The sequence below is a fragment of the Lampris incognitus genome, chromosome 9, assembly GCF_029633865.1.
Source record: "Lampris incognitus isolate fLamInc1 chromosome 9, fLamInc1.hap2, whole genome shotgun sequence".
NCBI classification, from domain to species: Eukaryota; Metazoa; Chordata; class Actinopteri; order Lampriformes; family Lampridae; genus Lampris; species Lampris incognitus.
The window spans coordinates 51,506,083-51,638,681 of NC_079219.1; the positions used below are offsets into that span (position 1 = coordinate 51,506,083).

At 44.4% G+C, this 132,599-nt stretch overlaps 2 protein-coding genes across 2 annotated transcripts in view; both read left to right on the forward strand.

Moving 5' to 3' along the window:
• Positions 1-33,480: 33,480 nt before the first annotated feature.
• On the forward strand, positions 33,481-119,286 carry LOC130118566 (soluble guanylate cyclase 88E-like). The gene is made up of 17 exons (XM_056287010.1): positions 33,481-33,716; positions 67,530-67,706; positions 69,255-69,387; positions 69,900-70,074; positions 70,916-71,007; positions 72,552-72,809; positions 74,193-74,337; positions 75,711-75,836; positions 82,090-82,210; positions 83,161-83,290; positions 91,663-91,809; positions 93,472-93,618; positions 103,115-103,271; positions 116,946-117,019; positions 117,462-117,551; positions 118,409-118,527; positions 118,920-119,286. The coding sequence occupies exons 1-17, from the start codon at positions 33,481-33,483 to the stop codon at positions 119,284-119,286; spliced, it is 2,694 nt and encodes an 897-aa protein (XP_056142985.1).
• A 7,767-nt stretch (positions 119,287-127,053) lies between these two features.
• Positions 127,054-132,599, forward strand: part of tnfaip8l2b (tumor necrosis factor, alpha-induced protein 8-like 2b) — a 10,451-nt gene continuing 4,905 nt past the window's right edge. The window contains exon 1 of the mRNA XM_056285647.1: positions 127,054-127,287. The gene's annotated coding sequence lies outside the window, so the exon portion shown is untranslated. The remainder of the gene's footprint in view (positions 127,288-132,599) is intronic.

Genomic DNA, 132,599 nt, shown 5'->3' on the forward strand with positions numbered 1-132,599 from the left:
ACTCAGACAGATTGTGTAGAAATAGAGGAAATTCAAGACCATTGTTACCCTCCCCAGGAGTGGTCGACCATCAAAGATCACTCCAAGAGCAAGGCATGTAATAGTCGGCCAGGTCACAAAGGAACCCAGGGTAACTTCTGAGCAACTAAAGGCCTCTCTCACATTGACTAATGTTAATGTTCATGAGTCCACCATCAGGAGAACACTGAACAACAATGGTGTGCATGGCAGGGTTGCAAGGAGAAACCCACTGCACTCCAAAAAGAACATTGCTGCCCGTCTGCAGTTTGCCAAAGATCGCGTGGACAAGCCAGTAGGCTATTGAAAAAAAATGTTGTGGATGGATGAGACTAAAACAGAACTTTTTGGTTTTAAATGAGAAGCATTATATTTGGAGTAAGGAAAACACTGCATTCCAGCATAAGAACCTTATCCCATCTGTGAAACATGGTGGTGGTCATATCATAGTTTGGGCCTGTTTTGCTGCATCTTGGCCAGGACGGCTTGCCATCATTGATGGAACAATGAATTCTGAATTATACCAGTGAATTCTTGAGGAAAATGTCAGGACATCTGTCCGTGAACTGAATCTCAAGAGAATGTGGGTCATTCAGCAAGACAACGACCCTAAGCGCACAAGTCGTTCTACCAAAGAATGGTTAAGAAGAATAAAGTTAATGTTTTGGAATGGCCAAGTCATCGTCCTGACCTTAATCCAATCGAAATGTTGTGGGAGGACCTGAAGCAAGCAGTTCATGTGAGGAAACCCACCAACATCCCAGAGTTGAAGCTGTTCTGTACAGAGGAATGGGCTAAAATTCCCCCAAGCTGATGTGCAGGACTGATCAACAGTTACCAGAAACGTTTAGTTACAATATTACTGCATGGGGGGGGGGGGTCACACCAGATACTGAAAGCAAAGGTTCACATACTTTTGCCACTCACAGATATGTAATATTGGATAATTTTCCTCAATAAATAAACGACCAAGTGTAATATTTTTGTCTCATATGTTTAATTGGGGTCTCTTTATCTACTTTTATGACTTGTGTGAAATTCCGATGATGTTTAGGTCATATTTATGCAGAAATATAGAAAATTCTAAAGGTTTCGCAAACTTTCAAGCGCCACTGTGATGATGCAACGAGAATACTACTATAAAGACCTAGAGGTTGCCATGGTGAGTTCAATGTCCTCCTCTGCAGTGATCAGCACACTGAGGCTCCTCTTTGCAACTCAAGGGTTGCCAGATGTCATTGTTTCTGACAACAGTGCAGCCTTCACATCGGAAGAATTCAAAGAGTTTGCCAGACGGAATGGCATCAGAGCAGTGACTACAGCCCCTTACCATCCTCGTTCAAATGGCCAAGCCGAACGTATGGTCCAGACAACCAAGGAGGCCCTGTCTAGGATCACTATCAGTGACTGGCAGATACGCCTGGCTAGGTTTCTGCTGTCACAGCATGTGACTCCCAATTCAGCAACAGGAAAGAGCCCTGCCGAGCGTCTCATGAACCGGCGTCTTACCACAGCCTTTGATCGCCTTCATCCTGACTATGAAAATGAGATGCACCTCAAGCAGGAGGTGAGTGCAGAAAAGCTGCAAGGCCCAAACAGATGTTTTAGGCCACAGGACACTGTCTACATGAGGAGCTACACTGGGGGACACAAATGGGTCCCTGGCGTGATAGCCGATCCTACTGGGCCAGTTTCATATAGAGTGCAGACACCTGATGGGCAAATGCATCGATGCCACGTGGATCAGCTGCGTGGTAGAGCAACTGCACGCACAGATGTGGTCTCTGGAGAATCCATTGTTCCTGGTGAGCATTCACCTGAAGATGGGCCGCTCGAGTCTACCTCGTCTGAAATGCCACGACCAGAGACCAGCAGGTCTGTTGAAGATCCCTCTGGTCCTGTGTCAATTCCTGTGCCCACTACCCCTCTACAGCGTCCGGCAAGAGACCGGCACCCTCCACGCCACTTGGCAGATTTTGTTGACTGGGGGAAAGGGGTGTAATGTATTGGGACTTATGTTAATGCGCATGCTCTCTGGTTAGTCTTTGATGGGGGGCTCTCGCGAGGCGAGACTAGGAAGTAATGTTAAGTATGAGCCGAACTGGAGGGAACGCAGATGTAGCCTGATGGCTGAGTATCCTAACTTTGCTAAGTTCTAAGTAAAGAGTTTGTTTACAACCAATGTCTCTCTCGTCTCTAAGTTGAATCCTACAAATTTCATTTTAAAACTATTTTATAGCAGAAAAGTAGCGAAACTCAATTGATGTACATGACAGTCAGCCAAGTCAATTTTATTTGTATAGCCCGATATCACAAATTACAAAATTTCCTCGGTGAACTTTACAGCAACACAACATCCTGTCCTTAGACCCTCACATCGGATAAGGAACAGCGCCCTAAAAAAAAAAAACCTTTGACAGGGAGAAAAAATATGAGGAAACATTAGGAAGAGCAACAGAGGAGGGATAAACACAATTTACAGAATACAGCGTTGAAAGAGGATCACAGAATTATAATGGAATTATGAGATAATATGAAGAATATGATGAGGAGGATGCCGAGCAGTGCCCAGATGCCACCGGAACAGCCCAGGACCTGAGCCATGCGACCACCGTCACCATGGAGACCTGACAGGATGACAGACTACACATGCACACAAAGGAGACTCGGTAACACTTTCTATGAAGCTTGCATCTATAATGCTCTATAAGCATCTACAACGCCCTATAAGTGTAGCTATAAGTCATTGTAAGATTCATTATAACCATGTATACGCCCCCACAACACTTCATAACCACCTTTATGATGCACTATATCAATTTAAAATGGATTTATGCATTATAAATATGTCATCATTAGCCTGTTTATCTGTCAAATGTCATAATGCATCATAGCCAACTTATTTTGCTGAAGTTTTGTAGAGATGCATAATGAGACTTCAGTGCTATTTCACAGTCTTCAGCCATAGCTGTTAGTCATTATAATACACATTATAGGAAAGTATGGGCATTATAGATGCAATAGATGCTTATAGGGCATTATAGATGCTTCTGGCCCTTATAGATGCAAGCTTCATAGAAAGTGTTACCGGAGACTCACATCACACCATTCACATACAGAAAAATATAAAGGAGAAGGCATCATTCAGAGAGAGAGAAAAGACGTGAGAGAAGAGAACAGTTTGCAATTGTCAATCTATACTCTATAATCTGGTCGGCAGAGCAGTGCTTGGTAAATTCATTGAGACAGAAACCGATCTGCCATTCAGTACAGGTTGTGGAGTTTAATTCAAAGGCAACCAAATGTAGGGTAAGGCAAAAAGGATGAGTTTTAAGTTTGGATTTAAAGGACTCAACAGACTGATTGTCTGACGGCAGCAGGCAGGTTATTCCACAAGAACGGGGCCCAAAAGGAAAAGGCCCTGCCACCAGCTGACTTCTTTTTAACTTTGGGTATACACAGGAACCCTGTATTTTGAGAGTGAACAGGTAGAGATGGCATGTACGGTTTAAAGAGATCAGACAGGTAAAATGGGTCAAGCCCATGTCGGATTTTACAAGTCAGCAGAAGCACCTTGTAGTCTGATCCAACATGGATAGGAACCCAATGAAGGGAGACAAACATTGGTGTAATATGGTCAATTTTCTAGTTGGGATCTGGTACCAAATTCGTGAAGATGGGCTGAACTCTTTACTTTTCCGGAGCTGGCCAAGGTGACAGGCGCCGGGCAGGTGTGGGGATACTCGCAAGTCCCTGGTTGAGCTCCGCCATGTTGGAGTTCTCCCCGGGGAATGAGAGGGTTACCTCTATGCAACTATATACACCGAATAGCAGTTTGGAGTATATGGCGTTCTTGGAGTCTCTGGGTACTGCCCTGGATAGGGTTCCACCTGGGGACTCTATAGGTCTGCTGGGGGACTTCAATGCTCACTTGGGCAATGATGGTGAAACCTGGAGGGGCGTGATTGGGAGGGACGGGTTGACAATTAGACTAGAAGGCACGAGTAAACTAGGTAGGCTAGACAACGTTACCGACTGTTGCTTAGGCACATTCTGGTGACGACGCAATGGGTTGGCTGAGGTCTTGTAGATTGGTGATGAGCTGATCACTCACAGGTGTGGTGGTTGTACATTGTGGACAGGTGCGTTGTTGTTGATTGTGTCTACGTGATGCTCTATGAGCATGCGCAGGCATGCCTGGTGTTTCAGAGACAGATGATGGCGACGTGCTTCGTGACCTCATGGTGGAGCCGGAGGGCCGAGCAGGGGGCTGAAGCACAACAGAAATTTCGTTTTCTCCAGCCTACAGCAGTGCAACACAAAGACAAAAACACGTATCCAATAACTGCAAGATCACATATATCCAAACTAACACGTATATTCAAATATCCAAACTAAAAAAAACAAAAAACAAAACTGTCCAATGGAACGAACGCCAGCCTGGATGACTGTCAGAACTGTTGGTCTGCATAGGCTACAGTTAGCTTAGCCTGCCCCGCTTCCGCGTCCTGTCAGACCGCCCTCGGTTTTTCCAGGCTCCCTCAGCTGATCCAACGCCAGCTCTCCCAGCCAGACACCCTTGACACACCTCCCCGTACTCCACACGACGACACCAAAAACACAGTAAATGTTAGGTGAGGCCGCCGCCATGCTGCCCTCGGTGTTATCGGAACTGCCGGTCTGCATGGGCTAGCAGTTAGCTTAGCCTGCCCTGCAACCGCATCCTGTCAGACCGCCCTCGGTGTTTTGGGAGCAGCTCCAGGCAGGGCCGTGGTCCCTGGGGCCACAGGATGCAGTAGCCCAAGCTCTTCCAGCCGATCCCAACATCCTTGGGGTGGACCACCTTCTGGCGCAGCGTGTTTTGGGGTTTGAAAGCAACTGAGAAATGGTGTTTGGAAAATACACATCTCAGCTGTTCCGACACTCCCACCACATACAGAATCACCACTGGTTTACGTTTAGGCAGCTGTTGTCCTTCTCGCTGGAATATTTTATAAGTCCATTATAATTCTGTTATCCTCTTTCAATGTTGTATTGTGTAAATTGCGTAAACACAACATCCATTGCACGTTGTCCGTCTTGGGAGAGAGATCCCTCCTCTGCTGCTCTTCCTGAGGTTTCTTCCTATTTTTTCTCCCTGTTAAAGGAGTTTTTTTTTTTAGGGAGTTGTTCCTTATCCGATGTGAGGGTCTAAGGACAGGATGTTGTGTTGCTGTAAATCCCACTGACCCAAATTTATAATTTGTGATATTGGGCTATACAAATAAAATTGACATAACTTGCCTCCTCTCTGTTTGGGTGTCTTCCTGGCTTTGACAAACGCCCAGTTAGGAAACCACACTTGGCCAGGGCCAGTTTAATGTGGGATTTCTCCCCCTCCCCGGCCACTGTGTCGGTTGTTGTGCCACTGTATTGTTTATAAGGGTGGGGATACCTGCAGTCAGCTGAGGCTGAAGAGGTCACTTAGATGGGAGATGAAACATATCTGTCAGTAAACGTTGTGTCCAGATGAACTGATTCAACCTTCTTTGATTTTCTTACCTGGATTATTGAGCATGCATCAAGACATCTTTTATTTAAGATTCATATCTGGAGTACACCTTTGAACCAATGAAGGAGCTCGTTGGTTGTTCTACCACACTCCACCTGTACACCAGACTGGAATGCAATGCTAAAAAGCAAGCAGCCCCACCTGTCACTTTAGCAAGGTGTAAATAAAATTGTAGCCCAGTGCTTAATTGAGCTACTGTATGAAGCTACAATAAATAAGATAAATAAATAAGTTACAGTTCATCTGATAACTAAGCTATATTCTCTTCATGGTTATATACACTGCTATTTACAATGGTTACAAGTTGAGTGTATCAGTTATACAGTAAACCCTAATGCCAGTTCGCTCATGGGCCTTGTTTATCTCAAGTGTTTACAGTATGGTTGCTGCCCATTGCTAATCTTTTCCTCTATCTGGATGAATATGTCATTCATCCCTTTTCTTTGTTTTCATTGGTCACTGTTTACTGTAACTAGCCAACCCGTATGTATGCTGAGATAAGGGGCGGGACATAGAAGTTTGACATCGGTGATTTGAGGTAAGGCGGTCAGAAAGCTAGACGACGAAGACTAATGAACCGAAGCTTCTCTGTGTTGTAACGTTAGCTGTTTGTACACAACGTTGGCTCAACGGATTGTGACTCCTGTGGACTCGTGTGTACTTATAGGATATCCCAGAGGTAAATACATGTTTCTGGAACTATTGTGTAAAACTGTGACTACTCGTTGTGGCGTTAGAAGAGTGTTATAAGCTAATCGCGGGTAGCGGTTAGCCTAGCCGCTAGGCTAGCTACCGATTCATTCATATTCATGTTAGCTAACAAGTGTTGCTAACGCTAGCTAAGTGACAAGTTGCTGCTAGGTTGAAACGAGCTGGTATTTGGACTTGGTCATTTAGTGTATGCTGTTGATTCAGGATCGACAGTCGTGGTGTGTGGACCAGTGAAGGAAGGAAAGCTCTTCGGGTGGACAACAACGGAGACCGTTTCTCTTCTTGGTGCCTGTGACTGTTCGTGTTGCTGTGTGTGTGAGGATTCTTCGCGCCATTCGTTGCCTCTACTTCTCCGACCTGCGCTCACGGTGGAGCGCCTGTCGCCATTTCCTCCCTCATCTCTGCCTCTCTTCAGCTCTCTTCTCTTCTCCCAGCCTGCTTTGGCTGCTCATCACCCTGGCCCGGGTTCCGTGAGTACCGGTACCCATCCCAAGTCTGCACGTGCTTTTATTTATGCTTGGTCGGTGAGTAAACAAGCGAAGTGGCCCGGACAGTTTTTAGGCCAGCGTCCACTTTCAACAACAACAGGCCTGCAACGGTAACCGGCGGTGACGGACTGTTACAGTGTGTGAGTGTGTGCGTGAATGGGCCGGCCATTTTCTTTTATTTGTGATACATGTACATATTGATTGTACATTGAGTTGACTTGATTTTGGGAATTACTTTGATTATTGATTAGAATTGGAATAGGCTTGTAGCCTATTTGTTTAATTGGATTTTGTATATTGTAAATTATTGTGATCTTTCTATTATTATGTTCATTCACTAATTAATACAAATACACTTTCTTTATTAACCTTTGTGTGGTTAATAAATATTCGCCATTGGTATTTGTATTTAAAGCAAAAGTGTTGCGTCCTTAATTAAATAGATAAGATCCTAAAATATAATTACATTAAAGGTACACATGGTATATTAAAGGTACACATGGTATATTAAAGGTACATAAGGAAGTTATTCTAACCACTTCCTCTAGTTGATGGAGGCAATAAACGTCAAATTTACATAGTTTATCACTTCTGTTAATAGCGACCAGTATTCATTAGAAGAACTCAGGCCCCGCCCACATGGGAGGGGTTACAAATTAATATGCACAATTGGATATTTGGAGTAGTACTAAAATGATAATATTCACAGGGGCGTCTGGGTAGCATGGCAGTCTATTCCGTTGCCTACCAACACGGGGCTCACTGGTTCAAATCCCTGTGTTACCTCCGGCTTGGTCGGGGGTCCCTACAGACACAATTGGCTGTATCTGCGGGTGGGGAGCCGGATATAAGTATGTGTCCTGGTCGCTGCACTAGCGCCTCCTCTGATCCGTCGGGGCACCTGTTCGGGGGGGGAGGGGAACTGGGGGGGAATAGCGTGATCCTCCCACACGCTACGTCCCCCTGGCGAAACTCCTCACTGTCAGGTGAAAAGAAGCAGCCGGTGACTCCACATGTATCGGAGGAGACATGTGGTAGTCTGCAGCCCTCCCGGATCAGCAGAGGGGGTGGAGCAGTGACCGGAACGGCTCGGAAGAGTGGGGTAATTGGCCAGATACAATTGGAGAGAAAAAGGGTAAACCCCCCCCCCCCCAAAAAAAAGATAATATTCAGGATAAGTAAAAAGCACATAATGGGCCTAATGAGATTTGACATGGAATAGACCTGATGTGGTTAACGAATTGATTGTTGACCATTCATATCGATTGATTGACTGTTTGATAACAGCTGCACTTAAACACAAGCCAACTTGTTCTGATAATGAAGACGAAAGAAGAAAGCCACTTTATTTTGTCATTGTACCTTACAACAAATTATATCCATCCATCCATCATCCAAACCACTCATCCTGCTCTCAGGGTCGCAGGGATGCTGGAGCCTATCCCGGCAGTCATTGGGTGGCTGGCGGGGAGACACCCTGGACAGGCCGCCAGGCCATCACAGGGCCCACACACACATTCACACCTACGGACAATTTAGTACGGCTGATTCACCTGACCTACATGTCTTTGGACTGTGGAAGGAAACTGGAGCCCCCAGAGGAAACACCCAAGGTTGGACTACCCCGGAGCTTGAACCCAGGACCTTCTTGCTGTGAGGCGACTGCGCTAACCACTGTGCCACCGTGTCGCCCAAAAATTATATTCTTACAATGAATGTGTTCTTCTGCATTTAACCGATCCTATTGTATAGGAACAGTGGGCAGCTACAGCACCCGGGGACCAACTCCAGTTCTTCTTTCCATTGCCTTGCTCAGTGGCATAGACAGGAGTATTAACCCTAACATGCATGTCTTTTTGATGGTGGGAGAAAACCCACGCAAACACCGGGAGAATATGCAAACTCCACACAGAAAGGGCCTGGGACGGCACGGGGTTCGAACCCAGGACCTTCTTGCTGTGAGGCAACAGTGCTAACCACTGGGCAACTGTGCCCCCCCCTTTTTTTTTCTTCAGAAAATAACTAATAGGCATGTGCGTTTCAGAAAACTTTCAACGAGAAGTGTTTCTGATACTGAATATTTGTATTGTTCTGATAATGGTACTTATAACATTGAATGTAATATGAAAGGCTGGCATACATTCTGTTTGTTCTACTGATGAGAGGATAAAAACGAGAGCCTGTTAACTCCGCCTAAATGCACTTATTTTGTCTCATAGAGTATTTGAAATGTGTATATTGTTTTACTGATGAGAGGAAGGAAAAAACAATGAGCTAGCCTATTAACTAAATGTATTTATTTGGTTTCATTTATAAAGAATTTAACATGTATGTTACAGTAACACGTAGATAAATTGAAGTTGTGACTTATCAAACGTATATCATTTGGAAACGGCTGGTTTACCTATTCCAGATAATATAAGGCGATGCGGAAATGACAGTAAAAAATGGTCAGGAACATTCATTTATGCACAAATTCTCTCTTCTTACAGTTTATAGATAAGGTCTATTGTGAATTGGGTCGCGATGGTTTGTCATTTTTAAAAGTGGGTCCACAGGAAAAAAGGATGCAAAACACTGCAACACAGACAAATACATCCATTCATTTAGAACACTGACATTTTAATTCTATTTAAGGAAATACCATCTTGTTTGAATGATCTGGCTGGATTATCATTAATCATTTAAGAGAGGGAGAGAGAGAGAGAGACCGACCCCTTTTGGCTTTGACCAGGTCTTTAATGGTCCAATTTTTAATTTACATTGAAAAAACAGTAGAATTAGCACAGATACTTCTTCTTCTTCTTTCGGCTTATTCCCTGTTTCTCAGCGGCCACCACAGTGGATTTTACTGTTTCCATTGGTACCCTGTGAGGGCACAGCACCGATGGTGGCTGTCGTTAACACGGGCCTTGACCGATCTGGTATGGTCTTGTCAATCTGCATATTGATTTGGCAAAATTTTACGTCGGATGCCCTTTCTGACACAACCACTTACCTTATGGACGGGGGCACAGGTAAAGCGCTGGATGCCATCCCAGTATTGATGGACTTGCCTGTTGCCAGAATTAGCATAGATACTCCTATACATATGTTGAACAACAAGCCCCATACACAGCAAAATGAAAAGATACAAACCTTCCCTTTTTTAGAAATTAAGAACAAGTCATTGTTTTTCTACAGTGCACAGAAACTCTCCATGTCCCCAAACAGAAGCAAATTCTTCCAAAGTTTTAAATCATTTTAAAATATGTGAACTCAATTTTCAGCCAAGCAGCCACTAGATCCCTGAAAATGAGTGTAGCATCTGTGGACTCTGTGCCTTCAATTTTGTTTTTCTATTGCGCCAAATACTCATTTTTGCCTGACCCATCAGAAAATTAACCAAGGACCAAAGATGGGCTGTGTTCGAAAACCTCTCCTAAACTCTTCAACCGGTTCCCCTCAGGGCTGTTGCCTCTCCCCGTTACTCTTCATCTTGTACACTAATGACTGTCACAGCAACCATACCAACAGACACATATTCACATTTGCGGATGATTCAGTGATTGTAAGTCTTCTTGAAGGGGAGGAGGAACAACATGGACCTGTGGTCGATGATTTTGTATCTTGGTGTGATGAGTCCTTTCTCCACTTAAATGTTCATTCATTCATCATCAGCCACTTCTCTGGGGTTGGGTTGCAGTGGCAGTAAACTAAGTAGGGCACTCCAGATGTCCCTCTCCCTAGCAATGCCCTCCAGCTCCTCCTGGGGGATTCCAAGGTGTTCCAGGCCAGATTGGACATGTAGTTCCTCCAGTGAGTTCTGGGTCTACCCCAGGGTCTCCTCCCAGTTGGTCGTGCCCAGTAAACCTCCAAAGGAAGGTGCCCAGGAGGCATCCTAATCAGATGCCCGAACCACCTCAACTGGCTCCTTTCGATGCGAAGGAGCGGCGGCTCTACTCTAAACTCACTCCGGATGTCCGAGCCCCTCACCCTATCTCTAAGGCTGAGCCCAGACACCCTATGCAGGAAACTCATTTCAGCCACTTGTATCCACGATGTCACCCTTTCGGTCACTACCCAAAGCTCTTGATCATAGGTGAGGGTTGGAACGAAGATTGACTGATTGAGAGCTTTGCCTTCTGGCTCAGCTCTCTCTTCACCACAAAGGTTCGGTATAATGTCCACATTACTGCTGATGCTGCAACAATCCACCTGTCAATCCCCCGCTCCATCCTACCCTCACTCATGAACAAGACCCAAAGATACTTGAACTCCTTCACTTGAGGCAACAACTCATCCCCAAATGTCATCCCACTTAAATGTGTCTAAAACTACAGACATGATGATCAGCTTTAGAAAGACTCCTCCTAGTCCTGTACCAACCAGCATTAAAGATGCTGACGTTGAGCTGGTGGATAGTTACAAATATCTGGGGGTTGTTCTTGACAACAAACTGCTTTGAAACTCATGTTGCTTCCACATCAAAGAAGGTCCAACAAAGACTTGTTTCCTGAGGAAAATGTGGACATTTAATGTGCCCTCCCAGATGATGACTCTCTTTTATACAAGTTTTATTGAAACAGTTTTAATGTACTGTATCGTTGCTTGGTTTGGTAACTTGACTCTGGCCAATAAAAAACGGCTTGATAGACTCATCAAATGGGCTAGTAAGATTTCAGGGAGAAGTCAAGCCCAGCTTACCGACCTTTATAACAGGAAGGTGTTCAGAAAGGCTGCTTTCCTTCTGGAGTGCCAAGGACACCCCCTTCAGCCAGAGTTTGAGCTGTTACCCTCAGGTCATTGGTTGAGGATGCCCTGTATTAGTGTGACCGGTGTACTTTTTCATTGCGTTGTGTAGGAAAGACAGGACAACTTCTCTCATGCATGGGATCTGTATTCTGTCGCATATAAACAAAACAGGACAGGTTTCAGAAAACGTCAGATCAGCTCCTGCTGTAGCCTGTTTCTACATGTCCAAAGCGGGAAAGAGCGCGTAGCTAGCAACACAATTTTTTTTACAAAAAGAAATAAAACATACCTGTCGCATATAAACAAAACAGGACAGGTTTCAGAAAACGTCAGATCAGCTCCTACTGTAGCCTACGCAAGAATTGGGACCCACATTCGACATAAGACACATTAGGAATGGATAAAATAAATTACAGGGGCAGATAAAAATGAACACATACCTCTTTTTACATGTCCAAAGCGGGAAAGAGGCAGAAGTCAGGGGGAACATACATTTTGGAGCTACTAACAGGAAATGGCGTAACAACAGGGAGGGGCTACTAACAGGAATGGAGTCCCAACAAGGAGGGGCTACTATAAGCGTTTCCTGATGATATAATAAAATAAAATAACAATGTTGGCAATGAAAATAATAATAATAATAATAATAATAATCATGTGGTGATACTTTGTGTAATTATATAACATTTTTTGGTTATGACGTTTTTAACCATGCTACATTAGGACCAAGAGATACAAGGCTTCCTTTGTCCTCACTGCCATCCAGTTGTTAAATGGTAGATAGTATTCATCTGTTGTCTCTGAGTCTCTGAGTCACCACTGCAGCACAGAGCTCAATCTGAGACAGTTGAGCCATAAGTGCTGTAGAGTTTCTTCATCATTACAGAAAAAACAGTGACTCCTTGCTCAGGGATCTATATGTGCAACATGCCTGTTCATAGTCACATCCCCATGTACCGCCCTCCACTGCAGAGCTGCAGTGTGTTTCTTTATGGGGTTTTTGTACAGGGAATTTCAGCTGCCTTTGGGAGATGAACCTGGTGTCAATACACTCAACCACTTCGCCTCCTGTACACCGGCTGGTTATGTTCTGTTGAGAATCTTTACAGTGACTGCATACAAGGCCTGCTTTGATGTTCTTGAAAAGTCCTGTAGCTCTGGTGTTTTAAAAGACAGAAGGGGCCCGTTTTCTTCCTCCTGCTCTTCCACTGCAGCATGGATCCATAAAGATTGAAAAACAGGCCGCATAACTGGCTGATCCTCTCCACACCCTGCTCCAAATGCCTCTCTGAAGAAATCAGGAAGTGCACTGATCACTTCCTCCAACAGCTTGTCCATTAGCCAAAAATATTTAGAACCAGTCTCTTGGCTCAAAATGGCAGCCGTTTTCCACACGCTATCTTAGTAAATCCAGCTCTTGTGAGGGATCACCGTACACTGACGGAGCTGAGAATCTTGCAGTGTATCAGTGGGTTACAGAACAGAGATTCCTCCGCTACACTGCCATAGATCTGGGAGCAATCTCTCTTCTTGTTTTAGACTGTTCCCCAAGCTCGGAGGACAGCCTGATAGAAAGGTGTCGTAGTGAACTCCATGCCAGCTAGTTCCAGAAGGTGCAAGTGCTTGTCATAATTCAGATTCACAATCCTACGAAGCAACACAGATGCAGTTTCACTTCAAAGCAGGTCCCCCCCCCATTTTCTCCTCAATTGTATCCAGCCAATTACCCCCACTCCTCTGAGCCATCCCGGTTGCTGCTCCACCCCCTCTGCCAATCAGGGTAGGGCTGCAGACTACCCCGTGCCTCCTCCGATACATGTGGAGTCGCCAGCCGTTTCTTTTCACTTGATAGTGAGGAGTTTCGCCAGGGGGACGTAGTACAGGGGAGGATCACGCTATTCCCCCCCAGTCCCCCCCCCCAAACAGGCGCCCCGACCGATCAGAGGAGGCACTAGTGCAGTGACCAGGACACATACCCACATCTGGCTTCCCACCTGCAGATGCAGCCAATTGTGTCTGCAGGGACACCCAAACAAGCCAAAGGTGACATGGGGATTCGAACTGGCGATCTCCGTGTTGGTAGGCAACGGAACAGACTGCGATGCTACCCGGATACCCCCAAAACTGCTGTTTATGATGTATAATAGTCACTGCACACTTTGAAGGTGAAAAGCTGTGATACGACTGCAATGGTCAATCAGGCCCTGGCCACCTTCTTTTTTTATGAACATATTTTATTAGCATTTTAGGAAAACAAACATTTTAGGAAAATATAAAGCAATGCATTAACATAAATTGTTAATGGCTTCCTCTACCCCCACCACCACCACTTAGTCTTTTGAGCTCCTTATCTTAGGTCAAGGAAATATGACAATAACAAAAATATATTACTGTTAAGAATAATAATAACGATAATAATAAATGAGGTACGTTCGTGTAAAACAAAGAGAACAAGAAAAAAATGTATATAAACACACATACAAGCATAAATGAGAGCAAAGTGCACTGCGTATATGTATGGGCCATTATGGTGCATAATAAGTTGTTGGGAGTTTGACCATTTTCAGTGTGCTACCAAACTGTAGGATTTAGCTGTTTCATTGTATTAATCGTCTCATCTGGGTAGTCATTCTGGGGAAAGTGAGGTCAGACTCTTAAAAGAAGAGATCAGAGGCTGCCAATTTATTTGTTGAACCTGGTATGGAGAATTTGATCTTTTCCAACTCCAAAACAGACATGGAATCACGCAGCCAAGAAGTGGTAGGTGGGGGTAACGGTTTCTTCCATAGTAAAAGTGTTAGCCGATGGGCTATTACAGAGGTGAATGAGATTATATTGGCTTGCTTTACTGACATATTTTTGCCAGGGTCAGGTATACCAAATATAGCAGTCAGTAGGGATGGTTCTATTGCTTGTTCTAATATTACTGAAATGACTTGAAAGTAAGATTTCCAATACTCCCCCAGTCTCGGACATGACCAGAACATGTGAGTGAGATTACAAGGAGCCTGATAACATCTGTCACAGGTGTTAGCTATATTCAGGTATATCCTGGCAAGTTTAGATTTACTATAGTGTGCCCTGTGAACTATTTTGAATTGTATGAGTTGAAATTTTGCACAAGATGAACAAGTTTTTATTTCTTTCAGCGCCTTAGCCCACCGATCGTCAGGCATGATAATGTCAAGTTCTGTTTCCCATTCTGTTTTAATTTTCAACAAAACTGGAAGTGTATCTGGAGCTAGGAAGTTATATAAAAACGACATATGTTGTCTTGTCATTTTTGTCACCATTAAATGGTTATCAATTCCCGATGAGGGTGGGGCATCTAGAAAAGAGGGTGTGTTTGATTTGAGGAAATGCCAAATTTGGAAGTACCTGAAGTGGTCAGATTGCTGTAGGTTGAAGGTATTACACAACTGAGCAAAGCTGGAAAATGTGCCTTCACTATAGAAATCACCAATTTTACCTTGTCTGTCCTAAAAAGAAAATCTGGCATAAATCTTAGTGGGTTTGAACAGTTAATTATTACATATTGGGGTGTTAAGGGGGGGGGGGCATGTTCCAGCCACAGTGTTGTTTGATTTGTTGCCAGATTTTCAAAGTGGATGTGACTATCGGCGTATCTGTGTATTGTTTGGGTTTAAGTCTGTTAGCACAGCATACCAAAGCGATTAAGCAGGAGGAGTAACATGAATGTGATTCCAGCACTTGGTTTCAGGACAGACAATGTGAAATTTTTGCATGTTGGCTGCCCATTAGTAAAATTGCAAATTGGGTTGTCCTAAACCTCCCTCCAATCTACCCCTCTGTAATAAGGATTTTTGAAGCCTTGGAGATTTATTGCCCCATATAAATGAGGAAAACATACTGTTAATGCTACGAAAAAAATGACCTATGGAGGAAAAGAGGCAAATATTGAAATAGGTACAGATATTGAGGGACAATATTCTTTTTTATACATTGTACTCTCCCTGCCAGTGTGATCTGCAAGCTGTTCCACCTTTGAAGATCTTCTAACTTTTGTCGTTGGCACAGAAAAATTGTTGTCAAATAATAGTGATATATTTTGGGAAATGTTGATTCCTAAATATTTAAAGGTTGTTGAGGAAAGAGTGAATGGCAAATCAGACCGTGTAACATCCACTGCCAGCTGATTGGTGGGGTGGGGGGGGTAAATCCCTTTTTCCTGTACTGAGCTTATATCCAGAGAAAGTGCCAAATGTTTTGAGAGTGTCTAAGAAATATGGAATGGCTCTTTTTGGATCTGATACATAAAGTGACAAATCATCTGCATACAGGGACACTTTATACTCAATTCATTATTCCCATCGGTCAAGTGACTTTCTGGTTGCCGCCATGTTGGATCACAACTGAGCTATGGATACATGTAGCAACTGTTTGTTTATTCTATGCAACGTGTGTTCTCGCTGCTTGTTTTTGCTCGAAAGTATGTTTATAAGTTAAAAGTTAATTCTTACTTCGTAAAATTATTGCCTGCTGCCTTTTATTATCTAGGGAACAGGGTTTTTTTTTAAACTTTAAGTACCTGGCTCTGACAGGAGTAGGAAAAATTGTTCGAGTTAGTTCCTATCGTTTTAGGCCATAAGCCTACCCGATCAAAAGGAGTTCATCAATCATAGTAAACTTTTTTGCAGTCGTTGGGTGTTCAAACAGAATTGGAAGTGACAAGAAATCTTTGTTCAGACTACCAAAAGTTATCACACATCACGGTGAAGATGCAAATTTAATTTCAGAAGAGAGACAAGCTGTCTGGTTGGCTCGGATTAGCAGATCAGATTTGACCACGGAGAAGCAAACCAACACCAGAGTTAATTCAGATAACTTCGTATCCGGGAAATCAGCTGCTCTTTTCTACAAGGCGAACATAGACTGGACACCTACTTTAAACTTGGGACACAACAAATTCAGGCCTCCTGCAGATTCATCACTGAAAAGAATCGTTAGAGGTCAAAAACGGAAGCAACATCAGGCAAACCAAGATGAAGGCAATCAGACCCCTGTCAAGTTACCGAACGATAAGGACGGATATATCGAAACCACATTGGTAACCAAGGATGTATCTTGTCAAACTGATATGACCTGTGAGGAGATTTATGACTTGGAAAGAAGGTATGAAAATGCGGTAGCAAAGCTTGATAAGTTATCCTTTACTGAAGAATGATTAAAGGAAGATGACAAAAAAGTTGCAGTATACACAGGGCTTCCAAATTTTCTCACCCTGTCTTCAGTATTTAGCCTTTTTGAGCCATATATACCTTTAGCAGAGTTCTTTATTGACAAAATTTCAGCAGTTGATGGTCCTTTTACTGTGACTGAGGCTTAATCTGTCTCTCGAAGATATAGCATACAGATTCGATTTATCCAAGTCTACCATATCAAGAATATTCCTACGGATGCTAGACATTGCCTTTGTTAGGTTTTCATTTTTGATTAGATGGCCAGAAAGAGAAGAAATATGGAAAACAACACCACTTACATTTCGACAGCATTGAGGGACCAAAGTGACAGTGGTGATAGACTGCTTTGATGTTTTTGTGGAGAAACCTTTGAGTTTACTTGCAAGGGTTCAAACATTTTCAACATATAAGCATCACAATACCGTAACATTTTTGATTGGAATTTCTGCACAAGGAGTTATAACATTCATCTCTAAGGCATGGGGTGGAAGAGCCAGTGATAAATTCATCACTGAAAATTGTGGACTGCTGGATAATCTACTCCCAGGTGATGTCATTCTTGCAGATAGGAGATTTAATATTGAAGAAAGTGTTGCCCTTTATTATGGAGAAGTTAAAATCCCAGAGGGAAGAAACAACTTGCTGCACATGATGTGGAGAGTACAAGAAAAATTGCCTCTGTAAGGATTCACATTGAGAGAGTGGCTGGACTTGTATGTAGAAAATACAGAATTCTGCAGTCTACCCTTCCAACAGACCATGTAAATACAAAAGATGTTAATGGTGCAACAACAATTGATAAAATTGCTTTGGTTGCTTGTGCCTTATCAAATACCTGCAATAGCATAGTTCTTACAGAATAAATTAGGTTTCAAACTTTCCTTGTAAAGTACTTAAAGCTACAAGTTCTGGTAGTAGGCAGTTCTTAAAAAATGAAGATGCTTCAGCAACAGTCGTTTTCCACATCTCTTTATCAGGCAGGATTCTTTCAATAAATACATCTTTCTCTGTCCACAAGACAAACTCTCCAAAGATGGCTTCTTTATACAGATTGATCTGTACCTGGCAATAATAATATGCATGAGATCTTGATAATTGCGTACCACCACTACACTCAACACACACAGTTTTGACACTTTTCTTAGCCCCCTTCCTACTCTAAAAAGTACCCTGACATTAGCCTATAGACAAATTTGTTCTCTACAGGCCACCTCATTAAACAATATTAAATAATCATGGGAGGTAGAACTGGGTGAGGAAATATCTGACGAATTATGGGTAGAGGCACTCAGAAAGGTACACACCTCCTCTATCTGTGCCCAACACAGCCTCATCTAATGCAAACTCATTCACAGGCCTCACTGGACCAAAGCAAGATTATCCAAAATTTACAAAGATGTTAGCCCTAACTGTGTAAGGTGTAACCAATCTCCTGCAAATCATGTTCATATGTTTTGGGGTTGCCCATCTCTTGTTGGTTTTTGGGAAGACATATTTAACACACTCTCTGAAATAGGCGGCACAAATTGAACCAGACCCACTCATCGCCCTATTTGGGGTTGCCTCACCCACATTACGACTGACCAAAATGGACATAGTTGCCTTTGTCACCCTGTTGGTGAGATGATTGATCTTACTTAGATGGACATCTCTGACACCCCCTTCCCATGCTCTCTGGATTAAAGCTGTTTTAAATTGCATAAAGCTGGAAAAAATTAGACATACACTTAGAGGATCCATATTTTGTGTTATGCGGACTCCCGTCTTTTCTCATATTAAGCCATTACACCTCCCTGCCGTTTCAGAGTGATGTCTAACCATTTTTATAGTATATAAAAAAAGAAATAATCAAGAATAAAGAACAATGTGTTGTCAAAAAAAAAAGAAAAGACATAATCTATGCTTGGCAGAGAAGTGCTTTATTATTTGCAAGCCTGTAAGGTCTACCTTGAACAGTAGAAATGAACTGGCCACCAGCTGTAGACACAAAAAAATATCTGCTTTGCCATTATAAACAAGCCATTGTCTTTATTATCCCCCCCCCCATTAGCTGATATACATGTGATGACCTTTATAGATGTTATATTTCAAACGTCTGCTCTTTCAACTGTGCTCCAGCCCCACTCCACTATATGGTATACGTAAACTACCCCACTGGATGGTATTTTGTTATATTTTGAATATATGCTTTTTCAACAGTGCCCCGGCGCTTTAAGTCCATGCTTTTTCAAAACGAGACCCAGTCCCCCACCCCCATTGGTTTTAATGATTCTGTAGTTATTTTTGAAATGTTTCCTCTCCTCTCATTGGTTGTTGTGGGCTGTAACTAGGGGCATGGCGTGGGGCAGCATGGCATTTATTGGCTGTGTCTTCTATCTTCTTTGTTGTTTAACCACCTTAGCAGCTAATGTGTGCGTGGCGCATGAAACAGGCTTGTACTACTATGAATTAAAGTTTTTTTTCCCCTACATCTATCTTTATAATAAGTGCTCAACAAACGAGCGGAATATCAATATAGATGCAGGAAAAAAAAACTTTTAATACAAAGCAGTACAAGCTTGTTTCATGCGTTGCACACTCAACAGCTGCTAATGTGATTCAACAAAGAAAAAACACAGTATATGTTGCCCCACGTCATGCTCCTGATTTCGGTGGACAGCACAATTGGAAGGGCAGGCAGTTAAAATATAAAAAATACAACATCTAATAAATGTCACGTGTATCATCTAATGGGGAGGGGGGTGAGAGAATAATAAAGACATTTTACTTGTAGTTACAAAGAATTTTTTTTTAGTGTTTACAGCCGATGGCCAATTTGTTTCTACTATTCAAGGTGGACATTTTCGGTGGACAGCACAGTTGGAAGGGCAGGCAGTGATCAGCTAATTGACAGCTGATGATTGCTTATGGCATGAAACAGGCTTGTATTGTCTCATAAAGAATGTACTTGACTCTGGATATAGATATATATATATATATATATATATTTATTTATATAAATAGCACTCAGCAGTTCATCCTGAGGGGTGCTCGTCCTGATGTATTCATTATTTGTGTAGCCCAATATCACAAATTACAAATTTGTGTCAGTGGGCTTTACAGCAACACAACATCCTGTCCTTAGACCCTCTCATCGGATAAGGAACAACTCCCTAAAAAAAAAAACCCTTTAACAGGGAGAAAAAAATAGGAAGAAACCTCAGGGAGAGCAACAGAGGAGGGATCTCTCTCCCAAGACGGACAACGTGCAATGGATGTTGTGTTCATACAATTTACAGAATACAACATTGAAAGAGGATAAACAGTGGTCCTGACACTCACTAACCCCTCTGCCCCCCATCTTTTCGTTTAGCGTAGTCTCAGGCTGCTGGACTTGGAGTGCAACCCTCTGTGCATTGTGAGGAGTTTCCGTATCCTGATATCTGTGGCCTTTGATTTGAGGAGGATAAACTCCTGAGAGAGTAGCACCATAGAAATGTGACTTATACACCGAAGCAACTTGTGTTTTTTTCCTCGCAACAATACGTTTTTTGCTGAGTAGGACTTATACTCCGGTGTGACTTGTAGTCTGGTTAAAACTATATATAGTGCTTGGTTAGTGACCATCAGTTGTATACTACTTTTCACGATGCATTGTAGGATAGTTTGAGTCCACTATGTAGAGTATAGCGATTCTCGCCATACAGTCGGACAATACTACAAGTGAGTAGTGAGTGATTTCGGACACGGATCTTATGGCTTGTGGGTGAAAGCTGTCCTTAAGCCTGTTGGTCTGGGCCCAGATGCTCTGGTACCATTTTCAACAGTGGAGGAACATCAGCGGCGAACAATCCTCCTCAGCCTCTCAAAGAAGTGCTGGAGACGGCCCTTCTTGCGCTTAACTTTATGCTCTCTTCCTACCTCAGCCTCTTCATCTTCGTTGGGGGACGATGTTCCTGCCCTGGCCTCCTCAACTTCATCAGGGGAGGGTGTTTCTACCTTGGCCTCCTGTGCATTCTGATCAGGGGAGGATGTTTTTTCTCTGGCCGCCTCCTCTTTCTGCTTAGAGGACTCCTTTCCCTGACAGGTTTTAGATGAAGCTCTGTAAAATACAAAACTGTTGTCATTCTACTGTAAATACACTATAATTTGTGCTACTGCTGTACACTGATTGTCTGACATTACAGCAAACTTATTTGATCCATGTCACTGAGACACATGGCGATGTTGTATACTTGTGTATAATGAACACCATTTCTTCCACCTACCACTAGAAACACAGTGAACATACCTGTCTCTGTATTCTGTCCTGCTATCCATGGAGCTGTCCTCCTTTTCTTTCTTGGCCAGGAAGACTTTTTCCTCCTGCTCCTCGAGGGCAATGTCTCTCTGCAGGGCCTTCACCTGCTGCAGGAGCATGTCTCTGTCCAGAAGGATGGACTCCCGTTCTCGTTCCATGGCCTCCTTGGCAGAAAGAGTGGCATTTAACTCCTCCTCTGCCTGGAGGAGGGCAGCCCCCAAATTTCCTTGGCTTTCCTCGCGTCGGGAAAGCTCGTCAGTGAAGAGTTCCACCTGTTCCTCCAGAGCCTTAATTTTCACCATGGCAGCAGTTTGTAACTCCTGCTCTTTCAGGGCGGTTTCTCTCTGCAAGGTGGTGTCTCTCTGTACGGCCACCACCCGCTGCAGGAGCATGTCTGTGTCCAGGAGGAGTGAGTCCTTTTCTCGAGCCATGATTTCCATGGCAGAAATAGCGGCATTTAACTCCTGCTCCTTCAGGGTGCCGTGTCTCCACAGGGCCTCCAAGCGCACGTCCTTGTCCAAGATGATGGACTCCATATCTTCCTCCATGGCCTCCTTGGCAGAAAGAGCAACATTTATCTCCTCCTCTGCCTCGACAAGGGCGGCCGCCATCTTTTCGTTGGTCTGAAAAACCTCGTCAGCACGGCGTTCCAGCCTCTCCACCCTATGACCAAGCTCCATGGCAGCAATTTGAAGTAAAGGTTTCACCTTCAGGGCCGTCTCTTTCTGCAGGGTGGCATCTCTTTGCACAGCCTCCACCTGCTGCAGGAGCTCGTCTTTGTCCAGGAGGATTGACTCTTTTCCTTGCTCCATGGCCTTCTTGGCAGAAAGAGCGGCACTTAACTCCTCCTCTGCCTGGAGGAGTGCAGCCGCCATCTTTTCTTTGTGTTGCTCCCCTTGGGAAAGCTCGGCAGTGAGGAGTTCTAACTGCTCCGCCAGAGCCTTCATTTTCACCATGGCAGCAGTGTGTAACTCCTGCTCCTTCAGGGCAGTGTCTCTCTGCAAAGCGGCATCTCTCTGTATGGCCTCCACCTGCTGCAGGAGTGACTCCTTTTCTTGCTCCTTGGCGGAAAGAGCGGCATTTAACTCCTGCTCCTTCAGGGTGGCGTGTCTGCACATGGCCTCCTTGGCAGAAAGAGCAACATTCAACTCCTCCTCTGCCTTGACAAGGGCGGCCGCCATCTTTTCGTTGGTCTGAAAAACCTCGTCAGCACGGCGTTCCAGCCTCTCCACCCTACGACCAAGCTCCATGGCAGCAATTTGAAGTAAAGGTTTCACCTTCAGGGCCGTCTCTTTCTGCAGGGTGGCATCTCTTTGCACAGCCTCCACCTGCTGCAGGAGCTCGTCTTTGTCCAGGAGGATTGACTCTTTTCCTTGCTCCATGGCCTTCTTGGCAGAAAGAGCGGCACTTAACTCCTCCTCTGCCTGGAGGAGTGCAGCCGCCATCTTTTCTTTGTGTTGCTCCCCTTGGGAAAGCTCGGCAGTGAGGAGTTCTAACTGCTCCGCCAGAGCCTTCATTTTCACCATGGCAGCAGTGTGTAACTCCTGCTCCTTCAGGGCAGTGTCTCTCTGCAAAGCGGCATCTCTCTGTATGGCCTCCACCTGCTGCAGGAGTGACTCCTTTTCTTGCTCCTTGGCGGAAAGAGCGGCATTTAACTCCTGCTCCTTCAGGGTGGCGTGTCTGCACATGGCCTCCTTGGCAGAAAGAGCAACATTCAACTCCTCCTCTGCCTTGACAAGGGCGGCCGCCATCTTTTCGTTGGTCTGAAAAACCTCGTCAGCACGGCGTTCCAGCCTCTCCACCCTACGACCAAGCTCCATGGCAGCAATTTGAAGTAAAGGTTTCACCTTCAGGGCCGTCTCTTTCTGCAGGGTGGCATCTCTTTGCACAGCCTCCACCTGCTGCAGGAGCTCGTCTTTGTCCAGGAGGATTGACTCTTTTCCTTGCTCCATGGCCTTCTTGGCAGAAAGAGCGGCACTTAACTCCTCCTCTGCCTGGAGGAGTGCAGCCGCCATCTTTTCTTTGTGTTGCTCCCCTTGGGAAAGCTCGGCAGTGAGGAGTTCTAACTGCTCCGCCAGAGCCTTCATTTTCACCATGGCAGCAGTGTGTAACTCCTGCTCCTTCAGGGCAGTGTCTCTCTGCAAAGCGGCATCTCTCTGTATGGCCTCCACCTGCTGCAGGAGTGACTCCTTTTCTTGCTCCTTGGCGGAAAGAGCGGCATTTAACTCCTGCTCCTTCAGGGTGGCGTGTCTGCACATGGCCTCCTTGGCAGAAAGAGCAACATTCAACTCCTCCTCTGCCTTGACAAGGGCGGCCGCCATCTTTTCGTTGGTCTGAAAAACCTCGTCAGCATGGCGTTCCAGCCTCTCCACCCTACGACCAAGCTCCATGGCAGCAATTTGAAGTAAAGGTTTCACCTTCAGGGCCGTCTCTTTCTGCAGGGTGGCATCTCTTTGCACAGCCTCCACCTGCTGCTGGAGCTCATCTTTGTCCAGGCGGCTTGACTCTTTTCCTTGCTCCATGGCCTTCTTGGCAGAAAGAGCGGCACTTAACTCCTCCTCTGCCTGGAGGAGTGCAGCCGCCATCTTTTCTTTGTGTTGCTCCCCTCGGGAAAGCTCATCAATGAGGAGTTCCACCTGCTCCTCAAGAGCCTTCATTTTCATCATGGCAGCAGTTTGTAACTCCTGCTCCCTCGGGGTGGTGTCTCTCAGCAGACGCACATCTTTGTCCAGGATGACTGATTCCACGTCTTGCTCCATGGCATTCGTAGCAGAAAGAGCGGCATTTAACTCCACCACTGCCTGGCGGACGGCAGCCACTCTCTTTTTGTTGTTTGTTTGTTTTGTTGTTGTTTGCTACACAACAGATGGAAAATATCAGTGAATATCTGTGATTAGATCTGCTCAACACATCAGTGGCAAACAGAAGTCTGTAAGTATCACTACAAGAACTGTCTCAATCTGTCAACGGCAGATTTGGCCGTCCAGCCCCGCCCACGGGTCCAGCCCCGCCCGCCCACGGGTCCAGCCCCGCCCGCCCACAGTAGATTGACAGTGACAGCGATTTATGCCGAAAATAATTACTGTTTAACATAAGCCTGAGAGTTTCACGTTTTGTTCTACAATAATAATAATGATGATAATAATAATAAAAAATCAATCTTATATAGCGCTTTTCTAATACTCAAAGTCGCTTTACGATAAACGGGGTGAAACGACGACAGATAAACGTAACACAGACATGCAGGGGCGGATGGGAAGGGGGGCTACGAGAGGGAGAAGCGGCAGCCACACACGACGCCAGCAGTACTCTCCCACGTGGACAGATACAAAAGGGAAATAAAAACAAACATCATAAATCACATAAATCACAGATGAAGTCTGAAGAGGTGAGTCCCGACACAAATTATTGCCGTTAATATCACGACTGTTAATTTTGAAGCTATTGTGTGCTTCAAACTTCCATTAATTGCCTGTGTGGCTCAAAATTCGTTAAAAAGGGGTTGATTTTTGGGGATTATCTTGATGAACAAAACGTGTTAATATTATAAGCCTTTGTTCGCTACAGAATTTATTTTCGTAATTTATCCAAAATCCAAATTCATAATTTTAGGATTCACCTGAGCTTTTCCCCTTTCCGGTTCCGGGTTAAAAAGGAGGCTAGAAGAAGAAACTCGCATTATGTCGGTGAGTGTTAAATTGCCTTGCTACAGTAATCTAAACGCTCGTTCAAAGCTTATTAGGAATCAAACGCGTTTGATTGCAGCGACTTGTCGCCTCAATATGAACGTGAGGCTTTGTAGGTTGGTTAGTCACATGGCGTCGCGTTGTTAGCATGTAACGCTAGATCAGTTATTTTAAACGAGCGGCAGCGTCGCCGTCGTGTGACGGAGTATAAACCAGGCTTTCCACTGAGCCAACATGCACAATAACTGCTGCTATTGTGCAGATATTAGTAAGAGCTAACTGGTTTGGGGGTTGGACCTGTGGGGTAAAATGCTAAATCAACAGCGCGGTGGGTAGTCGATGTGGGCTTGGGAGCGAAGCACGGTGTCGTAATGAATGTGGGCGGGGCTGCACAGACAGGACGTCCAACTCCGCATTCCGGCAGGCTGCAGCCGGTACTACTTGGCATCTGTCTGGCTTGGCCCGTTTTTTCCTTTTTTTTTTAACGTTATGAACATACAGTCCAAAATTTTCAGACATTCAGTCGTTAAGTGAAACATACACCCTTATATAATTTAGACTGATACGAGTGAAAATGGAAAAAGGCAGATAATCAAATTAAATATGCAAAGTAAACAAATTAATTAACTTAAAATGGCTTGGCCTGTTTTTACCTGCTGACCGGACTCTTGGTTTAGACCAGCTCTTGCGTTTTCATGTCCTTGGTGGTGAACGTCGTCCTGCTTCATCTTTCCTTTCGCACTTCTCTGTCTGCGACTCGGGAGTCTGACCTGTTATGTCCACCGCGAATCACCAACTGACTCCGTCGCCGCTGTGCGGCCTTTTATAAGGCACCACGCCCAAATCGAACGCAACATGATTGACATATTCTTTCTTGCACGTTCTGGAACGGTCGGTTTGTTGTTTGTTTTTAAAATGGAAAACACACCGCAGAATGAATTAAAACTATTTCAGTAAAATTACTGGTACAGAAATATTAAATGTGTTCACTATACAAGCCTTCAAATGTACTTCATATTTTAGAACCTGTGGGCACTTTCTGGAGCGCAGGACCTTCCCATGCCATTCTGTAGCTGAGCCGTCACTCCAAGTACCCAACTCCACAACCAGCAAGAAACGCACAAAAACCGACTGCAATCCAGCATCAATATCTGTCCCTAAATTCACACCGGGGATGTGTTAAGCGGATCGGCGGGCCAGAAAGGCATGCAAAATGACGACAGAAACACTAAAAACAACTTCTGGGGATCTCACAATTGCAAATCCAACCCTATGAATGATCAACTTTTAGGTTATCGTGCACATTTTTAATACACCATTTTTTTATTGTGAACGTGCACATTTGTTAACAATGTTGGTGCATTCTTCTGTCCACAATTTATCAGCAGACATGCTGTTAACATCTGGGATTTTGGAGTGTTTTATTTTGCTTTATTTTCTGTATTGATGAAACAGGTCACTTGCAAGCCTTAACTTGATTTAATCTGCAGTTCCAAGTCCCCCCCCACGGCGTGGGCTCCAAGCCCCCCCCCCACGGCACAGGCAATGCGTCGCACATTGTGGCCCCTTACTCATGGACGACCTGAGAGGGACGCTTAGCTGGGATGTTTAGTAGCACGCGCTTCTGCTAATCGCGCGCTCGTTATTCTTTGATATATTAATTTATACATTTCAAAGTTGATCGGAGTAATCTGACCAAAACGCTTCCACTTCATTAAATGCGCGCAGCAGAGGGGTGCTGTGGGTCTGGATGGCAACAGGCAACAAAGAGAACACAAATAAGATTTTTGGTTTTTTACTTAAACAGGCCCAAGTGACCCAAAGGAATTGAAGCAAGTGCAACTGGACTTGGTATACGTATATCCGTGAAGACGTTTCGCCTCATGGATGAGAGGCGAAATGTCTTCACGGATATACGTATACCAAGTCCAGTTGCACTTGATTCAATTCCTTTTGATAACCATGACCTGGATAAATGAGAACATTGACAGACAGGCCCAAGTGACCTTAAAAGACTTGCAGCATTTTCAAATCAGAGTTAACAACTGGTTGTTAATTTATCACAACAAATAAAACAAAGATGCTACTGCAGTCTTTTCTGTTTTAAGTTAAATTATACATTTAAGATAAAAAAAATAATGGTCCATAGCCTTGAAATAAATAAAATTTAAATAGATTAAATGTTATATAACGTCAAACACTGAGTGAAATGTAAACCTGCTATAGAGCAGTTGTTTTTCTGCTGAATTATATTAGTATCATTTGAACATTGAACAAAGTGACAATAGTATAAAAAACAAGGAACTATTATGCCTTTCATTGGAAATGGCCATTTAGGGCTTCTTTTTCAGCACTGTTGGCAAGTTCTTTGCAAAATGAAGCATTTCAGTTTTTTCACAGGCTAATCTGTTCCTCTTCGTCCACCACAATGATTTTTCAGACTGTAGAATAGATTCAAATTCAGAAATTCGTTGGATTTCCACACATGATTTGGTCCATAACAGTTTTGTAATTTCAAAAGTAAAAGCCATTGTCTCATAATAGCAAATATTGTACAGGTGTCTGACACAAACAATATTGTAATGTATTGGGCCTTATGTTAATGTGCATGCTCTCTGGTTAGTCTTTGATGGGGGGCTCTTGCGAGGCGAGACTAGGAAGTAATGTTAAGTATGAGCCTGTCGAGTTTGTAAAGAAGATATGCACGTGAGACAAACCGTATCTGAATCTGCAACTCTTTTTATTAGCCTCTTCAGCTCTCTCCAACATGTCAAACAATCCCCTCATGCACCCAGCAGCGCCCCCCACTACTAAGTTCTCCCACCAGTCAAAGACATGTCAATCAATCATCATATGAACTAACATACAATAACACCACATCTCCCCTTTCTAGAAAACAAAGGGTAGACTGCCTTTGTCTCATCAGACCTTAGAGGATTATTCTGCCTCTTTTGTTGAAAGGTCCGTTCCTATCTAAGACCTGTGTGGAAGAACAGTGTTAACGTAGGCACTTTAGTGATTGTTAAATCTAATGTAATTTAGCAATAGCTGTTTCTTAAATTCTCACAGTGTTACTTAAAGTGCTCAAAACTACACCCCATAAACCTTAACATAGTCTTTCCATAACATAACATAACATGTGGTTTCTTTTTTTTCAGTTAAAGGTTAAGCCTACTAGGTTTAACGATGGCTCTCCCAGACCTGGTTCTGGGAGCAGGAGTCTCTGCAGGTGAGACTTGGGGCACCACAGCAGGTGACATGGGCACCTGCATAGGAGTTAGTTCTCGTGTTTGTTGCTGTGGTGGAGAACCTCTGTCTTGTGCAGACGTCTGTAGAGGTATCAAGTGCTGGCGGCTGTGTCTCACCACCCCCTGAGGTAGATCCACCAAGTAAGACCTCGGAGTGGGGTGGTTCTGGAGCACAGTTCCAGACATCTTTGCGTTGGTTTCCCATACCTGTTCTCCTGGTGACAAGTCACTGAGAGCTTTGGCCTGGTGTCGCCTGTTGTAGTTTTCAGCATCTGACATCCTCTTCTCCTTTTCTGACTGGGCCAAAGTGATGCTGTCAGGCAGAGCAGGGTCCAGCTGAGATGGAAGAGTCAGCACCGTGGTGCGAAGACGTCGGCCCATGAGGAGCTGAGCCGGGCTGTAACCACTCTGGAGAGGTGTAGCTCTATAGGCGAGTAGAGCCAGGTAGGGGTCTCCTGCCTTTTTCAGGAGGTTTTTCACGGTCTGGACTGCCCGTTCTGCTTCACTGTTACTCTGTGGAAACCTCGGGCTGCTGGTGATGTGTTTAAACCCATATGAAGCCGCAAAGGAAGTGAAGGCTTGTCCAGAAAACTGTTGCCCATTATCCGACATCAGGACCTCCGGGATGCCATGGCGGGCAAAAATCGACTTTAAATGCACAATGACGTCAGTGGACCTGGTGTGAGATAATTGTGCAATCTCAACATACCTGGAGAAGTAATCAACAACAAGCAGGTAAGTTTTACTTCCCATGACAAACAGGTCCGCCCCCAACTTTTGCCATGGTCTTTCAGGGCGTTCTGATGGCATGAGTGGCTCTTTGTGATTGTGTCGCTTTTGTATGCATATCAAGCAGTTGAGCACCATTTCGTTTACTTGCTGGCTGAGTCCTGGCCACCACACAGACTGACGAGCACGTGCTCTACACTTTACCACCCCTAGGTGTCGTTTGTGTAGTTTGACTAGCACGTCGTTCCGCATTGCTGAAGGTATTACGAGCCGTGTGTCTTTCAGCAGTAAGCCGTCTTTCACTGTGAGTGTAGCTCGCTCTGGCCAGTAGTTTTTCATCACCGGTTCTTGTCTTGCATGTGCTGGCCATCCTTCTGTTCACAGTGTCATGACGCGTGAGCAGACACTGTCAGCTTTCAGCTGCTCTTTCAGATTTTCCATGTATGAAGGGCTGACAGGTAGGCTTTCCATGACACAGTCCACATAGATGTTGGTGCTCTCCATCAGCTCCTGTTCTGCTGTGGACATGTGTGATCTCACAGGTGAGCATGACAGTGTGTCCGCTGTCCAAAGTGACTTTCCTGGAGCACGTGCACGATGGAGTATGAGTAGCGCATCAGCCTCGTCCTGAAGCGCTGGATTCTTGGTGGCAAAAGATCCAGTGCTTGGGCTCCAAGTAGGCTGAGAAGGGGTTTATGGTCCGTTTCCAGGCAGAAAAGTTTCCCTATGAGAAAATCACGGAACCGTTCGCAGGCCCATGTGAGGCCCAGGGCCTCCTTCTCTACCTGCGCGTACCGTTGTTCGGTTGGAGTGAGCGACCGCAATGTATAAGCCACAGGCTTCCATTCTTCCTCCCATCTGTGGAGAAGAACGCCCCCCAAGCCATACGATGATGCATCGGCTGACACTTTGGTGTCTCTGTGTGGTTTGTACATGGCCAGTACAGGAGGAGAAGACAGTGTTTTCTTCAGTGTTTCAAACGCCGTCGCCTGGTCCACGTCCCAGACCCAGCAGTTTTTCTTTGAGAGGAGGTCACGAAGCGGCTTACCTTTTTCCGCCAGCTGGGGAATGAACTTTCCCGGCTGGTTGACCATCGCAAGAAAACTCCTCAACTCGCTCACATTTGTATGCTCCTTCATCTCTGTGATGGCCTCTGTCTTTCTTGGGTTGGGGCGGATGCCCGCGGCTGTGATAATATGGCCCAGGAAGACCACCTCGCTCTTGGAGAGTTCACACTTGTCCACATTCAGGTTGATGCCTGCTTTTTCCACTCTTTGTAGCACAGCCTGGAGTCGAGTATCATGCTCTTCCTGGTCCCGCCCCCACACCAACAGGTCATCGATGTGGCAGACCACACCTTCAAGCCCCTCTATGACCTCAGCCATCCTGCACTGGAAATGTTCAGGTGCTGAGGCGATGCCAAATGGAAGACGGTTAAAGTGGAACCGCCCGAAGGGTGTAATGAATGTAGTGTACTTGGCTGATTCCTCTGTAAGTGGAATCTGCCAGAACCCCATGTTTGCATCCAATTTGCTTAACAGTTTTGCTCCATAAAGTGTTCCGATGCTCTGTTCTACTGACGGCAGAATGTATTTTTCACAGCACACATACTCATTCAAGCCGGTCAGGTCCACACACAACCGCACGTTTTTACGGTCCTTCTTGGGCACGACCACCATGGGAGCGCACCAGTCAGTCGGCTCCTCCACCCTGCTGATGACGCCCAGGGCTTCCATGCACTGGGGCTCTCCCTTGACTTGGCCCACCAGCGGTAGTGGAATCCTCCTGGGGGTTTTCACAGAATATGGCACGGCCCCTGGTTTAAGCTTGATGGGGTACGGTTGTTGTAACACGCCTAGCCCACTGCACAGCTTGGGGTAACCTGTCTTGAGGGTCTCCATATCCATGCTGTCGACACAGACGAGCAAGCCAAGGACTTTAATGGCTGGCAACCCAAGCAAGGGCGTGCTCAGGTTTTTGACCACATAAACCTTCTCCATGGTCTGCTTGGCTCTTCTCCTCAGCTGCAGTCTGTGGAACCCCGACACATCCAGAAGTATCCGTCCTGGACCCAACAGAGGTTTCTCTGCTTTGCGGAGAACAGGCTGCTGTGCATTTGAAAAAATGTTTTTAAACTCAGTCTGTGACACAGCAGTGACATCCGCACCAGTGTCCAGTTTGAAAATGATGGTTTTGTCCATTATGCTTATGTCAGCAGTCCATGTTTCATCATCAGATGTCACAGAGCCGAGAAAAAAGCTCTCCTCCTCTTCCTCTATACCATGCACAGCTTTGCCTGCACGGCACACACGCTGGTAGTGGCCCTTTTTCCCACAGGAATGACACTTGGCATCATTGGCAGGGCACTCGTGCTTTGGGTGCGGCGTGCCACCACATTTGTAGCACTGGGAGCTCTTTTGATTTTTGCTCTGACTGCTGTGTGGCTTTGCTCCATTGCTATTAAATTTGTTGGATTTAGGCTTTTGCTGTCTGCCTTTAAACACTCTGTCCACAGAGCTAAGATCCATCTGCTTTACACCACCGGCATCACTCCTCAGTGTGTTTTGCTGCTTTTTGATCCCCTCTGACTGTCTTGCCATGTTATTAGCTTTGCCCAGGTCTAAGTTTTTTTCTATTTGCATGCGTTCTGAGAGCCGTGTGTCAGCCAGTCCAACCACTATCCTGTCCCTGATAAGTTCGTCATGCAATGTCCCATAATTGTAGTGCTCTGCTAATGCATACAGAGCAGTGATGAATGTATCGACAGTCTGGTTTGCTTCCTGTTTGCGCATATTAAATCGTGCGCATTCGTAAACAATGTTCTTTTTCACTACAAAGAACGACTGAAAGCCATCCCTTACTTTGGTGTATTGGCGCTGGTCTGCATCACTGAGCTTCAAGCCTCTCAAAACATCATCAGCTTCGTCTCCCATACAATAAATTAAAGTATTTACCTGGTTCTCTTCGGAGCTTGCTGTTAAGTTGCTTGCCTGACGGAATCTCTCAAATCTCCGAATCCATTTTGTCCACTCATGCAGCGTGGAAAAATCAAATGGCTCCGGTGGCTGAATGCTAAACATAGCACTGGGTCTCTTAGCCATCCTATCTCCTTCCCCACTCTGCTCGTCTTCGCTGTTACTCATTTAACTTGCTAACCAATCTCTTCTTTTTCCTTTTCAGGCGGACCTTTTCTATTCCGATTCAGTTTCACGGCACTTCTGACACCATGTCGAGTTTGTAAAGAAGATATGCACGTGAGACAAACTGTATCTGAATCTGCAACTCTTTATATTAGCCTCTTCAGCTCTCTCCAACATGTCAAACAATCCCCTCATGCACCCAGCAGCGCCCCCACTACTAAGTCCTCCCACCAGTCAAAGACATGTCAGTCAATCATCTTATGAACTAACATACAATAACACCACAGAGCCGAACTGGAGGAAACGCAGATGTAGCCTGATGGCTGAGTATCCTAAACTTTGCTAAGTTTTAAGAGTTCGTTTACAACCAATGTCTCTCTCATCTCTAAGTCGAATCCTACACTGGCGACGAAGCGGATCCGAACTCCAACAGTTCCGAACAGTTTATTGATGGAAATCAGCAACCTCCGATATTCTACTACAGCTCTGAGGAATCTGTGAGTAGCCTAACAACATCACCATGACCATGCTGGGTTGCATATAAGAGTTTGATGAAGGCTCCGGCACTGCCATTGAGGAGTATATTGAGAGACTGGAATGTTTTTTCCTGGCAAATGGAGTAGATGGGGAGGAGAAGAAACGCACTATTTTGCTTAGTGTCTGGGGTGCTGCAATGTATTCTACACTACGTTCGGTGGTCGCTCCCGTCCTTCCTACGGCCGTCACCTATGAAAACTTAGTATCGGCCTTGAAGCGCCACTACAGTCCTCCTCCATCACAAATTGTTCAGCGTTTTCAGTTTCACAATTGCAAACAAAAGCAAGGCCAAGGAATCTCCAGCTACATTGCTGAACTCCGTAAACTCTCAGTGCATTGCGCTTTTGGTGACCAACTGGAAGCCATGCTGCGTGACAGAATTGTCTGTGGGGCGCTAGATGAAGCGCTGCAGCGCCACCTGCTGGCTGAAAATGAACTCATATTCAAAGCAGCAGAGGAAGAAAGCCCGTGCAGCGGAAACAGCCACGTTAATGCGCGAATACTACAACCAAACCAGCTGGGACCACCATAGTCAGCAGAAGTTCATCAGACTGCAGAAAGTCAAACCGTTTTGAAAGTGAAACAAACAGTAGCAGAAGGTGGTGCAAAGCCATGTTTTCGTTGTGGAGGCACACACAACCAACAACATTGCAAATTTACCTCTGCTGTATGCCACTATTGCAAAAAAAAGGGGGCATATTTCTCGTGTTTGTTTTAAAAAGAGCAGGGATGTCGCATCAGCAGATTCTTCTGACACAGTTCCTCAGTCCGAACAGCACACACACTGTTAGGCAACAAGAAGAGGAATATGACATTTACACCATGGGCAGGCAGCTGTATGCTCACGTAAAATAGCCATATCAAGCCACTGTGATCCTGAATAACAAAACACATGTAATGGAGGTGGACTCTGGAGCCGCATGCTCCTTGATCAGTGAGGGCAGTTACAACACCTTGTGGCCTGACCAGCCGCCTTTACTGCACAAGGACAGTAGTGTGCTTAGACAATGGTCACAAGCAGAACTACAAGTTAATGGGAAGATTTTTGTGGATGTGCAGTATCAAGGCAATCACAAGACCTTACCACTGATTATTGTTCGAGGTCAGGGGGCAAGTCTACTGGGCAGGGACTGGTTTGAGGCACTGGGCATTTCCGTAATGGGGGTGCGCCAAGTATGCTTACAATCCGTGGAGTCCATCTTAACGGAATATGCAGAAGTCTTCCAGGACCTCGGGGCTTCACGAACCCCTCCAATTGCTATTGATATTGATACGACAGCATCACCCAAGTTTTTTAAAGCACGTTCGGTGCCCTTTGCCCTTCGGCCAAAGCTAGTTGAGGAGCTTGACAAGCTAGTAGCTCAGGGTATTTTTGAGCCCGTGAGACACTCAAGGTGGGCCACACCCATCGTTCGAGTAGTTAAAAAGGATGGCCGCTTAAGAATTTGCAGTGACTATTGCTGCACTGTGAATACAGTTGTGAAACCTGATATATACCCCATTCCTACGGTGGCTGAACTGTTTTCCAGACTGGCAGGGGGTGTGCTTTTCAGTAAATTGGACCTCAAACAAGCTTACCAGCAGCTGGTGCTGGACGACGAGGCTGCGGAGCTTCTCACTATAAACACCCATCGCGGGCTGTTTCGAGCCCGCCGCCTGCAGTTTGGAGTATCGACAGCTGTGTCCATATTTCAGCGTTTCATGGATACACTCCTCACCGGTATACCAGGCGTGCAACCATACCTGGATGATGTCTTAATAGCGGGAAAGACTGTTGACCAGCACAATGATTGTCTTCGTGCAGTGCTGGAACGATTCGCAGAAGCAGGATTGCGGCTACAGAAGGGGAAGAGTGTGTTTGCTGCTGACCAAGTTGAATTTTTAGGTTTTCGTGTGGACAAGGATGGCGTGCGGCCGACTATGGAGAAAGTTGAGGCTATTCAGAAGGCGCCTTCACCCCGGAAAAAAACGGAGCTTCAGTCATTCCTAGGCCTACTCAATTTTTACAGCTGTTTTTTGCCAAACAAGGCTACCATCTTAGAACCGCTGCACCGCCTCCTGGATCAGTCTGCATCCTGGCAGTGGACTGATGCACATGAAAAAGCTTACACTGCTGCAAAACAACTGCTTCAGGCTGATGGCGCGCTCATGCACTAAGACGAAACAAAGCCATTAGCCGTTGTTTGTGACGTTTCGCCTTATGGCTTGGGGGTGCTGCTCTTCCATATGGAGTCCGATGGCCGGGAGGCTCCCATCGTCTTTGCCTCGAGGACACTATCCTCCACTGAAAGAAATTATATATATATATATATATATATATATATATATAACATAGCGTTTTTTGGTTTGTTTTTTTTGTTTTTGTTTTTTCAGAAACCATCAATGTTGTTGATAAAAGTGCCCAACAAATGAGGAGCGGAAATTAAGATAGATGTAGGGGGAAAAAAACTTCAGTACATTTCAGTACAAGCTTGTTTTGTGCGACATGCACTCAGCTATATATATATACACTACCGTTCAAAAGTTTGGGATCACATTGAAATGTCCATATTTTTGAAGGAAAAGCACTGTACTGTTCAATGAAGATAACTTTAAACTAGTCTTAACTTTAAAGAAATTACACTCTATACATTGCTAATGTGGTAAATGACTATTCTAGCTGCAAATGTCTGGTTTTTGGTGCAATATCTACATAGGTGTATAGAGGCCCATTTCAAGCAACTATCACTCCAGTGTTCTAATGGTACAATGTGTTTGCTCATTGGCTCAGAAGGCTAATTGATGATTAGAAAACCCTTGTGCAATCATGTTCACACATCTGAAAACAGTTTAGCTCGTTACAGAAGCTACAAAACTGACCTTCCTTTGAGCAGATTGAGTTTCTGGAGCATCACATTTGTGGGGTCAATTAAACGCTCAAAATGGCCAGAAAAAGAGAACTTTCATCTGAAACTCGACAGTCTATTCTTGTTCTTAGAAATGAAGGCTATTCCATGCGAGAAATTGCTAAGAAATTGAAGATTTCCTACACCGGTGTGTACTACTCCCTTCAGAGGACAGCACAAACAGGCTCTAACCAGAGTAGAAAAAGAAGTGGGAGGCCGCGTTGCACAACTGAGCAAGAAGATAAGTACATTAGAGTCTCTAGTTTGAGAAACAGACGCCTCACAGGTCCCCAACTGGCATCTTCATTAAATAGTACCCGCAAAACACCAGTGTCAACATCTACAGTGAAGAGGCGGCTACGGGATTCTGGGCTTCAGGGCAGAGTGGCAAAGAAAAAGCCATATCTGAGACTGACCAATAAAAGAAAAAGATTAAGATGGGCAAAAGAACACAGACATTGGACAGAGGAAGACTGGAAAAAAGTGTTGTGGACGGATGAATCCAAGTTTGAGGTGTTTGGATCACAAAGAAGAACGTTTGTGAGACGCAGAACAAATGAAAAGATGCTGGAAGAATGCCTGACGCCATCTGTTAAGCATGGTGGAGGTAATGTGATGGTCTGGGGTTGCTTTGGTGCTGGTAAGGTGGGAGATTTGTACAGGGTAAAAGGGATTCTGAATAAGGAAGGCTATCACTCCATTTTGCAACGCCATGCCATACCCAGTGGACAGCGCTTGATTGGAGCCAATTTCATCCTACAACAGGACAATGACCCTAAACACACCTCCAAATTGTACAAGAACTATTTAGAGCAGAAGCAGGCAGCTGGTATTCTATCGGTAATGGAGTGGCCAGCGCAGTCACCAGATCTGAACCCCATTGAGCTGTTGTGGGAGCAGCTTGACCGTATGGTACGCAAGAAGTGCCCATCCAACCAATCCAACTTGTGGGAGCTGCTTCTGGAAGCGTGGGGTGCAATTTCTCCAGATTACCTCAACAAATTAACAGCTAGAATGCCAAAGGTCTGCAATGCTGTAATTGCTGCAAATGGAGGATTCTTTGACGAAAGCAAAGTTTGATGTAAAAAAAATCTTATTTCAAATACAAATCATTATTTCTAACCTTGTCAATGTCTTGACTCTATTTTCTATTCATTTCACAACACATGGTGATGAATAAGTGTGACTTTTCATGGAAAACACAAAATTGTTTGGGTGATCCCAAACTTTTGAACGGTAGTGTATATATATATATATATATATATATATATATATATATATATATATATATTTATTTATTTATTTATTTATTTATTTATTTATATGTTTATATCTGGCAGAGCTAACATCCTGTGGGACTTCCAAGTTCCTAGCTGACAAGCAGGTGCTGGCTAACCAACCAGACATTGTGGTGGTCAACAAGGAACAGAAGACAGCAGTAATGATCGATTTAGCTATCCTGAACCATGGCAACATCGGGAAGAAAGAAAAATTAAGAAACAGAGCAGAAGTTGGGATTCAGAAATGTGTCATTACAAATGAAGGAATTGATACATATATTCTTTAGCAATTCACAGGTGAATATTAGCCAGTTCTGTTCAGAAGCAATTAAGCTGCTGCTGACAGACGGCAAACCTTAAGGTAGCTTACATGGCTACTAGCATGCACGAGGTCAGTCAGTGAAGCTAGCGTCATTACTGTAGCACATTTGATTAGTCGGGATACAGGCACGTGTCATGGAGTCATTGTAAATGAATCAAAGTGCTACAGACATTCTTTAGCAATTCGCAGGTGATTATTTTCTCTCTCTGTCACTCACTCACTCTCTCTCTCACACACACACACTCAAGTAGAAAAAAGCTTTACAGCATTAGGGAAACCACAAATTGCACAAATCTGTATAGATAAATGTTTCCACCATTTCATTCTTGTTTTGAAACGTTTTATTGTCCTTGTCTTATCTTTTACCCAGTTTTATTTTCTGCCATAGAAGTTATAAATTATGTTTTGGATTTAACTTTGTCACTATAGATAGCTGACATTTATCATCAGGCAGTCGCAGTGACGCAACGTTTTGTTCAGCTTCTGTTCTGCCACTTGCTGAGTCAACAGCATTGTAGCTGATCTAGTATCAAACTGGAATCTGATCTTATTGTTGGTCACATTTGGTCACGTTTCTTATATATTGTATTTGGGTATTTACAGGATATTATGATGGGTAGATGAGAGCCCATTAAGCATTATTAAATCTGTCCAGACATTCTGACAGTTCCACTTAAAGCACTTTGGAAACTTCTTTTCTATGCACTGGAAAATATTCAGTTTGTGCACTCGAGGCAGTTGGTAAATCATCTTATTGGAGGAAGTACAGATAACATCTGTGTGTAATAGAATATTAGTTTGTTTCATGTTGTTGGTGTATATACTCACTCACACCTCACATCAACAGTATTCATGTTGCTATGCATGGAGTGAGCTTTGTTGTCCTTTTAGATTATTTTGAACTGTGTGACTGCTGTGGAGTGTTGGCTGGGTTGTGTTGTTTTTCTGCCAACATGCCTGCCGTCAAGAGTTGTATCACCTTCATTTGTTGTGGACACTTTAGAAAGACTTTGTGCCTTGAGGATGTTGCTGAGACCTCTGATTTAAGGTCTGAGGGCAACATTCTTAATGAACTTCTACTGAATGAAGGCATGTTTACTACAAATGTGTGTTTTGTGTAATAATGTCATGCAAGGATTATGCCCACTTTATATATTGCAGGAATGTTCTTGCCACATTGTGGTAGTACAACATAAAAATGTTGTCATGTTGTCTTCATAAAACCAATAATAGTTTCATATAGTTATATAAAGTATGTAGTTTATAATTTCATAGTTCACGGCTCCAGGCAAAGTAAGGACGGCCCCTAAAAAAAAATCTTGCCTAGGGCCCTCGTGTTGTCTAGAGCCGGGTCTGCCTTCAATGGTATGTTTTCCTATCGGATGCTGTGTTTGGAGTTCTGCAGAATAAATCTTCACGTGAAGTTCTGCATTGAAAGGGTTGAGGACTTCAGACAGAGTGTGGAACAGGAGCATGCTACATTTGACAGCATCTGTGTTGATACTGGTGAGCCACCAGGTTTTAAGGGGAAAGGAATCAGAGATTTCCATGCACACTACAGTGTTCTACCTAATGCTGTGACCGAGAACATCATTGCTCAAATAACCAACGGGTTGAAAGACCAATAAAGATTGTCTTCTGTTGCACCGCTTGAACCTCAGCTGTTCGCAGAATATGCGACATATTGCCCGGAGACTGCACTAATAAACCAGGGCCAAAGCTATGAATACTTTTGACTTGACAAGACTGAAGACAGAACTTTGTGTGATGTACAAGGTGTTGGATTTTGAGGGGATGGGGCCAGTGGATCTGTTGATGTTCCTTCAGGTGAAGGGACTCCGTGAAGCCTTGCCTCAACTCTATTCTCTCACTTCTTTTTTTTATTTTTGGCTTTTCCCCCCATTTTCTCCCCAATTGTACTTGGCCAATTACCCCACTCCTCCGAGCCGTCTTGATTGCTGCTCCACCCCCTCTGCTGATCCGGGGAGGGCTGCAGACTACCACATGCTTCCTCCAATACATGTGGAGTCGCCAGATGCTTCTTTATACCTGACAGTGAGGAGTTTTGTCAGGGGGACGTAGCGCGTGGGAGGATCATGCTATTCCCCCCAGTTCCCCCACCCCCCGAACAGGCGCCCCAACTGACCAGAGGGGGCGCTAGTGCAACGACCAGCACACATACCCACATATATCTGGCTTTCCACCCGCACAACCATTTGTGAATGTAGGAACGCCTGACCAAGCCGGCGGTAACACAGGGATTCGAATCGGGATCATTGGTAGGCAACGTAATAGACTTCTGCGCTACCCGGATGCCCATTTTCTCACTTCTTCAATTGCAACAGTTCCTGTTTCCACCAGCTCTCTTGAGCGATTGTTTTCAGTTCTTAAACAGAGTAAGACTTAAACTTCTTAAACGGAGTAAGAATAAGAACAGGATTGGACAGCTTCGCCTGTCGTCTCTGGCATCTATTTCAATAGAAAAGGACCTCCTTTTACAGATTTTAAATTTCTCCAGTGTGAATTCTTGTAACTTTGCTGTAGCTTTATGCCATTGCTATTGTAACATATAAAAGACTCACTGGCCAACCACCATGGGGTCGGCCCCCTTTAGTTGAGCCGTTAACGATGTCGCCTCGTGGTGCAGTACAACCCCAGATCGAATCCCCCAGTGGGCAGAAATATGCTCGGTTGCGCTATCATTCTTGTGAATGTAGGTGTGGCCTACTGAGGTGGCAGGTTGGCTTTTTTGGGTGGGGGTGCTTGTGCAGTGAGGGGGGGGGTGTTCACAGATTGAAGGCCCACAGTGAGAGGGCACGGTCCGCCACTGTTTTTAATAAAGGTAATCACAGGTCTTAACAGCCCAATGAATCTGGTAATGTACACTTTATGAAGCTTTTTACCAACAAAAAAAGAAAAAATTAATTCCAATAAATGATTCTAAATACACCCTGAAACTCACACATTATGATCAGGATGGTTGCGTCTCCCCATACAAACATCAAGTCATACAAATTGCTATACAAACACTATTGCCAGTACTATACAAGTTGTTTTTTGTCACATTTAACACAATTACTATAGCATTTCTATACTGTAGATATTGTTCTATTGGTGTTCCCACCCTTAGAAACTGTATTAGACTGTGAAATTGCAAGTGGTGATGGGGGACATTTGATTATTTATGTTTACCGTAGGCGGCACGGTGGCTCAGTGGTTCGCGCAGTCGACTCACAGCAAGAAGGTCCTGGGTTTGAGCCCCGGGGTAGTCCAAACTTGGTGGGTCATCCTGGGTCGTCCTCTGTGTGGAGAGCTCCCCGTGTCTGTGTGGGTTTCCTCTTCGGGGCTCCGATTTCCTCCCACAGTCCAAAGACATGTAGGTCAGGTGAATTGGCCATACTAAATTGTCCCTAGGAATGAATGGATGAATGAATGAATGTGTGTGTGTGTGTGTGTGTGTGTGTGTGTGTGTGTGTGTGTGTGTGTGTGTGTGTGTGTGTGTGTGTGTGTGTGTCGGCCCTGTGATGGCCTGGCGGCCTGTCCAGGGTGTTTACCCACCTGCCGCCCAATGACTGCTGGAATAGGCTCCAGCAACCCCGCAACCCTGAGAGCAGGATAAGCGGTTAAGATAATGGATGGATGGATGGATGTTTACTGTAAACCAACACATACTGATCAGAACTTAGGGTTTGACTCTCATCATCCACTGGAGCACAAACTAGGAGTCATCAGGACGCTGTACCACCAAGCTGACAACGTCCCCACCGACACAGCGGCCGGGGAAGGGGAGAAATCCCATATTAAACAGGCCCTGGTTAAGTGTGGTTATCCTGACTGGGCGTTTGTCAAAGCCAGGAAGACGCCCAAACAGTGCACCAGCCGATCCAAGAGAGGAGAAGGACCACAGCTGCCTAAGCGTAAACCAGTGGTGATTCCAAATGTGGCGGGAGTGTCGGAAAAGCTGAGATGTGTATTTTCCAAACCCAAAAACACCCTGCGCCAGAAGTTGGTCCACCCCAAGGATCAGGTCCCCCGGCACAAACAGAGCGATGTATTGTATGCTGTTACGTGCCAGGAGGGTGCCGTGACTTTTACATTGGGGAAACCAAACAGACGCTGGCCAAGAGGACGACACAACACAGGAGAGCTAACACGTCAGGCCAGGACTCCACAGTCTACACCATCTACAGGCCAGCGGCCACTCTTTCAAGGATGAGGACGTGCACATCCTTGATAGGGAGGAACGCTGGTTTGAATGGGGAGTCAAAGAGGCCATCTATGTGAAGAGGAAACGACCGTCCCTGAACCGGGGGGGGGGGGGGCTAAGAGTACATCTGTAGTCATCTTACAATGCTGTGATTGCAACTAGTCCCCAATCCTCTGTGACTAGTACATATGGCCATTGTAACTCTAGTTAATGATCACGTATATTTGCATATGACACTCGTCCTTGGTTTGGGGTCGTTGTGCCACTGTATTGTTTATAAGGGTGGGGGTACCTGCAGTCAGCTGAGACTGAAAAGGTCACGTATCCATTATCCGTTATCTTTTATCCGTTATCCGTTATCCATTCCAAAAGGTTTGTACTATTGTGCATTTTCATGTAGGTCACCCCCCCCCCCGTGTGTGTGTGTGGGGGGGGGGCATAAATACCAATTAACATCTCAAAATAAAGTAAGATGTATGCTGGCCTAGATGACAGTTTATGTCGGTTTGTGAATGAAGTTCATCAATATTTCATCCATTATCTCGAAGAAGTGACTGAGGCGTTATGGTGTAAATGATTTATGGCCGGCGGCACGCTGGCACGCACATGATGAGTCAACGGAAATGTGAGCGGCGTACCCTCCACTCGGAAGTGTTGACGTGTTACAGTACACCGCACAAAACACACCGGCGCTGTGTGCACAAACACACACACACACAGACACACCGAGCAAGTTCACACCCAAACGAAACGCTTACGCTTGTGTTTTTTACCGCACAAAAACACGCAAAGGAAATACACAGATCAACCGCACACAAGCCAACACCCGCGCTCGAACCGTGTCTTCCCGCACATGGTGTCGGGAATATAGGGCTGATCAAATACCCGCACACACACACCGAAACACAAGTACACACCAGCCACACAAACGATAACACGCCGGTGCCGATTCACCCTGACAGACCGAGCAAACACGTGCGCGCACACACACACAAACACACACACACACAAATTCACACACAGAATTTCAAATGACAAACCTGTTCAAACTTTCATTCTCACACACACACAGCAACTACCCAGTCTCTCTCTCTCTCTCTCACACACACACACACACACACACACACACACGCACACACACACACACAGAGCCCGGTGTGTCCCGTGTTTTAGGTTACCACTTTCTGATGTAATTACCTCCCTTGCCGCGGGAGGTTTTGACGGCCTGCTCAGCCATTTGTTGTCTTTCTGCCTTCTCTCTGGAGCCATCCTAGTGAAGGCTCGCTGACCTTGTCTCCCATTCAGAAACTGTTACTCTACCATGCAAAAAACAAAACAAAACACCACACGACAAACATGACTCCAGCAGGGAACCAACCGTTGGAGAAGTTATTCCAATGGAAACCAGAAGAACAATAAGAGGAAATGGGAAATTGGATTATTGATGAACGTTGTCTGTGTGTTTGTGCATTTGCATGGCTGTTAAATTTGTGTGTGTGTGTGTGTGTGTGTGTGTGTGTGTGTGTGTGTGTGTGTGTGTGTGTGTGTCTGCGCTGGTTGGCAGGTGGAGGTGGTGATGGAGTTTACCAGTGTTGGGCAGAAACAGCAGGAACGCCACTACAGGTGTGTGTGTATGTGTGTAGGTAAAGACATGTATGTGTGAGGGAGGTTGTGAATGCCTATGTGTGTTTAGAGGATAAGCTGTGTATATGTGATTGATAAGGGGATAGTCAGTAAGTCAAGTTAAGTCAAGTCAAGTTAAGTCAATTTTATTTGTATAGCCCAATATCACAAATTACAAATTTGCCTTGGTGGGCTTTACAGCAACACAACATCCTGTCCTTAGACCCTCCCATCGGATAAGGAACAACTCCCTAAAAAAAAAAACCTTTAATGGAGAAAAAATAGGGAGAATCCTCAGGGAGAGCAACAGAGGAGGGATCTCTCTCCCAAGACGGAAAACGTGCAATGGATGTTGTGTTTACACAATTTACAGAATACAACATTGAAAGAGGATAACAGAATTATAATGGAATTATGAAATTTATGAAGAATATGATGCGCAGGATGCCAAGCAGTGTCCAGATGCCACTGGAACTGCTCAGGACCCAAGTCACACGACCAGCGTCGTCATGTAAAAAAAAAAAGTATATATACACGTGTGTTTTTATCAAGGAGAGATAACTTTTATTTATATAGCACTTTTGTAAAACAGTGTTACAAAGTGCTTTACAAAGAAATAAAACCAGACAAGGCAAAACTAAGAATAAGACCAAATAAGTAAAAAGTACAAATAAAAGTACAAATAAATAAAAACAAATATCAAACATTTTTAAAAGCTTTCACAAAAAAAAGTTTCAAGATGAGATTTAAAAGAAGCTAGACACATGGTTTGTTTTAGTTCAATAGGAAGAGAGTCCCATAGTGCGGAGGCTCTAACAGCAGAAGCCCAGTCACCGTTTGTGACAAACCGAGATCTGGGAATAGCTAGCAGGGCTCCATCTGCAGATCTTAATGGTCGAGAGGGTATATATCAGGTCAGTAAATCAGAACTGTATGTAAGAGCAAGACCATTTAAAGCCTTAAAAGTGAGCAATAATTTTTTAAAATCAATTCGAAATATAACAGGGAGCCAGTGTAGGGAGGCAAGCACAGGAGTGATATGGCCATGCCTCTTTGTCCCAGTAATGAGCCGATCAGCACCATTTTGTACCAACTGCAGACACTGGAGGCAGCCCTTGCTGATACCCGAGTAAAGTGTGTTGCAGTAATCAAGCCGAGAACAGAAAAAAGCATGTACAACTTTTTTCAGATTGGCAATTGATAAAAATAACCTAATTTTAGAGATTACCTTGAGCTGGAGAAAGCATGACTGAACAGCATGTTTGATTTGATTATCAAAACTGAGGTTAGCATTTAATATTACCCCAAGAATCCTAGCAACCTGCATAAGACTACCTGACAGACCACTATGATTAGTACCGAAAGGGCTGATGGAATTTGGGGGACTGAACAGAATGACCTCAGACTTGTCATCATTAAATTTCATTAAATTTTGGGACACCCAGTATTTAATGTCAGAAAGGCCAGTTTTGATATTTGCTAGGGCTCTGGGATCTGTGGGTTTTAATGGCATGTATAACTGAGTGTTAGAAATTAAAAATGGTAAAACACATCATGATTTTGAATAGTCTTGCGAAGAGGCAGCATGTATATAGAAAACAGAAGGGAGCCAAGAACTGAGCCTTGAGGGACACCACAACTGAACTGAGCCATCGAAGAAGTAGAGTTACCCAGAACAACAGAAAAAGTTCTGTTGGAGAGGTAAGAGCATAATAAACTAAGAGCGGAGCCCTTGATGCCTACCCAAGTCTGTAAGTGATGAAAGAAGATACTGTGATCGACTGTGTCCAAGGCAAACTTAAAGTCTAAAAGAACTAAAATCGAGCAGTCACCTCTATCTGCAGTAAGCAATAGATCATTAGTAACCTTAACTACAGCTGTCTCGGTACTATGAAATGCTCTAAAATTAGACTGGAAACTTAAAAACACGTTCATAATAGATAATCACCTCAATCATCTCAATTGAGATGAAATTACTCTCTCCCGAACCTTAGATAAAAAAAGACAATTCGGAGATTGGTCTGTAGTTACTTAAGGACAGGAGAGCCAAATTAGGTTTCTTTAGCAATAGGTGAACAATGGCATGCTTAAAAGTGTCTGGATGGGTCCGCGGTGGTGTAGCGGTCTAAGTGTCGGCTTTGTGTCGATGCAGTTGCCCACTGGGGACTGGGGTTCGCGCCCCGGTCTCGTCAGATCTGACTATGACCGGACTCGATGAAGCAGCAATCATTGGCGACGCTGTCTTCGGGAGGGGGGCGGAGTCGGCTTGTTTTCGTCACGTGAATGCGTCTCTGTGTGTGTCGGAAAAAACAGTGGTTCGGCCTGGAGTCGCCTTGTCACGAAAGTGGGGAGGCGGTCTCCTTCGAGACTGCCGGCCGGAGAGATGCAGTTGGCGAACACATGCAGTACGAGGGTGGGTGTTTGAATTAAAATAGGGATCGATTGGCCACTAAGTTGGGAGAAAAAAGGGAAAAATCAGAAATAAATTTAAAAAAAACTGTCTGGAAAAGAACCAGAGGCCAGAGAATTATTAATAATTTGCAGAATAACAGGGCTAACAGTGGAAAATACCTCCTTGAGGAGCTTAGTGGGGATGATGTCTAAGATGCAGGAGGAGGAGTTCGTACTGGAGACTGTACTCTCTAACACTGAAATTGCAGTCGGTTGAAACTGGGTAAAAGAGGCAAAATTAACATGGTAATGGAAAGAGTGCAAGAGCCAGGCTGGATTTGGGACCTGATATTCTCCAACATATTTACAAAATGAGTGAAACATTTTTCAAATAGCTCAACATTAGGTTCAAAAAAAGAAATGGAGGGACCATTAATAAGAGAATTAGTTACCCTAAAGAGAATTTTAGGATTGTGGTTATTTCTAGATATCAATCAGAGAAGTAAGCTGATCTTGCACCCTTAACAGCCTTCTGGTAACTTAACATTTGGTTTTAAGGGTGTTATGTGCTAATTCAGATTTGTTGACCTTCCGTTGTCATTTGGATTTTCTACAGTCTTTGGAGGGCACGAATGTGATCATTCAGCCAGGGGAGGTTATTTGATTTTTGTTTCCTGGTTTTAAGTGGTGCAGTTTGGTCAAGGATGGATAGGCACTGATCATTGAATGAATTTAACAGTGCATCTGGATTGAGGGGGTATAAAGAGATATTAAAGGATGATGAATTAAAAGCATCACAGAATTTAACTGCAGAGCCAGCATTGAGAATGCTAGAGCGTGTTTTAGGATAGTGACTGGGAATAGCGAGCTGTAGTAGAACTTTGAAAACGACAGCTTTATGGTAAGTTACAAGCATATCCACCAGATTAAGACACTTAAGAGAGAAACCAGATGAGAGTACAAGGTCTAAAATTTGACCTTTGGAATTTGTGGCCCTTTTAACAGAATGAATAAGGTTAAAATAGTAAAAGATCTAAAAAATGTGAGATGAGGGAATGGGAAGGGCAACATACATGAATATTAAAATCCCCTAGAATGAGCACCTGTCATATTTAAGCACCGCCTGTCCTTCCCACGCTGATGGTCCAAACTCTTCTACCGTGGTGCAAATGGGAGGAGAAATGGGGTAGGGATAATTCTGAAGGAAAAGTTGGAGGTGAAGAGAGTGTCAGACAGAGTCATGAGTATGAAGCTGGAAATCAAAGATGTGTTGATGAATGTTATCAGTGCATATGCCCCGCAAGTTGGGTGTGAGATGGAAGAGAAAGAAGAATTCTGGAGTGAGTTGGATGAAGTGGTGGCGAGTGTGCCCAAGGAGGAGAGAGTGGTGATTGGAATGGACTTCAATGGGCATGTTGGTGAAGGGAACATGTGATAAGGAGGTGACGGGCAGGTATGATGTCAAGGAGAGGAATGTGGAAGGACAGATGGTGGTGTATTTTGCGAAAGGATGGAAATGGCTGTGGTGAATACATATTTAATGAAGAGGGAGGAACACAGGGGGACGTATAAGAGTGGAAGAAAGTACACACCGATGGACTATATCTTATGTAGGAGGCACGATCTGAAAGGGATTGGAGACTGCAAGGTGGTGACAGGGGAGAACATAGCTAGGCAGCTTTGGATGGTGATCTGTAGTAGGACTTTGGAGATCAAGAAGACGGAGAGAGTGAAGGCAGAGCCGAAGATCAAATGGTGGAAGTTGAAGAAGGAAGACTGTTGTGTGGTGTTCAGGGAGGAGTTAAGATAGACACTGAGTGGTAGTGATGGGTGGTAGTGAAGAGTTGCTGGATGGCTGGACAACCACTGCAGAAATAGTGAGGGAGACAGCTAGGAAAGTACTTGGTGTGTCATCTATACAGAGGAAGAAAGACAAGGAGACTTGATGTTGGAATGCGGAAGTACAGGAAAGTACAGGTAGTCCCCGGGTTACGAAAGAGTTCTGTTTTTAACTCTGTTCTTATGTCGAATTTGTATGTAAGTCGGAACAGTTACATACAGTTCACATCTAGGGTCAATTAGTCAAATGTTTGCGTTAGTATATAGTATATATTTTATCTAAAACATCACAAATGTAATAATGCAGTACTAATGAAACTAACTAAAGTACAGTATTTATAATTGAGAGAGTGAAAGTGTGTATAGGTATAAAATAAACTTTAAAGAAACATTTCTTACATTTCAAACTCCCCACCTGTCACTGTCCTGGGAGTGGGTTGCGCCCGGTGGAGGCTGGCCGTTTGACGCCAGAAATGAGAGCCTGCTCGGGGCTCGCCTTCCCACCTCACTGGTTAAGTGAAAAAATGATAAGAGCGTTTCACCTCTCTCTGAACCCTTTATTATGTCCACTTTCGTTTCAATCATGATGGTTTTCCTTTTCTTCTATGCATCACCATCACTTGCATCAGATTTACACTTTCAAGCCGTGATTACGAGGGTAAGCACACGAAAATTTTAAGTCAAAACACAACGCACACAATGTTTATGCGATTTGACTTAAAATGGTAATGATGGTGTGGCGTTATTCTCCCTTGGGCTGACGAACTGCCTAAAATGCTCAGTGTTTTGAGCATCACGCAAAGTGGTCCATCCGTTTGTTAGTACAAACTCTTGTGTGTAACTCGATTTTTTAAAATAATAGGCTTTACAGAGGTTGGTTCATAAGTATGGATGGGTTCAAGGTGGAAGTGGGAGTTCATCAAGGATTGGTTTTAAGCCCTTTCTCGTTTGCAGTGGTGATGGACAGGTTGACGGATGAGATAAGGCATGAGTCTCCGTGATGTTCAGGGATGACATTGTGATCTGTAGCGAGAGTAGGGTGCAGGTTGAGGAGAGCCTGGAGAGGTGGAGGTATGCACTGGAGAGAAGAGGAATGAAAGTCAGTAGGAGCAAGGCGGAATACCTATGTGTGAACGAGAAGGAGGAGAGTTGAATGGTGGGGATGCAAGGAGGAGAGGTGACGGAGGCATGTGAGTTTAAATACTTGGGGTCAACTGTTCAAAGTAACAGGGAGTGCAGAAGAGAAGTGAAGAAGAGAGTGCAGGCAGGATGGAGTGGGTGGAAAAGAGTGTCAGGAGTGATTTGCGACCAAAGGGTACCAGCAAGAGTTAAAGGGAAGGTTTACAAGATGGTTGTGAGACCAGCTATGTTGTATGGTTTGGAGACAGTGGCCCTGCCGAAAAGACGAGGTGGATCTGGAGGTGGCAGAGTTGAAGATGCTAAGCTTTTCACTGGGACTGATGAAGAAGGACAGGATTAGAAACAAGTATATTAGAGGGACCGCTCACGTTGGACAGTTTGGAGACAAAGCAAGAGAGGCAAGATTGAGATGGTTTGGACATATGTGGAGGAGAGATGCTTGGTATATTGGGAGAAGGATGCTGAATATGGAGCTGCCAGGCAAGAGGAAAAGAAAAAGGCCAAAGAGGAGGTTTATGGATGTGGTGAGAGAGGACATACAGGTGGTTGGTGTGACAGAGGAAGATGCAGAGGACAGGAAAAGATGGAAATGGATGATCTGCTGTGGCAACTGCTAACGGGAGCAGTCAAAAGTAATAGTAATAGTATTAGTTGACAATTTTGAAGACCTACACTTTGGACAATGTTTGGTCACACTTTTGATAACATTAGATGTTTGGTTCGGTATATTATTAGGTGCTTTGTTGCACATTTCCCCACCACCAGTGGTAGGATTGATTATTAGATTATTGTTCACAGAAAAATGAATCAGTTCATCTGGACACAACGTTTATTGAGAGAATTTATTGAGACTTTATTGAGAACATTTATCACTCATCTAAGTAACTTCTTCAGTCTCAACTGACTGCAGGTATCCCCACCCTTATAAACAATACAGTAGCATAATGACAAAAAACAACAAAAAGTTTCCTGGCTGGATGAGGATGTGCACATCCTTGATAGGGAGGAACACTGGTTTGAACAGGGAGCCAAAGAGGCCATGTTTGTGACGAGGGAACGACCATCCCTGAACCGGGGGGGGGGGGGGCTGAGAGTACATCTGTCGCCATCTTACAATGCTGTGATTGCAACTATTCCCCAATCCTCTGTCAATAGTACACATGGCCATTGTAACTCTAGTTATTGGTCACGATAATTTGCATATGAAACCAATCACTGGTTTCAATCGTTATGCCACTGTATTGTTTATAAGGGTGGGGATACCTGTAGTCAGTTGAGAATGAAGAAGTCACTTAGATGAGTGATGAAACGTTCCTCTCAATAAATGTTGTGTCCAGATGAACTGATTCAACTTTCTGTGATTTGAGCATGCACAAAAAGATTGTTGTGATGCATACATTTAGGAGAGGAGAGCTGGGGTGCAGTACAGCAGGGAAGGGAGATGGTCTCAATGTTATAGACCAAGCTTTTAGTGAGAAATTCCCTGACTGAATATATTAACTAAAGTAGTTGACTCCACATCCACACTAGGTTTAAACCTAGCAAGCTCTGCAATCTCCTGCAACCTGCTGATAAATCCCTAGTGTCAAGCTAAACATAGACAGCTATCTATATTGCAAAACAAGAGTGGCGCTGTTCCCCTGTAGGGTGAATGCCGTCCACTTTCAGCAGGTAAGAGCGGCCCCAGAAAGAAGGCCAGTTATCAACAAAACCGAATCCCTGCTCATTACAGTACAAGTCAGCCAGTTGTTCATTGAGGTGAGCCTACTGTACATCTCATCATTACCCCTCACGGGTAAGGGACCAGAGACAATTAAATGACGCTGACACATCTTTCTGGCCAACTCGAGCGTCCTGGCTAGGCTAGCTTTTGTGATCTCTAATTGCTTGTGACGTCGATCTATTTTGGTCGAAACCCGTACTGGCTATCAGTCAGCAGATTGTGCTTCTCAATGAATTTGTCTAGTCTAGCAGCAAATAGTTTTTCCAATGTTTTGGAGAATTGTGACAATGATGAAATCGGTCTGTAGTTTGTAAATTGGTGTCTATCTCTGGTTTGATATAAGGGTATAAGTGTCTTGGTTGACACTGAGCTTTCTGGACACAATGTCAGCACATCTGCTGGTAAACTAGATGGGATTCAGTTAGGCATCATTGCATCATCAAGCAATTTAATCATCTGCCAGAAATAATTTGCAGATAGACAAATGAAAAACTGACAGATCAATAGATAGCACTGGCACCAAAACAGGGGGGGCAGAGAATTTTTGGTCCCAGCATTTTCAGGGGTTATGGTAACTTGAACTATTATTACATTTACCTCTATTAGCATCATTACAGTAGCCTTGACTGTGCAATGTTTGTTCTGCAGTGCTGCACAGTGTATCCTGTCTGGTGTGTTCATTCTGTGAAAAATATTCAAATATATCTTTGTATCCACAACATCCAGTAAAATATAGGTTTGATTGCTGAATCAAAATTATGTGTGCATTTTTTTATTAGACAACTCACTCATGCAACGCAAGCATACAGTTACACTGTATTAGTGGTGTAGCCAGTGTGTTGTCATACAGTGTAACAGTATGTGTTCTATCAGAGCTAGCTGACAATGCATTTCAGCCAACACCAACTAGAAAGGATTTAACGCAGACCAAACAACATTTTACGCACTCACACAAACACACAACATGTGGATTACTCAGACAATGCCCCTAACTGAAGGAAAACACAGAATCAGAGAAGCAAGGCATCACCAATAAAAAAAAAGCCATTATGTTGTAATACCTAGTCATTCCAGCGCTGATGTATAGACCAATAGATAGATGTCAGAGGGACCCAAGGACGTAGGTTCAGCCTCCTGATGTTGTTAGCACCGCCTGCCCTGCTGTCCCTGAGCAAAAGTGGTTCTTCACCATCATCACCTGGAGCATCGCTCCATAGCTGTCAGTTTAAACAGGATGCTGACCTCTAACGTTCAACAGCCTGAATAACAGCAAGTCAAAGCAAGCAAGACAAATTCAGATAGAAAGGCAGCGGATGCAGAGCACGTTTGCCAACATCTGCTGTTTTCGATTGCCCTTGGTAGACATTGTTTGTCATTTGTTGTGATCGCTGCTTTGCTGATTATTTCGAGTTCAAACCATCAAACAATAAAATACACAACTGAGCCGGCCTGGCGCCATGTTCAAATTCACAATTCTGGAGCCGAGGTGTTCGTTTACTTTGCTTCAGTAATTTCAGCATCCCTTGCTGATATTTAGTGGTCATATCCTGCGTCAGGAAATACAGTACTGTACATACTCCTCCTAAGCTTAGCATGCACAGTCCTCCAGTGAGCAGAATCTTACCTACGGCCGTGTTACTTGACAAACTGTTGGATCCTGTCTGGATTCAGTCGACGCTAAAATTACCCATTAGGGCATTGATGTATCACGTGTCACGTTCTTGATGGAAAAAACACCACTGAGCAGGAAGATGCTGCCGGCTTTGGTGCAGGCATGGATGAATGAAAGACCTTTTACTTATGGGATATTGAAAACATGAACTTTTGCACATTTGTACTGTATATCATATCCACATTTGGGTGGATGCATAGGTGTGTGCCTGTGCCTGGCTGTGTATGCATGCACGCCAACGTTGATATGTGACATTTGTGGGTGTGCCGGGCTGTGTGTTCGTGCAAGTGTACACAGGAGGTGGAGGCAGTAAAGAAAGCCAAGTTAGAGCTGTCACAAGCAGAGCTGAAATTGGATTAGTGTCACCTGTGATAAGAGGAAGGGTAGAAAAGGAAAGTGGAGAAAATTGGAGGGAAGGAAATGGCCATTCCAACCACCCTCCCTCCCCTCATCCTCCCCGCAATAATTTCATTTCAAATTCCAGGCACTGAATACATAACTGTACTGCCATACCGTTATGGAGCCAGCTGAAGTTAATGGAATATTTATATGCAGAATATGGAGCCTAGAAATTCCTTTCTTTTCATAATAGTACTCCACCCTCCCCCCTCCCACCATCTTTTGTTGAGATTTGACACGATTTCAACTCTTCCAAGAGCACTGTACTTCCACCGTCTGCAGTTGCTGAAAGCGCCAGCATGGAGGGAGTGAATGAAGGCATGAATGAAGGAGCGCTGGGTTCGACTGGCCACTATTAGCGTCACCGTGCTGCGCAGCATAGAAATAAATGGGGGGAAGGGACCAGTAACAGACTGCCCCATGTACCATGCTTTCAAACTATGGAGGAAAATTCAATTAGGACTAATGCAGAGAGAGGGATTGGGGGGGGGGGTGAGGAGGTGGGGGTCTGCGTAGGCCTCTGACGTATTACCATAACTTTCCACAATGACCCGGCTTGACATCGCCACAGTGCTGCTTTTAAGGATGATGGAGAGAGAGCGAGAGAGGGAGAGAATATGGGGTGAGAGCGAGGAAAAACTGAGAGCTACAAATATAAAGACAATAACAGAAAGGGGGTGGGGGTGGGCCTTTCCAGCTGCATAAAGTCGCAATAAGCGGCCCCTGACATTGTTAGCATTCAGAAAGCGCAGCATTAAAGCCCGGTTCCCGCTGTGTCTACTCTAAAACCAATAAGAGCGGGGTATCATGGGATTGTGCCAGAGAAATATGGCATAATGTTGTGCGGTGAGGGAGGGGAGGTGGGGGTGGGGTGGGGGGGCGTGCTGAGAGAGGGGATTGAGCAATAGGGTGGCGAGGATATAGATAGACTCCTATTAAGTATTCGACCATGGGACCACAACAGTTACAGCTCCTACACAGAGCCCGAGAATTTCATTTTGCTCTATCCTGGGATTCATCCGTGCGGCTATTGTGCAGTCACGGTCCCATTACACTGAAGGGATTTACAATTTTATCAACGCGGGCCGGTGGTCACAAAGACCAACGACTAGTCCACAGTATGGGCTCGGCACCTTATAACGTCGCAGTTTGACACAGTGGAAACGTCTGAATGACTCGTTTATCGTTTGTGCTGACACACCGGTTGCAAGGAGCGTTCTGCATACCGACCGGCCGATCCTCGCTGCCGCAGATTCATAACTGATATCGTGTACATTGTTGGTAAACCTCTCGTTTTCCACCGGAGCTGAATAATCTAGTATGCATGGTCCCCGGTACTCCCCGGAGATTTCATCATCCCCCCGTTAAGCTGGCTAAACCTGATAACGCCCCCTGAAAGATACCAAGATAACAAGCCAGGAATGGAAAGAAAACATACCAACTGTATGTGTGTGTGTCTGTACACACACACACACACACACACACATATATATATATATATATATATATATATATAAATATATATAATATGAGATACAACTTGAAAACCTTTGTAGGGGAGAGAGAAAAACAGCACCGCTTCTGTGCAAACGTGCACGTGCATGTGTCTATTTGGAGGAAGACGGCACCGTGTTTGTGTGTTTGTTCGTTTTGCTCCAGTGTTTGTTGCTTGCATCTGTTTGTATTGGTTGTTGCATATGCCTGTGTGCATGCTTGTGTGTTGCCTGACCTTACGTGTGTGTGTGTGTGTGTGTGTGTGTGTGTGTGTGTGTGTGTGTGTGTGTGTGTGTGTGTGTGTGTGTGTGTGTGTGTGTGTGCACGTGCACAGGTATACATGGTGTTAACATCAAACATGGGGGGGTGTTCTCTCTGGCTGCCTGTTAGCATCTGAGATATAACTTGAATGGACGCCTTTTCAGGCTGCAGCCTCCCTCCGTCTGGGGCGGAGGGAAGGAAGGCGGTGTGTAATATAGGTGGGATGAAATAAGATAAGTCATGTCATCTTTAATGAAAGCGCCCAAGGCATCTGTGTGGAGTGGTGGTCGGCGCCATCAGCACATTGTTATCCGCCTCTCTGTTTCCCGGCAAAGAGGCAGCTGCGGACTTCCCAGGCTGCTTTGTCGCACAGTTGCACAAGAGGCCATTAAAGTAGACGGCAGCAACAGCCAAATGGGGAGAACGCTGGAGAGAGACGGAAGAAATGAAAGGAACAGAACCGAAACTCACTCAGGAAAGGGAGCAGAGAGGTCGTTGTTGGTAAATAGCTCACGCTATTGTCTTGCTGGAGGCACTCATATCAGTTTGTGTGGAGTGTATGCTGGGGGTTTGGGGTGTCAAGTAGTTATTGGATTGTCTGGTTATTCTTATCTTAGTGTTTAATTTTCCACCTTACAGCATGTATCCCGCACTTTAACCAACCTGATGTGAACTTAAATATAAAAGAAAAACCAAACGCTTGAGTCATTTCTGAAGGCTTACTGCCACCTTCTAACAGAGGAAAATTGGGTTTTGAATAAGGCCTCTATAAAAAGGTCCAACCTCAATAAAAAAGGCACCGATTCCAGGAAATAACACAAAGACTGATCTTAATTTTGTGGATTTAACAAAAATCCTGCATGGTTTGGTTTTTTAATCTAATTTTTTAAAGCTCACTAGACCTGGTGCATGCATTTGCAAAGTCCCAACATTGACTTGAGGATGTTGTTAGAGTGCCCCCTAGTGGACATCGTGATAAAAACTATTTACTGTGATTTACTATGACATCTGCCGCGTCTTGACCTTTCTTGTCTTCTTTTGGAAAGGAAGAGGAAGCCTCTTACTCATCCACATACTCATGGTTAACTACTCTATCTAAAAAAGAAAAAAAGAGAAAAGACTAAATAAATGATAGCAGGGCTCAAAAGTTAAAACAAGGACATACCATTTTTTCCTACCACAGCAAAACTATCACATACAAAGTACTATATACCACATGATGTGGGACCCGTCAACCCATTCTTCACTTTGCTCCCCTAAGGTCACAGGTACTGGTAGCCTGGGGGAAGGCAGGGGCAACAAAATGCCCCGCTGAAAGTCTTGGTCCATATCTGTGTACCCACATCTCTCATCCCACTGACTGTCAGGTTTGAATGTTTGTACTGTGTAGTTGTGTACTTGTGTGGATGTATTTGTGTAAAAATGTATGGTAGTAAAACGTGCATTTTAATGTTCAGGTTGTAGCAACAAATTTCCTTAAGAAGAAAAATTAAAGAATGTCTCTGTCTATCTATCTATCTATCTATCTATCTATCTATCTATCTATCTATCTATCTATCTATCTATCTATCTATCTATCTATCTATCTATCTATCTATCTATCTATCTATCTATCTATCTATCATCAATCTTTGTATCTTTTCTATCAATCTATCCATCCATCCAGCCCAGCCACTGAGGATGTACAAGCCAGTGCATTCTTAGTGCCGGTCCCAAGCCTGGATAAATGGGGAGGGTTGCATCAGGAAGGGCATCCAGCCTAAAATCTTTGCCAAATCAAATATGCGGATCATAAATCAGATTTCGATACCGGATCGGTCGAGGCCCGGGTTACCAATGACTGCCACTGGTACTGTTCGCCAGCAGGGTGCCAATGGAAACTATGCTACTGTTGGGCGAAGGAGAAGGAGAGGAGGAAGGCGTGTCCAGAGACAACGGGAGAGGAGGAAGGGTAAGAGTGTGAAGGTGAGAGTTGGAACTTTTAATGTTGGCACTATGACTGGTGAAGGGAGAGAGCTGGCTGATATGATGGAAAGAAGAAAGGTAGGTATACTGTGTTTACAAGAGACCAGGTGGAATGGGAGTAAGGCCAGGACCATCGGAGGTGGGTTCAAACTTTTCTACCATGGTGCGGAAGGGAGGAGAAATTTGGTAGGGATAATTCTGAAGGAAGAGTATGTCAAGACTGTGTTGGAGGTGAAGAGAGTGTCGGACAGAGTGATGAGTATGAAGCTGGAAATTGAAGGTGTGATGATGAAAGAAGAATTCTGGAGTGAGTTGGATGAAGTGGTGGTGAGTGTACGCAAGGAGGAGAGTGGTGACTGGGGCAGACGTCGATGGGCATATTGGTGAAGGAAACAGAGGGGATGAGGGAGGTGATGGGTAGGTGTGGTGTCGAGAGGATTATGGAAGGACAGATGGTGGTGGATTTTGCGAAAAGGATGGAAATGGCTGTGGTGAATACATATTTCAAGAAGAGGGAGGAACAGGGTGACGTACAAGAGTGGAAGAAAGTGCACACAGGTGGATGATATCTTATGCATGAGGCGCAATCTGAAAGGGATTGGAGACTGCAAGGTGGTGATGGGAGGACATAGTTAGGCAGCATCAGATGGTGGTCTATAGGATGACTTTGGAGATCAAGAAGAGGGAGAGAGTGAAGGCAGAGCCGAAGATCAAATGGTGGAAGTTGAAGAAGGAAGACTGTTGTGTGGTGTTCAGGGAGGAGTTAAGACAAACACTGGGTGGTAGTGAAGAGTTGCTGGATGGCTGGACAACCACTGCAGAAATAGTGAGGGAGACAGCTAGGAAGGTACTTGGTGTGTCATCTGGACAGAGGAAGGAAGACAAGGAGACTTGGTGGTGGAATGAGGAAGTACAGCAATTACAACAAAGTATACAGAGGAAGAGGCTGGCAAAGAAGAAGTGGGCTAGTCAGAGATGAAGAAAGTAGATGGGTACAACGAGATGCGGTTTAAAGGAGGTGGTGAAGGATTGAGATGGAAATGTGCTGAAAAGCAAGGAAAATGTATTGAGAAGGTGGAAGGAGTACTTCGAGGGGCTAATGAATGAAGAAAATGAGAGAAAGCGTGAGAAGGTTGGAGGATGTGGGGATAGTGAAAAAGGAAGTGCAGTGGTTAACAAGGAGGAAGTGAGGGCAGTTATGAAGAGGATGAAGAGTGGAAAGGCAGTTGGTCCAGATGACATACCTGTGGAGGCATGGAGCTGTTTAGAAGAGATGGCAGTGGAGTTTCTAACTAGATTGTTTAACACAATCTTGGAAAGTGAGAGGATCCCTGAGGAGTGGAGAAGAAGCATACTGGTACCAGTTTTCAAGAACAAGGGCGATGTGCAGAACTGTAGCAACTACAGAGGTATAAAGTTGATCAGCCACAGCATGAAGATATGGGAAAGAGTAATAGAAGCGAGGTTAAGAGGAGAGATGATGATTAGCGAGCAGCAGTATGGTTTCATGCCAGGAAAGAGCACCACAGATGTGATGTTTGCTTTGAGAATGTTGATGGAGAAGTACAGAGAAGGCCAGAAGGAGTTACATTGTGTCTTTGTGGGTTTAGAGAAAACATATGACAGGGTGCCGAGAGAGGAGGTGTGGTATTGTATGAGGAAGTCGGGAGTTGCAGAGAAGTATGTTGGAGTGGTGCAAGATATGTATGAGGGAAGTGTGACAGTGGTGAGGTGTGCGGTTGGAATGACAGATGGGTTCAAGCCGGAGGTGGGAATACATCAAGGATCGGCTCTGAGCCCTTGTTTGCAATGGTGATGACAAGTTGACGGACGAGATCAGGCAGGAGTCTCTGTGGACTATCATGTTCGCGGACGACATTGATCTGTCATGAGAGTAGGGAGCAGGTTGAGGAGAGCCTGGAGAGGTGGAGGTATGCACTGGAGAGAAGAGGAATGAAAGTCAGTAGGAGCAAAACAGAATACATATGAGTGAATGAAAGGGAGGACAGTGGAATGGTGAGGATGCAAGGAATACAGGTGATGAAGGCGTATGAGTTTAAATACTTGGGGTCAGCTGTTCACAGTAACAGGGAGTGCAAAAGAGAGGTGAAGAAGAGAGTGCAGGCAGGGTGGAGTGGGTGGAGAAGAGTGTCAGGAGTGATTTGTGACAGAAGGGTACCAGCAAGAGTTAAAGGGAAGGTTTACAAGATGGTTGTGAGACCAGCTATGTTGTGTGGTTTGGAGACTGACACTGCCGAAAGACAGGAGGTGGAGCTAGAGGTGGCAGAGTTGAAGATGCTAAGATTTTCATTGGAAGTGATGAAGAAGGACAGGATTAGGAACGAGTATATTAGAGGGACAGCTCAGGTTGGACTATTTGGAGACAAAGCAAGAGAGGCAAGATTGAGATGGGTTGGAAATGTGTGGAATAGAGATGCTGGATATATTGGGGGAAGGATGCTGAATGTGGAGCTGCCAGGGAAGAGGAGAAGAGGAAGGCCAAAGAGGAGGTTTATGGATGTGGTGAGAGAGGACATGCAGGTGGCTGGTGTGACGGAGGAGGATGCAGAAGACAGGAAGAGATGGAAATGGATGATCTGATGTGGCGACCCGTAACGAGAGCAGCCAAAGGTAGCAGTAGTAGTAGTATCTGTCTGTCTATCTATCTATCTATCTATCTATCTATCTATCTATCTATCTATCTATCTATCTATCTATCTATCTATCTATCTATCTATCTATCTATCTATCTGTCTATCTATCTGTCTGTCCGTCTATCCATTGAGTTGCTTGCCATAGAGAGAGAGAGGAGGAGGAAAAGCCTTCATGTGGACAACAACATGTCAATCAACTTGGCATTATTGTCGATAGATTTATTAACTTTTCAGGCCTCAAAAGTGACTTGTGACAAAATTCAAATACACTCTGGGGGAATGTTTGTGCTGGCTCCAGTGCATCAGAAAAAAAAGTCCTGACTTTATCTCAGTAAGAAGGCAGAAAAACTGATCTAAAAAAAATGGGTAAGGATTTATGATTAATAGCTGTAAATAGAGATTAAATGAGTAATAGGGCATTTATAAGCTCTTGCAACACACTTGTTAGCATTATCAGATGGCTTGAAAATATTAACAGCAGTCTTACTAGTACAGCCTGGAATGTGACAACTGGTGTTTTTTTCCTGTCAAATCTCAGTTTAACCCCTTCAGACCAGACTGGGGTACATTATTAGACCTCCACTTAACTATTTATTAACTATGCCTAAATTTTACCTTCAGAAATGTTTGGGTCTAAATTCTGATTCAATTTTGTTTTTACATTTCTAGTGTTAGTCTTTTACTACATCTAAATGATTAAGACGGTCATAATATAACAGTCCAAAAGGGTAATGTAGTTATATTGCATAAAAAAGTAGAGAAAATGAGGGGAAAAATGCCTGATGTGTATGTTAATTGTGTAACAGTTTAATTATCTAGACTGGTGTCCATATTCCTTCACTTATTGAAGGGTAGTTTCTTTGTTAATAATTTTGGCCTCACTTTTTGTTTCCCTGTTCCTCCCATAAATGAATAATTACTTCTTGGTAATACATAAAAAGTTTGTCATTGTGGTGTTTTTTTTTTGTTTTGTTTTTTCTCAAGAACAAACTTTTTGCCATTTTTCTCTCCCTCCTCACCACCATCTCCCACCATATAACTTCCTGTGTAAATCAGCATGCATGCTAGCGGATATGTCATCCAGTGAGTTCTCGTTTTTGGCTCCACCGTGAGTTACTTCCTCCTTTCCAGGTTTCCGGTCGTCGTTGGTGCTGTAAATGGAAGCCATATTAAAGAGTGTAGCCCAAGTATGAGCAAGTATGCATTTGTCAGCCACAAGCAATACCACAGCAGAAACACTCAAACTGTGATGTACGCAAGTGATGTGATCATCATTGTGGCCCAGTTCCACACACAGCACCATGGAGCTCAGTGAGAAGAGTCTGCTGGAGCTCAACCATGTACCGCCTCCCTGGAGGTCACCTGCCTGATGACAAAGGCCTTCCTTAAAAGCTTCATAAAATAATGATGGTAGTTTATCTTAGGAGTGTGGCGACAGGCATGGGCACAAGTCCATGAATACTGGGATGGCATCCAGCGCTTTACCTACGCCCCCGTCCATAGGGTTAGTGGTTGTGTCAGGAAGGGCATCCGACATACATTTTTGCCAAATCGGTATGCGGATTGACAAGACCATACCGGATTGGTTGAGGCTCCATACCGGATACGTCAAGGCCCGGGTTAACAATTGCCTCCATCGGTGCTGTGCCCTCACAGGGTACCGATGGAAACTGTAAAATCCGCTGTGGCGACCCCTGAGAAACAGGGAACAAGCTGAAAGAAGAAGAAGTTTATCTTAGGAAATACTCTCACGACTTTTTGTGTCGGGTGCTTCATAACAAAGTACCAAGTCCTATCCTGAGGTAGGAGTATTTTCAGTCCTCGTACTACTTTCAGCACAATTCCTTGAAGTAATTGTAATATGTTAGATTACTGTGATCTCAAGTCCCTGCATTGGATCAAGAGCAGTGCGACCTTTCCACGGAAAACAATAGAAAAATGAAGGAAGCATCTATTTTACCAGTCACCGCTGGACAAACGGTGCCCTAACTAAAACGGTGTCCTCTGTCCTAACTGAATGCGATGTGAGCAAGCAATCGGCAACACAATTAGTTTGATTGCTTTATTTTCTCTTGGAACTTCCAGCTGGCTACAAGCGACAGACACAGTGTGCCATTTTGAGCTGAACTTTGGTCGGATGCCCTGTTTGTATTCATTTCCTGTCGCTCACGTTGAAAAGCGCTGTGTCATGGACGACGAAGGTCTCCGGTCTGATTTGCAGTCAGACACTCACTTGCTGTTAGGACATGATGGACTCAAATTCATCAAGTTCTGAGTTGCTTGTACGCGGTAACAGAAGTGCTTGACATATTCACCATGACACCGGGCCCATGCTGCATCTTGCCTCACCCGTCGACTGTAGAATTCAAGATGGCTGGCCTTTGTAGCAAATTAACCGAATCTATTCTTCTGTTGCACTTCCCTACAAATTTTCTAGGTCTTGTTGCCACGAACACTGATCACAGCTATGACTGCCACCTTGTTTATTCACTATGGCTTCACCATTCGTCTGCAAGTGGTTTGGTGAAAAAACACCAAGAGCTTTTACCAGGTTCAAGCCTCTGGTCCTCTACAGCTGAGAACAGACACTGCAGTGAGACTGAAAGAGTGTGTGACTGCAGACAGCAGTAAGCAGAGCAAGCGAGCTCGGCAAAATACATTAATTGACTTCTTGCAAGTGGAGTCAAAATGCTGGTATTTGTTCAATTTTTGTTTTTATTCCAGCGTAAAATGCCTATCGGCTGTTGCTGGTGACAGCACAAACGTGGTGCCCTTCATGTTTTGCTGTTTTTGGAAGAATTCTTCCTCTCCACCAGGCGATAAACAAATCTGACTGTCAAATTACAATACTGGCCCGGCAGGTTTAATTTCGCCTGATAGTCATTATGCAGATTTGAAGCAATTAGTGGCTAAACTCAATAGCCTTGATAAGATGCTGTAACAAAGCAGTCCGTCTGAAGATAGTCAACCTCATAGTGTATTGTTTTGCTTCACCCGGCATATGGAGAACGGGTGTTGTTTTGAAGGGACGGCCATACTAACCACCCACATGCTGTATCTTTGGCACATCCATACAGCAGAAGCAGCATATTGTATGCCTGGCTGTCGGCCTGTCCGCATCGCCAACATTTAAAAACATTGCTACCAGCTTTTCTCTCCAACCTGCCAGAAACATGCCCTGCCGCGGCTATTTTAACCCCGGCCGCCCATTGAGCTGACAGGCAAGTGTCAGCCGAGAGGGGCGGTGTCAGCTGCAGCTGCTGCTGCTCGGCGGGGAGCAGCATTGTGGTGCAAGACAGCACAGTTGGACCCTGACAATTACACTGTATTGAGTTACTGCAGGTAAGGGGACTCCTCTTTTCACCATCCTCGCCTTAATCGGTGTGTTTTTTTACGCTGAAATAATGAGTATTTCACGTGTTTAAACACTGTGTTTTGTGTATGAATTGATGTGACAGGAAGTCAAATGCTCAGTGCTGATTTCTGTAAGGGTATAATTTGTCACAGGGCCGAGGGCGGTACAGTTATGTGCCCTGCATTGGGACACATGCTCTGTTACTGCAAGTCTACCAATGATGCTGTTGTTGAAATATTTCTTGTGAGTAGAAAGAGTCCTTTAGTTCTCTATCCACTCACAGATGTGGTTGTGTTTGCGGAGGTGACCTGAGGTTTCGTGAGGTTGTACATGACACAAGTAAACAAAGATTTCTTTTCCTTGTATGCTGCTGCTTACTCTAGTACTGATCTGCTTTCCTGGCTGTATTAAAGGTGGTTTTACAGATTTGGGGAGGGAAGTTGATATTGATTTTGATGTCTTTTCTCTCAGTTTATGGGTCGGAAGTGATGTGGTGGAGTAACTGGAAGATTAGGGTTGTACAGATGTGAGGGAGGTTTGGTTGAGTTTGCAGTTCTGTTGATATTTTCTATCAGTGTGGCATGTTGAATATATTGAGTTTTTAAATTTTAAATTTGTTCTTTCCCAATACCATACTTCTGAACCAGTTTATGAAAAGTGAGGAAAGTGTTGTTTTCAGAGGTGATGTAGGTGTGAGGGGCGGCACAGTGGTTAGTGTGGTCACCTCACAGCAAGAAGGTCCTGGGTTCGACCTCCGGGGTAGTCCAACCTTGGGGGTCATCCTGGGTTGTCCTCTGTGGGGAGTTTCCCGTGTCTGCGCGGGTTTCCTCCGGGTGCTCCGGTTTCCTCCCACAGTCCAAAGACATGTAGGTCAGGTGAATCGGCCATACTAAACTGTCCCTAGGCGTTTGTGTGTGTCTGTGTGTGTGTGTGTGTGTGTGTGTGTGTGTGTGTGTGTGTGTGTGTGTGTGTTTGTGGGGGGGGGGCCCCTGTGATGGATTGGTTGCCTGTCCAGCATGTCTCCCCGCCTGCCGCCCAGTGAGTGCTGGAATAGGCTCCAGCATCCCCGCGCCCCTGAGCAGGATAAGCGGTTTGGATAATGGATGGATGTGGGTTCGAAGAGCCCTTTTCTTTCTGTTATGTTCATATAAGATAAACTTTATTCATCCCCGAAGGGAAATTCAAGTGTAGATGATTACTGGTGACTTGTTTATTAGAAAATATGGATTGTGCCAAATGGCTATATGTGTGCTAGGTAGCCATGCCAATATGTACCCTGGCTCTGCCGAATGACAGAGGCTAAGCAGGTATGGGCTTGGTTAGTACTTGGATGGGAGAACTCCTGGGAAAACTGAGTTGCTGCTTGCTGCAAGTGGTGTTGGTGGGCCAGTAGGGGGCAGTCATCTCTCTGGTCCTAATTAAAAAAAACAAAAACAAATCTCAATGCCCCAGTGCAGTTATGGAGACACTGTACTGTACAGGGTATCCCAACCTAGTCCTCAAGGACCCCCTATCGTGCAGATTTTCATTGTAACCCTGCATAGGTAGCCCTGCTTGTACTTACTCAACCAATCATCTCACAGCACTTAATTATGCAAGGTGTACAACATCTGACATAATTCATTGCTGATTGGTTGAATAACTACAAACAAGTACCTATTCAGGGTTGCAAAGAAAATCTGCAGGATAGGGGGTCCTTGAGGACTGGGTTGGGAAACACTGCTGTAGGAGATGCCATCCTTTGGATGAGATGCTTAGCTGAGGTCCTGACTCACTATGGTCATGTCATTAAAGATCCCATGGCACTTATCGCAAAGAGTAGGGGTGTCTCCTCATGTCCTGGCAAAATTCCCGACCTGTCTCTCTCCATCTGGGACCTAATCACCCCCTCGTGTAATTGGCTCAATGAGCCCTCCCTCTCCACCCCAAGCTGATGTGTGGTGAGCGTTCTGGTGCAAAAAAGCTGCCGTGCATCACCCAGGTGGTGCTACACATTGGTGGTGGTTGAGGTGAATTACCCCGTTCAATGTGAAGCACTTTGGGTGTCTAGATAAAGTGCTGTATGTAAATGTAATCTATTATTGTTAGGTGTTTATGTAAAATGTGTGATTTTAGTGACTTTCCACCAGGCTGTCATTTCTTACAACTTTTGTGTTTTTGAAGCAGTTATGTTTCATTATTAGTATTATTAGTGTTGCAGAGAAATAGCAGGTTTCTGATATTTAATTTTCTCAATCTCAAGCCATGGGTAATGGCAATGCGTTGCATGGATCCATTCAGCAAGATATTGCAATCAGTTGTTTAAATTATGATAGTGAAAGCTGGGTGCTCCATGTCTCCATTGAGTTTTTGATTTTTGGATAGTTTTCAGTTTTATCCAAGGTTTCTTGTTTTTCCAGAGGAATTTTGTTGTCAGTGTCTTATTTACTGAACCAATTGGCAGTGGACTGAAATGAAGAAATGTAAGTTAGTTGAGGCTGTTTTGTGTGTGTGTGTGTGTAAGGGGGGGGGGTTCCCCCTTTTTCCCCCAACTGTACCCGGCCAATTACCCCAATCTTCTGAGCCATTCCAGTCACTTCTCCACCCCATCTGCTGATCTGGGGAGGGCTGCAGACTACCACATGCCTCCTCCATACATGTGGCGTTACCAGCTGCATCTTTTCACCTGACAGTGAGGAGTTTCTCCAGGGGGACATAGCACATGGGAGGATCACGCTATTCCCCCCAGTTCCCCCTTCCCCCTGAACAGGCTCCCTGGCTGACCAGATGAGGTGCTAGTGTAGCCACCAGGACACATACCCACATTCGGTTTCCCACCTGCAGACACGGCCCGTTATGTCTGTAGGGACGCCCGACCAAGCCGGAGGTAACATGGGGATTCGAATTGGCAGGCCCCATGTTGGTAGACAACAGAATAGACCGCTGTGCTACCCGGACGCCCAGTGTTAGTTGAGTTTTGACAATATGGTCATTTGTATTGATGTAATGCACCTAATGATGGATAATTTTAATAGTAAGATCAGAACACACTGGGTGATGCACATCAAGAAAAACTCTCCCATTCATTTAGATATAAAATCTAGCCTGAAGCTGACACGTCTACTTCATGCACCACAACCGATCAGAATACTTTTCTATTTTCCAACATCAACAAAATGTGTCATAGCAGTAGAAAAACAGTGCTTTTCATATCTGAGGCATGTTTGCTGGCACTTCTTGTTTGTGCTTTAGATGGCAAGTGATGTGAGTCATCTGACTTGCTGCTCTGCTTCTGCGCCTGTCTTAGTTCAGTTTTATCTAAAGTTTTAGGTCATCTTCTACCGTTTTTAAAATCAGGTGAAATTGAGCAGCACTGACAGCTTGGATTTTTTTTTTTAACCAAGTCATGTGCTGCTGATGTTTGTAGTGAGAGAAGGGGGAGTTTTGAGATGCAGTTTTTAAACCATTTTCACATACTGGTAAGATGAATGATTTATTCCAGTTTACAGAGTTGTCGGATATGTTGTAATATGAGTTGATGAGTTCAGTAACTGTGGATTAATTTGGTTCAGTTGTGTAGAAACAATTTTTATTAATTGCAGCAGGTCATGTTTCTTAGAATAACATGAATAGGGATGGTGAGCAAGGACATCCTTCTCGGGTCCCTCTGTGAAGTGTGAAATAGTGAGTTTAGTATGTTAGTGGTGACTGCAGCCATGGGTGAAGGGTGAAATTTTAATCCATTTGATGAATGATACTCCAAAATCATTAAACAAACTTCAATGTTGCAGTGAGCAATGTCTAATTTCTACTTTCAAAAGTTTGTTTCAGTACAAAGAGATAGAATGACTGATAAGAAAACAGCGTTGTTACAGGGAGAGATGTTCATTAGATGTAATGGGCAGCATGTGTTGTTTGAGGAGTCTGCCTTGGATAAAATCTGTTTGGTCCTGTTGGATGAGAGATGAAATGACTGATTCAACTCAAAATTGTTGGTCATTTACTGATAACTTTGATATCTATATTGATTAAAAACAGGGGTAGCTTCTACTCGGGGTTGAATCTTATACTTGACAAAGTATATAAGCACCTGGAGAAACCCAATTCTCATGTGAGACTTTTATTTGCTGACTTCTCTTCAACTTTTAACAAGATGCAACCTCACATTTTGATCAAGCGGCTTGCTTCTTATTTTAATTTACCTGATCAGCTTTTAATGTTGCTTTTAAACTTTTTAACAGACAGAACCCAGCAGGTTTTAGTTAATAGAGTTATGTCCTGGTCTCAAACAGGGGCTCACCGCAGGGTTGCGTCCTTTCCCCCCTGCTTTTTATTTTGTATAGACAGCTGCAGGTCTTCTAAAGAGGGTAGCTACCTTGTGAAATTCTATGACGATCCCGCACTTTTGTCTCTTCTTCAGGGCTCTGAGTCAGATCATGGTTGTGCCCTACCTGCCTTTATTGATTGGTGCGATGATAACTTCCTTGACCTTAATCTGTCAAAAACTAAGGAACTTATCATTGATTTTAGGAAGAACAGTGATAAACCCAAAGATAGCACTATACATGGTGAGGATGTTCTAATTGTTGACACTCATAAGTACTTGGGAACTGTGTTCGACTCCCAACTCAAGGTCGGTGTGAATACAGGTTTAATTGTCAAGCGTGGACAACAAAGAATTCACTTACTGCAGAAGCTTAACTCCTTTAATGTCTTTAACACCATCTTGTGTATTTTTTTTACCAGTCATTTATTGAAAGTCTTTTAACTTTTTCCTCTATTTGTTGGTTTAACGGGTTGACTGTGAAGCACAGGAACAGCCTAAACAGTATCGATAAGGTCTGCTCCAGGATAATCAGAGTCAAGCAGAGAGACTTGTGCTCCCTCTGGGAGAAACGTGTGGCCCAGAAAGCAAAAGGAATTATTAGCCAGTCTGACCACATCCTGTCCAGTGAACTCACTGTAATGCCCTCAGGCCGGCGCTATAAAGCACCCCCTAGGAAAACATCACTATTCTAGGTCTTTCATTCCCTCTGGTATTAGGCTGTTAAATGCTGAGAGTAGTCATTTTAAATGAATGCTTTGTATTGTTTTAAACCACAATAGTTGGTTTATACCTTATTTGTTTTTCACATGGCTTGTGGGCCTGTACGTTCACTGAATGTAGTGGGTGAATGTAACATGCAATGCGTCTTAGAGTGCTTCATTTATTTATTTGTTGGTTTGTTTGTTCTATTCTTTTAACTTATATGAATTTTTACCCTTCGCCTTGTCCTTGTTTGAGTCTGTATGCAAGGCCACATGAGGGTGACAGTGTGCATCTCTTCCCCATGTACTGATCTGTCTGTTGTCTCTGACATACTGATGATTGCCACTTGTCTGTGAGTTTGTGTATGGTCTGGGTAGATTGTAAAACTGAATTGCCCTTCTGGGATAAATGGTTGTCTGAATCTGTATTCAGCTTGAGCAGTACAAAGATTCATACTGTGTTCATATGTGTTGGAATAAGGCTTATCAAACTCGGTGGGTTATCAATACATTCTTGGTATTTTAGTTTTTGCGGGCTTTGTCAAGTTGCTTTGGTTTCAGCAGAGTGTCCAGGGTTGAGAACTTATCCTGACCTTTGCACAATTTTGGAGGTGAAATTTTAACATGAAAATTTTCCATTTCTGATCTTTTTTTCTTTTTTTGTGCGTTGTGTATGATTTGCTGTAATATGTTTTAAAGGTAGTTTTATAATCTGTGCATGCTGGATGATGCTCCCCACTGAGTCCTTAATTGTTGATATGATTGATTTCTCGCTATTGCATTTGAGTTTATTTGCTATTTTTACAGTTTTCTGAAGTAGCATGGGGGAAATTTCAGAAGAATTTTTTCCCATAAAGAATGGCTTTTAATAGCTTATGACACAGCCAGTATGATTGCATTTTCAACTATCATTTTTATAGATGACCCTTCCAGTGTCGATACCAGTGTGTTCTACTGGATAAGGTATTTTGGTGTCTTGTCTATCCTCAGCCAAACAGTTAACTCGGGCAAGGGTCAAGAGGTTCCCAACCCTCTGAAGATGTACGGCCTATACTTGGAAGCGGTGAATGATTACATCAATGAATCCTATGGGGAGGACGTCTGGAGACTGATCGAGGCCCGAGCAGAAATCCCCCATCTCAAGTTTGTCAGACATCAGATGTACAAGTATGACATCGGTTAAATATGCTGCCATTATGCTGTCATGATGCCGTACCGAAGACACACTGTATGAAGGGAAGCCAATGAAGCAGTCTTGGACAGTACTGTAACAGTGTACATAACAACAAAAGACAGTCTAGCTAAGACCACGGAAATGCAGCCCCTTCACAACTTAAAAAAACAAAAACAAAACACTTATATCTTTTTGAATTTTAATTCAGCTTTGAGATTAAACATCTCATTTTTAAAGTAGACTTGGTCAAGGAATGACAGCATCAGTAGCAAACATAAAACTTTATGACAAACAAAAAATATGTTGCGGGTTAAGATAGATAATACATAAAATATAATTGTCTATATGATAGTGCAAAGCAGCATTGTGAGAAATATTCTTAGAGGCTATATAGAATGAAACAATTCTTTAGAATATACTGACATTATATATATATATATATGTGTGTGTGTGTGTGTGTGTGTGTGTGTGTAGCTTTCCACGGGCTACATATGTATAGCTTTTTTCGGAAACCGTCAGTGGTGTTGATTAAAGTGCTCAACAGACAAGGAGCAGAATATTAAGATGGGTGTAGGAAAACACTTGAATTCATAGCAGTACAGGCCTGTTTGGTGCGTCACCACTCATCAGCTGTTGTGTAGCCAACTTGGCAGCTGATGAGTGCATGACACATGAAACAGGTTTGTACTGCTATGAATTCAAGTGTTTTTTTCCTAAACCTATCATTCATTCATTCATTCATTCATTCATTCATTCATTAAGTGATTAATGAATTAATTAGATGTTATATTTTTATATTTTACCTGCCTGCCCTTCCAACTGTGCCCCAACACCACCCCCACTCTATGATATACGTAAATTACCCCATCTGACATTACCTTGTTATATTGTAAATGTATGCTATTTCAATGGCACCCTGGCCCTTTAAATCCTTGCTTTTTCATAACAAGCCTCAACCCTTTACCCCATTGGTTGTAATATTTTCTATCCTCCACCCCCCCGACCCCCCCAAAAAAATTGGCTGCTGTGCATCGTAACTACCTACCCCATTGGTTGTATTATTTCCGATATTTTCTATCTTCTTATGGGTTGCTGTCCACCGAAATTAGAGGTGTGACACGTGGCAGCGTAATATTTATTGACTGTTCTTCTTTGTTGTTTAATCACAACCAGCCAATGACAACCAGCCTCATTGTCTCTTTGATTATACTTCTGACTTTGATAACATGTATGATGATGAAGGATTTTTTTTTAATAAACGTACATAGGCAGCTGATTATGCATTGTTAGCCCCTGATCTTGCTGGTCAGACACAAAACAACTGCCATTTAAGTGCGTAAATAGCAAACAGTAGCCTTATAGCTTTGTTTGTTCATCAGATTCAGTCTGTTAGTCAGATATGAGCTGAACTTGAGCTATTGTGACAAACTTGAAAAAATAATGTTGCAGTGTACATGAATTACAATTGAGCCCACACAGCAATAGAGACTTCCTAGTAGGACAGATATATAATGCGTTAAACCAGATCCCCTGTGCTGCAGTGACAACCTGATTCTACGGCTGGCCAAGGCAGCAGGCGAGGTTCTGGGGAAGACTCACGATGAGCTGATGTATGCATTTGGGGTCTACATGGTCAAGAGGATTGGAAACTACGGCTACGAGAGGATCCTAAAGGTGGACCTTGGCAACCCCATTGTTTAACAGTTCACAGGCGGGATTATTTTATGATTTATGATACTGTCATGATACTGTTCAAGCAATGGATGCAGTCAAGCTTGAGCGATCTGCCCTGAGGACTTTGCATTTTATAAACGTGAGCCTTATAGAGCTGTTACATGTTATGAATACAGATTTGTGGTGAAAACCTACTTAAGGACAATTTCCCCTTTTTGAGGGATTGTTATGTAAAGATATTTACAGCCTCACTCAAGAGCCGACCGCATGTATTTGATAACCATATCTATTATGAATGAAGATTCACATTAAGTGTCATTCATCATGTTTATTCCAGTTTTCAGGCAGGTCCCCTTACTCATATGGATGCTTTTTATGCCCTTGAACAGTACTGAGGTACTATCCTCCACACCCAGCGATAGAAGCAAATCATCCTCCTCCCTAATAAGCCTACATGAAACATGAACTTATCCTGAGCAAACGGCCCAGAATCTCCTCCTCCTCTCCTGCAGGTGTTGGGGCGTAACGTGCGTGACTTCATCAATGAACTGGACAACCTGCACGAGTATTTCCGCTTCTCCTTCCCCAAGGTGCAGCCGCCCAGCTTCTGCGTGGAGGAGGAGTGTGAGACCAGCCTCACCCTGCACTACCGCAGCACCCGCAAGGGCTTCACCCAGTTTGTCAAAGGTACACAGGAGGCCCGCTGGTCTGGTGGGTGGTGGAAGGGGGTGTAATGCTGAGCATTATGCAACTTTTAATTTACTTTTTAATTAACCTAAAGTGTTTTTTTATGGCCCGTCTGGTGCACAATGTGGGTGGCATGTAGGTGTAAAGTTTTAGCACAGGGCAGTTGAATATTTATGTGGAACCCAACTTCTGCGAAGAATAAAAATGGGGGTGATGAACTAGGAAATGTACACAGCTGAAGTTAATTCCAACACCAGTGGGTTTGGGTTTGGGTTTGGGGTGTAATCCACGGCATATAAAAACCACGACATATGGAAACAGAACATACCGTTATCTGTGTATGTTGTGTTGAAGAATGAATGGATGAATACATGAATAAGTGAATGAATGAATGAATCATTATGTCCATTGGGAGATTTGTCTTGTACAATCATCCGTAGCATGAGAACACGGCAAAGTCAGTGTGAATATACTGACACAGAGGTAGTAGTAGTACTTCCTATAATTATTATTAGTTAGGCCATATGCCAATAAAGTCATATTAGAGTTAATACCTGTTGAAAATGAAACTCCAGGGGCAAAAGCAGTTATTGCCATGGTCAGGAAAGATCAAGAAAGTAACCGATTCAATCCTGAATTAGGATTCAAACCAGGTCATCTCCAGAGGTTGTTCAGGAGTCATCATCCTAGGACATGATTAAGACCTCGAAGTGCTTATGGAGACTCATTTCACGGTCAATCTTTCCCAAAGCTTATGAAAGTCCATCTCCACTGAATCCCCCCCATAAGCCATGTTCATCTCGACCTGCTAATTTCCAATATTTCCCACCGACCACTGCAGGCCAGCTCTCTCAAGTGGGACGGCAGTTCTACAACACAGACATCGAAGTGGAAATCCTGTCCAAAGAGGAAACGGAGAAAATGACATACGTGGTGCGTATCTGAGGCTTAGTCAAGCATGGGATGCTGAGCTATCATCACTGTGACCTTCACCGTGTATGAACGCTCTCAGTATGATAATGATTTTATCCTCCTTAATGAGGCGGGGGATGATAGAATTGTTTACTCTCATACAGCAAGTGATGATTGGATGGTGAAAAGTGTTTATTGAGTTGGCACAATCGGTGAACTGAATTTGCGGCTGGATATATTCAGGGTGTAGGCCGTGCTTGTCCTGCTGTGTTATCGTCAGCCAGAGTGACCTCTGGTCATCTGAGAGACCACACCATGACCAGAATGTTGCTGCTTCCATCCTGCAAAAGCTAATTTATGACAGCGTCCTTGTTTAAGTGCTGTTGGGCAGAACATTCGGGATTTGAATGTTCTGCCCAACGACACTTAATCTACTCAACTGTGAAGAAAATACGCCCATTCGTAAGTAGAGGTGCTCTAAAATGAACAAGTCTCAGTTCCCAGTCCCTGGTCACGTTTTCCTTATTTCATTATCATTTTATTTTTTTTTAGCTTTTTTTCCCCACAAGGTTTCCCCAGAATTTTTTTTTCTGCATTTTTCCCCCTTTTTCTCACAGATTGTATCTGGCCAATTACCCCACTCTTCCGAGCCGTCCCGGTCGCTCCTCCACCCCCCTCTGCCGATCCGGGGAGGGCTGCAGACTACCACATGCCTCCTCCGATACATGTGGAGTCGCCAGCCGCTTCTTTTCACCTGACAGTGAGGAGTTTCATCAGGGGGAGGATCACACTATTCCCCCCAGTTCCCCCTCCCCCCCGAACAGGCAACCCCGGCCGACCAGAGGAGGCGCTAGTGCAGCGACCAGGACACATACCCACATCCGGCTTCCCACCCACAGACACGGCCAATTGTGTCTGTAGGGACGCCCGACCAAGCCGGAGGTAACACGGGGATTCGAACCGGCGATCCCCGTGTTGGTAGGCAACGGAATAGACCACTATGCTACCCGCACGCCATTCCCCAGAATAACGTTTCAGTGTATTGATTTTCCTCTATCAGAGAGTTGGTGGAGTGGAGGGGTTGTGTCTGCATTGGCACTGTAAGTAACACAACATTTCAGTGATAATCAGATATCCTCTTCTCAGCCAGCCGCCTGTTAGCGAGCAGGTAGTGGAACCTCATTTTAATGAATGCTAACAAGCCATCTTTAGAGAAACTTAAGGACAAATAGCTTTTTCCGCCACAATGTAAGAAGCACCTGGTGAAAAGGTTATTAGTATTTAAAATGTCGGGTTTTTCCTTTATAATTGATGTTGCAATACAAATGGAAGTAAATAGGTTTTCTTTTATTAATGTAAAAAAGAATCAGGATTGTTAAACTCCCAAGCCCTAAGGTTGTGAATCACTCATTAGACTCATTCAGATTTGTAAGTGAAGAAATAAGAAATAAAACCAAGCTTGTAGCTATTAGTTTTTTTTTTTTTTTTACCAAATGGCAAAACAAAACTTGAGTGAATGAAGGGGCATCCTGAGAACTTGACAAACTTCTCTGTACCCTTCCCAGGTCTACAAAATGAACTTTGACAACGCGGCATTCAAGCACCGCATGCCGCAGCAGAAGACGGCGCCAGGTTACGAGAAGTTGCCCATGAAGCGGGGCATCTTCTTCGACATGTTCCCCTTCAGCGTCATCTTCCGCCGGGACATGACCATGTACCGCATCGGCGACGGCCTGAAAGAGGTTTTCTCCGACCTGCAGGGCAAGAAGGTCAATGAGGAGTTCACCCTGGTCAGGCCCATGCTGGAGTTCAGCTGGGACAATGTAAGACTATCACTCCTGCCTCCTCTTTCAATTAGTTCTTCATTCATTCATTCTTTTTTTCGGATTTATCCCCAGTTGTACTTGGCCAATTGCACTATTTTCTGAGCCATCCCAGTCGCTGCTGATCCGGGGAGGGCTGCAGACTACCACATGCCTCCTCCAATACATGTGGAGTCGCTTCTTTTTACCTGACAGTGAGGGGATCATGCTACACCCCCCCCCCAAACAGGCACCCCATATGACCAGAGAAGGCACTAGTACAGCGACCAGGACAAATACCCACATCCAGCTTCCCACCCGCAGACACGGCCAATTGTGTCTGTAGGGACACCCGACCAAGCCGGAGGTAAAACAGGGACTTGAACCGGCGATCACCGTGTTGGTAGGCAATGGAATAGACCACCACGCTACCCGGACGCCCTCATTTGTTCTTTTTTTTCAAGCTGCTGTTGTGCCCTTAACATCTTTGACTACCGGTATTGCTGCCTTTGGCTGCTAGACATTGTTGCCCTTCCTTATTGTGCTTTGTAAGTCACATGACATGATGTCGCATATTGTTTCTGACAGTTTAAGAACGCCTCCGCTCATCTGACACTCACTGAACAGGTTTTGGGTTAATCTGACACCAGCAAAACACATCACGTGGTTGGACAGTGACACCAACTCTATAACACCATCTTCAGTCAGTACTCAGCACGTTAGGCCTGTGTCCTGCATGTTCATTCATTTAACCTTAACAATTTAACACGTGTTTAACATGTGTCAGAGGGGACATGTGGCCCTCCCTGGATCGGCAGGGGGGAGAGTAGCAACCAGGATGGCTCGGAGGAGTGGGGTGGTTGGGCGGATACAATCTGGGAAAAAAGGGGAGAAAAAAAAACAAACCCCAATAAATAAATAATAAGGGCGGCACGGCGGCGCAATGGTTAGTGCGGTCGCCTCACAGTTTGCATGTTCTCCCCGTGTCTGCGTGGGTTTCCTCCGGGGGCTCCGGTTTCCTCCCGCAGTCCAGAGACATGTAGGCCAGGTGAATCGGCCATACCAAATTGTCCCTAGGTGTGAATGTATGTGTGTGTGGGCCCTGTGATGCCCTTGCGGCCTGTCCAGGGTGTCTCCCCCGCCTGCCGCCCAGTGACTGCTGGGATAGGCTCCAGCATCCTCGCAACCCTGAGAGCAGGATAGGCGGTTCGGATAATGGATGGATGGAACAATTTAACACTGTTGCTAAACGTTAGCATTGGGGCGATAACATGCACTTCATTTTGCAACAGTAAAATATAGTTAATACCCCCCGTCTTGCTCCAATTCCCTGTAACACTGGAAATATCACTTAATTTGCCAGTCATGTGATATAAGATGGCCATCTCTGCTCATCTTCATCAGATCTACACCCATCTGAACAACGTGTTTGAGCTGCTGTCTAAAGCAGTGGTGGAAAGCAAGCAGAAGATTAACATCCCCAAACTGAGCAAGGAGGAGCCAGAGGAGAAGGAGCAGGGTGAAAAATCCAAGAGAGAAGAAGAAAGAGGTACACAGATAAATGGGTACACAGATAAATGGGTTTTGTGTCATATGCCAGCTTAATCCGTTTTAAAATCTTGAATAACACTGGGCATCTGATAAGAGGCGGTTTACATAGATAACAACCTCCCCTTCCATTCGCTCACTTCGTCCCTCACTTTTGCCCCCCGTCGACACCTCAGTGCAATTGGATTGGAGCAAAATAGCATCAAGATGTGTAAACACACCTGAGACACAACGTAGATTTAATCACTTAAACCTCCTCCCGTGGCAGCCAGCGACACATTTGGCCACATTAGCAGTAAAAGTTAAATGCATTTCCAGCCAACATCTAGCTGTTATGCCAACAGTAATGAACTTTCTCAAAGATTCAAACAGGAAGTACATTTTAATGAAACAGGTGGCAGGCCGCTTGGATAGCCGCATACTTTTTAAAAAGAAACGCTGGGCGGCACGGTGGTACAGTGGTTAGCGCAGTTGCCTCACAGCAAGAAGGTCCTGGGTTCGAGCCCCAGGGTAGTCCAACCTTGGGGTGTGTCCCAGGTCGTCCTCTGTGTGGATTTTGCATGTTCTGCCCGTGTCTGCGTGGGTTTCCTCTGGGGGCTCCGGTTTCCTTCCACAGTCCAAAGACATGTAGGTCAGGTGAATCGGCCATACTAAATTGTCCCTAGGTTGAATGTGTGTGTGTTGGCCCTGTGATGGCCTGGCGGCCTGTCCAGGGTGTCTCCCCACCTGCTGCCCAATGACTGCTGGGATAGGCTCCAGCATCCCCGCGACCCTGCGTAAGGATAAGCAGTTTGGGTAATAAATGAGTGAATGTTGAATGTCAAGCTCAAATGACGTTAATATTACAAGAAGTCGTAACGTGTGCGTGTGTGCAAGAGAGAAATCTGACGTTAACGTGTGAACCAGAGATGCAGCTCATCATCAGGTGTACATTTTAAAGTCACCGAGGCTGATTTCTCAACATTTCAGTCCTGCAGATGACCCTGATGGCCCAAACGCCACATGGATTTCAAGGCTCAAGGTTTCTTCATTTGTGCTCAAGGGTGAATTTGTTGTGCAGACGGGAGATTCAGCATTGCAGAGTTAAAATGCGACACTACAGCGATAGATTCAAAGACATCAAAACGAAATACATCAAAACAGTTTATGTTAACAACTAACCAAAACTTACAATATCATCGTGAATCTTTCTCGTCTTCCCTATGTTAATGCCCTTTAACAAGACCCTATGGGAATATCCCCACACATTCGGTTTTCAGTCGTTCAGCCTTGGCAAAACTAATTTATCCCCTATTAACTTCTTCTTGTTTAACCATGCAGCCATTCGTTCAGCCAGTCGCCGTTTATCCTCTGTCTGCTCTATCCCTCCATCAGAGGCCAAGTCAGTGGAGGAGATAAAGGGGACGGACCAGGAGTACAGCAGCACTCTGACTCAATACAACAGCTCTGCCAACTCTGGCGGGGAAGACATTGAACTACTGGCATTCCAGACTGTCACAGGTCAGATTAGTCAGCGTTTTCACTTTAACTTTTATTTCCTCTGGCAGGCTGACTGAATGATTAGAAGAAAAGTGTGCACTATCTCGAAGGCTGCCTGTAGCTTATTACAAGGCTTTTAGGGACCTGAAGCCTAATAGACTGTCATGCTTCAAAACAGTCTTTTTACAGCAGTGGTTCACAGCTCCAGTCCTTGTGGAACCAACCCCGATGCTGTTGGTTTTCTAATTTGTCAGGTATTCCAGCTGTTAAATCAGGGAGATTTTGGACCTGGCACAACTGGTAAATGTAATGAACCACCTGGCAGAATAGAGATACAGAAGTAATGGTGTGTAACCCTCAGCCTGCGTTGAAAACCACAGTTCAGGCTTTTTTTTCTTTCTTTTTTTAATCTGTGGGCACTGTATTATTTAATAAACATTGGAATTTATATGGCACACACATAATTTGTCCCTACCAGGATCCTTTTTCAGAGGTGATTTATCATTTCCTTTAAAGATTGCGTGCAAACAAATATGTTTGCTGCTCACCACATTTTGCCACGTTGCATTTAACAAGCTAGGCACAATTCATGTTCACAATATGCCAGTTACCTGTTTGCTGCTGATAACAGCCAAAGACAGTTGAAACTGCTCGTTTGGGTGTTGACAGCATGGACTGTAAACCGTTGTTTAGCATCACGCACACACACAACACACAGGGCCGTAGCTAGCCTAAAGGAAGGGGTGGGTATTTTCCCACAGAAATGTACCTTTTTATTCAGAGCACATGATATTGTATGAAAGCCAGTCTTTGACATGCTACAGGCTGCCAATACGCTGTTTATCATTGCAAATGGATACCAGATACCTCACATTCTTTACCAGCAATTAAGGTCTTATTCTGGATATCTGCTGCTTGTAGTTTATTATTCCTGCTCTAAGAATTTCTTCATTAAATTCAGTCAAGTGCTTTCATTACTTTTAAGTCTGCTCTGCCAAGTAATACAATGAGCTTCTAATTCAGCTTCAGGGATCATCAAATAATGAAAATTTCCATGGGATTTATAGGTTCATACGGTGGTGACTACATGCTCATGTCCTTGAGGTAGAAATTAGGCTCTTGTTGGCTCATCTGTGTTAATTGGCGGCTGTCCACTAGTCGGGCTCCAGTCAGAGAGTAGATGGAAAGGTAAAGCAGACAGTTCTGGTTAGGCTGAATATTTAGTTGGTGATGGCCTGGCGGCCTGTCCAGGGTGTCTCCTCGCCTGCCGCCCAATGACTGCTGGGATAGGCTCCAGCATACCCACGACCCTGGGAGCAGGATAAGCGGTTTGGATAATGGATGGATGGATGGATTTGAGTCACAGGATTACATGAAGGTATATTGCTGTAATACAGATAAGGGCAGTAGTTACAACAGTTGATGGTGGCATTAATGTGATTAGTGTGTATGGTACTATGAGCCAAAAGAGGACATATAAGTGGCAAATCACATCAAATGACTGGTTATACAATTGACTGAGCCTAAGCTCTGTCCATTTATTCCTGATGATCCATTTACAGCTGAGCAACTGCTGCTAGCCACTGTGACCTCAGTCAACTTCCGTGAGTACTGTGTGTCCACCCTGTACATGTCAATGAGGACACAGTACATCCAAGATGGTTACAACATACAATTGCAAGATATAAAAGGGACATCCATTATCCCGATAAGAGTGCATCGTATCTTTGGTTTTTTTTAAAATCAATTTCCAAACCCGAAAAAAATTTTGCTAAAATTAGTGATTGGACCAGTGCTAGGCATGCAGTAGGCTGTGACTCTACAAATCAAGTTTTCAATATTGAATTAACAATAGGTAATCCTGGTTCTTTGATACACCATGTGGTGCAACCTGGACGCATGTCAGTAATGAACCCGGGGTCATCAGGTGCTTTGGGTCTTAACATCAGACACCCTCGCCTGAGCGACCCAGCCGGGGGTGATCAAGCCCTGACTTATGTCGAGGTAGCGCATTATGCCATAAGTCACCCCTGTTCACCCAGAGCCAACAGAAAGCCTTTTCAGCAGCTTTCAAGATGTTCCTAATGGCTCTTTTTCTTTGCAGCCCACAAATCCCCAAGAGTCCCAGGACCAGGTGTAGAGACTGGCCTGTACAGCCTCTGCAGCCCACATCAACTGGCTCACAGTGGGCCCTTCCACCCACCCCTCCAAAACTCAGCTACCAGATCTACATACCTGGCTCTCTTCCTTTCTTGCGCGACCTCTATCCGATCTTCCCAGGGGATAGTTAGCGCTAGCAAAACCACTTGCTTGGTTGCCACGGACATCAGGAACATGTCTAGCCTGAGTGAGGCAGCTGTGGTGGTGTCCGGGAACCTCAGTTGTCTCCATAGGTCGACCAGAAACTGCCAGTCCCTTGCTGTGGCCCACCCTGGGCCTTTGTTGGGTGTTGCTGCTTGCTGTAGCTGATCCAAGTGCAAATGGTGTCTGCTACTGCCTGCAGAATTTGGTTATGGTGCCAACAATACCACCCTTCTCCCAAGGCGTTTGGACAGCAGCTCAGGATGTGCTCCAAGGATCCCCTTTTCTGGCTGAGTTAGCAATCAACTGAGTCTGCCAGGCCCAACCTGAACAGGTTGGAAGGGCTTGAGAGGACATCCTACACTGACTAGACCAAAAACTTGAATTGGTGTGATTCCGCCTTCCAGAGTTCTGCCCAGGTGATCTTTTGGCTGGTTTTTTGCTTCCAATTGGTCCAGGTACCCTGCTTGCACATACCCACCATTCTGCTGTAGCAAGCTTCCTCCACCTCTGCACGTACCTCCGTGAGGATCAGCTTTCGCCTCTCCTTTCTCCTTTCTTTGAGCTTTAACGTACGTAGCGAAGTCTTGAGTTGCTCCAGATCCTGGCCCGACCAGTTGCCACAGTGCCCATCAGGATGCTGTGCCGCAACCTTGCCTCATCCCTCTCAACTGCCTCCTGCGTGTGTCACTTCCTCCCTTTTATGACCTCGCTACCCACAGAGGAGACCTTGGTGTCAGCGGAATCTCAGTAGTGCAGGACTTCTGTGGTTCGGGTGACCTTGAACTCCTCTGCCAGATTGCTGAGAGGAAGCTGTAGATTGGTGTTATGCCCGTAAAGGGTGCTGCTGCTTAGGCTCCATGGCAGGTCCAGCCACCTGCGCAGGAACTGGCTGATCTTCCTTTCGAAGCCCTCCACGATGGTGATTGGGACTTCTTAGATTAGCCGTGGCCAGAGGAGTCAAGGCAGCATTCCTTGTTGATATATCCAGCTCTTGAATTTTCCAGGAAGCCCTGACTTGTCCACTGTGGAGAGCCAAATGTTGAGGTCATAATTGGTTGCCTGGTGTGCCACTGTGTCCTTCAGATTGCTGGTGACGATCTTACCAATGCTCTTGACTTGCTTTTCAGTCACAAATGGAATTTTGGTGTCTCCCAAAGGGAAGCTGAACTGGTCATTTCTCTTCCTTTCCTGAGGACCAGAGACCTGGATTTTGTGGGCTTGAAGCTCATTCTTGCCCGTGTAATGAGCCTTTCACATCCTTGAAGGAACCACCTGCATCCAGGCACTGATGTACAGTGGTGCTTGAAAGTTTTTGAACACTTTACAATGTTCTATATTTCTGCATAAATATGACCTAAATCTCATCAGATTTTCACACAAGTCCTATAAGTAGATAAAGAGAATCCAATTAAACAAATGAGACAAAAATATTATACTTGGTCATTTATTTATTGAGGAAAATGATCCAATATTACATATGTGTGAGTGGCAAAAGTATGTGAAACTTTGTTTTCAGTATCTGGTGTGACACCTGCTGCACAAGGGGAGGTCACACCAAATAAAAACGTTACTGGTAACTGTTGATCAGTCCTGCACATCAGCTTGGAGTAATTTTAGCCATTCCTCCATACAGAACAGCTTCAACTCTGGAATGTTGGTGGGTTTCCTCACATGAACTGCTAGCTTCAAGTCCTTCCACAACATTTCAATTGGATTAAGATCAGGACTTTGACTTGGCCATTCCAAAACATTAACTTTATTCTTCTATAACCATTCTTTGGTAGAGCGACTTGTTTGCTTAGGGTCATTGTCTTGCTGCATGACCCATGTTCTCTTGCGATTCAGTTCACAGACAGATGTCCTGACATTTTCCTTAAGATTTTGCTGGTATTATTCAGAATTCATTGTTCCATCAATGATGGCAAGCCGTCCTGGCCCAGATGCTGCAAAACAGGCCCAAACATGATACTACCACCACCATGTTTCACAGATGGGATAAGGTTCTTATGCTGAAATGCAGCATTTTCCTTTTTCCAAACATGACTCTTCCCATTTAAACCAAAAAGTTCTATTTTAGTCTCATCCGTCCAAAAAACATATTTCAATAGCCTACTGGCTTGTCCGCGTGATCTTTAGCAAACTACAAACGGGCAGCAATGTTCTTTTTGGAGAGCAGAGGCTTTCTCCTTGCAACCCTGCCATGCACACCATTGTTGTTCAGTGTTCTGCTGATGGTGGACTCATGAACATTAGCCAATGTGAGAGAGGCCTTTAGTTGCATAGAAGTTACCCTGGGTTCCTTTGTGACCTGGCCGACTATTATACGCCTTGCTCTTGGAGTGATCTTTGATGGTTGCCCACTCCTTGGGAGGGTAACAATGGTCTTGAATTTCCTCCATTTCTACACAAGCTGTCTGACTGTGGATTGGTGGTGTCCAAACTCTTTACAGATGGTTTTGAAAACCTTTTCCAGCCTGATGAGCATCAACAACGCTTTTTCTGAGGTCCTCAGAAATCCTCTTTGTTCTTGCCATGATACACTTCCACAAATATGTGTTGTGAAGATCAGACTTTGATAGATCCCTGTTCTTTAAATAAAACAGGGTGCCCACTCACACCTGATTATCAGCCCATTGTTTGAAAACACCTGACTCTAATTTCACCTTCACATTAACTGCTAATCCTAGAGGTTCACATACTTTTGCCACTCACAGACATGTAATATTGGATCATTTTCCTCAATAAATAAATGACCAAGTATAATATGTTTGTCTCATTTGTTTAATTGGGTTCTCTTTATCTACTTTTAGGACTTGTGTGAAAATCTGATGATGTTTTAGGTCATATTTATGCAGAAATATAGAAAATCTAAAGGGTTCACAAACTTTCAAGCACCACTGTAGTTGTTACAGTTAGGTCATCCATAAACGCTCTAATCAAAGATTGTCAGGTGCCAGATTTGGACCGGGGACCTCTGCACTCTACTTCCACAGACATCACAAGCATATTCATGGCCAGCACAAACAGGGACACAGAAATTGTGCAGCCAGTAATAATACCTTTTTACAAATAGGTCATCCTGAAACTTACCTGGCAGTACAAAAACAATATTGATTGGTGATACCATCAAAGAATGATCATATCTAACAGGTTTGAATTTCCTTGACTCAAAATATGCAATTAAAAAACAAATTCAACCACAACTCCAGTTCAACAGGTCTCTCACATAGAATGAGTGACATGCAGCAATTGGACTGCTGTGATTTCACTCCACCATTAAAATGGTGTCTGAAAAAAGTGTCAAAAACTGTTTGGTGTATGGTATGCCTCAGTTACAATTAACTTTCTTTTTTTTTCTTTTTTTTTTTGCATGTTGGTCCTTTGACCTAGAAGGAGTGCAGGAAAATGTTTGCAGGTTGTGGATTAGCAGCAGCAGTCTTCTCCTTTTATTCCCATCACCAGCATAACTGAAGTGATCAAAAGACTCAGTTTTAAGACAAACACGCTACCATACTAAGAATCCAGACTTCAGGGTTGACTCTAAATGGCACCATACAGTGCTTGTGTCCTGCCTGTCGTGAGTATGATAAGTACACAGGCTCTGATGTAAATACAGTTTATGTTATTTAACTGAGACAAAAGCCCATACTTATCCTGACTTAATTCAATTCGAGCAGGATAAGCGGTTAAGATAATGGATGGATGGATGGATGGATGGATGGATGGATGGATGGAGTCTAACTGGCGAGAAAGGTGTCATTTAAAATGCAAAAGCACTTTCTCTCCCTTGGCCAGCATACAGAGTTGGCACAAATAGTGATCTACCACCTACCAGCTCTGTGCAGTTTCCTTTTTTCTTTTTTTTCTTTTTTTACAAAAAAGATTAAATAATTAGTTGATGTTCAGCTCAGATAAGTGTGTCAGAGAATCACAACAAGTCTGAGGATTTCTCCTTCCTGGTGCTTCACAGGGAAGTGCAGTGAGACCATCTTCGAGGACATGCGGGAGCCTCCGAAGAAGCCTCTCCACCTAAAGGGCCAGATGAAGTACGTCCCGCAGTGGGACTCCCTCATCTTCCTTGGGACACCCATGTAAGGCTGTATCTTATGCCTAGACTCAGTTTATCTTGGGTTGACAAGAAAAAAAATTCCAGTTGAACAGTACGTTCCCAAAATTTTAGCATCGATTTTGAGGGAGGAAATAACTACCTGACCATTTAACAATCTGTAAAAGGTGTGTGTTGCTCTACCTGCCTTTACAGATATTCTTAGATACTCTGATTTTCTACTTGAGCATCCAACCAACCCAAATAAGTCCCTTAAACTGACTTGCCTAACAAAAACTTGAGCTGAACCAAATCATTTTGGAAAACAAGTTCTCCTTCCTTTCAAAACCAGACCATAATTTCCTTCGGCATTTTTTGCTATAGCTGTTATACTTTTCACTTGGTGGGTAATTCACTTCAGAAAAAAATCAGCTAAAATCAAAAATTAGAAAAGTAGTGGCATCCCAGTAGCATAGCAGTCTATTCTGTTGCCTACCAACATGGGGATCGCTGGTTCAAATCCCAGTGTTATCGTCGGTTTGGTCGGGTGTCCCTACAGATACAATTGGCCATGTCTGCAGTTGGGAAGCTGGATGTGGGTAAGTGTCCTGGTTGCTGCACTAACACCTCCTCTGCTCAGTCGGGGTGCCTGTTCGGGGAGGAGGGGGAACTGGGAGGGGGGGGTTAGTGTGATCCTCCCACATGCTACGTCCCCCCAGTGAAACTCTTCACTGTCGGGTGAAAAGAAACGGCTGGCGACTCCACATGTATCGGAGGAGGCATGTGGCAGTCTGCAGCCCTCCCCGGATCGGCAGAGGGGGTGAAGCAGAGATCGGGACGGCTCAGATGAGTGGGGTAATTAGCCAAGTACAATTGGGAAGAAAAAAGGGGAAAATCCAAAGGGGGAAAAAAAGATATTAGAAAAGTAATAGGGTAAATAAATTTAAATAAATTTGCTTTTCATTTCATTTCATTCTCCTTTCCTTGTTCCCAAAGTATTGAGACAGTGGAGGACATGATTAAGATGGGAGTATACGTGAATGATCTGAACCTGCACGACTCCAGCAGAGAGCTGATACTGGCCGGGACTCAGCAATCAGCTGAGCTGCAGCTGGCCCTTGACCAGGTAAAGGGATAACTTAGTGGGTGAAGCATTGCGCTAACAAAATATTAACCAATGTTTTCTGACATAAATTTAGCACATTAAAGCTAAAGTCCACAAATTGTCTCTCTTAAAGCTGCTGTAGGTAACTTTGAAGAGGTGAGCAATTTTGGCACAACCCCCCCCCCCCCAAAAAAGTCCAGTCCCCACCTTCACTCCTCTTCCTCCTTCCTTACTATAACCGCTCTCTCCAATTCAGCTTCCATGCATGTGCATGAGTTTGGCTGTCACAAAATTCATATTGTCATTGTTACTCTCTGCATGTAAAAATTAATTTTTCTTCAGTGAATCTCTTAGTTACACTGACATCATTGTTGTGAAGCACTGTTTTACTTATAGGTATGATGTATTTATATGAAGAGCGCTATTTACAAAATGTCAGGTATCCCGGCATGTGCCCACCACATGATTGACACCGAGTTAGCGATGCTCCTTGGCGGTGATTGGTTGGTTTGATTCAAACCAAATGGATTTAAATCAACAAGCATTCAACCCCCAAGACTAGCCAGAGAGACTGAATTCCTTCACAGTACAATTACTTGATTCATACCTATTGATGTATAATGGGAATTTCACGAAATATGACAATACAGTGTTAAGAGAAAGTTCCTTACAGCAGCTTTAATAGAGAAATGATCATCTTTCCTATGGTTCGAGACACTCTCCAGTCCCCATATACCGCTGTTGACATGTTTTGACTGGATAGGATGAACATTGGTGCAGCGGCAAACATGTACGTGTTGGAAACAACTGCAGCAGGAAAAAAGATTGAAACATGATGCTAATGTGGCCATGATAATCAATATTACTGTACAACAGTGTTCCCATATAGTGTGATGTAGTTTGTAATACATTAAACAGTCTGTGTTAGCTTTGGTTCCAGGATCCAATTTTTACAAGGGTGGGAACCGTTTACTGCTAAGCTGACGGCACAGCAGCCACAATGACTGCTACACCTTGTCTGTAGTCCCACAAAATCAGTGTCAACAGGTCTATTTCTCTGTCTCCTGGGGGTTGCACAGAGTAGTCAAGCAGTCGAACAATTACATCAGTTCTCAAGTTTCTAATTTAACATTGAGTACTCGTTAATCACGTGATGCTAGATTTCACACTGCACACGCACTCAGTTTCCAGTTTGTACACGCTCAATTTGGAAAACAAGAGGAAGGATGGGGACAGCAGCAGAAAAGAGAATAAATCAAGCTGCTATCTAAACACAATAAGAACACTTGTTGACTGAATGTTCAAGCTCAGAACCAGAATCAGAATACTTTATTCATCCCCGAGGGTAAATTGGGTTCTACTACAGATGCTCACGCTCTAGTAAGAAAAAAACTAACAAGATACAAGAAAATAGAAATAAAAACAAGAAAAACAGAATCAAATAGAAATTAAGAACAAAAAATATCAACACGCATGGTGCACATAACACCCTATCTATACTGCACTACCGCAGCACAAAACAACAGCACAAACAAAACCCAACACAGTAAAATAAGTGGAAGGGCAAGCCAGAGACCATTAACTCCGAGTGTCTGACAGTCTGAGGGAAGAGCTGTAAAGTTTGATGGCCACAGGCAGAAATGACCTCCTGTGGCGCTCTGTAGTGCATTTAGGCAGAACGAGTCTATCACTAAAAGTACTCCTGTGCCCAGCCAGCACATCATGGGAGACATTGTCCATGATGGCACGTAATTTAGGCTATTGTAGAATGTAACAATAACGTTCAAATGTTGTCGGTATCATCCATACTTCACCATTGTGTAAGGTAAGACCAAGTGTTATCTTCATATCATGCCATTAATGTTATGCTTTGCTCTATGTGTTGAGACCAACCCCATCATAGTTGCATAGTCTTTTAATTGATGCAAGACACCTCCTGCACAAACCCCCCCCACACACACACACACAATCACACCCCATCACCACCACCTTTCAAATGGAGAAAATGGCAAGACAAGTCACAGATTGCAGCTTTAATGCTGTTCTTAGTTTTTATGGTTGCTCTGTTGTTACTGTTCTCTTGTGCTGATGGTATGCTAGTCATGCCTGCTTATGTTTGTTCATATGAATTACTTTGTTTCTTTTTTCAATCGTTGAGTTATTTTGGTGTGCAGAAAAGCACAGACGAAGTAAAAAATGTCATAAGATGCTTTGCGTAAAATTGTCCAGCAAATTAAATATTCAAAACATTATTACCTATTAGATACTCAATTACGAGGAGGATTGCTATATGTCCATATCATTTTATGTTATCATCTTAACTTAAACAACACTATAATTAAAATTATTACACAAAAGAGCCAAAGTCTTGCTTTTTTTGCAACAAAGAGCCATCTGTTCTTTCCATGAAATAATCTGAGCAGGTGTGAGCGGTCGAAAGCTGTGACGACCTCCGAGTTTCATCTTTCAAACCCATTGCAGTAACAGATGCATCTCAAGGAGAATAGACAAGTTAAAGAAGGATTTCTGAGCCCTGAGACAACTAAGCTCCTCTTTTTTTATTTTACTATTTAACAAGGAGTATGCACAAATACATTAGTCTAAAAATGAGAAGAGATGATTTATGCCAGATTTAGCTATTAGCTATTTTCCATCTGCAGTCCCGGGGCAGGTACAGAGCTATCAACAGACACTTAAACTTCATTTAAGTACAACACCGTGTCTGCGTGGGTTTCCTCCAGGGGCTCCGGTTTCCTCCCACAGTCCAGAGACATGTAGGTCAGGTGAATTGGCCATACTAAATTGTCCCGAGGTATGACTGGGTGTGGGTGTGTGTCGACCCTGTGTGATGGCCTGGAGGCCTATCCAGGATGTCTCCCCCGCCTGCCGCCTAATGACTGCTGGGATAGGCTCCAGCATCCCCGTGACCCTGAGAGCAGGATAAGCGGTTGAGATAATGGATGGACTATTGTATAGTCACTCCCACACTAACCATTATACAGAAAAATCTACAAGCACACATCAACAAATAAACAGCATCAAATTCATCCAGTAGAACTATAAAATTACAACTCATTACAATAAAAAAAATCAGAATGAGAGAGGTGGCGAAGGTAAAGGAAAAGGCATGTGGTGAGTTGTATGAGAAGCTGGACACTAAGGAAAGAGAGAAGGACTTGTACCGATTGGATAGACAGAGGGAGCGAGCTGGGAAGGATGTGTATCAGGTAAGGGTGATGAAGGATAGAGATGGAAATGTGTTGACAAGCGAGGAGAGTGTGTTGAGAAGGTGGGAGGAGTACTTTGAGGGGCTGATGAATGAAGAAAATGAGGGAATGTTTTCCAGATGCTCAATAATCCAGGTAAGAAAATGACAGAAAGTTGAATCAGTTTATCTGAACACAACATTTATTGAGAGAGAAATGTCTCATCAGTCATCACTTGAGTGATGAAACATTTGAGGTAGTCTGTATGAAATTACAAAAAAGACCCCACCCTTAGCAGTAGGACCACCCTTAACACTGACCAAGTGTGTCTGCTCCTGAAGCTGTGTCTTCAGTCCACGTACTTCACATACAGGGGGCAGTACTATAGGCAGAGGCATGGGTGTGCTATGGGTTCCCTAGTCTCACCTGTAGTGGCCAACTTGTCTATGGAGGAAGTGGAAAAGAGGGCTCTGATGTCCTATCCAGGGACACCACCTAGCCACTGGTTCAGATTTGTGGACGACACCTGGGTTAAAATGAAATCTCAGGATGTACCACATTTCACCGACCACATTAACTCTGTGGACAACCACATCAAGTTCACCAGGGAGGATGTGAAAAATGACAGGTTAGCCTTCTTAGACTGTGAAATTGCAACTGGTGATGGGTGACATTTGATTGTTGATGTTTACCGTAAACCAACACATACTGATCAGTACTTAAGGTTTGACTGTCTTCATCCACTGGAGCACAAACTAGGAGTCATCAGGACGCTGTACCACTGAGCTGACAACAGCCCCACCGACACAGTGGCCGGGGAAGAAGGGGAGAAATCCCACATTAAACAGGCCCTGGTTAAGTGTGGTTATCCTAACTGGGCATTTGTCAAAGCCAGGAAGACGCCCAAACAGTGCACCAGCTGATCCAAGAGAGGAGAAGGACAACAGCTGAGACAAGTATTTTCCAAACATCACATTTCAGCTTCTTTCAAACCCCAAAACACGCAGAAATTAACCCAACCCAAGGATCGGGTCCACCGGCACAAACAGAGCAAAATAGAATATGCTGTCAAGTGCTGCCAGGATTGCCGTGACTTGTACATCGAGGAAACCAAACAGATGCTGGCCAAGAGGATGACACAACACAGAAGAGCTAAAACGTCAGGCCAGGACTCCACAGTCTACACCATCTACAGGCCAGTGGCCACTCTTTCAAGGATGAGGATGTGCACCTCCTTGATAGAGAGGAACGCTGGTTTGAACAGGGAGTCAAAGAGGCCATGTATGTGAAGAGGGAACAACCATCCCTGAACTGGGGCGGGGGGGGGGGGGCTAAGAGTACATCTGTCACCATCTTACAATGCTGTGATTGCAACTATTCCCAAATCCTCTGTCAATAGTACACATGGCCATTGAAACTCTAGTTAATGCTCGCAGCAGTTTGCATATGAAACCGATTTTCACCCGATCACACATCTAAGTGACCTCTTCATTCTCAACTGACTGCAGGTTTATAAGGGTGGGGATACCTGCGGTCGGTTGAGACTGAAGAGGTCACTAAGATGAGTGATGAAACATTTCTCTCAATAAACGTGTCCAGATGAACTGATTCAACTTTCTATGAGCATGAAGGTATGGGACAGAGTAATAGAAGCTAGGTTAAGAGGAGCGGTGATGATCAGTGAGCAGCAGTATGGTTTCATTCCACAAAAGAGCGCCACAGATGTGATGTTTACTTTGAGAGTGTTGATGGAGAAGTATAGAGAAGGTTAGAAGGAGTAACACTGTGTCTTTGTGGATTTAGAGAAAGCATATGACAGGGTGTCAAAAAGGAGGTGTGGTATTATTGTATGAGGAAGTCGGGAGTGGCAAAGAAGAATGTAAGAGTGGTGCAGGATATGAATAAGGGCAGTGTGGCAGTGGTGAGGTGTGTTTCTCCAGCTCAAGCTAATCTCCAAAATTAGGTCCTTTTTTATCAACTGCCAATCTGCAAAAAGTTGTACATTTTTTTTTATCCTCAGCTTGACTATTGTAGTACACTTTATTCTGGTGTCAGCAAGGGCTCCCTCTACTGTTTGCAGTTGGTACAACACGCCGCTGCTCGGCTCATTACCGGGACAAAGAGGCATGACCGTATCACTCCTGCGCTTGCCTCCCTACGCTGGCTCCCTCTTATATTTGGAATTGATTTTGAAATTTTATTACTCACTTTTAAGGCCTTAAATGGTCTTGCTCCTTCATACATTTGTGATTTATTGACCTGGTATAAACCCCCTCGACCATTAAGGTCTGCAGATGGAGCCCTGCTGGTTATTCCCAGGTCTAGGTTTGTTACAAAAGGTGATTGGGCTTTAACTGTTAGAGCCCCCACACTATGGACCTCTCTTCCTGTCAAATTAAGACTAACCAAGTCTCTAGCTTCTTTTAAATCTAGTCTTAAAACTTTTCTTTTTATGAAAGCTTACAAATGTTTGATGTTTTTATTTATTTATACTGTTTTATGTTTACTCTTATTTGGTCTTACTCTTATTTTTGCCTTGTCTGGTTTTATTTCTTTGTAAAACAGTGTTTTAGAAAAGTGCTGTATAAATGAAGTTATCATTATTATTATTGAAAGATGGTTGTGAGACAAGCTATATTGTATGGTTTGGAGACAGTGGCACTGACAAAAAGACAGGAGGTGGCAGAGTTGAAGATGCTAAGATTTTCATTGGGAGTGACAAAGAAGGACAGGATTAGGACCGAGTATATTAGAGGGACAGCTCAAGTTGGACGGTTTGGAGACAAAGCAAGAGAGGCAAGATTGAGATGGTTTGGACCTGTGTGGAGGAGAGATGCTGGGTATATTGTGAGAAGGATGTTGACTATGGAGCTGCCAGGGAAGAGCAAAAGAGGGAGGCTAAAGAGGAGGTTTATGGATGTGGTGAGGGAGGAGATGCAGGTGGCTGGTGTGACAGAGGAAGATGCAGAAGACAGGAAGAAATGGAAACGGATGATCTGATGTGGTGACCCCTAACGGGAACAGCCGAAAGTAGTAGTAGTAGTTGTAGTAGGTTGTGAGACCAGTTATGTTGTATGGTTTGGAGATGGTGGCACTGACGAAAGACAGGAGGCGGAGCTGGAGGTGGCAGAGTTGAAGATGCTAAGATTTTCGTTGGGAGTGACGAAGATGGACAGGATTAGGAGTGAGTATATTAGAAGGACAGCCCACGTTGGATGGTTTGGAGACAAGGCAAGAGAGGCGAGATCTAGATGGTTTGGACATGTGTGGAGGAGAGATGCTGAGTATATTAGGAGAAGGATGCTGAATATGGAGCTGCCAGGCAAGAAGAAAAGAGGAAGGCCAAAGAGGAGGTTTATGGATGTGGTGAGTGAGGATATGCAGGTGGTTAGCGTGACACAGGAAGATGCAGAAGACAGGAAGAGATGGAAACGGATGATCCGCTGTGGCAGACCCTAACAGGACTAGCCGAAAGAAGGCAAGTAAAAATCTGAGTCATGGTCAAATTAATGTTGACATTAATGGTTGCTCAAAATCCATTTTTTGAACCATGGGGAAAAGAATGGAAGTTTGGGCAAGTTTTAAACTCAGCTGGAAGCACATTTCAATGTTTAATGGTCATTAATGAAAAAGAAGATTGTCCAATGACAGTCTGCCACAGAGGGATGCTTAAATCCAAGCTTAGGGCATATCGAGAGGTTCTGCTCATTTGTTCAGCGCAGAGCGGAAAAAAAGTTTCAATGGTGGAAACAGAATAAGATTTTCAAAACTTAAAAGACTATTTGGACAATTTGTTAGAATGATGGTGATTTAATGATTTACTATCAAAAACTTTTAAGGCTTGTTTAAAAGAATCTCAATTGTCCAGAACGGTCTTACTGGCCTGGGACCAGCAGAGTATACAGTAATGAACTTGTGAAAAAAATTAGATTATACAAAAATGTTTTTGATGCTTCTGTTGTTATTGAGTTTGTAATATGTATAAATTCAACAATGTTATATTCCAACATTTTACTCGTGTTTTTAATATCCAACAGTCAAATTGGAATCCAAAATCAAACCTAAATATTTAACCTCATTAACATTTTTTATTATTTGTCCATTAATACTAAGCTGTGGATACACGGTGTTTGCTTTTGTTTATTAGCAAAATACATCATCACTGTTATTTTATTCAAAGTAAGATGAGTCACTTGGTTACTTAGCAACTTTATGAAGCATCAATGAGAGCTTAGCGGCACCTCTTCAGCATCTCTCCGATGAGTGTATATGACCGTGTCATCAGCATACATCTTCATATCCACATCCCCACAAAAAGATGAGAGATCAGTGATGTATAAACTGAACAAGTGCGGCCCCAAAATTGAGCCTTGTGGCTCTTCCATTGTGCATGATTTTATTGATGACAGTTCATTATTTATACGAACACATTGTGAGCGATCAGATATATAAGACCATACCCAATTCAGGTTACTAGCTGAAGGTTTGAATTTGGACGACTTTGATGGAAGTATTGGATAACTCACTGTATCAAATGCTTTATGTATGTATTTTATCAGGGGTAAAAAAAAACCCTGATAAACTCTATAGGCTACATTGTCCTTCTTAATAACTCTGTGACTGTGTGGACATTAAAGAAGCTGTCAGGTGTGCTGCACCAAGGTGAATTGCGCCCCCCCCTCAAAAAAAAAATTGTTAGCACCAGCCACCACTGGACTCAAGACTAGCCACCGCTATTGAGGTTCAGCAAAATTTAGAGGAAAATGCACCAGGCATAGGCTATGATGTACATTTTCGTTGACAAAATGTTAAATCACTTTTTCATTCGGTGTGGCGAGCATAAGAACCATTTTAGGCCTACATCAATGATGAATGAAAATTTAAATGTAAAAAAATTAACCGTTATTCATTTTCATATGATTTTTGTCAAAGCCACAGTGAGCCACTGAAGAGGGGCAAAAGGAGCCACAGGTTGCCAGCCCCCGACGTAGGTGCAAATTAATGCCAGAGTCTTGGTCTAATCATTCAGGACACAAGCAGGAAAGATTTTTTTTTCAGTTTTACATTTTTTTCTTGTTTCCTGAGACTCCACTATCCTATCAATGATAAACGGTTGAAAAATAATGCCAAAAAAAATCACTAGTCATTTTCTGACCTGAGTAATTTCTCCCATGTGTGATTCTTTAGGAGCAACAGAAGTATGCCCAGCTGCAGGAAATCATCAAAAAGCTGGACGAGGAGAAAAAGCGAGGAGACTCCCTGCTGTACGCCATGATTCCCAAAGCTGTGGCGGATCGCCTCAGGAAGGGCATCACAGCACTGGAGACATGCCAGGTAGGAGACAGGGGCAGGACGGCAGCTGGAGGCAGTGCTGCCTCACGTATTGAAACACTTGATATTGAATGGGTTTGGCTCGGTTTCATAAAGGAGTTACAGGGGTGCAAGACAGCAAGGGGTAGCTACTGTGCAACATCACTGAAGCTTGTAGGGATTCAGCCTCTGGCTAAAGGACACTTCAGCAGAGAAGCTGCATGTCACCAGGGAGTTTATACCCGAGTCCGGTTGGGGAAGACAACTGGAAAGTTTTCAAGGCAAGGGAATTTTATCTGAATAGCACATACGCACTTGCAATTCAAAGTGCTCTACATAATTAAAAGTGCTTTATGTAGATATAAAAAAGATTCAAAATAACAAGTAAAGATAAAAAAGGATAAATTAAGGGGTAGAGGAAAATAAAAGTGAGGTGGAATGCATCATATGACAAATTCCGGGTGGTGTGGCGGTCTGTTCCGTTGCCTACCAACGTGGGGATTGCCGGATCGAATCCCCGTGTTACCTCCGGCTTGGTCGGGTGTCCCTACAGACACAATTGGCCGTGTCTGCGGGTGGGAAGCCGGATGTGGGTGTGTCCTGGTTGCTGCACTAGCGCCTCCTCTGGTCAGTCGGGGCACCTGTTCAGGGGGGAGGGGGAACTGGGGGGAATAGTGTGATCCTCCCACGTGCTGCATCCCCCTGGTGAAACTCCTCACTGTCAAGTGAAAAGAAGCGGCTGGTGACTCCACATGTATCGGAGGAGACGTGGCAGTCTGCAGCCCTCCCCGGATCGGCAGAGGGGGTGGAGCAGTGACCGGGACAGCTTGGAAGAATGGGGTAATTGGCCAGATACAATTGGGGAGATAAAGGGAATAAATAAATAAATAAATGTATGTTGGCCCTAAGCCATTGAGGGATTTGTATACAAGCAGCAGCACTTTAAAGTTTTCAACAAAATTGGTTGGAGGTGAACTGGCAAATTTTGCTTTATTAGATATGACAACGGAAACAGCCAGGAAATATAAGGCGGAGAGAGAGAGAGCGAGAAACAAAAGTCCTGAGTCAGATTTGAAACTCCAAAATTACACTTTATGGATTGCTTCATGTTGTGACAGTTGACGAGTTAAAGCTAACACAATGAGCGAGTGCATGCCTGCACAGGTCATCAAGTGTAAATGACAGTAGCAAAGAATACTGCTCTAGTAAGAGCATGCCGTTTAAAGACTGGAGGATAGTCACGTCCACAGTAAACAGGTCTCAGTTTTGCAGCTGGTTGGTTTTCTTTCTTTGGATGTAGCTTTGAAAACAGAATTAAAGATACTACTTCGCCCTATAACTCTGCCAACTCAGCAAAGATTGAAATGACAGGCCTTTGTTTGAGACAGAAAATGATCCAATATTCCCAAAGTAGCTGTACAGTTTATCAAACCTGTGCAAAATTGTGGCCGCATGCATATTAAGTTGTTGACGAACACATGAGTCCCTTGATCAATTATTTCTCTTAAGGCCATATGGCAATCAATTACACCTCAGCTTGTTTCAGTTTGAAATAATTTTCAACTTTTTTTCCCTGGCTATTTACTTAAATATTTAATACTTTATATATCCAAAACCATTGTAACCCTGTGTGTGTTGTGTTGTGTTGTGTTATGTGCATATGTATATGCATATGTGTCAATTCAGGTCTTCCCAGATGTGACCATCCTGTTCAGTGATGTGGTCAAGTTTAACGAGATCTGCATCCACATCACACCCATGCAGGTGGTGGACATGCTCAACGAGATCTACATCGTCTTCGACACACTCAGTGAGAAGCACAACGTCTACAAGGTCGGCTCAGGACGGGTCAAGCAGTACACATTATATTTAGTTGCGTGATTCAGCTGAGGTCGAGTTGAAAAATTAATGTCATCCAGTGGCTAGTAGGCTCTCCACCTTACCTAGATATCTAGCAATATGGCTGAAAATAAGATGGTTGCATAAAACTGTAATCCTGTAGATTCACATATAAACATCATTTTTATTACTTTTTATTGCTGATTTATTTAAAATCATAAACCATGATCCAAACCATTAATGCTTTTTTTTTAGTTGCTCTATTTAAAGATTACTATCAGGGAGGAGATTCCCTGTAAAAATGATAGGGTGCATAGCATTTTCCATCTTCATCATAGCAGCCAAATGAGGAAGAAGAAGGCAGGAAGTGTTGAATCTGAAGAAGTTAAGTTGTTATGTCTAAATAAGCTGGTAGAAGACCTTTACCAACAGGGTCGATTCAGTTGAACTTATTTTCATTAGACCATGAAAGCATAAAGAAACATCTGTTCCCTGTTCGCTCCATTGCATAAAAAAAATACAAAATGGTGCAAGATAAAATACTGAGCTCATAATAACGAATGAAGTAGATTCCTGATCTACAACTAGAGCTTAGAGAACTTGGGTAAATACAAAGCTAACAAAACCCATCAAAAATGCAGAAATTAAAATGCCTCCATATGTGCATACCACCACTAAATAACTTCCCTTTATGATTATTTTGGAAGGAAAGTGGACTTAAACCTCATATTTCTTTGTTCCAGGGCAGTAGTTGAAGAGGGAACACAACACAGTAGCTCTTACAAACCCAACTCGGAAAAAAGTTGGGACGGTATGGAAAATGCAAATAAAAAAAGAAAGCAGTGATTTCTGCCATTTAGATTTTTTTTTTCTCAAACACCCTGAAACATTACAGTACAAAACATACTTTTCATATGGTAGTCTACAGGAAAAGTGCACAAACACAAATGGAAAATGAAAGGTTATTAATAGTGGGGCTCTAAAGAACCCCACTATTAATAAGTCTGAGGACGTTACCCCACAGTGAATTTAGACATGGAGTCCTTCAGTTTGGCTAGCATTAACTCATACGAGGCTGTAACCATCATGAGTTTGATCCGGTCCTTATAACAAGGTGTGCTTGTATTTTTCCAGTTCCTTAGTAGAATCATGGCTGCATTAAGAAAGCCTGCGAGGGCTATCCCAAACTGTGCCTTTGTAAGTCCAGCTGGTAGAACAGATTTGTCTCCAAGAAAGCAAAAATGTGGCGAGCTTGGCAAAGGCTAATCAAACCACTCCTCAATTGCCCCAACCACTCAGGTCCAGAATGGGGAAACCAGAGGACAAGTCCCACATGAGGTGTAGAAAAGTACCCATAGAACTGTTACATTTCCAGCACTCATTGCTTTGAATTAGCCCACGTTTTTTAAGTCTGACTGGAGTCCAATAATATCTATGAATTATTTTATAATGTATAAATTTGTTCTTACTATCCCTTACTGGACAACCCATGGACAATATTCTCCCAGACCTCTTGTTCAAGCTCAATGTCCAGGTTCATTTGCCATATTATCTTCAGGCTCTCACTTTTACCATACAAAGCATTTGCTGCCATTTTGTAAAATACAGAGGATGATTGTACAATATTTGGAAGCTTTAAGAACCTTTGCAATACACTTTCACCCTGTCCTGTATTGTAACCCACAGACTGTACACAACTCTGTAATTGGAGGTATTTCCAAAAGTCCCCCTTATCAATTAAATTACGTATATCGATCCTTTAGCCCCTGATAGGAGTAGAACACTGCTTCTCCAAATAGATCAGCAATTGTGGCTAAACCTTTAATGTGCCATGCCCTCCAACAGATTGTTTTCTTCCCTAGCTTAATCACAGGATTCTCTCATAAGGATGAGTAACCTTGTTATCTCAGAAAAACTTTCAACAATGTCCATGACACCTGGAATAGAGGAAGCTGGGTTTGATAGTAGCAACAAAATGGCATCCGCGTACAAAACGGCTTATGCTCCCTCCCGCCAGCACTCCCTTAATTCTCAAATCGTCTCTGATGGACACTGCTAGTGGTTCCACAGACAGAGTAAAGAGCAGCGGGGAAAGAGGACCCCCCTGCCTGGTCCTGTGTCCCAGATTAAAGAAGGGGGATGTAATGCCATTCATAAGAACTGCTGCCCGCAGTGCTGAATATAGTACCTTAACCCATTTAATAAATCCTGCCCCAAAGCCAAAAGCCTGCAAAGTATACGTCAGATAGCCCCATTCCACCCTATCAAATGCTTTCATGGCGTCAAGCGAGAAAGCAGCAACTGGAACATCTTCTTTACGATTTAACCACAAGTGGGCATCTAAGGTTGTCAGCTGATGATCTACCTTTAATAAAACCGACCTGGTCATCATTAATAACTTGATGGAATTTTCTCCACTCTCATTGCTAATACCTTAGTCAAAATCTTGCCATCTATATTTTCCAGACTAATTGGCCAAAAACTACTTGGCCAATTACTTTTTTCAGCAGTACAGTCTTTACTGCATCATTAAATGTTGGTGGCAGCTGTCCCTCTGCCAGCACTTCTGTATAAACTTCAGTCAGAATAGGTGCTACTATGTCAATGTTCTTCCTATAATATTCAGCTGTCAAGCCATCTAAGTCTAGTGATTTACCGGACTTCATTGATAATATAGCCTCTCTAACTTCAGACTCGTCTACAGGCACATCCAACATCTCCACTTGGGCTGGGGACGCCGTAGGATGATCTGTTTTTGAAAAACACTCCTGATAATTGCCTTCATCTACAGATGCCTCTGACAATTATACAATTTCTCACAAAAGCTTTTGAAGGCCTTGCTGATTTCCACATTATCTGTTAAAACGTCCCCCCCTCATTAATTGCTGGAATTGAAAAGCTGGCATCTTTTTGTTTCAGATGTCTTGCCAACAGCTTGCCATATTTCTCTCCACTTTCTTAGAAGCCTGTTTTTAATCTAAAGAGGGTATGTTCTGCCCTCTTATTGTATATCTCTGTTAGCTGATATTTCAAGTCACAGATTTTTTTTTAAACCGGTAGTCACTGTAAAGTTGTAACAGCTCATTTTCAATGTTTTTAATCTGAGATGCAAGCTCTTTAATTCTCGTGTTGGTCAGTTTTTTTTAGAGAACTAGCTTGTGAAATTAACCAGCCCCTTATTTATGCCTTTGATGCTTCCCACACCATCCCCAGTCTCTCTGTTGAGCCAATATTATGATCAAAAAATCCTTAAGGTAGGTTTCCAAAACAGTCTTAAATATGAGGTCCTGAGGCAGCGATGCATTTAGTCTCCACCAATTTACCCTATTTCCACTCGACTTAATCACTATGCTTAACTCTACTGGAGCATGATCAGACAAAGCTATCACCCCAATCTTTGAATCTGCCACTTCCTCAATAATTTCTCTAGAGAACAGGAAATTGTCTGTCCTTGAGTATGATTTATGCATATGTGAAAAGGAGATGTACTCGTTTTCTTGGGGATTGACCAACCTCCATATGTCTACCAGACCAAAGTCTTTCATCATCAACTGTATAGCTAATCTATCCCTTGGCACAACTCTATGATATGTTGTTCAGGTCTAATTGGGCATCTTGCACCTGGCTGAAGTCCCTAGCAATCAATATTTGACCCTCCTCAATTTCTCCCATTGTCTTGTTAACCATATGAATGAAATTACTGCCCTTTCTGTTTCGAGCATATACATTACGTGTTAACTTTTACTTCATTAGTGGTGGCCTGTATACATATCATCCTGCCCTCGTCATCCTTTTATGAATAAGTACAGCTAAATTCAGTTTCTTATGCACTAATAATACCAGCCCATTCTTTTTACTAAAAAAATATTTATGAAACGACTGTGCTACTCAGTCAGGCTTAAGTTTGTCTGCTTCTTTGCCCTCCATGTGTGTCTCCTGAATCAGGGCTATATCTGCTTTGTTACAGTGCCTTGCAAATGTATTCAACCCCCTTGACAGTCATCACTAATTTCTGGATTATAAAAGATACTCAAACATCTGTTCCTGAACAATATTATTTTTGTGAACCCATAAGCTCTAACAGCTTGTTCCCAAAGCCAAAATAAGTTGTGTTTCGCTGACTTTTTATTGATAAATTAAAAACTAAAATATAGTGCTTGCATAAGTATTCAACCCCTTGTACTCTGAAAGCTCCAAGTTTACACAAATGACAAATTATTCCTAAAACAAACTCAGGTAAACACAATTGGACATAATTAGTGTTCACCTGTAAGATATTAAAGTAACAGTCTCATTTTTGGGTATAAAATGCACTCTATGTAAAGTTCATTAGCTGGGCGTGAATCTTTTCAGTCGGCTTTCAGGGCCTGCCACTCCACTGAAACGGCTCTGACCAGAGTGGTGAACGATCTGCTAGCTATGGACTCTGATTCCACTTCTGTGCTTCTACTACTGGACTTCAGCGCAGCCTTCGACACCACTGATTACTGTATACTATTAGACACAATAAATTGTAATTTTGGTGTCTCTGGCTTAGCTCTCTCTTGGCTTAAGTCCTACTTGTCTGGAAGAACACATTGTGTCCGCTATAATAATATATCAAAATTCTCTGACATTAAATATGATGTATCTCAGGGCTCAGTTCTTGACCCTCTACTTTTCTCTCTATATTTCAGCTCTTGGTCAAATTATATGCAGCCATGGCATAAATTTCCTTTGCTATACTGATGATACTCAGCTGTATGTGCCTACAAGGGCTGATGATCATACTCGAATAATTAATTTAGAGGCCTGCTTGGCTGCTGTGAAAAATTGGATGTCACCAAATTTTCTGCTTTTAAATTCAGATAAAACTGAGATGCTGGTCATTGGCCTTGCTTGACACAGACACCAATATGATCAAGTAAAAATAACAACTGACAACTCTGTGATTTCACAAAGTTTGGCAGCCAAAAATCTTGCTGTTACATTTGAGCCCAGCCTTTCCTTTGATAAGCACATTAAAGAAATTGCCAGGACTGCCTTTTTTCACTTACGTAACATAGCTAAAATTCAGTCTTTCCTGTCCATGGCTGATGCAGAGACGAATACATGAATTTGTTTCATCCATACTTGATTACTGTAATGTTCTGTTTTCAGGTCTGCCACATGCTAGTATTAAAAGTCTTCAGATGGCTCAGAATGCTGCAGCTAGACTCCTAACTAAGACCAGAAAATGTGACCATATTACACCAATTCTTGCCTCCCTTCATTGGCTTTCAGTCCATGTTAGATCGGACTTTGAGGTGCTTCTGCTGACTTATAAAATCTTAAATGGGCTTGCCCCATCTTATCTGTCTGATCTCCTTAAACCGTACATTCCATCTTGAGCTCTTCACTCTCAAAATACAGAGCTCCTGTGTGTACTCAAAGTTAAAAAGAAGTCAGCTGGTGGCAGGGCCTTTTCCTATCAGGGCCCCATTCTTGTGAACTAACCTGCCTGCTGCCATCAGAAAATCAGAGTCTGTTGAGTCCTTTAAATCCAATCTTAAAACTCAGCTTTTTGTCTTAGCCTAGTTAGTTGCCTTTAAATTGAGTGCTTCACAACCTGTACTGTATGGTGGTTTGGTTTCTGTCTCAGTGAATTAAATTGTCTGTGTTGTGTTGCTGTAAAGCCCCTTGAAGCAAATTTGTAATTTGTGATATCGGGCTATACAAATAAAATTGACTTGACTTGAATTTACCAAGCACTGTTCTGCCAACAAGACTTTACCATAGACAGTGCATCTGGAAAGTATTCACACCCCTTCACTTTCTCCACATTTTGTTATGTTACAGCCTTATTCCAAAATGGATTAAATTCGTTTTTTTCTCATCAATCTACACACAATACCCCATAAAGACAAAGTGAAAAAGGTTTTGTAGAAATTTTTGCAAATTTATTAAAAATGAAAAACTGAAATATTGCATGGACATAAGTATTCACACCCTTTGCTATGACACTCAAAATTGAGCTCAGGTTCATCCTGTTTCCACTGATCATCCTTGAGAAGTTTCTACATCTTGATTGGAGTCCACCCGTGGTAAATTCAATTGATCAGACATGATTTGGAAAGGCACACACCTGTCTATATAAGGTCCCACTGTTGACAGTGCATGTCAGAGCGGAAACCAAGCCACGAAGTCAAAGGAATTGTCTGTGGACCTCCGAGACAGGATTGTATCGAGGCACAGATCTGGGGAAGGGTACAAAAAAATGTCTACAGTTTTGAAGGTCCCGAAGAGCACAGTGGTCTCCGTCATTCCTAAGTGGAAGAAGTTTGGATCCACCAGGACTCCTCCTAGAGCTGGCTGCCCAGCCAAACTGAGCAATCGGGGAAGAAGGGCCTTGGTCAGGGAGGTGACCAAGAACCCGATGGTCACTCTGACAGAGCTCCAGCGTTCCTCTGTGGAGATGGGAGAACCTTCCAGAAGGACAACCATCTCTGCAGCACTCCACCAATCAGACCTATATGGTAGAGTGGCCAGACGGGAGCCTCTGCTCAGTAAAAGGCACATGACAGCCCACTTGGAGTTTACCAGAAAGCACCTAAAGGACTCTCAGACCATGAGAAACAAGATTCTCTGGTCTGATGAAACCAAGATTGAACTCTTTGGCCTGAATGCCAAACGTCACATCTGGAGGAAACCAGGCACCTCTCATCACCTTGCTAATACCATCCCTACAGTGAAGCATGGTGGTGGCAGCATCATGCTGTGGGGATGTTTTTCAGCGGCAGGAACTGGGAGACTAGTCAGGATCGAGGGAAAGATGAATGGAGCAAAGTACAGAGAGATCCTTGATGAAAACCTGCTCCAGAGCGCTCAGGACCTCAGACTGGGGCGAAGGTTTACCTTTCAACATGACAACGACCCTAAGCACACAGCCAAGACAACGAAGGAGTGGCTTTGGGACAAGTCTGTGAATGTCCTTGAGTGGCCCAGCCAGAGCCCAGACTTGAACCCCATTGAACATCTCTGGAAAGACCTGAAAATAGCTGTGCAGCGACGCTCCCCGTCTAACCTTACAGAGCTCGAGAGGATCTGCAGAGAAGAATGGGAGAAATACCCCAAATATAGGTGTGCCAAGCTTGTAGCTTCATATCCAAGAAGACTTGAGGCTGTAATCGCTGCCAAGGGTGCCTCAACCAAGTACTGAGTAAAGGGTGTGAATACTTATGTACATGCAATATTTCAGTTTTTTATTTTTAATAAATTTGCAAAAATTTCTACAAAACCTTTTTCACTTTGTCATTATGGGGTATTGTATGTAGATTGATGAGAAAAAAAGGAATTTAATCCATTTTGGAATAAGGCTGTAACATAATAAAATGTGGGGAAAGTGAAAGGGTGTGAATACTTTCCGGATGCACTGTAGATTATTGACTATTGCAAACTGTTCTCTTCTCTAAAATGTCTTTTCTCTCTCTTTGAATGATTTCTTGTCCTTTCTCTTCTTCTGTGTGTGAATGGTGTGATGTGAGTCTCCCTTGTGTGCACATGCAGTCTGTCCTCCTCCCCGGTCTCCATGGTGACAGTGGTCCCCACCTGGACACTGCTTGGCATCCCCCTCATCCCATTTTCTTTTTATAGGTCTTATAAATCCATATAATTTTGTTATCCTGTTTCAACGTTATATATCCTTCTCTCACTGAGATGTGTGACTAATGTGTTTTTTTTTGTTGTTGTTTTTTTTTTTTGTCTACATGGTGATAGTGGTCACGTGGCTCGAGTCCTGAGCTGTTCCAGTGGCATCTGGACACTGCTTGGCATCCTCCTCATCATATTCTTCATATATTCTATAATTTCATTATAATTCTGTTTTTCTTTTTCAATGCTATATTCTGTAAATTGTGTAAACACATCCATTGCACGTTCTCCGTCTTGGGAGAGAGCCCTCCTCTGTTGCTCTCCCTGAGGTATCTTCTGATTTGTTCCCCTGTTAAAGGGTTTGTTTTTTTAGAGAGTCATTCCTTATCCAATGTGAGGGTCTAAAGACAGGATGTTGTGTTGCTGTAAAGCCCCCTGAGGCTAATTTGTAATATCGGGCTGTACAAATAAAATTGACCTGACTTGATTTGGTGCAGAAGCAGCATCCAGGAAAGGCCTAGTCATTTAGGAGAAAAGATGGACCAAGGATCCCCAGTTTGCCAACAAATGTGTGAGAAAATTATTCAAATGTTTAAAAACAATGTTCCTCAAAAAAAGATAAGAAGGGATTTGGATATTTCACCTTCTATGGTGCATAATATAATTAAAAGATTCAAGGAATCTGGAGGAATTTCAGTGTGTAAAGGGCAAGGGCGCAAGTTTAAGCTGAATAACCGTGCTCTCCGATCCTTCAGACGGCACTGCATCAGGAACCATCATTCACCTATAAGCGATATAACCACATGGGCTCAGGGTTACTTTGGCAAACCTTTGTGAAGCACGACAATATGTAGGTACATCCACAAATGCCAGTTAAAACTTTACTGTGCCTAAAGGAAACCTTGTGTTAGCTGTGTCCAGAAGCATTGTTGACTTCTCTGGGCTCGGAGATATCTGAGATGGACCATCACACAGTGGAAATGTGTATTATGGTCAGACGAATCAGTATTTTTTTTTTTGGAAGAAATGGATACCGTGTGCTCTGAAACAAAGACGAAAACTACTATCCAAACTGTTACCAGCAATAAGTCCAAAAGCCAGGGTTTATCATGGTATGGGGTTGTGTCAGTGCCCTTTGAAAAGGTAACTTGCACTTCTGTGATTGCACCGTTAATGCTGACAAGTACATAGCGATTTTGGAGCAACATATGCTCCCTTCAAGACAACATCTTTTCCAGGGACGCCCATGCATATTTCAACAAGACGATGCAAAGCCATATTCTGCACACATCACAAAGACATGGCTGTGGAAGAGGAGGGTGTGGGTGCCGGACTGGCCTGTCTGCAGCCCTGAGCTGTCCCCAATAGAGAATGTGTGGCACATTTTGAAACGCAAAATGCGACAACGAAGACCCCGTACTGTTGCACACCTTAAGACGTGTTTTCAGCAAGAATGGACAAAATTACACCTGAAACGCTTCGTCACTTGGTGTCTTCAGTCCCTAAACGTCTTTTAAGTGTTGTGAAAAGGACTGGCAACATTACAAAGTGGTAAATGCTTTACTGTCCCAATTTTTGTGAAATGTGTTGGAAGAATCAAAATTGAAATGTGTTTATTTTGAAAAAAACTAACATTCGTGAGGTAAATCATCAAATAATGTGTTTATTGTTTTCAATGTAATATAAGTCAAAGATAATTTACAAATCCCTGTTTCCCATTTTGATTTTAACATCCCATCCCAACTTTTCCTGATTAGGGTTTGTAATTCTGACTTTTGATTTATTTCCAGTCACCAGGAAGAAAACTGGTCAACCACTTACTCAAACAGCACCAGACAATACAGGCAAAGCGTAATAGTCATTCTCCTTCTGGTCTGTCCAGGTGGAGACTATCCGTGATGCCTACATGGTGGTGGCAGGGGTTCCCAATAAGACCACCTTCCATGCCCACCACATATGTGACATGGCCCTGGACATGCTGAGCTCCATCGACCACCTCAAAGATCCCTCCACCGGGGACAACATCCAGATCAGAGTTGGTGAGCTCAGCCTAACCGTGTGGGGCCGGACAGGGGAAGTCATGGCCAGGCACATGCGACACAACATCACATTTCTAGTAGTATAATAATACTACCTTGGTGGCTCCCTGACAAATTAATGGTCTTAGTATATATGATGCTTAATTAAACTCTCAGGGGGCAGCCCAGGGCTCAGCCAGATAAAAACATCCAGATTTTGACTCTGTCTCAGGATCCTCCACCCCATATGTAACACCCCAGTTCAGAATTGGCCAACCAGTGTAGAAAAGAATGGGCAAAATACAACAGACCATATCGTTTAAAATCGCAATATTTGATAGTTTCTAATCAATAAACGAATAAATATATTTAAAATGAGGCCAAAGCCGGGGGAGCCAAGAGTCAGTTTGATAGGGAGGAGTAGGATGTCTATGGCTGGGTGGGCTCAACTTCTCTTCCTCAAGTGTGGCAAAGCCAACGCTGTCATGCCAAGGACTGCTGTGCCACTGCTGGTTGCTGATTCCTGGCCAGTTGTTTGCTGCACCGGTGTTGTGCTGTAGTAAATGGACTGCTTTTATACAGCGCTTTTCTACCGACCACTCAAAGCGCATTACAGTGTATTAAGTTCTGAGTTTTCCTTTATTAATCCCCTTGGGGAAATTCAGTTACTGCAAATTAACCCATCCTAGCTGTGATCAGTGTAGCTAGGAGCAGTGGGCTGCCACCTTCATGCTGCACCCGGGGACCAACTCCAGTTCTTTTCCCCATTGCCTTGGTCAGGGGCACAGATGGGAATATTAACCCTAACATGCATATTTCTTTTTGATGGTGGAGGAAACCGGAGCACCCGGAGAAAGCCCACAACAGACATGGAGAGAACATGCAAACTCCACACAGAGGATGACCTGGGATGACCCCCAAGGTTGGATAACCCTGGGGTTCAAACCCAGGTCCTTCTTGCTGTGAGGCGATGGCGCTAACCCCTGGGCCACGATGCTGCCCACCGTATGCCTCACATTCACCTATTCACATACACATTCATACACTGATGGCAGTGGCTGCCATGCAAGGCTCCAACCTGCACATCAGGAGCACTTAGCGGTTCAGTGTCTTGCTCAAGGATACTTCGAAATGCTCTCCTCGGGATCGAACCAGCGAGCTTCCCATTAATGGATGACCCACTCTACCCCCTGAGCCATGCCGCCCCAAAAGTCTCTGGTAGCTCTGCCAACCAGCCGCTGCTCTGCACCACTCAGCTCTCCAGATGCTGACCCAGCCATTTTGTGTAGTGGGAACCAGCAGCAGACTCAGGGAATTGCACACCCATACACTACACACAAGAGAAGACAACCAAACTCACTGTAATTTACAAACAAACAATCATCTCTACCAGAAACCCTGCACACAAGGATACAGTAACTAACCTACATAACCTATAAACAATCAGATTCTGTATACTTGCACAGGGGAAGACAAATTAAACTACATAATATACAAATAAGCATTAAAGTCTGCGTACCAGCACACAAGAGAAGACAAACAAACTCACTGACTCTATTGTGTGTGTGTCTGGTTAAGTACCTGTATACTATTAGCCCGTCACTATGCAATTCACCCCACAACACATGTGAAGACCACACCCACAGGACACACATTGGGTGCTCAAACAACAACAGTGTTGACCACGGCACTCAAAATCAGGTTGATACAGGTCTACCTTGTTATACATATGCACCAGTGTCTTTTTTCATTATCCTGCCCCACCTGCCGGCATTATGTTGGGTTGCCATCACCGTCAAATGCGTCGTTGTACATGCGTCATTCTACGTACTCCACAGGGTGCGTTCTGTCATGCCAGCCACCTGCATGTCCTCCCTCACCCCATCCCGAAACCTCCTCTTTGGCCTTCCTCTTTTCCTCTTCCATGGCAGCTCCATATTCAGCATCCTTCTCCCAATATACCCAGCATCTCTCCTCCACATAGGTCCAAACCATCTCAATCTTGCCTCTCTTGCTTTGTCTCCAAACCATCCAACCTGAGCTGTCCCTCTGATATACTCGTTCCTAATCCTGTCCTTCTTCATCACTCCCAATTAAAATCTTAACATCTTCAACTCTGCCACCTCCAGCTCCACCTCCTGTCTTTTCATCAGCGCCACTGTCTCCAAACCATATAACATAGCTGGTCTCACAACCATCTTGTAAACCTCCCCTTTAACTCTTGCTGGTACCCTTCTGTCACAAATCACTCCTGACACTCTTCTCCACCCACTCCACCCTGCCTGCACTCTCTTCTTCACCTCTCTTCCACACTCCCCATTATTTTGAACAGCTGACCCCAAGTACGTATTTAAACTCATACGCATTCGTCACCTCTACTCCTTGTATCCTCACCATTCCACTGTCCTCCCTCTCATTCACATGTATGTATTCTGTCTTGCTCCTACTGACTTTCATTCCTCTTCTCTCCAGTGCATACCTCCACCTCTCCAGGCTCTCCTCAACCTGCTCCCTCCTCTCACTACAGATCACAATGTCATCTGTGAACATCATAGTCCACAGAGACTCCTGCCTGATCTTGTCTGCCAATCTGTCCATCACCAAACAAGAAAGGGCTCAGAACCGAACCTTGATGTAATCCCACCTCCAGCCTGAACCCATCCGTCATTTCTACTGCCCACCTCATCACAGTCTCACTGCCCTCATACATATCCTGCACCACTCTTAGATACTTCTCTGCTACTCCTGACTTCCACACCTCCAATACCACACCTCCTCTCTCAGCACCCTATCATATGCTTTCTCTAAATCCATCCATGCATCCATCCATTATCCAAACTGTTTATCCTGCTCTCAGGGTCACAGGGATGCTGGAAACACAAAATGTAACTCCTTCTGACCTTCTCTATACTTCTCCATCAACATTCTCAAAGCAAACATCACATCTGTAGTGCTCTTTTGTGGCATGAAACCATACTAGTGCTCGCTAATCATCACCTCTCCTCTTAACCCTGCTTGCACTACTCTTTCCCATATCTTCATGCTGTGGCTGATCAACTTTATACCTCTGTAGTTACTACAGCTCTGCACATCACCCCGATTCTTAAAAATCAGGACAGATATGCTTCTTCTCCACTCCTCAGGACTCCTCTCACTTTCCAAGATTGTGTTAAACAATCTACGTAGTTAAAAACTCCACTGCCATCTCTCCTAAACATCGCCATGCCTCCACAGGTATGTCATCTGGACCAACTGCCTTTCCACTCTTCATCCTCTTCATAGCTGCTCTCACTTCCTCCTTGCTAATCCACCACACTTCCTGATTCACTATCCCCACATCATCCAACCTTCTCTCTCTCTCTCATTTGCTTCATTCATCAGCACCTCAAGTACTCCTTCCACCTTCTCAGCACACTCTCCTCACTTGTCAGCACATTTCCATCTCTATCGTTGACCGTCCTAACCTGCTGCACATCCTTCCCAGCTCGGTTCCTCTGTCTAGCCAATCAGTACAAGTCCTTTTCTCCTTCCTTAGTGTCCAACCTCTCATACAACTCGCCACATGCCTTTTCCTTTGCCTTCACCACCTCTCTCTTCACTTCACATCACATCTCCTTGTACTCCTGTCTATTTTCTTCACCTCTCTGACTATCCCACTTCTTCTTTGCCAACTTCTTCCTTTGTATACTTTTATGGACTTCTTCATTCCACCATCAAGTCTCCTTGTCTTCCTTCCTCTGTCCAGATGACACACCAAGTACCTTCCTAGCTATCTCCCTCACGATTTCTGCAGTGGTTGCCCAGCCATCTGGCAACTCTTTACTATTCAAGTCAAGCCAAGTCAATTATATTTGTATAGCCCAATATAACAAATTACAAATTTGCCTCAAGGGGCTTTATAGCAGCACAACATCCTGTCCTTATACCCTCACATTGGATAAGGAAAAACTCCCTAAAAAAAAAAAAACCTGTAACGGACAAAAAATAGGAAGAAACCTCAGGGAGAGCAACAGAGGAAGGATCTCTCTCCCAAGACAGACAACGTGCAATGGATGTTGTCTGTGAATGTTCTCATTCATCCAAGCCATGGTTATCCAAAGGAGTTGAATCAAGTGCAACTGAACTTGGTGTATATACCCGTGAAGACGTTTCGCCTCTCATCCAAGAGGCTTCCTCAGTTCGTGCCTTTCTGACTAGACGGATATATACCAAGTGCAATGGATGTTGTTTTTACACAATTTACAGAATACAACATTGAAAGAGGATAACAGAATTATAATGGAATTATAAAATTTTTAAGATGCACAGGATGCCAAGCAGTGTCCAGACACCACTGGAACAGCCCAGGATCCAAGCCACGCGACCAGTATCACCATGTAAAAAACAAAACAAAACAAAAAACAGAATACCAAAAATGATATGGATTTATAAGACATATAAAAAGAAAATGTGATGAGGGGAATGCCAAGCAGCTTCCACTACCACCCAGTGCTTGTTTTAACTCCTCCCTGAACTCCACCCAACAGTCTTCCTCTCCTTGATCTCCAAAGTCTTCCTACAGACTACCATCCAGTGCTGCCTAGCTACGTTCTCCCCTATCACCACCTTGCAGTCTCCAATCCCTTTCAGATCACGCCTCCTACATAAGATATAGTCTACCTGTGTGCACTTCCCCCCCATTCTTATATGTCACCCTGTGTTCCTCCCGCTTCTTGAAATATGTATTCACCACAGCCATTTCCATCCTTTTCGCAAAATCCTCTACCATCTGTCCTTCCACATGCCTCTCCTTAAGACCATACCTGCCTATCACCTCCTCATCACCTCTGTTCCCTTCACCAACATGCCCACTGAAGTCCGCTCCAATCACCACTCACTCCACCTTGGGTACATGCTCCACCACTTCATCCAACTCACTCCAAAATTCTTCTTTCTCTTCCATCTCACACCCAACTTGCGGGGCATATGCGTTGATAATATTCATGATCACCCCTTCGATTTCCAGCTTCATACTCATCACTCTGTCCAACACTCTCTTCACCTCCAACACACTCTTGATATACTCTTCCTTCAGAATTACCCTACCCCATTTCTCTCTCATCTGCAACATGGTAGAAGAGTTTGAACCCACCTCCAATGCTCCTGGCCTTACTCCCCCTCCACCTGGGTACCAGCAAGAGTTAAAGTGAATGTGTACAAGATGGTAGTGAGACCAGCTACGATATATGGACAAAAGTATTGGGACACCTGGCCATTACACCTACAGGAGCTTTTATGACATCCCATTCTAAATCCACAGTATAGGCATTAATATGGAGTTGGTCCCCCCCTTTGCAGCCATAACAGCTTCCACTCTTCTGGGAAGGCTTTCCACAAGATTTAGGACTGTGTCTCTGGGAATTTTTGCCCATTCATCCAGAAGAGCATTTGTGAGGTCAGGCACTGATGTTGGACGAGAAGACCCGGCTCGCAATCTCCGTTCTAGTTCATTACAAAGGTGTTCGATGGGGTTGAGGTCAGGGCTCTGTGCGGGCCAGTCAAGTTCTTCCACACCAAACTCACTCAACCATGTCTTAATGGACCTTGCTTTGTGCACTGGGGCACAGTCATGCTGGAACAGAAAACAGCCCTCCCCAAACTGTTCCCACAAATTTGGAAGCATAGAATTGTCCAAAATGTCTTGGTATGCTGAAGCATTAAGATTTCCCTTCACTGGAACTAAGGGGCCTAGCCCAACCCCTGAAAAACAACCCCATACCAGTATCCCTCCTCCACCAAACTTGACAGTTGACACAGTGCAGTCAGGCAGGTAAATTTCTCCTGGCATCCGCCAAACCCAGACTCGTCCATCAGACTGCCAGAGAAACGTGATTCATCACTCCACAAAACACGTTTCCACTGCTCCAGAGTCCAGTGGCAGCGTGCTTTACACCACTCCAGCCGACGCTTGGCATTGTGCTTGGTGATGTAAGGCTTGCATGCAGCTGCTCGGCCATGGAAACCCATTCCATGAAGCTCCCGGTGCACTGTTTATGTGCTGATGTTAATGCCAGAGGAAGTTTGAAACTCTGCAGATTTTGAGTCAACAGAGCGTTGGCAACATCTACGCACTATGCACCTCAGCACTCATTGACCCCGCTTTGTGACTTTACGTGGTGTGCCACTTTGTGGCTGAGTTACAGTTGTTCCTAAATGTTTCCACTTTTCAGTAATACTACTTACAGTTGACTGTGGAATATCGAGCAGGAAAGAAATTTCACGAACTGACTTATTGCAAAGGTGGCATCCTATGACAGTGCCACGCTTGAATTCACTGAGCTCTTCAGAACGACCCATTCTTTCACAAATGTTTGTAAGTACAGACTGCATGGCTAGCTGCTGGATTTATACACCTGTGGCAATGGGTCTGAATGAAACACTTGAATTCAATGATTAAAAGGCGTGTTCCAATACTTTTGAACGCACACACACACACACACACACACACACACATATATATATATATATATATATACAATTTCCCCTCGGGGACGAATAAAGTATTCTTTTCTTAAATTTTATTTCTGATTTTTCCCTTTTTTCTCCCAATTTAGCGGCTAATCGATCCCTATTTTAGTTCAAACACCCACCCTCGTACTGCATGCGTTCGCCAGCTGCGTCTCTCCGGCCGGCAGTCTCGAAGGAGACGCCTCGCCACTTTAGTGACAAGGCGACTCCAGGCCGAACCACTGCTTTTTCCAACACACACAGAGACGTGTTCATGTGACGAACACAAGCCGACTGCGCCCCCCTCCCGAAGACAGCGCTGCCAATTATTGCTGCTTCGTCGAGTCCGGCCATAGTCGGATCTGACTAGACCGGGGAGTGAACCCCGGTCCCCAGTGGGCAACTGCATCGTCACAAAGCCGATGCTTAGACCGCTACACCACCGCAGACCCTCACGAATAAAGTATTCTGATTCTGAAATTCTTAATATTCCGCTCCTCATTTGTTGAGCACTTTTATCAACACCATTGTTGTTTTACAAAAAAAACCTATATATATATATATATATATATATATATATATATATATATATATATATATAGGCAGTGAGGTCAGTGGCTGGGTAGGCAGTGGGCCTTCATAAATCCATATCACATACTTTTGTGCTCTCTAATGTTTTATAACAATCTGATCCTTCTTCATTCTTCCAACTGCTGCAGAATTCTAGAATATTGTGCCCCCCTGGCTGAACCACCCCCCTTTTCTCCCCAGTTGTACCTGTCCAATTACCCCACTCTTCCGAGCCGTCCCGGTCGCTGCTCCACCCCCTCTGCTGATCCTGGGAGGGCTGCAGACTACCACATGCCTCCTCTGATACATGTGGAGTCACCAGCCGCTTCTTTTCACCTGACAGTGAGGAGTTTCGCCAGGGCGATGTAGCGCGTGGGAGGATCACGCTCTTCTCCCCAGTTCCCCTTCCCCCCTGACCAGGCACCCCGACCGACCAGAGGAGACGCTAGTGCAGCGACCAAGACACACACCCACGCACAGCCAATTTAGTCAGTAGGGACGCCTGACCAAGCTGGAGGTAACACGGGGATTCGAACCAGCGATCCCCGTGTTGGTAGGCAACGGAATAGACCGCTATGCTACCCAGATGCCCCTTAAAATGACTAAGTAACACACTGCCTTTCCTTAGAGCTCCCAAACCATTGTGGATTTCATTGCGGTCACTACAAACAGCAGTTATGAGATACTATTGTAAATATTGTTGAAACATAACCTGAATAGAACACAAACACAACACAAATAAACAACATTTTTGATATAAATAAACTTAGCACAAAAAGTAAGGAAATGTGTGTTTGGTAGATTATTTCTTTGTTGTAACAATGCTTCTTGGGAATAAATCTTATATCAGCCAGCTGGTTGTCAGCACCTGGGGTACCAGAAGCTCAAAACAAGAGTCAATAGCAACAGCAAAATAAGCTGTTTGGCATTGGCAGAGAAGATATGGCAAATTTTTCATGGGCGCAACCCACATACTCAGCTCTGCTGCTCATACCACACATGCATGTTCCTTACAAATGTGGCGCCATTTAAAAGGGAAATAACCAGGCTTTCCAACAGTATAAGATTTATTGCCAAGAAGCATTGTTACAACAAAGAAATAATCTACCAAACACACATTTCCTTACTTTTTGTGCTCAGTATATATAAATGTAAAATATACAAATACATATATTTAAATTATGTACCATTTCATTAATTCATCTCCAGTATTATGATGTATTAATATTACTGATAGCAGAACTGAGAGTGAATCCATGCAAATAAACTGGGTGCTGCTGAGGTGACAGAGCGTTGAGATCATATGTATTGAGGTCACCTAAAGATCAGTTGAAAACACTCATGTTGGGGCAACACATGTGAAAATAGCAGTTAGTTACTGAGGGCATGCTTTTATACCCAAAACCATTTAGAAGTAAAGTTATAAGATACAAAGTGTCATCAGCATATTAGGAGACAAATGGTGAGAAAGTAAACACATAATAGCGTGGATCCCATCATTAATGCTTCTCCTGTGCAGTTGGATCCCCGTCCAGCTCAACTGCATCATATAACAACTTGCAAACATTTTAAAAGGCGAATCAACATAATCACAAACATTGTGTAGTGAAAGTGAACAGTACATGTTATTTATGAGTAATTGCTCTGATTTGTAGAAATGGAAGACAAACTGCGATGACTTGCACAAATCTGCAAACTTCAAAATGGTTGACAACTTTAAGGGCTGGTTTTGATGTATTAGTGGGAGATGAACTGTCAATCAATGTTGAAAACGTGACATGATGCCTTGAGCCTGCCTGAAAAAACACAGCAAAATTAGAAGTAAAAAAGAAGAAAAAAAAGAGTGTGACTTGGGAAGCCATATATGACCCATATACTCATGTCATTCACAGTACTCAGTTTCACATTTAGCCACAATCTTACAAAATACAAAGTTACAAAAGCGTAACAAATGATACTGGCTGCAAAGCATGCATGCACGCATCCCTGCAGCGAAACACTTCAGTTCAGCTACACAACTGCAAAAGCGCATGAATGTAAGAACAGTGGCATACCTCTGTGGACTCTACATTTGTATAGGTTTGTAAAAATGAAGAATAAATATCAATGCAAACTAAAAGTCTAAAAAAGAACAATACATACCAATTCAAATGTATAGATTTGTACAATCCGCTACTCAACACTTCGGTTCAGCTACACAAACAGTTTCATACCTTCGTGACCTCTACATTTGTACGTATCTACAGAACAATTGTATAAAGAGCTATTAATAATCTTCTTCTTCTTTCGGCTTATTCCCTGTTTCCTGGGGGGTCGCCGCAGCGGATTTCATAGTTTCCATCGGTACCCTGTGAGGGCACAGCACCAATGGCGGCCGGGCCTCGACTGTCCCGTATGGAGCCTCGACCAATCCGATATGGTCTTGTCAGTCCGCATAATGATTTGTCAAAATTTCACATCAGATGCCCTTCCTCACACAACCACTAACCCTATGGACGGGGGCACACACTCGTTATTTCCCTTCCATGAGGATGTGAAATAGCGGGTGGGTGCAGCTGAAAGGGAAGGCGTTTCAGCGGTGGCCGTCTGATGCAGGACAGCATTCTATAAAGAAGTCAGAATTTAGAGAATAAAATCAAATTAGAAATCTTATTCATGTGTTAACTTGTCCAACACTCACAGCCACCATACATGAAAAACACCTTTACGGATTACTTTAATTTAACACTGCCACCAGCATAATGGCGCAATTCAATGGCTTACCCTCAGTTGTGTAGTTTGTTGTGTAGATGCGTAGTTGTGTAGTTGGATCAGATTCTAAAATATCATGTCATGTGCATTGTCGCCATCTTGCCGCAAGACGGCGACAATAACCCTAAGTATCGCTCATTAGCGCCGTCTTGTGGCAAGGGGGCAACAATGTTTATGTGTGTGTGTGTGTGTGTGTGTGAATTAATTAATTGTAAAGCGCTTTGAGTGGCTGTTGCAGCTAGAAAAGCGCTATAAAAATGCGACTTGATTGATTGATTGAAGTCCATTCGCCAGTCTTTCGCCACGAATCTCTGACGTGACGTGACGTGACGTGATCTTGATGGCTCTGATTGGCTCGCACTCCCGCCATAAGCGGTGCCTTTCCTCGTCCGTCGACGTCACCGTAAGCTACGCAATGCGCATGCGCAAACTCCGAAATTCACAATGTTTGAAGGCAAGCCTGAGAAAAAGCAGAGCCTACCCTCCCCAGTGTGTGCGATATATGGCGTTTCGCTCTTAGACGTTTAAGGGCTTGAAAAGGACAAGGACATAAAAATACATTATAACATGGCATACTTGTAACTAGAGTGAGATTTTGATATGTTGTTATGAATTTGTCATATGGCATATGGTTATTCTGATTAAATAATCACCACACATCATTGATATATATATATATATATATATATATATATATATTATATATACACTACCGTTCAAAAGTTTGGGATCACCCAAACAATTTCGTGTTTTCCATGAAAAGTCACACTTATTCACCACCATATGTTGTGAAATGAATAGAAAATAGAGTCAAGACATTGACAAGGTTAGAAATAATGATTTGTATTTGAAATAAGATTTTTTTTACATCAAACTTTGCTTTCGTCAAAGAATCCTCCATTTGCAGCAATTACAGCATTGCAGACCTTTGGCATTCTAGCTGTTAATTTGTTGAGGTAATCTGGAGAAATTGCACCCCACGCTTCCAGAAGCAGCTCCCACAAGTTGGATTGGTTGGATGGGCACTTCTTTGAGCAGATTGAGTTTCTGGAGCATCACATTTGTGGGGTCAATTAAACGCTCAAAATGGCCAGAAAAAGAGAACTTTCATCTGAAACTCGACAGTCTATTCTTGTTCTTAGAAATGAAGGCTATTCCATGCGAGAAATTGCTAAGAAATTGAAGATTTCCTACACCGGTGTGTACTACTCCCTTCAGAGGACAGCACAAACAGGCTCTAACAGGTACTATTTAATGAAGATGCCAGTTGGGGACCTGTGAGGCGTCTGTTTCTCAAACTAGAGACTCTAATGTACTTATCTTCTTGCTCAGTTGTGCAACGCGGCCTCCCACTTCTTTTTCTACTCTAGTTAGAGCCTGTTTGTGCTGTCCTCTGAAGGGAGTAGTACACACCGGTGTAGGAAATCTTCAATTTCTTAGCAATTTCTCGCATGGAATAGCCTTCATTTCTAAGAACAAGAATAGACTGTCGAGTTTCAGATGAAAGTTCTCTTTTTCTGGCCATTTTGAGCGTTTAATTGACCCCACAAATGTGATGCTCCAGAAACTCAATCTGCTCAAAGAAGTGCCCATCCAACCAATCCAACTTGTGGGAGCTGTTTCTGGAAGCGTGGGGTGCAATTTCTCCAGATTACCTCAACAAATTAACAGCTAGAATGCCAAAGGTCTGCAATGCTGTAATTGCTGCAAATGGAGGATTCTTTGACGAAAGCAAAGTTTGATGTAAAAAAAATCTTATTTCAAATACAAATCATTATTTCTAACCTTGTCAATGTCTTGACTCTATTCTCTATTCATTTCACAACATATGGTGGTGAATAAGTGTGACTTTTCATGGAAAACACAAAATTGTTTGGGTGATCCCAAACTTAGGAACGGTAGTGTATATATATATATATATATATATATATATATATATAGTGGGTTTTTTCGGGAAACCGTCAATGGTGTTGATAAAAGTGCTCAACAAATATATATATATATATATATGTGTGTGTGTGTGTGTGTGTGTGTGTGTGTTGGTCCTAAGTAATGCTCTGAATATTTGTTTATTTGCTCCAAGGCCCTAGGGAGCGCCAGGGATAGGTAAATATACCTGCCAGTGATGTCACTGGCAGGGATTTCAAACTAATGACAAATACAAGCCCCTTCTTGTCAGCGATTCTCGGTCACGCCTCCGTTAGGAGGGGAGAAATCACAGCAGTCCAGAGTCCAACTTCAGCCGGGTAGAGTTACCAACAATACACATTCGCCTACAGACTGCTTCATTTAGACCGTGGTCATTTTAAAAGGCAAAAAAGGGCAGAAATAGCTGGATGAGATGTAACAATAGAGGCCATGTTGCATGAGAACATATTTCATTATATTTTGGTGGAGTCTACTGTGCAACCATACCTACACCAGAGTAAAGTAAAGACGAGTGACATGAAAAGGAGCAACAGGACAAGCCGGGGGTCATATTCAAGACACCTTTACAGAACTTGAGTGTAAACAAAAAAAAAGCAATTTCTCTGCCAATATTGGGTGTATTATATATTATTTTGCTTCCACATAAATAAGGTAACATTAAATACTGACATCCACATTGATGACGCCAAAATGTGGTAATTTCATTGTGGTCTTAGGATGTTGGGGTGGCGCAATGGTTTGCCGGCGCTGGGGAGGCAGCCGAATATCCCTGTGTCCAAACATGTCTGTTCTGTCTCGTGTCCTTCAGCAAGACAGAGAAGCCATATAAACCCTTCGGGGTAGCCGCTCTGTCTCTAATCCCCTCATCCTGACCTCTCTGAACGAGGCCGGGTGAGGAGAGCTTGAAGAATGTATCATATCATCATTTGTGAGGCTCTCGGTCTCAAAATCAACTTAAAGGGTTACGGGCTCCTTGAAAGGATTTCACCCAAGATCAGAGTCTGTAAGACAGCTCAAACAGAGGTTGTCCCAGCCTTGACTAATCTGCTGAAATTAAGGGATTCTCCTCCAACAATCGAATAACCACGAATTTCAGAGTGGCTCAAGAATGAGTAAATTCAGTTCACTGAACTCTCCTAAATCCCCATTATACCGGATCAGCAAATCATCGGTTAGCTCTATTTTCTTGGCACCATGGCTTCAACCCTCTGACTCTTCTCTGCAGCTTGTCTTATGATATTCACATTATGAGACAATGGTTAGCACACTACATATTGTTGATTTGAAACCACTGTGCTGCTGTCCTCCTTCGGTGGTGTTCTGCATGTAGATCAGATTTTAAATATCACTCTGAATAAGCTTCAACTTTAAAGGCAAAAATATTTGTGGAAAAAAAATATCAGTGTAAGAAACAAAACAAACAGATGTCAAAATGTGAATTTGAGGGGCCTCCAGGTAGCGTAGCGGTCTATTCCATTGCCTACCAACACAGGGATCATCGGTTCGAATCCCGGTGTTACCTCCAGCTTAGTCGGGCATCCCTACAGACACAATTGGCTGCGTCTGCGGGTGGGAAGCTGGATGTGGGTATGTGTCCTGGTCGCGGCACTAGCGCCTCCTCTGGTCATTTGGGGCACCTGTTCGGGGGAGGGGGAACTTGGGGGGAATAGCATGATCCTCTCATGCGCTACGTCCCCCTGGTGAAACTCCTCACTGTCAGGTGAAAAGAAGCGGCTGGTGACTCCTCATATATCAGAGGAGTCATGTGGTAGTCTGCAGCCCTCCCCGGATCAGCAGATGGGGTGGGGCAGCGACCGGGACGGCTCAGAAGAGTGGGGTAATTGGACAGGTACAATTGGGGAGAAAAAGGGGGAACCCCCCCCCAAAAAAGTGAATTTGAACAAAGCTTGTCAATGAGTCCAACAGACTGAAGGTAACAGAACTGTCCTTGCCCCTCAGGTATTCACTCAGGCATGGTGGTGGCAGGAGTGGTGGGTCTGAAGATGCCTCGCTACTGTCTGTTTGGCGACACCGTCAACACAGCCTCCAGGATGGAGAGCAATGGAGTGGTTAGTACATCTCCATGGAAAAGAAAATACCCCATCACTAAGTGGGCCAAATAACCCGTTGCATTATGTAAATTACTACGTTAACATGATTTATTTCCGTTTGAGGAAAAACAAGGAGATTAGCGCAAAGAGGCTTTTCCTGTTCAACGAGAGCGCCATAAGTTGCTTTTTAGTTAATGCAACATGCGCATCGTGCACACTAATGCAACATCACCTCATTTGTTCCCCGTTGGTTGTAGTAACGGTTGGAGTAAATGGTGCTTTCTGTAGGCAAAGTTCACATGGCTCGGTGCAGAGCCCCATAAATTAGAAGAAAGCTGTACGCTGTCATTTAAAGAAACCAATGTTTTTAACTTTTTCAGTACTTTAAGAAGCTCTATTCCTCCCATTCTGTCTGTCTGCACAGGGCATGCAGATCCACATTAGCCAGACCACCAAAGACCATCTGGAACATGAACCCTATATCATCGAGGAGAGGGGGAAGATCTTTGTAAAGGCGAGTGTTAAGTAGGATAGAAAAACAATCGCGTGTGGAATATTGTAAATATTGTCTACCAGCCGATTCGGTCAGGTAGCCCCCCGCTGGTTGGGGATGCACCGATAGTGATCACCTGCATTCCTTTCTGCAGCATTTGGCGGGTATGGTACAGCTCCTTATTAGAATAAATATTGTGGTGAAAATCACTGGCATGGAACTACCACACCTTCATAATATTTACACAACTCCCTGCAAAAGGAAAGTCCCAAAACATCATTAAGGACACCGGCCACCCCCGCTCATGATCTGTTCTCACTCCTTCCTCCTAAAAAACCCTACCGGAGCATCACATCACACACCACCCGCCTCAGGAAGAGTTGCTCTCCACAGGCAGTCAGGTTGCTGAAGCGCTGACGCAGCCATATACATTACACATATACACATATACATTGTTGTGTTATCGTGTATATAATGTATGAATTCACTGTGTATATATAGTCTGATTTTGGGGGGGGGGGGTGTCCTTATGTTCCTTGTCCTTGTGTCCCTTGTGTTCAGGCAGGGAGCCGTCGCACAAGAATGTCATTGTATTTTAAATACACATGCCCATAAAGTTGAACTACTGTGATTGATGCATTACATGCTAGACGTTGTCCTTACTGTCCATAATGTTTTTCAATGGAAAATGAGGTGTCCATTTAAAAAAAAAAACGTGACCTCTATTTTAACGAAGACTTTCTTACTACTGAGCACACTAGACCAGTTCTTACCTAGACTTTAGGCCGTGCAGCCGTCGACGTGCAGTGACGTTTTCACAGCGTGGGTATCCAAGCCTTTTGAAATGACTTTGCCTTCGTTTCCACGTCATTTTCCAGGGTAAAGGCTATATGAAGACGTACTGGCTGAAAGGGAAGAAGGATTTGTCCTTCAAGACTCCCGCGGAGCTTCGTTACAGCAGCGAGCAGAAAGACTCGGAGGACAGGAGCTCCGGCAGGTGGGCGGAGGGGAGGCGGTGTAGGGGAATACACGGAAACAAGATGGCCCCCGTGGCGTGGCTCGGGGCCTTCTCTCACCGAACCGAAAAACGGGAGACGGTTGTTAAAATAAAGCGGTGAAGTATGCGCATGTGTTTTAACACATTCCGGTAAGTCTCGGTCCTTTTTGGAGTCAGTAGGGGATCTGGTGTAGGACACGCCAGAGAGAAGACTTGGGCTGGTGTAGGTAATGGGTCGACAGGCGTCCATGGTTGCAGAGGCCAAGCATAAAAGTTTTGCTCATAAACAACTGATCTGTGATATTGCATTCTCAAAATCTCCTTTTGTGTCCATCTATGAATCACCACACAAAACAACACAAAATAATCACACCCATGTTTTACCATGCTAGCTCCACCTGCACCAACAACAAGCGCTCGACCTCCAACCTGCACATCCCCAGCGACGAGCAGGCAGAGGGGAGACCCAACCCCGGCGACCCTCCCCTGGACACCGTGCTGCCACCAGAGAGCGCCAGTGAGTCCTCCACCATCTCCGCAGAGCCCCATGAGAAAGAGAAAACCAGGAAGACCAAAAACAACAAGGGGGTCAAGCTGGAGGTGCTGCAGGCCAGCGCGGCGCTGGAGGCGGCTCCGGCCACCAACGGGCTGGAGAACTTGGGCGCCTTGCTCAACAGCAAGAGGAACAGCTTCAGGCAGCAATATGTCAAGCTGCCAGCCAACCTGCCCATGCGCAGCGCCGCCTGCTGTATACTGTGAGGAATAGGCCGAGCACCCACATGATGTGAGGGGCCCAGTAAAGGCTTAGCTTAGTGTTACTGGAGGAGGTCCGGCAATGAAGGGGCCACCGGTGTAAAATCAGCGAGTTCAGTGTCGTGCCTCTTCGGTGTTATTCATGATTATTGCCTATGAAGTAGGGGGCAAATCAGCTACCACTTCCCAGCAAACTACCCCGTCTTCTGTTGCCTCCAGTACCGTGCAGATTCGCCATCTGTGTTTCCAACAACACGGTGGTGGTGAGAAAAGTTTTATGAGCTGTCCCCCTGGTGTACCTAGAGAACCTGACAGGAATCATCAGCCCCCCCCCCCATGTGAGTTTTCAAGTAATACACATTAAATTATTTATGTACAGGCTACTAAATTATACTGATATCCTCATATTTCAGTACTACACTGTGAACGAGGCTCGGCGTTACAGGACACGTTCACACACATGTAGGGTGTTGAGCAACAGCCAGCATCCAGGGCCAGACGCACACATTACAAACAGCGTTCGCGTCACTGACCAGCAACACAACTGGTTTCGGATGACGCGTGGGATTCAGGACTTTGACACATTCAGGTTTAAGTGACAATCTGGGTGAAAAGGGAATTGATATAACGAATTGGGAAAATAATTTGAGATACATTTTGCACAAAGAAATGTTGTTAAAATCAGGACCAGTGAAACAACATGTCAATAAAGTTAACTGTATTTACACTTCTTTAAAATAAGGGTAATAGATAAGCTCAAATGAAAAAGGCGCGAGTGTTTCTGTCAGCCTGTAAAGTTTGCCGTAAGTGTGACTCCGGGTCTTCTGAGTGCGAGTGTGTGCGCATGTGTGTGTGTGTGTGTGTGTGTGTGTGTGTGTGTGTGTGTGTTGAAACCAGACAAGCATCTTATGATACGCAAGATTGCCACCACAGCTGCTGAAAATGAAGTTTTCACAGCACATCTATGTAGAAATGTGACGAACTGCAATAATTTCCTCCATGTTGTGACAGTACTGATGTGTATCAAAAGTACCACAAGTTGATATTTTTGCATTTGTGTGTCCTATCTGTTATATTATTGTACAGCTTCACAAGCCAATTATGGAGTCGCTGTTGTTACTGCTAATGAAGTATATAAGATTCAATAAGGACAATAACTGAAAGTACACTGATGTCTTGGAAATGTGAAATAAGACATTGTTTGGCAGGGCTTGTGGGGTTGGTTGTCTGTGGTGGGCCACTGACATGGAAGAAAAAAATATATATTTTATTCTATGGGTGCTTCATTTGATTTGTTGATAGACATGATCAGAAGTTGTATTTTATTTTGTTGTAAACTAGACTCGTTGTATTTTAATAGACATTTGCCTAGAGGTTCATGTTGTCTTTGTCTTCATAAAGATCTCCGTTTCTTATGACTGGACGTGAATGTGTTTCCTGTTTGCGCAGCCACCGAGACGTCCTCTGCCTCTTATCACCCCTCGTTTCCGTCGGCCACTGCTCGCAGTGGTTGGTGGGTTAAAAAAAGGCTCCGCTTCATCATTTCTACACACAGGTGTCCTTCTGGGACATGGACTGTCTCTTGTCCAAGTCTCTGGGTAGGACAGTAGAGGAAACTGCGGGGCCTCCTGGTTGCTACTGTTCCCTAAAGCACAGGGGGTTCAGGGTCTGACCCCAGCCTCCCTGCATGTAGTCCCCATGTTGGTGCAGGGCTTTTATTTTGGAGGGCTCCAATTTGCTCCTCTAGTCTAGAGACGTGCATGTTAAGTAAATCAGTCACTCACTCACACACAGTCACTCACAATCACGTTGTCGTTTCATGTCGTGCGCTTGCGCACATAAAATGAAACAAAACGTGTTTCCTCCAGCCCACAGCAGTGAAACACAAAGACAAAAACACATCCAAAAACTACAAGAACACATATATCCACACTAACACATATATCTAAACTAAATGTAAGGGGGCACTTGATAGATATACTATGAACTGCAAGTGCGTGTTTAAGGTACTTTTCACTGAGGAGTAGAGGAATGAAAACACCGAAACACCTGTTACGTTTTACTCAAACAGCCGGCATTTATTTTACTGTAACATTAAACATATTGTAAAAAACTACTAATAAGACCCACTGGCCGATCGACTAGAGGGTCTGACCCTTTAGCCGAGCGGTTGGTGATGTCGCCTTGTGGCGCAGTACACCCCGTACCGAATCCCGCACCGGATGTGTCTTTTTAGTAGTGCAACCGGTTATTTTCTTGCCCGGTGCGGGATTCGATACGGAGTGTACTGCGCCACAAAGCGACGTCACTAACCGCTCGGCTAAAGGGTCAGACCCGTAAGCTAGGGGCTATCGTGTCTTATTAGTAGTTTACACTATCTATTTGCTTGTCTGCCGCGCATCCGTTGGCGATTTGTCCAATGGACTGTCCCAAATCAGCTCATAATAATAAAAAAAAACAACTGGAGAAAAGAAAACAATTCTCGAAAATCCCCGTCAGAATTTCCACGCCGTTCTGTTTGTTACTTGCTTAGGGGTGGATACTGTGGAGAAAACCCTTTAACTGTTTCTTTAATTCTGTTTTTTCTTTGAGCTCGCGTTTCAACGTCACGTTACTACCCCGCTGTTTTCGACTTCACTCTTCCTCTCCCTGACGACCGTTGCGGTAGGTTTCTCTATCTGCAGCACCGCCACTGCCCTCTGCTGGGCTACAATAATATGCAGGTGAAACATATAATTAAAATATACCTAGAACTGAGAAATTAGACTGTAAATAACCTAACCCTGCATGTAGGTTATTTTTGAGTGGGTTACATAAACGAAACAAAAAAAAACACTGTCCAGGAGAATGAACGCCAGCCAGGATGACTGCCGGAACTACCGGCCTGCATGGGCTAGCAGTTAGCTTAGCCTGCCCCGCTTCTGCGTCCTGTCAGAGCGCGGTCGGTGTTTCCTCTGCGTGTAGTTCCTGTCAGGGCCGTGGTCCCTAGGCCCACAGGACCCAGCAGACCAGGCTCCTTCAGCAGATCCAATGCCAGCTCTCCCAGCCAGACACCTTCGACACACCTCCCCGCACTCCACACGACGACACTAAAAACACAGTCAAGGCTAGGCGAGGCCGCCGCCAGACCACCCTTGGTGTTTTCGGAACTGCTGGTCTGCATGAGCTATCAGTTAGCTTAGCCTGCCCCGCTTCCACATCTTGTCAGACTGCCCTCGGTGTTACCTCTTCGGGCACAGCTCCAGGCAAGGCCGTGGTCCCTGGGCCCACAGGATGCAGCAGACCAAGCTCTCCCAGCCGATCCAGCGCCAGCTCTCTTAGCCATCAAACAAAGACAAACTTAGACGCAGACGTGGACAAAGACACTGCATGGACGGTACTGGGTGAGGCCGCCGCAAACGTGAATTCGCGCCGCCATCTTCCCACAACGGAAGCGGGATCAGAGACTCTTGACATTAGCGTTAATGTGTGAGTGATAGTGTTTGTGGTGTCTGTGATGGACTGCTGACCTGTCCTGAGTGTCTTCTCGCCTCCCGACGAGGACGGACTACAGCCACCCGTGAACCTGAAATTGATTAAGCCGATATAAAAAATGAACAGTAAATGAGCGAATGGTAGATATTGGTAAACCCCCCCCCTTAACTAAAATGTCTTCTGAAATTCATTTCCCACCCAAGTTGCAAGTGTAAACTACTAATAAGACACGTTAGTCCCTAGCTAACGGGTCTGACCCTTTAGCCGAGCGGTTAGTGATGTCGCCTTGTGGGGCAGTACACCCCGTATCGAATCCCGCACCGGGCAAGAAAATAACCGGTTACATTGGCGGCAGCGGTGGGATCCGGAAGTGTGCAGATCCTCAGAAGTCTCTTCGGAGCGCGGAATGACAAAGCGCGAGGGCGCGCTTCCGGGGAGGGTGACGACTGTAAACTACTAATAAGACACGTTAGTCTCTAGCTAACGGGTCAGACCCTTTAGCCGAGCGGTTAGTGATGTCGCCTTGTGGGGCAGTACACGTCGTATCGAATCCCGCACCGGGCAAGAAAATAACCGGTTACATAAGTCTCCAAAAGATACACAAGCTGCAAGAACACATGGGAGAGGGATTTTGTTGAGCGTCTGTTTGTGCGTCGGGTACCACGACAGCTGATGAGATAAATCTCTGAACTTTGCCAAACCCGTGTCTCTTCACGGCCACCAGTGTAGCCCGTGGAATTAGATACCACACAGGACACAATTACTTCCGGGGTTCTTGTAGCTTTAATTTTATTGTTTGAACCTTCGAATGCAGATCGTTTTACTGAGTGCGTAAATTCCCGTGTCTTTCGAGCAAACAGCTCATAAATGTTCACAGATGTGGCAAGTTTAACAGAGAAGATTTTAAAAGGAAAATAATAAATACAAAATACTGTAACGAATTCGGGGGACAGACTGGGAGACCGTCGCCACAGCCGGGACGCGAACCCCTATATCCCACTCCGCAAGCGACAACGTTAGCCAGTCGACTAAAGGGTCCGACCCGTTAGTCAAGGACCAACGTGTCTACTTATCCATGCACGTTACACTACCCCCCTCCTTCGGGAAGCGCGTCCCCGCGCTTAAGCATATCAGTTCCTTCACGCCTCAGGGCGCCTACGCTTCCGATGGCCTTACGGTCGCTCCATCACACTTCTGACACCAATGTAGCGAATTCGGGGGGCAGTCCGAGATACCGTCGCCACAGCCAGGACGCGAACGCGTATCTCCCGCACCGCAAGCGACAACGTTAACCAGTCGACTAAAGGGTCCGACCCGTTAGTTAAGGACCAACGTGTCTACTTATCCATGCACGTTACAATACAAAATACGGTGCAAAATACGGCAGTGGACTATGTATGTTAAACAGGGTTTAACAAAGACATGTGGAACTTCCTGAAGATTGCGCAACTTCTCACTCTGTCAGTTACCTTTAAACAGAATTAAAATGCATATAAAACCTTTACATTTCCCTTACTACCCAAATACAATGGCATGGTGTGGCTTTATGCACGCCAACATTACCTTGTCATGCCTGCAATGGCGAACAGTGGTCGACGGCTCGCGCCCAAAACCACCGAACATCAACTCCAGTAGCATCTAAATCAAACCATCGTGTCAAATTACCGACATACAATATTGTTTGGAATAATGTTACAGGTATATTTCACAAGATATTTACGCCTGCTTACTACGGAGTCAGAGCACCGTCACACCGCAATCTCCAGGTGGTTCACACAAGAAAAAGAAAGAGTACCCAAGATGCACTTGGATAACTTGCACGGAGTTACAATAAAAGTCCGCAACACTGCCACTTACTGGTCAAAACATGCAATGACAACCAAAACTATAAAAATACACTCACAATCTGCTTCACAATTTAAATACATCAAATGACATTTTGCATGGCTTGACAGTGTAACAATTACATATATTAACAGTTAAACTATACTAAATTTAAGTGGAAAATCATTTAACATATTTAACAGATTTACCACCCGGCTACACCAGCCTTGAATCACTGAAGCTGTGAGACGGAGCGAGCACAGAAACCCTCCGGCTCGTTCGGGCTCCAAATCTCCAGGCACGGCTCACGCTGGCCCCCAGCAGTTATGAGGTGGCCGATCCCGGTGTGAGTCATGGCGGAGGCGACACGGTGCCGCTGCATCTGCCTGAGCCTGTCCGGTCTGAGGCTGGCAACACCATGTGATCTTTTAATGAAAGATAAGTGACATAATTTTGGTTCCCCTTATTATCTCATAGCCAAAATACGCAAATGTGCATCTGTGTACGGTGTAAAGGGGGAAAAGGTAGGCGCTCTTTTCAGATGACATGGCAGCTTCTCACACGCACATCACCACACGATCACAATACGCACACACACACACTGACACCAACTAACACACAAATCCATTAACACACAGACACAAACTTGTGTCCGCACCAACACAAACTCACACATGAAGCTGCACTCTGCCCCATAGACATTTCCTTGTGAGATGTCATTACACGATAAAGAGGAAGCCATCAGGAAACCGCTTAAGTGCTACTTCCTGTCTGTTGCTACGGTGACAGGCTCTACACAGTTTACCATCGCTACCCAAGTTAATTTCTTGCAGAAGTAGAAGAGCGCGGGTGGCAAAACTAAGAGGGCAGGTGTCTTCCAGTCCCCCACCCCGCCCCTGCCCACGTTGGTGGGCCGGTACCCGTCCAGGCACTTCTGAGTCCAGCTGAGTCTTAGCTTGACCTCTCACCCCGACATCTGACAACAATTACCGGCTGCGAGTGTTTGCTGGACAGCTCTTTTCAATGGTCTGACTTTGAGCGAGCCGTCGTCCTGCAGCACAGCTGGTTGCCACCCAGATAAACCTACAGATCAACATTGTGCTTTAGAATCGGAGAGGCCAGACCACAAACAAACGAATTAGTTTAATCACGGCTGGTAGCCAGGCGGCTTTTGTTGCGTTGCAGTTGCTGGGATTGATCAGCCTGACATCAGCAAAAGCCGGATTCAAGTCGAGTCACTCTGGAAAATACCCAATACCACCATCTGTTTATATTTCACAACATCCAATAAGATAAGAAATTAATTACAATGGCGGTAAGTTCTACGGCAGCGAGAGCAAACATGGATGCCCTGATACTGATACTGCACCCGCCTTCACAGCCACCCAACCCCTTCAGTCCGCATGCTGACTACCATAGGCCCGGTTCTATATTATGTTTTATTATATTATATATATATATTTATATTGCCTATGGAGAAGGAGTTTAGACTATTTCGCTGCACTGGAGAGCGCTAGTGTGTTTCCGGGGCAGAGCGATGAACTTCGCAGAGGAAATGACGCGACCAACACGCGTGATAAATGGGCACGTGACGCACACGGTGACGCGAAAATTACGAGCCGTCATTTTGACCGCTCGTGGTCGTTTAGGGTAGATCTTATAACTTTTTTGTGCGATTAATCTAAAACTCGTTTTAATGCGAATGTATGCAATTTCAGGGGCATTCGGTGAGCGGCAGGTATGTTTCTTTCCTTCTTTTTACGAAGTTATTAAACTTTGAAAATCCAAAAACCGTCAAAATGACGGCCTTGGTCGTTCTGGTGCAGATTGTATTTATTTATTTATTTATCTATTTATTTATTTTTGCCAAAATCAACCCAGGAATAAAAATCAAAACAAAGAAAAATCTTGCAAAAAAAAAAAGTTGTTTATTGGGTCACAATTTAAGTTTATCTTCTTCAACACAGTTGTGCGCTGGACGAGAGCAGTGATTCAGAGAAAGTGGACATGCACGCGTGTGCACGTGTGTCCACTTGGGTGGGAGAGAGAGAGAGACAGAGAGACAGAGAGCGATTAATGCCTAGAGTCGTATGGGTGTTCACTATTGGAGATAGAGACGCGGGGAGGGCCGTGGTGCTCAGCACTGACAGGAACTGCATTCCAGCGAAGGTGAACACAAAAAAAGGGTTAAGCCTCTCCCTTTTCAAATGGCTGCATCACTGGATTATTGCTAAATTCTTTCAGTGGTTTTCACTTGTCAGAACAAGCAGGGGCGCAGTGTCAGCATATAGAGTTAGAGAGAGAGAGCGAGAGAGCGAGAGAGGGAGGGAGTGCCAAAGTCTGAGGAGGAAGGACGAGCGAGAGAGAGAGAGAGAGAGCGATACTGTGGTTTTGAAGAGTTTGAATTTGAATTGGAGAAGGAAACAGAGGAGTGGAGACAGACAGAGCGAGGGGTGTGTCGCAGCAGTTTGGTTCCTCAAGGAAGTACAACTCAGCACTACCTTGAGACAGGCTGGTGAGCACTGATACAGGCACCGCGGGAGGGCTGACTCTACTTTGGGGGGGGGGAGCATTTCTGGTTTTCCTCATGGTAAACATGAAGGGATCTCCTTAAAACAAACAGCCTGCACTGTCAACCTGAAACACGTGCAGAGACGGAAAGAGAGAAATCTGACAGAGGAGGCGGCTGGGAGACCGAACACACCACAGGTAAGACCCTCTCCCCTGATGCCTCCATGGGGCTGCAGCGACAGTATGAGCGCGGCCCACATGTCTGTAGGTGCTATCTAGACATCAGACTAAAAACACGGTAGGGCTGTTCTTCTGCCTTGAGGTGTACGGGAATAACCTGTATTAAGGCCTGAATGAGACCGACTCGGTAGAAGGATGACTGAAACAACTGAATGAGTGTGTGTGTGTGTGTGTGTGTGTGTGTGTGTGTGTGTGTGTGTGTGTGTGTGCCCTCTCTTCACTTCCTCGTCTCGGGGTGGGGGTGGGAATGGGGGATTTCAGGCTTGCAGTCATGCTGGGACAAGTAACGGCTGCATACACGGCTGTACAGCTCAACATACTAGCCGTGCCCGCTAGACGTTGCTTAACCCAAGCCCCTAAAACTGTGGACTGTCCCGGCGTCCACCCGTGGAGTTTTGGGTGTTCTCAGTAGCGCGTCAGCCACAGACCATGACGGCTTGCAATGTGACATGTGGCGCTAATGGGAAATGTGACTGTAGATCATAAGGTCAGGGACCAGTCAGATTAGAGGACGGTTTACTCAGGACCAGTCGGAGCCCAGACAACACCAGAAGACAAGTCAAAGGGGAGTTTTAATCACCCCGGCACAGGTGCAGGTCTCCTAAACAGTGACCCTCGCAACACCCACTCTATGGGAGCATCAGAGACGTGAACCTCCACCTTTTACAGACTCACTAAATCACAGCATAGATGAGGGAAGGATGTTGAGTCGTGCAGCTTCTGGGTGCCCTGGCAAGGAGGACAGGTTGTGAGGCCTACTCGGGTGACTCCAAGCCACGAAATCAACAGCCGTCTGTTTCACTTCCCCTTTGAGCCGTTACAGATGGCTGGTAGGTTTTGAGCAACATTCAGGAAGGTTGGCTAATGTTTTAAGAGAATTCGCATCATGTGTCTGGTCCGAACTTCATCTCATTTCAATTCATCTGTCAGAAAGAGGTCTACCAAGGTGACTCATCTGAACAGAAGGTACAACATCTCATGGGGAACAGGAGGTTATAAAGCACAAAGTAAATCCATGCCATCCTGAGTTTGTGCTGTGAAGTGTTGACTGACCAATGTCAAAACCAAGACGGATGTCCTCTTAAAAAGGAGTGTAACCCATGAAGGCAGACTTCATGCACACAAATTCGCACAAGAGGCGTCGCCTCCACCTAAAGCTGCACACAACACACACTTCTAAGGGGATGACAACAGCTGTGTTGTTTCACTGTTTTATTATTAATTGCATTGTTGTTGTACACTTTGGCTACTTACCGCCCGTCTTGGCACATGTCCTGCATGTCAGAGGGGGGAATTCAACACGTTTGTGCACCTTTTTTTTTCTCTGCAGAACATCCACCCTTTCCGTTCAGTCAGGCAGTTTCGGGACCGGCCTCCTCGTTTTCACACTCGTGGCTTTTCTGTGTGTGTGTGTGTGTGTGTGTGTTTTTCTAGAAGGTTGTCGTTGTTCCGTGGTTTGGGGAGGGGTGTGGGTACGACAAAGCTAAACGGATGTTTGTGAGGCATGTTGTAACGATACCTTCATTACACTTTAATAATGGCTGAACAAGCGTGCATTGTTGGGGCCAATTCAAAGAGGACTCCCCCGTGTCAAACTAGGAAGGGTCCAGAAGACCTACCTTCACACAGAGATGGGTCATCTTGGGCACACGGATCCACGCATGAGCATCATTTCCCTCAACAACAACAAAAAAAAAATCGGTAACACTTTCTATGAAGCTTGCATCTATAATGCCCTATAACCATCTATAACTCATCTATTGCATCTATAACGCCCATACTTTCCTATAATGTGTACAATGACTAACGGCTATGGCTGAAGACTGGGAAATAGCACTGAAGTTTCATTATGCATCTCTACCAAACTTCAGCAAAAGTTCATAGCCAAAACAAGTTGGCTATGATGCATTATGACAATTGACAGATAAACAGGCTAATGATGACATATTTATAATGCATAAATCCCTTTTAAATTGACATAATGTATCATAAAAGTGGTTATGAGGTGTTGTGAGGGTGTATACATGGTTATAATGAATCTTACAATGCCTTATAGCTACACTTATAAGGCGTTATAGAAGCTTATAGGGTGTTATACATGCAAGCTTCATAGAACGTGTTACCAAAAAAAATCACTCGTTTACTCAGTTACAAGCATCTCTGCATTCACATACACACAAACAAAATATTGTTAACCAGTCACAAACTTGTGCATGTGTGTGAACACATGCACACTGAGGCCTTCAGGCCTCCTGCTGAAGGCCTCTGTGGAATGCCAAATATTTACTCCTGCTGCACGCCGGGCCTACCTGCCTGCAATCCACCAATCAGCGTTCTCTATTCAGACCATCCATCAGCCATCAGCTCTGGAGCGCAGTCTGATCACTGGAGACCGAATCACTGCAGAAGACTGGAACAGAAGACGGTTATGACTCCTACTGTGTTGCTGTTTTGCTGCTGGTGACGGGGGGGAAAACCCACAGAGCACACGCGTGTTTATCTTTTCTTACAATGGTTTGGGAATGGAAAAAAAAAAACAACACCACCTCTTGAAAGGTAACGTATCCTCTCCGGTGGTGGATGTCAATGGCTCGGAGGCACCCTCCAACACCATCTGTACATGAAGTCTGGAAGCTTGACATTTAAAGCATCCTGGCTGAACACCGTCTGACTCAACAGCATCCATTACCCAGTGTTTTTCGGCGCTGTGTTGATGACAGAGATGTCTCACCGCTCTGAGCCACGACAGCCCCTCCTCATGTGTCGGAATCAAATCAACTGTGCCGGTAATTCTGCTGTGTGCGGGCCCAAATGCCCACCCGCCTCCAGCTGTGGATCCATTCTTCACTGTGAGGAATATGGGCCGAAGCCCAGCAGTCTTTTTAGCAAATAAATTAAATTGGGACGCGACTCTGAAATAGCTATCACGCTGCTCCACTTCCATTATCACCGTAAAGGGGAATTAATCTAATGAATGTTCTTCAATACCCCACTGCGAGCCAGGGGCTGTTTGTGAGGGAGCAAATGCGAGACTTGGTCAGAACGAATGGTTGTGCGTGTAATAAGGAACCTGCTGGGCCGTCCTGGAAAGTGGCTGTTTGCTTATGATGGAGGTCGTGACTGGGGTGGGGAAATCAGTCAGTGCTGCCTATTAGCATGGCATGGCTGTGAGCACGGCTGGCTCACATTTTCTTTCGTTTTGTTGTAAATTGTTACTGGTGATTCATAACGGGCGACAGGCATGGGTGCAAGTCCAAGAATACTGGGATGGCTTCCAGCACTTTACCTTAGTGGTTGTGTCAGGAAGGGCATCTGACAGGAGGGTTGTCCGGATAGCGTGGTGGTCTATTCTGTTGCCTACCAACACAGGGATCACCGGTTCGAATCCCTGTGTTAGCTCCGGCTTGGTTGGGCGTCCCTGCAGACACAACTGGCCCTGTCTGCAGGTGGGAAGCCGGATGTGGGTATGTGTCCTGGTCGCTGCACTAGCACCTCCTCTGGTCAGTCGGGGCGCCTGTTCAGGGGGGAGGGGGAACTGGGAGGAATAGCGTGATCCTCCCATATGCTACGTCCCCCTGGTGAAACTCCTCACTGTCAGGGGAAAAGAAGCAGCTGGTGACTCCACATATGTAGGAGGAGACATGTGGTAGTCTGCAGCCCTCCCCGGATCGGCAGACGGGGTGGAGCAGCGACTGGGACGGCTTGGAAGAGTGGGGTAATTTGGCCAAGTACAACTGGGGAGGGAAAAAAATTGAAAAAAAATCCACAAAAAAAAGGAAGGGCACCCGACATGAAACTTTGCCAAATCAGTATGTGGCTTGATAAGACCATACGGGGTCGGTCGAGACCCGGGTTAACAACGACCACTATTGGTTCTGTGCCCTCACAGGGTACCATCTCTCATCTCATCTCATCTTCAGCCACTTCTCCGGGGTGGGGTTACGGTGGCAGCAAGCTAAGTAGGGCACTCCATACGTCCCTCTCCCCTAGCAACGCCCTCCAGCTCCTCCTGGGGGATCCCAAGGCGTTCCCAGGCCAGACTGGACATGTAGTCCCTCCAGCGAGTTCTGTGTCTACCCCGGGGTCTCCTCCCAGTTGGCCGTGCCCGGTAAACCTCCAAAGGAAGGCGCCGTGGAGGCAACCTAATCAAATGTCCGAACCAACTCAACTGGCTCCTTTCGATGCGAAGGAGCAACGGCTCTACTCCGAGCTCCCTCTGGATGTCCAAGCTCCTCACCCTATCCCTAAAGCTGAGCCCAGACACCCTACGGAGGAAACTAATTTCAGCCGCTTGTATCCGCAATCTCACCCTTTCGGTCACTACCCAAAGCTCATGACCATAGGTGAGGGTTGGAACGAAGATTGACTGGTAACATGAGAGCTTTACCTTCTGGCTCAGCTCCCTCTTCACCACAACGGTCTGGTACAATGTCCACATTACTGCTGATGCTGCACCAATCCACCTGTCAATCTCCCGCTCTATCCTACCCTCATTCATGAACAAGACCCCGAGATACTTGAACTCCATCACTTGAGGCAACAACTCATCCCCAACCCGGAGGGAGCAATCCACCATTTTCCGGTAGAGAACCATGGCCTCCGACTTGGAGGTGCTGACTCTCATCCCAGCCATTACACACTCAGCTGCAAACCGCCCCAGTGCACACTAGAGGTCGTGTTCTGATGAAGCCAACAAAACCACATCATCTGCAAAGAGCAGAGATGCAATTCTGAGGTTCCCAAAATGGACACACTCCTCACCTGGGCTGCGCCTTGAGATCCTGTCCATGAATATCACAAACAGAATCGGAGACAAGGGACAACCTTGGCGGAGTCCGACACCCACCGAAAACGTGTTTGACTTTGTGCTAAGAATGCGGACACAGCTCTCACTTTGGTTATACAAGGACCGGATGGCTTGTAGCAACTGCCCCGGTACCCCCGCAGTACCCCCCACAGAGTGCCCCGGGGTACACAGTCATAAGCCTTCTACAAGTCCACAAAACACATGTAGACTGGCTGGTCAAACTCCCATGCCCCCCTCAGCACTTCCGCAAGGGTAAAGAGTTGGTCTGTTGTTCCACAGCCAGGACGCAATCCGCATTGTTCCTCCTGGATCTGAGGTTCGACAATCGGTCGGAGCCTCCTTTCGAGCAACCTAGAGTAGACTTTCCCAGAGAGGCTGAGCAATGTGATGCCCCGATAATTGGAGCACATCCTCCAGCCCCCCTTTTTGATGGGAACCACCACCCCAGTCTGCCACTCCACAG

Bases quoted from the DNA above. Each gene is read 5' to 3' on its own strand.
- LOC130118566 (XM_056287010.1), top strand. From the start codon at position 33,481: ATGGGGGTGCGCCAAGTATGCTTACAATCCGTGGAGTCCATCTTAACG. The intron at 83,291-91,662 runs GTAAAGGGATAA...GTGATTCTTTAG, and splicing joins TGCAGCTGGCCCTTGACCAG to GAGCAACAGAAGTATGCCCA. The intron at 118,528-118,919 runs GTGGGCGGAGGG...TTACCATGCTAG, and splicing joins GAGGACAGGAGCTCCGGCAG to CTCCACCTGCACCAACAACA.